This window comes from Mytilus galloprovincialis, chromosome 12 (assembly GCF_965363235.1).
Source record: "Mytilus galloprovincialis chromosome 12, xbMytGall1.hap1.1, whole genome shotgun sequence".
Classification (NCBI taxonomy): Eukaryota; Metazoa; Mollusca; class Bivalvia; order Mytilida; family Mytilidae; genus Mytilus; species Mytilus galloprovincialis.
In genome coordinates, this window is record NC_134849.1 from 14,894,143 (window position 1) to 15,038,321 (window position 144,179).

At 31.6% G+C, this 144,179-nt stretch overlaps 4 protein-coding genes and 3 long non-coding RNA genes across 9 annotated transcripts in view; 3 read left to right on the forward strand and 4 right to left on the reverse strand.

Annotated features, from left to right (window-relative positions):
• Window positions 1–41,132: 41,132 nt before the first annotated feature.
• LOC143054441 (peroxisomal sarcosine oxidase-like) lies at window positions 41,133–43,570 on the forward strand. Its single transcript, XM_076227455.1, has 4 exons — window positions 41,133–41,259; window positions 41,903–42,064; window positions 42,858–42,933; window positions 43,275–43,570. Exons 1-4 carry the CDS (start codon window positions 41,140–41,142, stop codon window positions 43,400–43,402), a joined length of 486 nt encoding a protein of 161 aa, XP_076083570.1. The 5' UTR covers window positions 41,133–41,139; the 3' UTR covers window positions 43,403–43,570.
• A 3,887-nt stretch (window positions 43,571–47,457) lies between these two features.
• Window positions 47,458–57,256, reverse strand: LOC143055514 (uncharacterized). 2 transcript variants are annotated; one of them, XR_012972065.1, is made up of 4 exons: window positions 57,127–57,256; window positions 54,579–54,845; window positions 48,805–48,909; window positions 47,458–47,789 (listed from the first exon to the last, which is right to left on the reverse strand). It is a non-coding gene; the product is annotated as an uncharacterized LOC143055514 (long non-coding RNA). The 2 variants fall into 2 exon arrangements; XR_012972063.1 differs by lacking the exon at window positions 57,127–57,256 and having other exon boundaries at window positions 54,579–54,882.
• Window positions 57,257–59,889: 2,633 nt separating this feature from the next.
• LOC143054862 (uncharacterized) lies at window positions 59,890–78,779 on the reverse strand. The gene is made up of 5 exons (XM_076227939.1): window positions 78,680–78,779; window positions 75,547–75,726; window positions 71,190–71,390; window positions 61,754–61,858; window positions 59,890–60,923 (listed from the first exon to the last, which is right to left on the reverse strand). Exons 1-5 carry the CDS (start codon window positions 78,717–78,719, stop codon window positions 60,628–60,630), a joined length of 822 nt encoding a protein of 273 aa, XP_076084054.1. The 5' UTR covers window positions 78,720–78,779; the 3' UTR covers window positions 59,890–60,627.
• Window positions 78,780–83,908: 5,129 nt separating this feature from the next.
• On the reverse strand, window positions 83,909–93,712 carry LOC143053514 (U11/U12 small nuclear ribonucleoprotein 25 kDa protein-like). Its single transcript, XM_076226306.1, has 6 exons — window positions 93,643–93,712; window positions 91,146–91,394; window positions 88,859–88,982; window positions 88,358–88,463; window positions 87,209–87,283; window positions 83,909–84,332 (listed from the first exon to the last, which is right to left on the reverse strand). Exons 1-6 carry the CDS (start codon window positions 93,691–93,693, stop codon window positions 84,260–84,262), a joined length of 678 nt encoding a protein of 225 aa, XP_076082421.1. The 5' UTR covers window positions 93,694–93,712; the 3' UTR covers window positions 83,909–84,259.
• Window positions 93,713–93,850: 138 nt separating this feature from the next.
• LOC143053515 (DNA-directed RNA polymerase III subunit RPC10-like) lies at window positions 93,851–106,018 on the forward strand. Its single transcript, XM_076226307.1, has 3 exons — window positions 93,851–94,008; window positions 104,670–104,757; window positions 105,612–106,018. The coding sequence occupies exons 1-3, from the start codon at window positions 93,859–93,861 to the stop codon at window positions 105,737–105,739; spliced, it is 366 nt and encodes a 121-aa protein (XP_076082422.1). The 5' UTR covers window positions 93,851–93,858; the 3' UTR covers window positions 105,740–106,018.
• Window positions 106,019–130,741: 24,723 nt separating this feature from the next.
• On the forward strand, window positions 130,742–133,219 carry LOC143055348 (uncharacterized). The gene is made up of 2 exons (XR_012971999.1): window positions 130,742–131,885; window positions 132,008–133,219. It is a non-coding gene; the product is annotated as an uncharacterized LOC143055348 (long non-coding RNA).
• LOC143055347 (uncharacterized) overlaps window positions 133,114–144,179 on the reverse strand; it is a 12,110-nt gene continuing 1,044 nt past the window's right edge. For both annotated transcript variants that reach the window (XR_012971998.1, XR_012971997.1), the window contains exons 2-6: window positions 142,306–142,379; window positions 138,725–139,039; window positions 137,999–138,029; window positions 134,957–135,072; window positions 133,114–133,751 (exon numbers count right to left, since the gene is read on the reverse strand). This is a non-coding gene — a long non-coding RNA (uncharacterized LOC143055347). The remainder of the gene's footprint in view (window positions 133,752–134,956; window positions 135,073–137,998; window positions 138,030–138,724; window positions 139,040–142,305; window positions 142,380–144,179) is intronic.

The window sequence follows — 144,179 nt, forward strand, 5'->3', positions numbered from 1 at the left end:
TGAATGACAGTTTAAGTGTGGGAAAGATAAATTGAATACACATTCGTTTTTCGTTTTTTGTTTTTGTGAAATCAAAAATCAAAAATGAAAACACTTTCATTTTCGATTTTTGTTTTTGAGAAATCAAAAATGAAAAATGAAAATACTTTTGTTTTTCGTTTTTTGTTTTGTGAAATCAAAAACAAAAAGCAAAAACACTTTTGTTTTTCATTTTGGTTTTTAAGAAATCAAAAACGAAAAATGAAAACCGTTACTTTCGTTTTTCATTTTGGTTTTTAAGAAATCAAAAACGAAAAATGAAAACACTTGCGTTTTTTGTTTTTTGTTTTTGATATTTCAAAACGAAAAACGAATGGACGCAGATATACACGGACCATAAAGCTCATTTAAATGCAATATTTTATATTGAATTGGTATATTTCTTCATTTAAATGCAATATTTTTTCATTTGAATGGTATATATTTTTATATTTAGAGGCAATATTTTTTATTTAAATGGTATAATTTTACATTTAAATGGTATATTTTTTCGTTTTAATGCAATATTTTTTATTCAAATGGTATAATTTTTCATTCAAATTGTATAATTTTTCATTTAAATGGTATAATTTGTCATTCAAATGGTAAATAATAACTTATGAAAGTGCAGTGACGTCTCGTACGGTGTTGATGATAATACGTGTTTTGCTATCCAGTTCGCCTTTATTGCATTTGTTGGAAGTTTCGGAATTGATAACTATATAAATGTATATATCAAAATGTGCCTAATTAAAAGTAGAAATGAAATATGCCTTAAAATCATTACTTGTATTCATTTTGTTACTCGAATGATCCCTCATAACACTGATTTTGAGCGTGTAGACAAGTAACACCGCGACATATGATCAGCGTTGCTTTGACGTTTTTCTAGTCATTTTTTAAACTTATTAAAAAAAATGTACTCCTAGCAAGAGTAGTCTTTGGTGTTAATGGTATATGTTTTATTTATGACATCCTCGTTAACTGGACGCGTCTGACCAGGACGAAAAGTTCAATTTGTTTTGTGGTCAAGCCGAAGATAAAAAAAAAAAATATGGATAAGGGTGAAGTTAAGAGTGATTTTAAAAGGTAATTCAAATAGATTATTCCGAATATGATATATCTTTTTATTCCGTATATAACAAGGAAAAAAATAAAAAGTTTTGTTACAACATTTCAAAAGATCGTGTCAGAATTAATGATTTTTTGAAATTTGTATATCTGAGTGTCAAAAAACCCAAATCTCGCATATTTTTTGGAGCTCTTCAAAATTCGAACGAATGCTGCAGATCCAAACCACAATTTACATATCCACCCTTCCTGTGTTAACATTATACAATAAATATACAACTTTATATGTCTTCAATTAGTAATTATTGTTTAAATTATGTCCGAAATTGTTCATTTTATTAAATTCGTTGAAATGTCACTCTCGCCGTTTTCTGACGTTATGGCATATTTGTTAAGTGTCTTATGAAAAGTAATAGGCAGTTAATATAAGAAAGAAGATGTGGTATGATTGCCAATGAGACAACTATCCACAAAAAGACCAAAATAACACAATTAACAACTATAGGTCACCGTACGGCCTTCAACAATGAGCAAAGCTCATACCGCATAGTGAGCTATAAAAGGCCCCGATAAGACAAGTCTTTTCTACGATATGAAATTTTATTCAAACGTGAAAACTATTTTTTTTAAGTGTATGAAAAAAATTGTGTCGAAGTTTTAAGAGAAAATATTGAAAAAAAAATAAACGCGATCTTTTTGTTTTTGTCTAGTCAAAATGTCACAAAACCCCGTTTTTTTACATTTTTATCATATTATACAGTTTTGAAGGGTGAAAATTTGAAATTATAATAGCACAAAAAATACTATATAACATTAAAATGTACTGTTCAGGGATTTTTTTTTAACCCATTTTCGATCACATATTGGAAGAATTAACGACAGTCAGCGACTACTTTTGTCTCGTCATAATGTCACACCATGCTTTATGAATTTGATACAACAAAATATGAATTCAATATAACAAATTTATCAATTTGATATAACAGATTATCAATGTGGTATAACAAATTATCAATTTGATATAACAGCTTATCAATTTCATATAACAGATTATCAATTAGAAATAACACATTGTCAATTTGATATAACAAATTGTGAATTTCTCTACCAATAGTATGATTTAATTACATGTATAATAATGAGATTGATTGAAACATTGCGTAACGCAAATTGGCGCATTTTTTGTGTATTGATTCATTGTTTATCTGACGTCCAGCGACAAATATGTCATTGAATGCTTATTCAAAACTTTCTTAACAGATTTAATGTTTCTGAAACCCTCTCCCTCCCCTTTTATCTATTATTTGAGGCAGTTTGGGGGACTCGTTTCAACGTTCTCTATTCAGTACATGGGACCTGGTGTCTTAGAACGAACGAAAAAGGATCAATTTATATTGCACATTTTCAAATCAGAAATATAGTGTGTTTCTAGGGACATGGGAACATGCAAGGATACAAAATGCGTCCCCTTCCTCAAAATCCTGGCATGCTACTTTATTAATTTCGATGGGCACATACTTAAGTTCATCCTTGCATTTTTCTTTATATGTTTGTTTCAATATTTATTTTGTTTGCACACTTTTTATTAAAAACAAAGACCCATGCGCTAGATCTAGAAGAGAAAACCCATGCACAATCAGTACAAAAGGGATCTGATATATTAAATTTTTAAATTTTGAGTTCAAATTATCATAATTTTGATACTATATCTTAACAAATTTTTATCGAATCTAGTTCAAATTAATATCTGTATCTGTTTCGGCGGAGGACATTTTAGCGCATTGGTAGGACATTTTAGAGAAAAAAAATCTAACGTTTTAGCGCCAAAGTAAAGCCCATTTTAGCCCAAAATTTTAAAACCATTCTAGCGAAAAGTAATGCCCATTTTAGATCAATGCTTTAATCCATTTTATGATTAATTATTAATGATCAATATTTTTTTTAAATAGAAGCATTACAGCACAATTTAAAAAAAATTATCATGTCCATTAAAGTATAACACTAAAATTTTAAAATCAAATTTTAAAAGTCCGTTCTAGCCTGTAATTTATATTGCAGAGAACGTACGTAATGGGCTCTGGGTATACCCCCTGTACAATACTGTTCATAAAGTTGCAGTAGGAACTGATTTTTCTTTTTGTCTTGTCTAGATTGTGGTGCACATTCGTCTATACATTGTATTTTTATATATGTTGTTGTTTGCAATTTGATGATAGTATCAAGAAAAACGTAAATAGCTGAGTGACAACTATAGAATTACTTTATTTCAATGATGGACCTAAGTGAACATATATATATATATATATATATACAACTTAAATATTAAGCCAGCATACATTAATGCTCGTGGTTTTAGTATTATTCAACTAGGAAAGTTTTCGCTAAAATACAGCGGAACGGATTAATCCTGCGCTAAAATGGGCTCTAATGTCTGCGCTAAAATGTCCCCTAGTTGTTTTTTGCTAAAATTATCTGCGCCCATCTGTTTTCTTGTTCATAGGTGAGATTAATTTCCTTTTGTTTATGAAATTGGCAAATTTGATTAAATTAACTTTATTGTGGTTAATTTTGAATTTGCTTTCAACTGTTGATTCTTTTAACATTAAATACAGGCGATGAAACAAACGATTCAACTAATAAAATTATTATTCGGAAATTATCAAAAGCGGATAAAAAAATAAGCCCTTGACACCATTTGCGAGTATGATGGTCTTGTGAAACAATGATAGTCCGTCGGAAGGGGGCGATAAATGACTGACCCGTGTTAAGAGAGAGCAGTATCTCTTGCACGTAAAAGTCACCCTTTTAGATTTCGAAAAGAGCAGACTAAGGCTAAAGGGAAGCACTCGCACCCTCAAAGTGGAAACGGATTAATATAAGTTGTAATAACTTGTTTCCCAATCCACTGAAAATAAATATGTTTAAACTAAAAGAAAAAGCAGCAGAAAAGACAGGGGTTTAAACTTTTTTTAAATTTCCTGTTTCAATCAAAAAAAGAGAAAATATCTTTGCTCCAAGGGGACACTAATTTAAATGAATAATATTTTTCTGTTTTAATTTAACTGTACTTAAAAAAAAATATGTGCCGGTTTTGCATTTCGGTTCTATACGTAGCAAGTTAAGCAAACCGCTCATATAAATTATGCTGTATGATTGAGCTTCACGAAATGAAAAAAGTACGACGTTATTTATACAATGTATGAAAAGTAGCGTCAAACTAACGTTACCAAAACTAACACCAACACCGTACTCGACGTCATGTTTTCTTACATATAAATAACTAACCAGTCAGGAATATGACAATCGTTTACCATTCCTGTATATAAATAACTACCCAGTCAGGAATATGACAATCGTTTACCATTCCTTTGATGTATTTGACCATTTGATTATGCATTTAGATAAAGATTCTTCCGTTTTGAATTTTCCTTTAAGTTAGGCATTATGTGTTCTGGTCTGTGCGTCCGTTCGTTCGTCCGTTTTTACCGTTTGTCCCGCTTCTGTTTAAAGTTTTTGGTCGAGGTAGTTTTTGATGAAGTTGAGGTCCAATCAACTTGAAACTTAGTACACTTGTTCCTTTTGATATGATCTTTCTAATTTGAATGTTACATTAGAGAGTTTCCCGCTTTTTCACGGTCCACTGAACATAGAAAAATATTAGTGCAGACAGGGCATCCGTGTACTGGGCACACATTCTTGTTCACATTCTGATCGCTTTTTATATTAATTAAACGTAGGCAGCCATGTCCATTAAGTAAGAAAAATGAATTGGAAACCAATTGAGTAGTTAATTCTTTTTAGAATACAAACATATTAAGCACTTGCCATCAGTCCTTTGTATGAATTACAACAGTAATACTTTCATTGGAAAAACAATAGAAAATGGAAGGGTGTCAATTTGCAATGATTTGAAAATATATCTCACCACTTCCTATTTAAAAATGGAGTCCCGCACATGTGGAATAATTAATTAAACAATATTCTCGCAACATCTATGGGCGTTGTATTCCAATCAAAAGTCTGCCCATTATATATCCTACACTTCTTTATCTTACAGTGGCCCTAAAACCGCTTGTCATTCATCATGTTTAGATCACAATGTAAAAGTTACCTATGAAGTATTGTCGATTTTTCATTATAAGCATGTTATATTTGTCAGTCGACTTTAGCAAACAATAATCCATAAATCAAGAATTTTTATTTCTGGAGGTGTAATAAATGTTAATTGTGTTAATGTTATGTTTGTTGGTTCGAAAAGTATCGATACTAATTTTTGTCGAGCCTGCAACTTTTGTTTCAGAAAGCTCGACATAGGGATAGTGATGCGGCGGCGGCTACGGCGGCTACGGCGCCGTTAGCTAACTTCTTAAAAGCTTTATATTTTAGAAGGCGGAAAACCTGGATGCTTAATACTCTGTATGGAGATGCCTCATGTTGCGAACTTTCCATCAGTCACATGTCCAATGTCCTTGACCTCATTTTCATGATTCAGTGACTACTTGAAAAAAAATAAGATTTTTTTATAATGTTAAATTCTCTCTTATTATAAGTAATAGGATAACTATATTTGGTATGTGCATACCTTGCAAAGTCCTCATGCCCGTCAAACAGTTTTCACTTGACCTCGACCTCATTTCATGGATCAGTGAACAAGGTTAAGTTTAGGTGGTCAAGTCCATATCTCAGATACTATAAGCAGTAGGTCTAGTCTATTCGGTGTATGCAAGGACTGTAAGTTGTACATGTCCATCTGGCAGGTGTCATCTGACCTTGACCTCATTTTCATGGTTCAGTGGTTATAGTTAAGTTTTTGTGTTTTGGTCTGTTTTTCTTATACTATATGCAATAGCTCTACTTTATTTGATGTATGGAATGATTGTAAGGTGTACATGTCTAGCTGTCAGATGCCATCTGACCTTGACCTCATTTTCACAGTTCAGTGGTCAAAGTTTTTATAGCTGACTATGCGGTATGGGCTTTGCACATTGTTGAAGGCCGTATGGTGACCTATAGTTGTTAATGTCTGTGTCGTTTTGGTCTCTTGTGGACAGTTGTCTTATTGGCAATCATACCACATCTTCTTTTTTAAAGTTAAGTTTTTGAGTTTTGGTCTATTTTTCTAATACTATATGTAATAGGTCAACTATATTTGGTGTATGGAAATATTTTATGATCTATATGTCAGTCACGCAGGTTTTATTGACCTTGACCTCATTTTCACGGTTCATTGCTAAGTGTTATGTATTTGTGCTTTTGTCTGTTTTTCTTAATTTATAAGCAATAGGTCAACTATATTTGTTGTATGGAAGAATTGTAAGCTGTACACGTCTGTCTGTCATGGTTCATCTGACCTTGATCTCATTTTCGTGGTTCATTGATTAATGATTTGTTTTCTTTTTTAATGTTCAGTTTATGTAACAGCTGTAATAAACCTTCATCATGTTTATATTTAGGACTATCAACATGATATCAATGATTAGTAAAGAAGGCGAGACATTTCAGCGTGTGCACTCTTGTTATAATTCCTATCAATAATCATTGCATCAAACAAATTACACAAAATGGACAAAAAGAAAACAGTAATAAGCATGCGCACTGGCCATTGTTTTCATCTACATCTTCATCTTCCTCCATCATCATTACTGGATCATACAAGTTTTTCCCATACTGGACAATGTTTAAAACAGCATCAATACACATGAGTACAATCAAGTTAACAGCACGTGCAGTCCTATTTCAGTTTAAGAAAAAACTCCACACCTACAAATTAGCAACATAAATAGTCTTTTCGAATTTTAATTAAAAAAAAAGGAGATGTCATATTTGTTTATGAGATAACTATATGTAACGATAACTATAACTATTTGCATTGAATTATACATGGTTGTGAAATATAGACTGATTGACAGAAAAATTTGAAATGGCGACCACATAGGATTTTGCAGAGTGAGTTCATAGCTTAAATTGACTACCAAATACATACATGTACATGTATCTGCAATTGTGCAAAGTTTCATGCCTTTATCATCAAACCCACAAATTCTTCTAAATATATGCACGAATCAGTTGGACTTGCTACGTTTAACTTACGTGTGCTGCTCTCTGATAACTTCAAAGGTAAAAGAGCACAATAGTACCCTGTTCCCTTTGGCATACAGGCATCATTGAGTATACAATTATTACCATTGCATTTGCCAGCTAAGTTCTGAAATTTGAAAGGACGAAAATTACATGAACATGAAAACTCTATTCCATATCTGTGTAAATTTCTGCCAGAAGAACGATAGACATTGTTTGCACTGGGGTACTAAAATGGCATTTTCAAAGTGTTCGGAATGAACTTAAGATATATCGTTTTATATCCTTTTACAAATGTTTAAGTCAAAGATATTTCAAATGTTCTCGGTGTGACTGAATTAATTGCTAAATGAATGTATTGCAATAGTTTTTGAATAAACTTTATTACAAATAAAAACAAGCAACCGATTATAGTTAATACAGTAAAACTGCAGAATATACCCCATCAAATCTTTTTGCCCAAAATGACCCGAGATATAAAAAAAAGACACACCTCACCACATAAATAATTTATAAATTACATATATTCAGGTTGGAAAATACTTTCGAAGGCATTGCGTTTTGCATTCATTTTAAAAATAAAATTTTTGAATTGTGTAATTTGTTTTAGCGTTAGTTATCTTAGCATGTCGAAATGTACTGTTGTTTTGTTTATTTGTGTATTTCTCTGTTCTGAATGTTTTTGCATTTAATTGTACTATATTCCTGTTATGTAATAGTGTCATTTTAGAGTTATATTTAACATTGCCATAAACGTGTGAGGTTTGGTTAGCTACAAAACCAGGTGCAACCCACCATCATTTTTCTTAAAATGTCCTGTACCAAGTCAGGAAAATGGCAGTTGTTATCTAATAGTTCGTTTCTGTGTGTGTTGCATTGTCGTTTGTTTTTGTTCACTTCAGTGTTTCTGTTGTTTCGATGTTTCCTCTTACAGTTGATGTGTTTCCCTCGCTTTGAGTTTGTTATCCGGATTTATTTTGTCTCAATCGATTTATGACTTTCGAACAGCGGTATACTACTATTGCCTTCATTTCAAAGAGAGGCTAAAGATACCAAAAGTTCATTTAATCTAATAGGTGGAAAATAAAATGACAATTAAAAACATGGCTAAAGAAGAAACAAAAAACCAGACAAACAGTAGTATACAAAGCACAACATAAAAAACTCAAGAGTGAACAAAATCTTAGGTGCTCCGGACGGGTAAATAGATACTACTCCAGATGTGGAACCCGTCGTGTTGACATATAATAAGTCTTAATCGGTAAATCATATTTAAGAAAAGAGGATGGGATTTTCTTCAACTCATTGGTAACTTATTCTCTATTATCTGTGGAAAACCAACTCGTGATTGCGTCCATAACATTTACGAAGGGGATGATTTCTACTTCATCACTTGGAACCCTTAGTTTAATATCTTCCTTCTGAGCAGCAACCCTCTATCGTGATAGGAAATACAAGCCCTGGAACATCGTTTCCACTTAGAGACAGGCGCTGCAGGAATGTTGCTACATAGAAATGGAAAGTTCAAAATTTGGATGCTGTAATCCTCCCTTCTGTCGTTAAGTTTTTTCAACCAACCCTCATTGTTTATTTGTAGATGTACGTCAAGATATGAAGCAGACTTTGGCGCAAACATACTAGTTGAAACCGCTGCATTTGTTTGCACCTGTCCTAAGTCAACAGCCTGTTGTGCAGTGATTGTCGTTTATTGGAGTGGTTCATAAGTGTTTCTCGTTTCTTGTTTTTTATATAGATAAGACTGTTGGATTTTCCTGTTTGAATTGTTTAATAATAGTTATTTTGGGACCCTTAATAGCTTGCTGTTCAGTGTGAGCCATAGCTCTGTGTTAAAGCCCGTACTTTGACCTGTAATTGTTTACTTTTTACACATTCCGACTTGGATGGATGGTTGTTTCATAGGCACACATACCCCATCTTCTTACTTTTATTAACTGTATCCTTTATCTTAAGTTCAATGTGATAGATCCTTTCAACATAACCACCAGGTTTTGAATTATTTATTGAGAGAACATCATCAAATGGAAAGACAAGTTACAGGACACAGCTAACTTCTTCATATATACTCCGTTTGCAGGCGCTGCTGGAATGTTGCTACATAGAAATTGAAAATTCACAATAGGGAAGCTGAATCATCTCCCTTGTCATAGTTTTTTTCTTTTTAATTTACCCTCATTGTCAATTTCTAGATGTAAGTAAAGGTATGAGGCAGACATAACTGTACCTGTTGTATCTCAAGTTCAATGGGAGAGATGCATTCAACATAATCACCAAATATTAAATTATTTAGTGTCATCATTATAGCAGGAGGTAAAGTTACTGCTAACTTCTGATCTTTCTCCGTAAGAAGTTCCTGTATGAATTCAGCCAGATAGCCAGAAAGGAACAAGTCGGCAAGACTGTTTGAATCAGAGTGATTTTTTTACAAAGTAGGGTTTATCCCTCCATAAGACAAGATACTTGAATAAACGTTCTTTTTAATGAAACAAAACAGGACAGACTCTTTCAATTTGTCTTTTAGTATAGAATGTGGAATGCTGTGTAAAGTGTAGAAAAGTCAAATGTTTAATACTGTTGTAAGATGAAAAGTCTTAGATTGTATGTACTCTAAAAGATCTTTGGATTTTTTTCAGTATCCACATCTGATTCACGCCACTCTTAGAATAGGAAGTTTCAAAATAACTTTAGATATCGGCTTTAATTGCTGATAAAATTGATGTTAATAATTAAGAAAGACTTTTTGTCGAGCATTTGGAAGACCAAGCAATATAATTTGTTTGTGAAGACGCTTAGGTTCGGGTAAATTATAAAGTAATGAAATCTTCCATTCGTCAACTTTGGTTGAAATTCTAAAGGAACATAGTACAGACCTTTGATTATTTAGAATTTCCTCTTTGGGAAGTGTTGTGGGGTATATATAAAAAAAGAAGATTTAGTATTATTGCCAATGAGACAATTCTCCACAAGAGACCAAGTGACAGAGAAATTAACAACTATAGGTCACCATACAGCCTTCAACAATGAACACAGCCTATACCGCATAGTCAGCTATAAAAAGCCTCGAAATGACAAATGTAAAACAATTCAAACGAGAAAACTAACGGCCTAATTTATGTACAAAAATTGAACGAAAAACAAATATGTAACACATCAACAAACGACAACCACTGAATTACAGGCTCCTGACTTGGGACAGGCACATACATACAGAATGTGGCGGGTTAACCTTTTCCCTACCCTGGGACAGTGGTTTAACAGTACAACATAAGAACGAAATATAAATAAAAATCAGTTGAAAAAGGCTTAACTCATCAGATGGATACAAACAGAAAGACTTCACAGAGCGGATGTCGCCGGGTACTTGTATATCCCAACAGTAAAAAGACACTAAGTACAGGTCTGAGAGTACTCGCTTTAGTTGAGTTTCAAAGTAAATTGCCAATACTTAGTTCATTTATCAAGCAGTTAATATCATGTGATTTACACACAAAAACTATGTTGTTTGAAGATTTATCTGCGGGAACAACAAAATATTTGTCATGGAGGTGGGACAATTGTTTTGCAACATTTGGGTCTTTAAAGATTGAAGTAGCATGGGTATTCATAGACCTATGCAGTTCGTACATTCTGGTTTGTATCAACGACCCCACAGCCTTAATTCATTCGGAAAGAGTATCTATGTTTTCTTTCTCGCATTTTACCCATAGCCTAGGATAATCCTCAACTTTATCCGTCAGTATTTTGAAGTTGGGTTTCCATTTGATGGATTTAGACTCACGATATTTCGAGTTTTTGGAAACACATTTTGCAGAGGAATGTTATTGGCAATGTTAAGGTCATAACGTGTCCAGCTGGATTATATATGTGAATGGGGTACTAGAACATGTGCAATCCGGAGGTTTGGACTTGAAATCGTCAATATTAAGATCCTGCAACACGTGTTTGTAATTAAAAAATGTTAGTTGCAATTGGATTTGTATAAGTTTAAGAAATACTAGGTACAGACTATCTTTCTAATAGGGAGGTATTCTCGAGTGAACTGATTTATGATGTAGGATATTACCTAAGTAAACAAGACTATGATAGCACCATTCTAATTCGGTCAATGAGAAAAATCATTGCTGCTAATTTAACATGTTTAATGTAAAAATATTTAAGACGTTTTAAAAGTGAATACTTAATGATAGCAACTCATACCAAAGAAGTATGTTCTCAATGAAAATAACACTTTTTACAATTTTGTGGGTCTGAAGCGCTTTTTGAATTTAACTGCATCTCGAACACAAAAAAAAACCTATTTTATTTGTAGGCTAGGGTATTATTATTTAATTTAGATGTAACGCGTCTTCTAATTGGCTGGTAGTGTTTTGTATATCAGCTCGTAGACATAATTTTGTCATGTGACCGTGACGTTATCAACGTTTTTTTTTTTTTCATGATTTACTCCGTCTTAAAATATAATTTAGAATTACATTATAAGGAATGAGCGTAATATTTTTTTCTGTCTATTCGAAATAACTTTAACAATAGGGTGCACGCAGAAAAATATTACAGTCATTCCTTAAATAAGACTTGAAAACGTTAGTAGCTATGTGATGAAAAGGAAAAAAAGAGAATAACCAAAATTCTAAAATCTGTCTTTTACTTTCAAAATTTTATTAACAGTTCCCTGCGGAACACACCCTAACAAATTGCCAGTATCTAGATGACCCATTCAATCTCCCATGAGGCACGAGCTAGTTGGTCAATTTATGTATGGAACCTGGAGGGATACAATGTATTAAACAGTTGATCAATGGGATGATGAATTGGTCCCCTAAGGGTTTCAGGAAATGTTTATTTGTAAAAGTATTTTTGTTTCTAACATTCTAATACTCCAACACATGTAAATAAGCTTTTTGTTTGAAATTGTTTTTGTTTTATCAAATTTTCTTAACAATACTAACGCATTACATGTATCAGTAAGATTGTTATATGTCTATCTTTATAATATGGTAATAATTATAGTATCGTTTGAATATTTATTTGATTCAAATAAATACCCAGGGCACTTTAAAATAGTGTCGAGTATACATTTCTGTACATTGCAACTTAACAATATATATGTATTTAAATCTTCATCACAATATATATATATATATATATAATATAATTTGGCATTACAAACAGTAAACCCCTCCTTTTGTCGATCATTTGCAAAATCGTTTCTTTTAATTATAAGTAAAAATATTTAGCTTCGATCATTCTGATGGACTGTCAATTTCATCGGTTTAATGTCGTTATATAAATCAGGATCCGGGTACATGTTTTGTATACATATCCTAGTGGGTTCTGTATAGTGTTATTGGCATATCATCAGTAAAGAAAAATATTTATAATGATTATCACACTTGAATGTAAAAACAGGTGGACCATAGCGTGAATAGGGAATGCACTATCAAAAATATTTAAACATTTTTTACTAAAAGAATGACCGTGTGTTTTAAAATTTGGTCACAGGAAATTTACAATTTTAACTGCAGTATTTTCTCATTGTAAACAAAAAGAAAAGTAATAAATTTATTTTTCAAGATAAGCGATTTAATTTTCCCATTACAATCGAAAGGTTCGACGCTCACAAACATGTGTATTCCCGCCATATACTTGATGTGCCTGTCGCAAGTTGTTGTCACTGTTCATATATGTCCTATATTATGTGTCATAAATGTTATTGTTTTATATAAGGCCTTTTTTTGTTTAAATTGTTTCACATTTTTCATGTTGCATATCGAGCCTTTTAATACTTGCATACTAAACATTGTGCATTTTTGCATTTTTGAGGGGCTTATAGTGACCGATAATAGCATATTTCATGTCATTTTAGTATTTGTAGCTGCTCAATGTAAGAGACACATATTTAACCTTTATAACCGAAGGCGAACTGGATATAAAGGTTCTAGTTTTCTGCTATCATTATTGTATATAAAAGACGGTCATTTAATTTAGAACGTTTAAAGATGTTTGAAAAGTATTTGTTTTCAACTTTGTTGGTTGTGATATGTCTGATGGAAGATTTTACTAATTGTTCTAGTGACCTGTACTGCTGTGATTTGTCTTTCGGAAGAGACTTATTGTAGCTTTTTAATATATTTCGCATATCAATCTATTTACCATTGTCAAAAATCTCAGTATCGTCTGCTTCTGCCGAAAATTTTTCCCGAATTGTGTTTTGTGTGTTTCCAGCTTTGGTGCTCCTCATAATATGATATTGGATATTGATGCTGCATGATATAGACTAAGTATCTTTACCATTTTTACTAAGAACTGGCCATATTTTTAATGATAGTTAATGCGATCCAACAGGTCATCAGCAAATTTAGTCTTAGTAAAATTTATTTTAAGAAGTATTGGCTTGCCATGTTAATGTACTTTTTTGTTTTGCTTAACTGTCCTTGAATAAATATGAATTCTTTCAAATTCATTTGGAAATGAAACATTCAGTCGTCTCAAATTAAATGTGTTTCGAAAATTTTAAAATAATTGAATATATTTTGAAAACATGACCATCAGTTTTGATTATTGATTCATGATATAACATTAATTAATGATAACATATATTACGCAATAACCTAAAGAAATTCTACATTGGTTGTCACGAATCTACAACCCTTTTTAAATGAAGTTCAAACTATTTTTTAGAATGCATTAATTTTAATTATCTCCACTTGTCTTAATTTTTTCATATCTAAACGAGAATGTAAAATGTGAATTTGAATATTTCGCGGATTTGTAAATATATTGCCGCAATTTCAATGTATAATTTTTATATTTTCCTACAATTTAAAATTGAGCCCAGACATATAGTTATTTTCAATGATGACCCCGAATCAAACTGTGAAGTAAACAGTAATTTGAACAAAATCGTACGCTTGCAACAGAAACAGGGTACCATAAGACTATAAACGTCTAGTATACGTTCATCACTTCGTGTTATCTGTACAACTCTATTCGTCTAGTAGATAGGTCGATTGCAAGATAAAACTGTATTACTCTATATCATCTATAGTTAAAATGAACTGTCCGGGAACTCTATTACAAGAAATTATTTAAAGACTGTAAAGAGGAAAACGCTTTTATATGATAATATAAACGGTACCAATTTTTCTGCACCAGATGCTCATTTATGATGTTATAAATTTAGCGAATGTTTTGCTAAAGTCCTTTTTTAACGTATTATATTCTATTTACCTCGGAGAAATTCGAGGACAATACCAAGCTGTTTCCAACACTTTCAAGGACTTCACAATTACTAATCCCGTGCTCATCATCATTTATCTGGCAAGTTTTATTCCATGGTATTAAGTTGATAGATTGACATACTGTGTTTGTGTTGTTCTGTTGCACCACTGTCCCATGATAAGGAGAGGGTTGGGCGCCCGATCATATGTTTAACCAGCTACATTATATATGTGCCTGTGCCAAGCCAGGAGCCTGTAATTCAATGGTTATCGTTTGTTGCTGTATATCATTTTTTTTTTCAACATTTTTTTACATAAATTGTTATAACAGAGATATGTTTCGCCTTTTTGTAATGTTGATTATGCAAATGTTGCAAAAGTTGAAATTAAAATAGCAATAACATGTTACATAAGTAATGCAAATATTCAAATTCAATGAACCATGACTGAGGTACATGGCTAAACAATCTCCATGTAAATGAGATGTGCCAATGTTATAACAACTGCATACCAAATACCATTAACTTATAATAAGTTGTTCCCTTTAAACAAACATAAACACACACATTAACTTGTAAACAATGTAAACGTTTCAAAGTCAATGAACCATGAAGAGAGGGTTGGGCTATATAATCTCCAAGGAAACGATACTTGCAAATGCCAATAAATTTGCATACCAAATATCATTGACTTAACATTAGCAGTTCATCTTAAACTGACCTAATCATAAACTAATACATGTAAACTAATCAAAAGTTTCAAAGTCGTTAGACCATGACTGAGGGGACGGGGTCAACTATTCTCCATGGAAATGAGATGTGCTAGTTCTTATACAACTGAATACCAATTAATATTGGCCTAGCTACCACTAATGGTTCTCCTTGAACTGAACTAATCACAAAATAATACATGATAACTTAGCAAAAACTTTTAAAGTCAATAGACCATGACTAAGGAGGTGGAGCCAATTAATCTCCATGGAAATGAAATATGCTAATGCTTATACAACTGCATACCACATATCATTGACCTACCACTAGTGGTTCACCATAAGCTGACCTAATTACAAACAAGAACATGTAAAATAAGCAAAAGTTTCAAAGTTAATAGACCATGACTGAGTGGGTTTGACCAAACAATATCCATGGAAATGATATGTGCCAATGCTAAAGCAACTGCATACGGAATATGATTGACCTACCCTTGTGGTTCACCATAAACTAGACCTAATCACAAACTAATACATTGTTGACGCCGCCGATGCCGGAAACAGCATAAATATGTCTCGCTTTTTGACTCAGTCAAGGCGAAACAATAAATTAGGCCGTTACCCTTCTTGTTTGAAAACTTTTACATATGTCATTTCTGGGACTTTTATAGCTGACGCTTTGCTCACTGTTGCAGGCCGTACAGTGATCTATAGTTGTTACTTTCTGTGTCATTATGGTCTTTTGTTGGGAGTGTCTCATTGACAATCATAGAACATCTTCCTATTTTCATATCTATGTTTGTTTTCAGTTGTCAGAGATATGCTCAAATGAGATAAGAACAAATTGTATGTGCATTCTGGTAAATCCAATCGATATTAATTCTAATTAAGTACAGCTCTTTGTAAGAACCAGGCAGAGTGCGATACATGAAGGTTTCAGATTTTATCTATAGTTGACCTAGTAGAAGCAATAAATGAATACTGCTCAAAAAATAATTTTGGGTGGGAAAATATGAGTGGTTGCCATGGTAACGGAAACACTATTTTTTGGTAAATAAGCATGGTAAAATCTTTCAAAAATCAGCTAAATCACCACAATTCAGATCCTGATTATGAATAGAATCATGCATTTTCCATTAATGTTCATATGTAACATTGATACAACTTGGTTTAAGCTTCATTTTCTTGAAGATTGCATGTCAACCAAATTTGTAATTTTTTTTAAAAATTTTGCCAAAAAATGCATATTTACAACTTTTCTGAAATTGGGATTTTTGCAAAATTATCAAATTTTCTCTGGTGTTTTTCAGAAAAGTGCAAATGTGTACAGAATAGTTTGCACTATAGTTATGAAGTTTGGATACTTCTTTACCAAATTAAATAAAAAAATGCGTGGGATTTTCTTTACTTTTATCACCATAGCAACCGATTTTTTCCTTGGAAACGGAGTTTTTATTTGCAGAATATTGCAGTTTAAGAGCTTAAATGTCCTGTATTGTTTTATAACCGATAAGAAAATACATAAAAGCTAACGAAAACTTTAAATTACTATCTTCAAGTGTTGTTGATTTCAATTATTACCATAGAAACACATATTATCCATAGCAACATCCACTCTATAACTGCATCATTAGAAATTTATGTAAAAAATACATATATAGACTGAGGATGTTTATTTTCAAATTGGAATATGACTTCATGCTTTGCTTCACTCAGTTTTTTTCTGTTCTTTTTATAAGGTTCAATAAATGTAATATATAATGTAATATTGGGGTTTGGGGTGGCGGGGGAGGGGGGGGGTGATTAGAGAAAAGGGGGGTTAGGTTTATTTTTTAAAGATACCATAAATGTAGATTCTTGAAAAGAGAACGTTTGGTCGGAGAGACTGATTATAAATAGAATCATGTTTTTTCAGAAAATTCATACATTACATCGATATAAATTGATTTTAGCTTCAGAACTTAATTAAGGTACATTGTAGTTCGCTTATCATGTTTTGGGATTTTTGTCAGATTTTCGAAAACCTCAGGTTTTATTCATTTGAAATCCCTAAAAAAAATTGGCATTGACCCCCATTTATCTTTCTATAAATATTTTACATGTATAATGATAAGCCATCTATAGAAGTCTTATAAAATTTAAATTATTCTTTGATAGTTTTTGAGAATGTTAACTTGTCAATGATAAAGCTATGAAAAGTCAAGAGAGAATATTTTCCTGTCAAAATTTCAATGGTTAATATCAAACAAGCACATTGACCTGTATATTTGTTTTACTCTTTTGATTCCTTTATTAATCCTCTATCGATATTAACTAGTTAATTAATTTGAAACTGAGAACCGTACTTGCTTCAGATTGCAGTTCAACCCGACTTTTAGGGGGTTTTTTTTTATTAAAATATACAAAAAAAATACCAAAAAACACATATTTTCATTTTTTCTGAATCATGGAGTTTTGTGAAATTATTAAATTTTCTCATGTGTTCTTTTTTTTTTTTTTTTTTGAAATTGCAAATAAGTAGAGCATAGCTAGCATTGTAGTAACAAAGTTTGAATACTACTTGACCAAAATAAATAGAATATTGTGTGAGGCTCTCTTGAATTTATCACCATATTAACGTATTTTCCCCTTGAAAACAGAGTTATTATTTGTTGAATTCTGTAGTATAAGGAATTAAATGTTCCCAATTGTTTCCAAACCTTTATGAAAATACATAGAAGCTTATATATACTCTAAATCTAAACTACAACAGTTAAGTATTATTTCAACAGTTGTCATGGTAACAAATATCGCCCATAACAACATCCACTCATAAGATATATAATATGATTTTGTGTTAAAAAAAAAATTATAATTATGTTAATAATTTTCAATTTTCTAATGGGAATATAACTGCATGCTTTAATCTGTTTAACTCTCAGTCCTGTCTTTGCTCAATGAGAAGACTCAACAAATTTGAATATATACACTGTGGGGAAGGAGTGAGGTTGGGTAGTTTTTGTTTGAACATTTCATAGATCCTTGTCAGGAAAATTGAGAGGTTTAGCTATAAAACCAGGTTTAATATACCATTTTCTACATAAGAAAATGCCTGTATCAAGTCAGTACTATATGACGGTCTTTATCTATTCGTTTGATGTGTTTGAGCTTTTGATTTTGTCATTTGCTAAAGAGACTTTCTGTTTAGAATTATCCTCAGTATATTTTGTTTTATTACTTTTTCCTACAACATTTAATTTGGTTTCACTCTGGTAATCTATAATTATTCATGAAATGTTACTAACAGATGATGAACTTCAATAGCACATTCTAAATTTTGTTAAGGTCAGTATAAAATTTGAAAGTATTGCTCCGATAATATAATGTCTTTTACAAATGAGAAAAAATTAAGAAATTTTGGCAAAATTCTTATTTTCCTAGCGCAATAACTCTCACAAACAGCTAGAGACCCAACTTGAAATCTTATTTATAAATATAAGCTTACAAACCGATAATAGAAACATTTGGTTTAAGCATCACGGGTAGTAAGGTCGTCATATCAAGGAGCGTTTAGTACAGTGATTTTGTCATAGTTTGGATAAGTTTGACATGGTTAATTTATGTTACTTCCCTTAACTATTGCCTCAGTTCTATTCACACGAGCAGATGAAAAGCAAATAAGATGTTTGAATCCGTATTTGAGGTCGAACGATCTACATTGGAATTATTGTTTCACGAAATTAATGCAGAATAAGCAATATATCGGAATTGCTATGGTTTGGTTAAGCGATTGACATGGTTCGGTTAAGAGTCTAAAAATTTGTTTGATAGAGCCTGTTATTGAACGCAGTTACAATATATATTTACTGCCCAAGAAGAAAAACAGCTTGTTTAAGGTCAAGGATCAGTAAATAAACTAGTCCATAGATTTTTTTAAAACTTAGAACTCAATTAGATATTGAAAATATACATCAGAAAATGTAAAAAAAGTATATGTCACCGACTTCATTTTCAAGAAAAATCCATTTTTAAAATGGTCCGAGAGGGTACTACATGTATATATTACATTGAATATTATAGGGTAAATCTATATTTTTCTTCTACAATTTTTGGTTTCTGGTATAAATCACGAGAACCGCTCCATAGAGTTTTTTTAAATTTAATATTTGTTTCCTCTTTGTCTTACGAATTAGATGATATTAAAAAAAATATGGTCACCGACTTCGTTTTCCCTGTAGAAGCGACGCAAACCCAACATTTTGACAAAAAAAAAAAACATCAAAATTCGTGACGTAGTAATTTTTATTACGTAACGTCAAGTTATCATGCTTATAATTTCCAACGTTCTTCGTGTTGATTATGCACGATGATTATGTGTTTCGTATTGATAGATTCTTTTTATCATAAGAGTCTGGATAATTATGACATAAATTTTTATTTAGTATTACCAATATTCTTTATTCTTTATATTTTAGCACCTCATTATACACTTTTTCTTTTTTTTTTTTTTGCATTTTATTCTGCAATTTTTGCCCATTATTCTGTATTCCGTAAACCCTAATCAGACTCTTTTTTATGGAACATTTTAAAAAAGAAATTATAGGTTGTAAAAAATGTGATAAATGTATGTACATTATCAATATACATATCTAAAACAATTACTAATTCAGACAAAAATACGTTGTAAGTACATGAACGCAAAAATGGTAAAATCTTAAAAAAAGAAATCATCAGGGTTACTGTCTACAAGTTGACGCAATAAAAGATGTAATTGAAGCTTTATTTTTTATGCCCCCTCAACTACCCCTGTACGTCTGTCCGTCCGTCATTCCGTCCGTCCCCCTTTATAGTTTATAGTTATTCCGCAAAACATCTACAGTTTGAATCCTAGAACGTACTTTGCTGTCTGTTTGCATGTGGTCTGGGTTTTGATCGTGATTAATATTTGCTCTAATGAGAGATAGTTGAACTTTGTCATGTAACAAACATGCGGAACATGTAAAAGCTTGTGTTTTGGTACTATATCACGACAGAACGTGTTCTGTCTATATACTGCTGCTTAACATCGCATATATAACAAACATTATATCAATGATTCTACAAATACTTGAAAAAGTGTCGTGTGGTTATTTGTGCATCTTCAAGTTAACAAGTAAAACACGCAGACAAACACGCAGACAAACATCTTTGTTAATATCTTTTTTGTTCTGTATAAAATTTATTGTATACAAGTCTACAAAAACGTTTTAAAAAGTTTACTAAATGGTTATTGTTCCATAAGTGTACATATGTATGCTCGAAGTATATATAGATTCAGTACATGATACACAACATGCGACAAATAAAGGGGGAGGGGTAGTAATGACAGGAAACTAAATTAAACCAAGGCTTTGATGAATGTAAACTTTAATAAAACTGGAAGTTACATAAGGGGAACAGGAAAATAAGAATATATTGCATCACTTACAACAACCTTTAAATTGACCAGTGATTTTTTATTCATTACTGACCAGCAATACCGAGATAATCCAACGATTTCTAAGGGTCCATATGAAGTGTGGACCTACATGTTCTTTATCTTTAGATATAACGCTTATTCTGTAAAATCTTCAATTAACGATTTTGTAAAATTCTGTACATGGTCTACACTATTTTCCGTTGTTATTTTTTATAATTTTGCAAACTTTTTTGTTCAATTTTGACATTCGCCAGTATCCGTTATTCTGCAACTCCCTTTGAGATCTAATTATATGTGACAATAAATTATTGTGCTTCTCTCTCTGAATTTCGCTTTCTCTCAAGACATTTGTAGTCTTTGTAGTACAGTGTATTTTCCAGAAAATACATCGTGTAAAAACAATTCCGAGGAAACCAAATTAACGGAGGTTGAGACATGACAGATGTACATATTTATGTTTGATATGTCTACAATCCCCCCTCCCCTTTCCCCCCAACCGAAAAAAAACAAGAAAAAAACAATCGTACACAGGCTGAGACATGACTGGTAATATTGTGTTTTGTTATTTAGTCTATCTACACAGATGATGGGGGCCTTAAACGGGACTCCGGGATCGGGTGTTTTTCAGCACGGAATTTCGGGATTGATCCTTTATGGATCCGGTTATTCTTTTTGTGAGTTCGTGGTATAGTGGTTAAGACCGATGGCTACAGTGCTGAAGGTCCCGAGTTCGATTCTCACTCGGGGTGCTAAAAATATCAGCACATCAGAAGGATAATTTTCACCCTCTCACACACATCTCTGGTACCCAGACCGGAGTTTAAACTAGAATGGGTACTTTGGGGGCCTCGGTTGGTCAAAGTTGCCCCTTACTTTGACCTGGAGATCAATCTTCTGATATCTCTCTGGTTTGTCTGTTTCCACCGAGTGGCCTGGTGGTTCTCTCCGAGTACTTCGGCTTCCTCCACCACAATAACAGACTGCCCGGTGTCCTAGCACTCCCTTTGTGTTGGGTGGGGATTGATTGTCCTTGTAAAAATAATTGTCGTATAAATATACGTTAGTGACACATCTCCATTAATCCCGTTAGGGAGTGTACATGGATGCCACTGTACCCTCGCAGCTTTCGAGGGGTTCTTCGGATATCGGAGGCATTTACCAGTACATACATACATACATACATTTCGGTATGGCGGGATTGAAATTTCTATAAATTCGGGACCTCGGGATTTCATGTTTTTAAGTCCGGGATTTCGGGATCAGGACCCCCTGCACCCCGTCAAATGTATATCATATTAAGATGTCTTTTTCTTTTTAATTTTCTTTTGGCCTTGTGTTGTTGTCTGGTTGCTGTCTTATTGAAGTACTGATTACTTACGGGATTTACATTTAACTTTAGGTACTGAAAGTCTGTGACACTGTGCATAATTTTCAGTCGGTATATATAGTAGTACTGTGATATAGAGGTGATCGATATAATCTCGTTCTCAACCTTCAAGTTTTATGAGTGAAATAGAATTGAGAACAGTTCTATTGTATATTTGAGATGCTACTTTCAGCTAGGGTACATTTTTTTTATTCGGTTAATTTTTACCCATATATATATATAACAATTTCCTTTGAGGAGACAACCATACGAATCAATACTATTAGGATACTAACAAGCCCTGTATAAATCTTCAAACCATTCAAACTTCATATACTACTAGAACACACCCGCGAAATCGCGGGCATTCAGAGCGTATTTGAAAGATGTAAAGTGTTGTAGGAAGAATTTTGTAAAAGATTTAATGACTTGAGAATTTAAGGAAAAGTATCAAAAGTCATAGGTACTTGGGGACAGGAAAATGTTTTTTTTAACCCTCCTCCTTTATTTCCAAAATTCCCATTTTTTGTTTTCTATTAATTTCATTATGAACATACAGTTAGTGTACATGTATTATGAACATTCCAGTTAGGAGCCTGTAATTCAGTGGTTAAGTGATATTTGTTTTTCGTTCTTTTTTTGTACATAAATAAGGCTGTTAGTTTTCTCATTTGAATTGTTTTACATTGTCATTTCGGGGCCTTTTATATCAGACTATGCAGTATCGGCTTTTGCTTATTGTTAAAGGCCGTAAGGTGACCTTTAAATGTTAATTTCGGTGTCATTTTGGTCTCTTGTGGAGAGCTGTCTCATTGGCATTCATACCACATCTTTTTTTTTGTAAAACATTTAGTGACTTGAGAATTTCAGAAAAGGTATCAAAAGTCATAGGTAATTCGGGACAGGATAATTGTTTTTTCTAGCCCGGCTCCTCCTTTTTCCACAAAAAAATCCTTTTTTTTTTGTTTGTTTTCTATTAATTTTAATGACATATGAATAATTTTAGCGCTTATCTGTATATTATGAACATTCATTAAAGGGGGGTCGGGGCAGAGGCGGATTTAGGGGGCCCGGCCCCCCTTTTCTGGAAAATAATTGGTTGCTTATATAGGGAATCACTGAAGCATGACCGGAGCGGGACCCTCTTAGGCAGTCAACGGGCCCCTGCGTATGAAAATTTCTGGATCCACCACTGCGGAGGGGCCCTGATCCCAATATCCCGGGCTTGAAAACATGAAATCCCGAGGTTCTGAATTTATTATACAAATTAAATATCTCGACATCCCGAAATTCGAAAAAAGAAATCCCGGATCCCGAAATGGTCAATCCTGAAATTTCGATCTTAAAAACACCCGTTCCAGACGTTCCGAAAGTGTATTTTCTTTTTACAGTCAATTCTCAGTTTAGTTTAATAATTGATCCACAGCGGTCATTGATATATTATTCAGACCCTCTCTATTAAATAAACCCTGTGACTGTATTTGCTTCAAAGTAAAAAGAAAAACGCAAACCGGAGGTTTAATCTGACTTAAATTTCGTCCAATGACGGATATAAGACAGAAAATACACTGTATTTGTAGTATTAATGTATGTTCAAAGTATACAGAAAAACGCAAACCGGAAGTCTAATCTGACTTAACATTTCGCCCAATGACGGAAACATATCCGTACGTCTTTTTTCTCGTTTTTCACCCAAAATAACTCAATCTGAATAATCATATGAATGGATGACAAATGCGATTATGCACTGTACCCATAGGACACAGATACATGATGATTAATTTATTGTGGAAAGAAGAGAAGCGACACCCAAAATGAGGTCTTCTTTTTACAGTCAATTCTCAGTTTAGTTTAAATAATTGATCCACAGCGGTCATTGATATATTATTCAGACCCTCTCTATTAAATAAACCCTGTGACTGTATTTGCTTCAAAGTAAAAAGAAAAACGCAAACCGGAGGTCTCTTCTTAAATATTTGTGTTTTATTTGTCTAACTGAAAGCGTCAAACTGTCCGAAAAATTGACACCCGATGGACACGGCAAAGAATGTAAACAAACGTGCACAAAAAGGTTAATAGTAATAAATGATTCTTTAAGAACAAATTTAATACAACAAATCATTTCACACATATATCTTTATTCCCCGCAATCCAAAGTACAATGGTAAAGGAAACGTTTAATTTGATTAACAAATGGGAATGCATGGAAAATATTAAAAAAAAAAATATATTACGGCTCTATCAATTCACTTTTTGTCACGTGCTCCACGTGCTCTGTGTGGATTTGATTTTTTATCAATGTCACGATCCGGTAAACGTCGTCTGCTGATGACATTTTCGACCTTTCCAGTCACTAAGATGTGTAAGATTGTGAATTAAAACAACACAAAACTAGTTATGAGATAGGTTCAGCCTTTGCAGTCTAAAATGAAAAAATAAAAAAAAAATAGCATGTGAAAAATCATTCGCCACTGCAACAGGAATTATACACTTTTTATTAAGGTTTCTTTATCAGTTATGGACACAAACAATGCACAATTAAATAAACTGCCTTTCTCTCCAAAATGTCGATAGACAAAACGTTGTTATCTGTTCAAACAAAGAGAAATAACATCCGAGAAAGGGAGCAGCATCTATTGTTCAATGATTATGTAATCGAAAATATGAACATGTTTTAGATATGAATCAAAATGTTGTGTTACAACATTCATTTAATATTAGCAGCTTCAATTTTTAAACATGCAGAGAGTTACATATAAACATGATAAATGCAATATGTCTTAGCTATTTCTTATTCTTATATTAAATAGGATTTACACAGATATTCGATAATAAAGTGTTTAGTGTCTTGTTCATGTATCTTAATATGTTACATGAATGATAATGAAATGTTGGCTGTAAAAATCCCTATTATGACAGAAAAAACACACATATATATATATATATATATATAAACATGTTATAATCATCAGAGTAAATGTGTTTAAACATTTAGGAAAGATGTTTAAAAAAAACATAGTTGTTATAACAATTTAACATTTTGATGTTCAGAAAATATCTATGTGTTAGCTGGAACGATATAATATGCGTTGTGTGCGATACTGGATGCAAGGAAAATTTTAAAAATATGGCGGTAAATCCGAACAGTTTTACCGCTAGTTAAAAAGCTTTATTTGTTACACATATTATTAACTTATTTTGAGGCGAACGTTACTTCACTAAATTATTAAATAAAATATAAAGGTTAAAATATGTGACAAATTTATGATATATTTTTCCACTGATTACATTTAATGAAACAGCCATGTACATGTTATCATACAGATAAATCATATAAATAGTTATGATCATACTTAAAACAGATCTATGACTATTGTTTATCGGTTCTAATATTGATTTTGTTATCAATAGGTTATCTTTCAACAAAATAGTATTGCAGTACACGTACAAGTGTATAAATTCATTTTGACATAATTTTCTTCGTACTCCCAGCTCTGTTCTATGTATCTTTTGTGTTTTTATGATGTGTATAGATCTGTTAATTAACACCTCCCACCCTCAACTTGTTTTGATAGTTTTTTCTCATGTCGTGTTGTAACACTACTTTATCAGATAAAGGAAATATACCTAACACCGCCACAGTCTCTGTGTGTGAGTGTAATGATTCTGTAATGCACTGATCGTCGTTTGTTGCTCTCAAACATTTGTTGTTTTCGTTTTTGTTATGTACATAAATCAGGCTATTCTTTTGAAATTCCACATTTGTCATTTCTTGTCCATATATAGCTTGGTATGCGGTATGTGTTTATTTCATTGCTAAAGACCATATGGTGATCTATATTTTCTTATTTCTACATCATGTGGTTTCAAAATTGCCAATTCGACCACATATTCAATGTTTTTTTATTTATATTCAAACATGTATGATATCAATAATTGTCAATTAGCGTTTCTTTATCTGATTCTTTGTGTTTCGTCACTTTAAGCACATTTAAGTTGATCATGGTAGCCAACTTTTCTTGGTGGAGTCCACTAGAGTATATATAAGGAACCCCTTCGACCTTAGACAAGTCAATTTGCAATTCCTGTCGATTAAGATCAGAATCAAATGCACTTTCTGCCGATCCTGGTTCGAACTCATAAGTACAGTTGAAACAAGCTTGTTATTTCGATATATGAACAGCATAGATGACTCAGCCGCCGAAGTCGCAAATGCCCCTAAATATAGAAATCTTTAATGTCTTTCTAGAGTTTTATAAATCGATAATATGTATAACTATTTTCATATATTTATACCAGTTAGGCAAGAAAAATATCACAATACATGACCCTGTTAATGTTGTTAGTTATTTCGTTTTTCCTATCGTAATGTGTTTTGCAAATTGCCTGGATTTGTATCTGATGGCAAGTCTGTAATGTTTTTGTTTGTCTACTATCTATCGTTGAAGATGTTATGTTGGTATGGATGCAGATGAAGCCGCATCACTTTCGGGGTATGAAAAATTACCAGAAAAACAAATCTGACTTCTTCCCCAAAAAATTAAACCACCTTTTAAAAAAAATATCGCACAATCGACACGTGCCATTATGCCTATGGAACTGTAGGCGGACCTGAGGACAGGGCTATCATTATTGCCTGCCTGAAATTAATTGCGCATATTTACCAAGATGTCCTTTGTCTCGGCTTGTGTTTCTATGATTGCTTTTTCATCAGAGTGAAACCACACATTCGTAATCACATAAACTAAGCAACACCATAAGTTTGCATGGTTCAAATTGTAACAATAGACACGTGCCTTAATATACAATGTAGTCGCAAAAGTAATGATTATCATATACATTTGTGATGTAAATACGGTTAATTTTGTCATTAAAAATGCGAACATAGTATTAATAATAAAATTAAACAATTTCAATAAGCTAGGAAATCTAAAATCTGATTAATCGATATATATTGTTTTTAAATGAAAACTATCCTAAATCATGAAAATAATGGTTTTACTCACCATATTTAATCTGAGGGATAATATCTCTTTGGCTTCTTTTTTTGAATAGGTGAGTCATATGAGCATATGAGCCATTCATTTAATCAAACGTAACTTTTGTTCTGAGAGTACCTAGCAGTTGCTACGTAAAAGAATCCCTGGCAACAATCCGGTATGCCATGTTGCAATCTAAATGTTTGACACTTTCACGTTTAATTTCTTCTTTTATAAGTGTTGCCCCTTTATTCTGGTAGAGTATACCGCATTTTTCAATTGTTCATTTTTATCGGGCCTTATTATGTTTTAGAAATGTGGCACTAAACTCTGAAACCATATCTCTGATACTACCAATAGTTAAACAACGAGGTCAAAATCTTTATTATTAATTTTTTTCACTTTTGATTTATATTATTTGTTTATTTGAGTAAACGTTACATCCGAATTATAATCAATAAGATAAAAAGGGAAACCGTGTACATATAACGATGCAGATAAATTATTTAAATAGTTATGATCCAACTTTGTTCAAATAAACAGGTATGTTGTTCATTATTGTAACTTAGTCTTTAATTTGCTAAAAGAGATTAAACATACTCGTTAAATTTTTACAAGAGGATATTACAGGTAACTTCAAGTTTCTTTCTAATATGTATATTGGTGTGTGTATGTTAACATGTATTATTATCTTTTTTTATATTGAGCAATATTAGTAGTCATAACTTCAAAATAATTATGGATTCCATTGAAGACTACGCTTAAGCATGGGTAAATGAGAAGAAGCTAAACTGGACACTTTGTCAGAATGGGTCAAAGCAGTCAGGTCTTTGATAAATTATGCTACACAGAGGAACAAGGCATCAGTATTATGGAGTTTCTAATTGACAACATATTTGTTGAATTTGGAGAACAAACTGTGCACCGCTTCTTGCCGACCTCTTTTTGTTTTCATATGAATCGGAGTTTCTCCAGACACTTGTCAAAAACAAGAGGGCCAAGAAGCCAGGTCATTTATTTTCACTTTCAGATAAATTGACGGTGTTCTTTCTATTAACAATCCAAACTTTCTGATTGGGTTCCATTAACATATCCCTCAGAACTAGAAATTAAACAACAAACACAGCTTTCTCCGCCTCATTGTTTTACTTATACCTCGAATATAACATACACGGTAATCTCAGTACCAGAAGCTATGACAAACAAGACGGTTTTCATTTTGAAATTATCAATTTCCCCACCTTAGTAGCAATATATCAACTTCACTTGCATATGGAATATACATTTCCCAACTTATTTGGTATTCAAGAGCATGCAGCAACTACTCAGACTTTGTAAAACGCCACCAGTGTCTGAGCAGAAAGTTGATGAACCATGGGTATGTCAAGGAACGTCTCGTCTTTTTAAAAAAAAAATGTTCATCGAAAGGTACCAAGACCATGTTCATCAATATTCCATATCAACTTCACAAATAATACACGATGGTCTTGAATTATAGATTCTGGGTACTGACGTTGTGTATCATCTTAATAACGTGTTATATTATTATTCTCTCATTTGTCTTTATGTGTTACTTTTACAGTTCAGTCTGTTTTGGTGGTATCTATAGCTATTTGACGTCGCTCTGTACTTATACATCCCGTCATTGTGTTATTGTTCTGTGATAACTTCTGTATTCTTGTCTCTCATTTTTGCTAATAGACTTTGTTTATATGCCATTTTCTGTTTCTTTGTTACTTAGACCAGTCGAGACAAATAGATAATTGCTTAATAATATGAAACATCCTAATTTAACACATTATTATTAAAAAATCGTTTGTTGAATTTAAGATGCTTCGATAGAAAATTATTATTCACTACATAATTATGATAATAAAAAAAAAATCTTCATCTTATACATTTATTTCAATATGGTAGCTTGTATAGATCTTACCAATCTTTCACAATACTCAAACGAGAGTTTAGTTTTAAAGTATTTTTTTTATTCGGCTACATTAACGGGGGTTTATCTTTTTTTTTTATTTTCTGTGGTATAACTATAATCTACAAATGTTTAAGCGTTTGTTGGACATAAATTAAAATAGGTTTGTTGTTTTTTTTTTTTTTTTCACAGACGGAGCAACAATATTCCGTTTAACTTGAATGTTTGGAGATTGTATGTTGCCTATATTTTGTATAGTATAGTCTCAACTCATACCATAGACAAATCCACAAACGAACCTACGGAAAAACGAAACTGTATACATGTTACAGTAGTTGACATGCACATAAAAGTGATTGATTTGTTACAGAAAGAACCGACAACGTAAACAGTGCTATAGTTTACACATGCATAAGCCTATGCCACTTGTTCTTTATTTATTTTGTTTGTTTTTTTTTGGGGGGGGGAAATAGACGATCACGTAAAGATGTTTTATACTTCTTCGGAAAAACTTAGTCAAAGTATATTGTGTTTATTTATATAGAATTACCTGTAATGTGTACCGTTTTGTAGACTTGTTCGGTTCGGACGTTTTTACCGTGATGGCTTCATTAACCTGTTTTATTACTTACTTTGTATTTGGTATACTTTGTCAGTCGAGGCAAATAGGAAATTGCATAATATTATAAAATATCCTAATTTAACACATTATTATAAAACCTCATAATATTAGTTAATTGGATAATTTTGTAACTTTATTATGGGATGCCGTAATTCATTGAATTATGGAAATACATAAATTTCAATCTAGTGAGGTCATTACTTTTAAGATGATTGGGTAGAAAAATATTATAGACTATATATTTATGATAAAAACAATCTTTATCTATACATTTATTATGATATCTTGTATAGATCTAACCAATCTTTCACAGAGTTATTTTGCAAAGGTTTCCATTATAACGTAAACGTAGGGAAACATGTAAGAAAACAAATGTGTGGGGCTTTTACCCTTCCGTAAAATAGCGACAAAAACGAAGTAAAATTATAAATAGTATTGTCTGTTTCTCAATTTTTAATTATGGGTAAAACAAAACCTTTCTTTTTTTGATTTATCGTAAAAGGCAATGCGGTGAGAGTAAATTGTTATCTTTAACGTCGTTTGGTCTATAGTGGATTGTTGTCTCATTGGCAATCTTACAGCATCTTCTTTAATTTTTTATACGAAAATTCTCTATAAACCCGTACAAGCAAATAATATATGTCTACCAAGTATATTAAACTTCTTTCAGTTTGTTTTCATTAGAAGTACGAGATGGTTAGTGTCGTCCGTATCATACCTTTTATTTATTATGACATTCTTCTATTGAATATCTATACTTTGTTGTGAATCCAGGAAGTTCGTATATAGTGTGTCGAATGTAGGTTTTATTATGATTACTTGGTAATTATGCGTCTACCTTCTGCCAATTCATTGTTTTACCTTTTAATTTAATTTCATTTCTACTTTTTTCGAATTTGAAATGGTAAAAAGAAAAACAAATTATGAAACCCAATTTGAATAACGGATACAAAATGTACGATGATATTTTAAACAAGAGGCTCTAAAGAGCCTGTGTCGCTCACCTTGGTCTATGTGCATATTAAACAAAGGACAAAGATGGATTCATGACAAAATTGTGTTTTGGTGTTGGTGATGTGTTTGTAGATCTTACTTTATTGAACAATCTGAAAGTGGCCCAGAAGTGACAGTGGAAAATATTTTGTAAAAATTACAAAAATTTACAAAATTGTTAAAAAATGACTATAAAGGACAATAACTCCTTAAGGGGTCAGTTGACCACTTTGGTCAAGTTGACTTATTTGAAGCTCTTACTTTGCTGTACATTATTGCTATTTACAGTGTATCTCTATCTATAATTATATTCAAGATAATATCCAAAAGCTGCAAAATTTTCTCAAAATTACCAATTCAGGGGCAGCAGCCTAACAACAAGTTGCCCGATTGGTCTGAAAATTTCAGGGCAGATAGATCTTGACCTAATGAACAAATAATCCACAGCAGACTTTCTCTAAATGCTTTGGTTTCAGAGATATGAGCCAAACACTGCATTTTACCCTATGTACTATTTTTAGTCATGTTGGTTTCTTTGGGTCACGGGCGGGGTTATCTGACACATTTTTTAAACTAGATACCCGAATGATGATTGTTGACAAGTTTGGTCAAATTTGTCTCAGTAGCTTCAGATTAGTAGATTTGTGTAAAAGATTATATAAATTTACAAAACATTGTTAAAAATTGAGTGACTATAAAGGGCAATTACTCCTTAAGGGGTAAACTGACCATTTAGGTCATGTTTGACTTATTTGTAGATCTTACTTTGCTTAACATTATTGCAGTTTATCTCTATTTATAATGATATTCAAGATAATAACCAAAAACGGCAAAATTTCCTTAAAATTACCAATTTAGGGGCAGCAACCCAACAAAGGGTTCTCCGATTCATCTGAAAATTTCAGGGCAGATAGATCTTGACCTGATTAATAATTTTGTTCCGTCAGATTTCCTCTAAATGCTTAAGTTTTAGAGATATAAGCCAAAAACAGCATTTTACTGCATTTTATCTATTTTCAGTCATGTCAGCCATGTTTGTTGGCCGACTGGGTCATCGAACACTTTTTTTAAACTACGTACCCCAATGATGATTATGGCCACGTTTGATTAAATTTGACCCGGGAGTTTCAGAGGAGAAGATTTATTGTAAAAATTAACGACGGACTACAAACGACGGACGCCAAGTGATGAGAAAAGTTCGAACTTCTGAGTCTTACCCAGACGAAACGCGCGTCTGGAACTTCAAATTATAAACCTGCTGAATTTGATTTTTATTTTCATATGTGACTTGTTCTCAGTAGGAAAGATGCATATAGAGTGACGATTTTGTAATAGAAAAGACTTATTATGCCTTTTCTGTAACTGCATCCCGTTAAATTATTCTGTGAAATCGAATAGTTTTCAATAAGAAGTATTTGACTAAAATATTGGATTACAATATTTGGTCATTTCTATATTAACTGGTAACCCTTAAAATATTCATATCTACATCGACTGTTGCAGTATATAAATAACTACGCCATATAAATACGGTGACCATAATTAATATTTATATATTGAGCAAGATTGTCGTCCTACCTATGAACATAACGTTTTTCTCAGATTGAATCAAGTTAGAACCATTTTGAAAGGAGATACATTTTTCAATAACTGACAACGCCATGGCTAAACAAAAAAATACCAAAAGAAAAACAACAGTACACGAAAAACAACACGAAAACTAGGCTGTAATGTTTATATCGATCATTCAGCTGTCTTTAAGTTTGTCATGAAAACTATAGCCATTATACAACTTTCATGGTTTAGGGTTTATGGTTGGACATTTTCATCTTATATAGGTTAATAAATCTTGTAATGTCCTAATAAAGAAATTAATATACTAATCAAATCTGTTGTATTTTTTATCACAAACTATGACATCAAATATTAACATTATTGTAATGACAGTTGGCCCTGTTACAACACAATTACAGCACGACGATAAACCATCTCCAATCAACTGACAATCACCCTGCTTTAATAAATGAAAGGTACAACGGTGCTTCCCTTTTTAATGTCCTGAAGATGCCACAAGTTGCATTGGGTCTGCTTACCGTCCCATATATGTACCACTAGTTTTGCTTCAAAGGGGTCCGTGTTACTTTTGCTTTAGTTTTCAGTGTTCTACTTTTTCTTTTTAATTAGCTAATGTTTTATTTTACCGGTAACAACCTGGTGTATTCCTTGTCGAGCGAACGTGTTTCACTTTTAAAACTTCACCCGGTCATGTTTTAGTGTGATAAAATTTGCATATTAACCGACAGTATACGAATTTAAAAAAAAATAAATTAAACAGTCAAATGCCAATCCGCTATTGCGAGATATTTGATCACTTAAACATGGTAAAACAACTAATCAAATAAAATATTCTTAAGGAGTAATAAGACGGGTGTCACATGTGATGCATAATTTGCTAGCCCTGTCAGAGCATCTAAGATCATTATCGGTTTTTTTTTTTAAATTGGGGGTTGGGTTAGGGGGGGGGTCGCGTTGCTCTGTCTTTTTTGTGTCTGTGTAGTGCTTTGTAAACTCGTTTCTTTTTTTTCATTGTTTTACCTGTCTGCCACTGCGTTGTCAATTCTTCTTTTATGAGATTTCAATGATCCTTTCCTAATCTCTGCTATTTTTTTCTGCATCATTCTATAGTTCCGGAAATTTATTATTCTAAAAATTGCCTTAACCTCAAGCTGGATTTATTATGTAATGATAGCCTTCCAGAAAGTTCTTAATTTGGTGTTAATTTGACGTTGAAGATAAGGAACAGTTGGTTATGCAGTGGACGCTATCGCAACCTGTTCCTTACAGATGCACCATACTTGCATTTTCTGTGTAAACAACACAAATGTAACCTTATGTATATCCATTTCAAATTAAAAAAAAACAATGTTACACTGGTATGAAAAACGTTATTGTAAAATCCATTTTGACATACTAAAACACAAAAACTCAACATTGACCAATGAACCATGAAAATCCGGTCAATGTTAGATTGTACCTACCAGACAGTTTATATTTCATCAAGTACATCCCGAAAGTTTTCCATTCTCATTTTAAGCCAGTTGTACCTTATGTTACTATATATTTGAACGGACTTCATATTAATATTAATATTAAATTACTGTAGCATGGTTAATTTTATTAGTATAAAACATATGGTATGTTTTCCTTTTATAGACAGAAATGAGTTCAAATATATATGACTTAATAGTTGTGGGAGGAGGTATAATCGGCAGGTTCACTGCTTTGAAAATAAAAGAGAATAACAAAGAAGAAAACATTCTACTTATTGATCAGGTAATACTGTATAAAAAGAAAAGAAATCAAAGTATCAAGCATCTCCAACTAATGAAATGTACCAATGCATATAAAGGCCGAGAGGAAAGGAAAACGAAGAGTACTTATTTTGAAAATATAACATATACATAAAAAAAACTCGTGTTTTTGTTTCTCTCAGGATCTTGAAAATAAATAAGACATTCAATTTATTTCATAAATTATAATTATTTTTCTCTAAATGTACTAGTGTGATGCAGATTATTTTGTATGACAAAGTTCACATGTATTTTGAATGTCAGTAATAGCAATTGTTTTCTTCTTCTTCTTCTTCTTCTTCTTCTTCTTCTTCTTCTTCTTCTTCTTCTTCTTCTTTTTCTTCTTCTTCTTCTTCAGATGAAATCAATAATTTTTCATTTAGTTTTCGATGTCACAGTCACATGGAAGTTCTAAGGGCCGAAGTAAAGGCATTCAGAGAGCAAGTTGGAATAAAGACGAAAGTGATGCAATGCAAAAGATGAAAGACGACTCAATTATTGAATGGGAACAGCTGAAATGTGATAGGCCTATCGTAACGTAAGGAATTAGAAAGAGACGTCCTGACTTTTGACCTAGGTCATAATTTTATTACGTATCTGACCTGTTAGACACACATGTAGTTACTTGTGCAAGGTAGATGGCCGGAACATGATTCAAGTTGTATTATCCCCCTTTTCATTAGAAAAGTCTTAACTAAAAAATAATGTGAATATTCTATCGCCAATTACTTTTGAATTTTCTAAGTTTGATACGTTAGAAATGTACAATTAATGTCAAATATCTGGACGTTTCGAATGTATAAATTAAAAATTGTTCAGATCTACGTATAAACAGTGTAAAACTACACAAAACTTCAAGGTTAAAGTACATTATAAAAAAATAAATATCTGTGTACAATAACTTTTATTTGAAAATCGTTATATTGGTGAGGATTTTTGAGATCGCATGTTTTTTTTTTGTAATTAATCGCAAATGAAGAACGGCTCGCATAATACGGTGACTGTTTCGCTATATGACAACACACTGTTTCGTAACGACTTTATAGTTTAACTTGCTTTTAAATGAAATCCGTAATTCACACTTATTATAACGAAGCCTTGACATGGGTAGATTTTGAAATTCATGTCATATAAACTATATAGAGCATAAGTAACGAATATAAAACTGAGTAGTACAACACAGATCGTTAGATATTATCAAAGCGGTATTGTTATTATAACTATGGGGTTAATACTCAAAGAGGATGTTATCCCCGTGCGTACAGAAAATATTTTGGCTATAGTAAGTAATATGTGTTTAAGGTATATCAATCAAAGACTTTAATTAGGAACATTAACCATATTTATCATGTTTATTCATTTTATTACTTTGTATCTATTAAATTGTTGTTCCTTTAACCGATTTCTTGTTCCTAATAATCAATTCCTCTTTTTTTTTTTTTTGACCGATATATTTTTGTCAAAGTGATGCAAAGACGTTCAAAGAAATTCAGATAGATTTTTATTTCATATATGTGTACAAAATGTTCAAGAGAAACGAGTTATAGGAAAAGGTGAAAGATAGAAATCAAAGTAATGAAACATTTGTTTTTTCATACACAGAAAAAGCAAGGCATTATTTTTAGGACCAGCTGAAAGTGGTTTTATGAAAAACACTCTTACATCTTTAAAAAAATATGCAGAGGGTGATCAGATGAAATCTATTGATACACTTCAGCAGGAATATCCAAATATAAATTTCAGTGATAACTGCGTGGGTATTTTGGATACATCTGAGCTATGTCTCGGTGCTGATGAGATTTTAAAACAAATATTGGTGAGTGTAGGCATATAAGAGGATTTAAAACTTTATTTTTATCAATTTTAAAGTACACGTCATGCATATCAAAAACCCGAAAAGCAAAAACCTGATCTTTAAAAAAAATGCTTGTAGAAGTTAATGCTATTTTGGGAATTTCAAATGCTATACAAAACATCGTTGAACAAACAGTTTTACAAAATTGAGGATTGGAAATAACAGACAAAACGATAAACATATGTACATAAATAAAAAGACGTAAACGATACAGAAAAAAAATGCATAACATATCTAATGGTTGAGCAACAGGGTTTTCGTTAGTTATGACTGTTAAACTCAGCATTTATATCAATTGTCATGTCAATCACTGGATCGGATATTGTTGTGGTATCAATGATGAGTTTCTTGTACTTTAAAAGGAAAACTTTATGAGACTAGGCGGTAAAACAAGGACGGGGAAAGTCATAAAAGTTACCCCAGGAGAAGTTATTTCTATTTCTACTGATGAAAACTTTGAGTACAGAACAAAACAACTGGTGATTGCTACTGGTCCATGGTCTTCACCTTTTCTACATGATTTACAACTTGACATTAAATTAACGGTAAGTTCGTACGCGTGCATTTAACATTTAGATTTTTTTTCCAAAAGTTAGCTAGTCAGAGGACTAGAAAAAATTAAAATCACAAAAATTCTGAATTCCGAGGAAAATTCAAAACAAAAAGTCCCATATTAAATGGCAAAATCAAAGGATAAAACACATCAAACGAATGGACAACAACTGTCATATTCGAAATGAAAACCCGACATGTCAGTCGACAACAAGATATCAAAAAAATAAATAAATAACAAATTATAAGTAATGAACAATAATAAGAAAAGATAAACATACAATCTTGTAGTTGTAACTTTTTAGGGTACCCGAAGTAGCATCAACAATAAAAACTATGGAACCTATGATAGATTAAAAATAACAAATGATATGGTAACCGTAAGCACTATCATGTTGAAAAGTTTGCTCGTTCGGAAAACCTAAAACGAATTTTAAGTTTGTAGAGTATTAAAGTTGGGGTGAAAAAAAACCAGCCAAAAGATCTACGATCAATCTAATTTCATTTTGAATACAATTGCATAGTTTTATTAACTTAAGGTGGTACCTAACACTACCGGGAGATAACGCTGTAATACCAGCTAAATGTTTTAATTACGTTGCGTTGTGTTGGCAATATAAAGCTTCTGAATGATCAAAATTAGTGTTTGTCAAACTGCTGTATAACCAGTGTAATTTTTCTGATAAAACGCTTGGTTCAATTTTTTTGAATTTTTTATATTTTTGTAAAAGGGTCAAAGTAAATACTTTGTCAAAATTTTATGAAAATTAAACGAGCCAAATTGATTTTAGTGTAAGTGTTGGGTACCACCTTAAAGTAAGAAAATCCCTGACATAAAGAAGCGAAATATCAAAAGGACATTCAAACTCATAAGTCGAAAATAAAATGACACCGCCATTGCTAAAAAAGAAAAAGACAATAAAACAACAACAATACTCAAAATACATCATAAAAATATAGAAACTGAGAAACCAGTGATAAGTCTATTTTGATAGGTCTTATTCGGTAACAAGAAAACGAGATTGTGGTTACAATTGGAAAAAAACCTGTCGTCATCTGTGAAACAGATATTCGTTAACGGTCAACCAACTCGTGATGGTGTCCGTAAAATTTACGAAAGGACATCTTGACCAACTGGGACTAAATCATGTCTTACCTGTCAGACAACTTGAGTTTCTAGATGAATTTACTTACCTTTTAGTCTAATTATTCTTGTGTTTAAGATGTTCTAAATTGTTACTTTGACTATATCAATCTAATTTTCATTCTTATTATTATGCTCATACTGTAAACACCATGTTACAGTATTAATTAATTATAAAAGAAAATGTATTCTTAGCGAAATATAAACCTTAGAAGGTCTCACTGTGCTGAACGAATGTAATATATCTTATTTGAAGTATGTTATGTCTTTATTCAATGCTGAAACTGTTTATACAGCCGGATAGCAAATCCCTGATTTGTCCATTAAAAACCCGGATATATTATACGACAATCAAGTGGAGATAATTTCTGAGAAAGCCGTCAACAGGTGTTGCTTTGCAGAAAAATAATTCCCCGCGGAAGACGACCCGGTAGAAAATTGTGAATTTTGTGAAATTTGAAGAAACCAAACGTATCATGAGCGGTATACATATCATAGGTTTTAATAATATTTGAAAAATAGAAGAAGTCAAAGTAATGTGTCGTTGAAAAAGAAATTCAAGTCATTCATTTTCAGTGTTCGGAACCGCCATTTTTCAACTTCGACTGTCATTGACAAATTTTCAGCTCGGGACGAATTGACACAGGCCTGGTTTACCTAGAAATGATAAATATGACTGGTTTATTTTGATAAACTGAAACATGGTAAACAGAACTGGAATGGTCACATGACGTTACCATTCGTTGTTTACATACGTGCACACTATCAGTATACATCACAATTTGGTAAGGCCGCACAGCAACTCCTTATTATTTTTTTCTTAAAACTTCTCTGCTATTGACCGAAACAGCTCAGAAATATGACAATCTTGTCACTGAGGAAAAGACAGTCAACAAGTTATTGAAATGAATAAAATCTGTTATTTTTTTTGTGATTTATTTCCCTTCTTTCATGACTCAATGATGTCTTTCAGTATACAAAATTACAAAAAAATGAACAAAAGTCGTTCTATTTTCTTAAAAATTACACGGATATTATGAACTCAATCATATAAGAAAATGCATATAAACCTCCCAATAACATTCATAAGTCAGTGCATTCTGTTTTGGGAAGTCCAGGTGTAAATTATTGTGATATGATCATATGTTAGCATGTCAGATTTTGTCCTGAATGGCATGACTCCAGTGTAAACATCTTAAGATCTGATATATTTCATAGATAAAAGATAGAGGAAAACAGTTTGAACAGAGTCAGTTCCTTATTTTGTAGCTTACAGATTCAAATTTAAAAGAATGAAGAATATATGATATCACATCATAATATAATATTGTCTGTGTTCATTATCTATTTATCTTCAAGCAAGTATTCATTTGTTGTTCCATAGATGGCTGTTCGATCTGCATCCAGTTTATATATATTAATCTCTATTCATGAATGTTAGTCCATTCTTTTTTGACAAGTGTTAAGTTGCATGTACCTGCATTTGATGAGGATTTATATATTAGGTCAATTTGGTATTTTTTTTTTAATTCTTCATTATTACACATATTTTATTACACTTAAAAAAAGCTTTTCATGCTCATTATATATCCTATTAAGTTCGGAATGATTTTTAAAAACAGAAACTACCATATTGTGTAGATGTTTTTTTTATAATATAACTCTATTCTGAAATGAGACAGCACACAACAAAACAAATGACAAGTTTGCAACCACTGTCAAACCAAATGTCAAAATAAAGATAGAATGAAAAACCACTGCAAATAACAAAATTCTTCAAAGATAAAATGCAATTCTGACATTAATTTGTTCAGGAAAAGATTCTACTGTATTCAGCCTAAAAATAAAGCCCTAATTATATATTTATTATTTATTAATTTTTCTCAACTTTTCTTACCTTGTTATATTTCTACTTACATACACATAGAAAATACTTGTTTGGTTAAGCCTTTTTATAGAGAACCTTGATATTTCCATTTTTGATAAACATTGTCATGGGTATCATATGCCAGTGACCAGGAGTTGTTACATTTCAGTGTTCATCATTATACCTCAGATACATAATTACATTTTGTACTTAATTATTGCATATATAAACATGTGTAACACCCATTTAAGTTCATAGATATAATGACATTGGGTCTTAACAGAAATTCTATAACAATATTACTCTAGAATGGAATATATAAAACAAAAATGTACATTCCATACTCATAATCTTTATAAAATATATTTTCATGTAGATCTACTAAGGACAAAATCTGTTTCTGAATCACTGAATGCTGAATCAAAATGAAGTCTTTATGTGTATTCAAAAATTATAACTAATTCTTCTAAGAAGATGTATGCCTTGAAACAATCATTTCTATCAAAGTATAACAAAATAGAGGAAACCATGCAATTAGGGAAACATTCCCCCCTTTAATGATGGAATTTTTTTACCATAGCTTGGGGTCAGTACTTTTTCTAATACTTTACTGGTGCAAAACCCCTCACTTTGTGTAAATATTGTTTACCACACATAGGATATTTTTCTTTATTTCTTCTGAAGCTAATTGTGTGTAGTATTCTAGTTCAAAACCAATGGTTTGTTTTAATTGAATGTAATAATATTTGCAATTTCGATAGCAATATTCCTGATTTCTAGATGATTGTAAGATTTATTTTTTTTGGATACTGCAATTAAATATCAAAGCAGACCTATACATTCTGTAATACTTTCTCTAACTGTTTGGGTCCTGATACCTGACAGGTGCCCTCATTTCATTGATTAATTATAATTTCCAAGATATTTTCATGTCTACACATTTTGCTTTCGCATACGGATAATTTATTGGATATTATACCCAAGAAACACTGTGTCCCTTACTAAAATTGAGCGAAATGCTTATTTTCTCTCGTTTCTGATCAGCCGTTCCTTCAACGAATTTTCATTCGAATTATCTCCCTTTGGCCAGTCGCCAATAATGTTGGACCTGTTAAATTGACACACGGTTGGTTTACCTGGCGAGTTTTTTGTAACAATAGGCATTTCATGTTCATAATATCAGGAGGTATCATCCCTCTTACGTTACCATTCCGTGTGTCATTTCAATTTACATTTATTTATTGAGAAGTGTCACGGCCGCTGCACGTTTTTTCATCTTTGCCTATCAACTAGTCAAGGAAATTCCACTTTTTCATTTTTAATAGCATAACGTACTTAAAGTTTGAAACCTGCAGTATCAAATGATATATTTGGTGAGGCATGATAGATACATAACATATCTTTACGCCGTCGATTTCGTGGCGTCATTGCCGTAGCTAACAAATGTCATTTTTTAACTGAAAATCACGTGATCAGAATAATAATATCGATGCCATTATGAGATTTGCAGTCCGACTAATAAGCATTATAAATAGAAGAAAGGAAAGCGACATACATTAAACGGATAATCAAACTCAAAAGTAAAAAAAAATGACAATGCAATGGTAAAAACAAGGATCACAACGCAAAGACAAACAACAGTACACAAAACACAACAAAGAAAACTATAGACAAACAAGTTCAATATTATGTCCTGTTAAAACATTGAATAATTCAAAACTGTGCTTACCTTTGTATATACTCTCTACACTGGATTGTTTTTAAGACATTTGATAAAACATAAAAATGCAATGATAATAATGATTAAAATCACAAAAATATCAGCAATTATAATAATATATTCAACCTTGGTCTAAAAATTATAATCCTTAATCATGTTAATAATACTCATTATAATTACATATTTTCAAAATAAACGTTATAATTTCAGAAAAAGCATGCAATGGAAGGGTACTGGAAATTGAAATCATATCCAAAAACTGCATGCCCATCAGTTTTTGAATATAAAGACAGATCGATTATCTGGACAAATTATACAACAGAGTATGGTCCCTCTTTGAAGGTAATAAAGCACGACAACTACTTCATGTACTTTTAGTGTGTTAATAAATTCGTTTTAATTTTAAACATGCATTGTGCATGGCATCAGGACCAACAGAAAACCAGACAGATATCCTTTGTAAATAAAAAAAAATCAAGTTGAATATCGTCTTACTCTTTTGAAAGAGAATAAAGAATTATTGTATGAGGGTTGTATATTGAAAATTACTTTGCTTCAAATTTCAAATATGAAAATGAAAACGTTTGCATGGGTCAATGCAAAGATTACACATCATCATAAATAGCAAATGACATCTATCGTTCCACAAAAGACGATCTTAACAAAAATTAAAAACACGACATGTGTCAATATAATATGTCCAGCACTAAATCATCCTAGGCTTACAACAGTTCTGAATGAATTAAACATAGAGGCGATAAACATCTGCTTGGTTGATCTTAATTTACTAGCTGACTAGTGCCCTTTATTTAATGTATTTCATAAGGCATACATATTTACAATGATAATACCAGTTTTGAGCATTTTCTTGTTTATAGTTCCAAAAAATTTTCACGATTATGTTGATTGCTGTAGCCTCAATATTCATATATTAAATATACGCATTGACAATTGTTATGTTGACATTTTACTTAATTAATTGCAGATTGGTTTTGCCGGACAAGAAATAGTCGAAGAAGATCTAAATAATGTTAAATCAATGCATAACAAAGACATTTTGGCTTCTATGACAACATATGTTAAACAAAAATTCAGCAAATTGATATCAGAAGATGAGCCATTTCTGATAGAAAATTGCATGTATACGGTAACTGAAACTTTAATTTAAATTATATTCTACTGTTTGGGGGTTTTATCTTTTATCGTTTATGTTATATTGTTGGATGATAGTTTTTCGATTTTTAAAAACTACATTTGGCATAGTCCTACATGTGCTCCCGTCCAGGGCAACATAATTCATTCCAGTCTTTGGATAAGTTGGCGTTGCTCGATTATTACTTTCATTGTAGTATTGGTGTCATCTGTGCTTCCAATTATAAATTTTATTGTGCCATGGTATCTTTTCATTTTTTTTATTTTATAGATTTTAATATCTGTGTTTAATGCAAACACAAAATCTTGATGATGTTTATGAGTTCTCGTGAAGCGGGTTGTAGCTCTATCTCACAAACCGATTCCTCCTCTAGTAGGGAAAATAGAGAGAAAAAAATAAAAATGAGTGTAGCTATAATATAAAGGAATTATGTATTCAAAAGTAGGACGAAACGTTTTCAAGCTCAAAAATACATGAAATATAAAAGACAAAAAACATAGATGTTAATACTTCTTAGACGTATGTCAGTTCGATGAATAATATATTAACTTGTATTACTGTATAGTTATAGTCAACATGCTGCTTAAATATATTTTACATATAAATTACATTCTTTTTTCAAAACTATAAAAATAAAAGATTTTAGAAGAAAGGATGGTTTTATAAAACACATGTATGCCACTACTTTAAGACATTCAGATATTGCATAGTGTATCAATAGGTTAAATAAGCATCACTTATTGCTGTAAGTGATACATAATTGATTATTGTTATACTGTTATTATAGTTTACCAAAGACAGGAAACCGATAATAGGGCGCCATCCGGAGAGAGGCAATATTTTTCTTGCGGTTGGAATGTCAGGTAATTGAATTTGTTGTTTTCGTTTTCCGTAGTTACCTTGTATCAACTGATATGATTTTCCTTTATAATGCCATAATTTGATAGAGATACACACATGTGAAAATTTCTATTTGTTCTGTCATTTTCAGTGGTATAATTATTCTTCATTTTCAGGATTAACAAATTTGTTGTAACGTTGGGTTTGAAATATTATACGGTTCTACAGTTACAACAATTACACGATAAAGATGTGTTGACTTAAAATTTTGTCTTGATTAACCTACGTGAAATATGTCATGTAAGTGATAACTTCAGAACAGTTGCTCAAAACATATAACTTATATTTGATGTTCTATTTTTAGGAACAGGATTTGGTTTGTCACCTGCAATAAGTAATATTGTCTGCGACCTGGTCTTAGGAAAAGAACAAAAGTATGACATGTCTGAATTTAGCGTTACCCGATCCAGTTTAACAGCTCACAAAACATAATCAGTTTCTTATGTTTTTGCATTACTTTTAATCATAATTGATTTTGATGAACTCATTTATTGATCTAACTGTGATTATCCTCTTTGAAACACATAGAGATTGGTTGTTCTTCCAAGTTAGATAATTTTTAAATATATTTTGTTAACATCAACAATGTAAAATAACGCAATGTACGGGAGTTATTTCAATTAATTGTGTAGTGTTAAAGTTACTACTAACGTTAGTTCTAATATCATAACATGAGTAATCATGGTTTTGAAACTATAATCTTATTGCGTCATTGAATACAGTCTGATATTTCGATGAACAAAAAACTATTTGACAATCTGCTTTTCAACCCGCTGTCAGTTGGTAAAAAAAAAGAATTAAGGAAGCATATTATGCATTTACTAACATGATATTTAATAGATATTGGGATTGACAATACTTCAGTAAATACAAGACAAATGGTTTTGTTTGTATCCCACTATACATATGGCTTTGGATAATATGCTACGTTATTAGGATTCATTTCATAAGGCGCAACGGAAGAAGCGAAATCATTAACCAGCAGTGAACTATATTTGTTTTAAATATACAAAAGATTAACTCACAGTTAGGTATGAAAATCAAATCCACAATTTAATAAACTTTATAATTCGTTGATTCCAGTCTCTGCACACGGAATTTTTAAGTTTATATTTCAAGTTTGTCCTACGAATGAATATTGCTAATTCATGTTTTGATAAGTTCATTAGCATACGTTATTTATGTTGTTCATCCCACCGTTAATCCATTCAAATTTCGCAAAGTTTATAAGTCCAAAATAAATAATTATAACCAATAACAAGGGAACAACACAAAATTATTCTCAAACAGGAACGTGTTCAGTTATCTAAGAATTTCTATATATACAGACGAAAATAGAAAGTTTTAGAATTTAATTTAATGGAATCTAATATGCATGTCATGTTTTATTGGTAATATGATACTTTTAGAAACTTTAATTCGTTTTGTTTTTGTCATTGTTTTATTGACTTCTCCTTTTGAATTTAATTTCGAGTTCGGTATTGTTGTTATTTTATTTTATTTTTTTCATTATATTATACCTGACAACGTATGTCTCTTAAGGGATGCTAGAGGCAAAAATATCTTAAAGTCAAACGTCTTATACAAACGCTGAAGATCTGAGAAGACCATCAGGGCCATAGGTAAATCCAAAGCCGGACAGCTAATCAGAAATATGCAAATATCAATCAAACAATATTTGTCTGTGCCGACGTCAGTTAGATTCTCTATTAAAAGAAGCTTGCATTCCTTGTCAAAATTTAGACAAAGAAAGAGTATACTTCTGTTGTACCTATGCAAACCAATATTCTATGTAAACCTTTTGTAGGTATTACACTGATTCAAGAAGATGTCAATTTCAAACTTGAAATAAATAATTCAGTTAAATATTTTGATAAAATAACAATACCATACACTACTTTAGGTAGATCGAGTGTCTTCCGCTGTCTTGTATTGTACAATAGCATACAACAATCGGTCTGGATCTTTAATAAAACGAGCAAAGAATGTATAAAAATAAAAAGATGTGGTATAATTCATTTATAAGTATTTCATCTAAATGAGGAAAATAATTTGTTTTGTCATTTTTGCACAACTGTTCTTTTATAAATACAGAATAAACTTTTATATAGTAATGTGTTTTGAATTTACTGTTTTGGTTTTACAGAGAAAAAACGAGTCCAGTGAAATCTTCTATAAGAACGTTATAAAAGTTAACATTTCATATTTTTATCTTAAAATTCAATCGTTCAGTTTTGTTTGTTTTTTCCTATACACCTCATCACACATTGGGTTTTCCATGTAAAATATATACAAAATCTGACAGTTTAGCACAACATGGAAATCCAAATTTTTAATCATATTTTCGAGAAAAAACATGATATTAACTCCATTTTGTCAAATTATTAATAAATCTTTTAAATGTTTTACATGTTTACCTATACAGTCAGTTTGTTTTGTTCACACGTTGTTGTCGATATAATGTAATTCTAGGCGACTTCCCTACAAGCGAGAGATCTAGCTGGCTATAAAACCAGGTTAAATCCACCATCTTCTACATAAGGAAATGCGTGTACCAAGTCAGCAATATGAAATTTATTTTCTATTCGTTAAATGTGTTTTAGCTTATAATTTTGCCATTTGATAATTTGAAGGGACTTTAAACAATGTTTTAATGTTTATTTTTTTTAATATAATTCAGAAGATACAATTTAACATATATATGGTTTTTTTTTATTTACAAAACTAAGAATGTGTGACCATAATCTATGTATAGAGTAGAGTGTATGCTTGAACGTTAATCTAAAACAGCATGTGAATTATTTATTTTAATAAGATTTTGAATCGAATAAGGATCTGAAAAATAACTGTTTTTAATTAGTGATTTTGGGAGAAAATTTCTTATTGAGATTTGTCTGTTGAAGAAAAAATATTTGTATACTTAAAATCCATCAACAGAATCACAAGTAAATAGATAAGGTCCTACATTAAAAAGTCACTAGAACTTATGTACTATATACATTGCATATATTTAAATAAATACATTTTTATATATGAGCTTGAAAATTCGAACAAAGCAGTAAGTTAACTATGCAGATTAATTTTCAATTTGATATTTTCCTCCTTGCAAAAATGAACGAGCGTAGGATAAACTATTAACGGTCAATGTGATTTCCATGTGTGCGTCGGGGGTCGTTCTTGTGAAATATATGTCCTTTTCGTCCATTGAAACAATAATCTCTGACGCCACTGTAACGTGTCTTGTTGGCTTGCCCTCAGACACAGTCTACTCTACATTACTATTCACGTCCTTATTTTAGAATGACAAATAACTTATTTTTAATTGAATTATTTTACAAACACATTTGTATCCGTTTTAAGCTTTGTCATTTATCTCCTATTGAACGTGTAGTCGAAGGTTTGAAACAAATAGAAACGGACATAATTTTATGAAATTGTTAGTCTTTTTATTATTTATTATTAAATTAAATGTTTTAACGTACAAATCATATCTAATGACTGTTTCAAAATTGACACTTATATTCAGCATAAATGCCTTTCAATGATTAGCAATATTCATATCTCAGAATATCTGTGAGTATAATAACAATATCGTTATACCACATCGTCCTCAATATCAATCATAAATTTAAAACAGACCGTTAGGAAAGAAACACTCAATCAATTTTATATATTCTTGACCTTGTGTTTCCTTCCATTTATCTCAATAATGACTTTTGTGATTACATCTTATACTGAACATTGTGAAGAGTTTCTTACTCAAATTTCAAACTAACAATTTCTAAACTCTGTTTATCTCATTGATGCATTACAGTATTTGTCGTTCAATAATCTCTAACAACATTGTCGTATCAATTGCTGATCCAAAACGGCACTAAATGCCCAGATAAACAAAATTAATCTCAAATACCTATTCCATCGTTCTAATTTGTGTTCAACACAATCATTGTTGACAGTGGCATGTAAGCAATTAAAGTGTGTTGTTACAAATAGGAAAATGTGTCATATTGAAACTGGTTAACTTTCAGGATATGATCAGTGAAAATGAGCACACGTACAAAGAAGTCCGTCAAAACTGCAAACGCAAAATGACATTCCAAAAAAAAAGCCAAACATTAAGGAACATCATAATTTCTCAAATAATGTTTATTACTAAATAGTTAATAAAAATATTTGTACTGTATAAAGTCTTTCTGTTACTGACATCGAGATTATAAAAGTCAGTGAAGGTATAAGTATGCAAAATGAAATCATTAACCATTTCGGACAGATTTCACCATCGAATAAAAATATTTACATATTATTCAAACTATGGATTTTTCGAGATAATTATGAAAGTTCACATTAAAAAATTGTTTAAAAGTCTGCATCTTTTCGTTTCACTAGATACATTCGTTCGTCTTCTATAGGATTTCGTTTTATAATTAACTTATTAAGTATAGGTTTGTATATTTGTAAAGCGATAATAAACAACCAAAAATCAAATCTGAGATTGCACTATCAACAAAGTATTTTATTTAGAAAGCTGCAACCAATACTCCGGAAAATGACGAATAATATCGATCTCCTCCAGCATGAACAGTACTCGTACCTTCAGCAAAATGTCGTACCCATACTTCGTCGTTCTGTTCCAGAGACACCACAATCGTATGGCTAGCTATGTCGTAGTCATCACCGTACAGTGCAGCAAGTTGTATACCATTCCGAACGATTTCTGTCCTTACGCCTTGACTCGGCCCACTACAGGTTGTTGCTGAAACTATGTATAGTCCGTTTATAGGAACTGTAAAGATTCCATGTCTAGCATCATATCCGTTCCCTGGAAACCAAGAGCTTCTTTAATTTTCTATATATATATTAATTGACGAATACCATGAAGTCATTGTCAATAAATTTAAGGCAAAAGCGTGACACAAAACATTGAGGCTGTAATAGAATGTCGAATGATAAAAAAACTAACAATTACCTGTTTGACAAATAGAGACTGCTTTAAACTAAACATGTTGGCTATAAAAAAAATAATCGATTTACAGTCTTAAAGAACACGTTTTAAATCCAAATTTAGTCATAGTAATTACGTTAATTCACAAGCATGGTTTAGCTGTGATTGAATTTTCATATTCATTGTTATTAATTTTACCAACTTTGTTCATTTATAGCACAAAATTTTATATGGGTTATTGAAAGGTGAGTGCAGAGGTTTACAATGTTTGACTTTAAGTTACATGCATTTTGATTCTAAAAACACATTCCAGGAGTTTTATTTTAGCACTGCATTGAAGGTGGATCTTGTCTTAAAATGATAGCATGGTTTATCTAGCAAGGAAGCTAACCAAAGATGCTACATTCACCTTCACACTCAGATCCATGTATCTTACATTCAGTAATTATTTTTCAGAAATATCTAGCTTTTTTTAATAGATGTAGGAAGATGTGGTGTGAGTTTTTTAACTCCATATAAGACATAAGAGTGCAAATTATATCCATAGGGACCTAAACAGAACAGTCATACCCTTGTTTTGCTAGCAAATGTACTTTTACCGTATTTTTCATTTGATTTTCCATGATTATATACACTGTAACGGTATCAAACAATAAAAATATTGCTTTATTTTCAATCTAGCAAACAACAAAAAGAATCACTAATTGAATATCATGTGAAACTATGATTTATAAAGAATGATAACATTTATATTTTAAAACAATCTTTACAAAACAAACTGAGTATTTCAAAAGTTACTGACGTCATATGTTATTCCTCTTGCAAAAAATTAAAAACAAATCTGCTTTGATCATCATGTCAACAAGTTCCTTGTTACTTGTGTGTATCTTACCTATGTTTGTATGAACCTTGTTATATTCGAGTGTCTGGAGTGGTCCAAGTGTTAAATCATGGGTCAAAACAGCAGTAAATCCAACATGATCTGTTGCATTTGTTCCTGTATGCAAAATTAACTATGTGTATATCAAACAATTCAACGCAATTAAATCGAAAGTAATTTGAAAGTCTATCTAAGCTGATTCGTGGATATCTTTTTGAAGAAACGAAGCCAACTTTAGTGCTTTTTTTATCTGAAGATGACGTAAACGGGTGATTCAAAAGTCAGAGAAAGATGAAATACACGACAAAGAGTAAAAACAAACCATAGAAAACATGCAACACAGGAATTTCGACATTTACAATTAGAATTCATGAATACTTCTCAGAATAATAATAAAAATAAACAAGAACCAAACAAAAATCCAAACAAAACTACAGAAGTTGAAGACTTCTGGCTAGTACAAATAGAACAAACATATGATCATCTGTTCATGACATGTCTATCAAGTCATAAAGATGTCATAAACACTTTTAATGGTAAAATTGTTTATTCTATACTGTTTCTGATATTGCAATTTATGGTTGAATAGATTTTGACATATGTATCACGTCATCGAAACATCACATGTGACGTCTCTACACTAAGATTATATTACATGTAATTTACTTTACTTTAGTGGCTTGAATTAGTTAATTGATTTTGCAATTTCGGACCCAAATAATTCCTTTTATTATGAATTCCTATTGTTTTCCTCAATTTTGTAACACTTCATCATTGACTTACAAACATGTTGGATATGTATATCGCACACCAACTCCACTTTTCGGTTTCGGTTTAAATGGAGTACTATTTATCAAATGCATATGAAACTTCACTACTAAATATATCTTGGATAATGGAGTGTGTTCTTTCAACGAATTAAACTTCGTGCTTGAGTAACTGGTTACGTTTTCAGTTTATGTTTATACACTGTGTCTAAATCACGCAGGCAAAATTTGCTCGGACTCGATGGTATCTAACATCCGGCACAATGACGGAACATCAATAGACAAAAGAAAGGTAGGTTTCTCCTTATTTTTTTTAATTTTTTTTATTATATCGAAAAATATATATACATATACAACTATTTTCTATTGTGAGATGCAATATTTTCTACAACCGTTCTATATTAACGGAGAATAAGTAAAAATGCATGTCAAAATGACGAATTGAGTGAACCTTGCTCGAAATTGTTTAATTTCTCGTTAAATTGTTCACATTGTACGGAAAGAAAGGTACGGGAAGATAGATACTGACACGGAGATTGCAAATTTAGTTATTATGAGCATCTCAATACTTGTATTTCTGTGTATGGAACGAAAGAAAGGGGTCATGTCAAATTAAAATAAACCGGTTTCGTGAATGTTGTTCACTACACAACCACCCGGTTTCGTCTATATATATATCACCCGTTTTTTTTTTAAACAAACAATTTATGAAAAGCAACGTTGACACGGATCTGAACATTGTCTTTCGAGAATTTAAATATATATTTATTGTAAAGTAAACTTGGCGTGTTAAAATCTATTTTAAACGGGCACTTTTGGACATAGGTAATTATGGTAATACACATTTTCTTAATGAAAGGTGTATCCCTTATTTCACTTAAATTCAAACTAATTTTAAATGGAATTTAAATCCTCAATAGCAAACACTGGTATCTAACCTAATTTTATAGCATTATTATATTTTCTTTGTTTATTATAGTTGTATGTAAAGATGTAAAAATAAAAAGATGTGTTTTGATTGTGCCATAATTTTAATTTACTATACTATACACTTAGTTTAGAATATTTACTATCAATTATTAATACATTTATTCATTCAATCATTGACGAACAGTCACAAACCGACTATAGTCTATACTATTCTGCACAAATTGATCATGCATATGCAGCCCTGCCAGATTTTCTGGTACTATATATACTATGTTACTCGCGCACGAACACGAGTTTTCACACTCAGTAAGCATCCATAACATAACAGTGAGATTTGTAACTTACTCCGCGTTTCTGGTAGCCACATTTATTTTCATAGGCATGTTTTTTACATTATTCTTACAGTTCAAATTTAAATTGAAACTTCAAGATAACTTTTAAAAAAAATATCTGCCAATTTTGTATTTTCAATGTGAATAAAAGTTGGTTTGCAAAACATGACCGTCATTTATATCTAGGTCTTATTTAGAAGAAGTGACGGTCACCACGTATCCCATAAACATTGCCAATGAGACAACTTTCTTTTAGAGACAAAAATGATGTTGAATTAATCAAGTTTAGGTCAGCGTATGCCTTAAACAATGAGAAAAAACACGCAACTGCATGAAAGCAAGCTACAACAGGGCCCTAAATGTAAAACAATTCAAACAAGAAAACTACCTGCCTATTTTATGTTCAAAACGCATATGGTATAAATCAACCAAAGACAACCACGGAATTACAAGCCAGTTGATTCGGGAATGGTTAAAGTGTTGGCGCCGACTCAAACAGCACAAAAAAGTACAAACAATAAAAAATTATGAAAAAGCCTTAACTCGTCCGATGACAGAGCCTGTATAGTAAATGCACAATGTGTGCCAAAACTTGTATCACAGTTAAAATTATCCCTTATATATAATAAATATACATGTATTCGGAGTTTACTATGACGTCCTAGACCACTGAGCTAGTATACATATTTATTAAGGGGCCATCTGAAGGACGCCTCCGGGTGCGGGAGTTTCTCGCTTCATTGAAGACCCATTGGTGGCCTTCGGCTGTTGTCTGCTCTATGGTCGGGTTGTTGTCGCTTGGATGAAAAAGGGGGCTAGGGTGAATAAAAATGCTCTGCATTTGTTTTCAGTTTTAATCTCTGTCCTTTTTTTTATTTTTCACTTTATTTGGTCCTTTTTTAAGTAGTAGTTTATTCCCTTTTTATCCTTGTTAAATGTTTTTTTCTACAAACGTGACTATGAGAAACACTTTTTTTCTACAAATGTTATTTTTACCAATTTTTTTATTATTGGTTATAACTGTTTGTTAAATCTATTAGAAGATTGTAATAAAATTGATTGGAAAAATGAACTCATGATTTCATCAAGCAGATATAAAAAATGTATTTTATACCCATACGATATCAAGTGTGTTGTATTGGTTTTTAGAACGTTTGACCATTATAAGAAATAACTACGTTAAATTTTAAGAAAATTAGATAAGCTGTCCTCAAGTTACGATACGACATGTTTATGCTGGATAGACGGATAGACGGATAGATAGACGGACGGACGGACCGAATGACTGATAGACGGAGGAAAGGAAGGATGGAAGGACGGACGGACGGACAGGTGGGTGGACAGACTGACAGACGGATGTATACAATAATATGTCCTGTCAAAATTGTGATGGGCGTGTAAAAATGCAAGGAAATGGAAAAAAATCGTAATTAAAGGTCAATAAGTTTTATTAGGATATCGGCCAAGTCGACTTACTTGTATATTTTGTCTTCCTTATCATTTTTGCTATAAAACTTTTATGAATATTTGAAAAAAAATGTATAAAAATCGATAAAAAGAACTTGAAATTCGTAACTTATCGCATAAAGTGTATACCGAATTAAAATATTGTAAGAAATCAGGGACATCCGCGAAATCGGATTATGTGAGTTTGATTATGTTTATTATAAACAAGAAAGAATTCGTTAGATCTATGTACCATACTTGTAAATGTTCCAGTCAAACCTTTTAACTTTTAAAATATGCAGCTTTATACAAATAGTTCAAACCGCTGTGAATTCGAATCACTATGTCTCGGTTGTTTAAAAATATCAAGGAGAATGTTTTCTCATTTCTTAAAATATTTTAATTCGGTATTCCCTTTATAAGATAAGCGAATCTAGAAGACGTATATGTTGCACGCCCCCGACCCCACCTTTGGTTGCCAAAACTATATCGATTCCTTTTCTTAACGATTTTGTAAAGCAAAAACAAAAATCAAAATATTGTTCGACTCGGTACGCTCGGCGGTATGTAAAAGCTGTTCGAATTACGTCCACTTTGAAATAAACTGAATCCGTCTGTCCGTATATATTGTCAAAATAATAAATAAATTTTATTCTAATGCATGGTAGTTGTAATCTTACATTCCATTGGCGGATCCAAGGGAGGGGTGGTCCGGGGGTTTGAACCCCACTTATTTTTGGCCGATAAATGCATTTGAATAGGGATATATAGTTGAAACCCCCCATTTTGTCCTGGATTGGGAACCCCCTTTTTAAAATGGCTGGATCCGCCCCTGCATTCATTTTCTATGTCGATTATGCATGCATATACATTTGTCTTATTATCAACGTTTATCCTTAAGAAAATTTATTTTTAACGATGATAGAAAATATTACATGATTAGATTACTTATAAAGGTGCCCATCCTTTTGTGCGAGAAAATCACATATCAATTGTGTGTTCGATTTTTAAGACTGTAAGCTTTAACTTCAAGTTTCAACATGTTCAACATATTTTCCCATAACTCATATAGAAAACACATATTTAGAGAGCTTTAACCTCAATCTGCTGGTAAAACATTTCGGAATGCAAAGTAAAATTAAAATATTTGTGTTCTATAAGAGTAGGAAATTGTCATTTTGACATGCATTTTTACTTATTTCTCCGTTAATATAGAACGGTTGTAGAAAATATTGCATCTCACAATAGAAAATAGTTGTATATGTATATATATTCTTTGATATCATAAAAAAAATAAGGAGAAACCTACCTTTCTTTTGTCTATTGATGTTCCGTCATTGTGCCGGATGTTAGATATCATCGAGTCCGAGCAAATTTTGCCGGTGTGGTATAGACACAGTGTTATATATTAGTTTAATCACGCATCGGTGCAACTTCATAAAACTGCATATACATGTATATTGGATAGAAAAGATGGCTAACACAATTCCATCTACTTACATGCTTTTATGACACTGGATGATCTATATGTCACATGCATTTCCATATGTTTCAGCTGCTCAATAATTATATAAATTCAAATGAAAATCTCTCATCATAGATAATCGCCTTGCTTTCAAAATTGAAATGAAGTGCTTTAAATAATCGAATATTTGCTTTAATAACACGTACATGTATTTTTACTTGAAAATGTGTTAAAACATAATATGTTTCTATTTTCAAAACGTTACCGATCGTCATTTCTTTTCTTTATTCGTCATTTCGCAATTACAGCAAATACTGGCCTATGACAGTAAGTATGAACTTTATTTTGTATCTAGATCTGTACTGTGTATACACTGATCAACAATACCAGGTTATACCTTTGTTTTAGATGTACCACCAGTTGCGACAAACGACCAATTAGTGACGTTGAAGGCCCAATCAAAAACGTAATTAAAAAAAAAAACATACGAATCTCCATATTCAAAAACGGCAAATTAAGTATCAGAAACACAACGACAGTCGATAATAGTGAACCATCATGTACCTCTTCTCCTGGTCAAAGTCATGATGCAGTTTGTCGTCTTCTATTAGGGTGTGTTTACAGTATTGAATCATTTTATATCTCATACAATAACCTTAACAATTTGGATTTAGTAGTTTTAACAACGTAATATTATTTCAAACCAACGTACTTCAAAAGAAAATAGAAATTAAAAAGACAAAATTGATCGTAGTGTTTGTTGCTTCTTAATCGCGAAATTTTACAACTGCGAAAAAACGCTGTATAGTATATCAGTCGTTTGTTTTATACCATAATAAAACAAACCTCCTCCAATCAAAAGTCTTTTTCCTGATCTTAATCTTACATCATCTCTTTCTTTGCCACCTATTGTTGGATTCAAGTCCATTATCGTTTTTATAGATTTTTTCAGTTTTTCTACTTTCTCGACAAGGACTACGTTTGATTTCTCCAGTTGCAAAGTCTTTGTACTCAATTCTGCATTTTTAACCTCCAAACGTTGGTTTTCTTTCTCCAGATTTTCTAATCTCTTCAGCACCGCCTCAAAATTTGATGATAGCCTTTGCACTTCATCTACAATTTTTAGTAATGTTGAAATAAAAATATGAATATTTCTTAACATTGTCGTTTATGTTAATTTATGCCAAGTCAAGTAAACATACATATGATTCAATAATCATGATTATATTTCATTCAAGTGTTTTACATGCACATAAAGTGTTAAGTGTTTCGCCTGCATGAATTTTATGTGAGTTCCAAGTCAATTTAACATGCATGTTCTGTCATTAATCCGATCGATATACATCTACATAGATAGTAAGAGAGCCACTGGACAAAAATTGTTTGTGAGGTAAGAGCAAACATGTGTGCATTACAACAACCTTTCTTCCTTATAACAATTGTTGCAAGAATAATATAACGGTAACTGGAAAATAGTGCTTGATTGGAACTGACAAAAATGTGTTCCTTCGATAGACCCCTAAGGAAATTCTCGCAGGATAATTAAACGTGTAGAATATGGAAATGCCTACAGAAGACGTTGTTTATAACCTTGGACATGCCTGTGTATTAATACATCCAACACAACCACTGTTCTAATAATTGGATGAAGATTTCCAGGTTATCTTTGTTATACTGCTGTCACTGCATATTAGCTGATTGTTAACATCTGAGTTGAGCACAATATATAAATATATGTAAAAAATAATGTATAGATTATAAAGAAAAATATTTCGTTTTAAACACGTGTTATCGCGTATAATTCAAATACAAAAATTATTTGAATAAGATGAAAACAATACTTTAATGCACAATATACATGGTGTGTTAGTGACCTAACACGATATATATGGGTCCTGACCCCATATATATCGTATTAGGTCACTAACACACTGTGTAACAAATTTATCTTACCGACTATTTTCACATGTGGTATTAAGACTAGCGGCCTATCGACATGATTTAAAAGACTTCAATTCTTAGTTTTAGCATGTTTAAGAACCTACTTCCATTTGTCTTTACAAAAACCAAAGGCTAACAATAACAACATGTTAGCTTTAAATTTGTTTTATGCATGTATTTCAATCGTTTTTATCAGTTTCTTCGTATATTTAAACCTTTCAGATGTCCCTTTTGTTTTGAAAGGGATGATACTCCTTACTAACCCCATATGGTTGCTAACCCTGTATGGTAACTAACCATGTATGTTTTAGGACACCCTATATGAAATATATATATTCACCACATGTAGTCGATTAACCAATCATATCCCCATAAATCTATAGAAGGTAAGATAAATAGCTATACACATTTTAGCAAGAAGAGTAAATAAGGTTAGAATTCATAGACCAGTAGTGTAAATGATTTAAACACTAAATAACTACAATTGGGTGTGGACCAAGCATACCACTTAGCAAACGCATGTTAACGCCGAGTGCAAATATTACGGTTTTTAACTTTAATTTTCGCATTTATTAGTTAACGCACGTTTACTATAGTTACGTTTATGGAGTACAAATGGAAGTAGCTTATGTCTACCCGATTAAAAGCACGTTTACTCTGTGTCTGTTTAGTCAGTATACGAAGTAAGCGTGCATACACTACAAATTTTACAACTTTATTTTTACGTGCACTTGAAAGTTAACCCGGTTGTTTTCTATTGATTTCACATAATAGATATTTTTTGAATGCGCTTAATTGATTGTGTAATTATGAATAACACTGCGAGTACATTTGTACATTTGTTATTGTAATTCTATATTTTATATATATTTACAACCGTAACAATTCAACGACACAATTAATCCGAAATGTTATCCTTTATTAATTGCAAAACAAAGGCCATTCCAATAACTATAAATATTTTGTTTTATATTTAACTTTTTATGTCTACTGAAGTTTCAGAGTTAACGTAGAGTTATCGCGGCTTTTACATGAAGTGCATGTCGGTGATCCTTTTCCATCCGTCTACATCTTATTCTTGGCCAACACCCAACTGTATGTCCAACTCTTTTATCAACTGAATCAAATCGTGGAAATGAGATGTCAGAAAATGTTACTTGCATACTACAGCTCTGTTGTACCTGATTTTATTCAGTTTTTATGATTAAATGACAGAATAAATCATGCGGTTTTGCTATCTTTCTTGTGTATTTTATATTATGTAGATGAATTTGGAAGTTTTTGAATATAAGGAAATCGCCTATCTTGAGTGTTTGTCATAAGTGTCAAAAAAGATAGGCCAAAAGTGACAGTTAAATTCTAAAGTCCATGTAATGTAATGACTTGTAAGACCAAAAAAATTAAAAACAAAGCATACATTTGAATTCGAATAAAGTGAATATAAAATACGAACTTGTTATTGAGTTTCTTTCAGTTCCTTCTGTGTAGCTATAGGTTGAAACTAAAACTTCCAAAGAACAGAAGAAAAAAAGGAAGAATGCTACACAATTCACCATATTTGTGTAGTCAATTGTCAGATAAGTGTCTGATTAATCAGCCTGTTATGTATTGTACGTGTGAAAGTGTTTAAACATGGGACAGTGTAGGCACCAGCATAGATAAGACATAACTTAGGTATATCATTATGATCATGTACTGTATATAATCAAATTAGCTGGTATAATCAAATATAGTATAAGTTTCATCTTAAACGTTAAGTTGAAACACATGTCAGATATTTCTGAAATTTAAACATGCTGAAGACAACTGATGTATCATGTGTATGAAAATATGATTACATGGAATTTTCATGGACTTTGATGCAGCGAAAACTATATTCATCTATGTCTGGTTTTAATATGGACGTTATGCATATACATAGTGTAGATTTGGTACAAATCAAAGCGGAAATCCAACTTTCAAATAAAAGATGACTTTCTTTAGCCATGCTTAAGAATAGTCGCATATGCTTACATATACAACGTGTAGATGTAGTATAAATTAAGGTGGGAAATAAACCTTCATGTCCGTAGATGTTATATTGCAATCTTACTAACCAACCCTTATATTTTATTAGAACACATGTAAATCTGCGTTAAGATAAAATAACAAAATCTTAAGTTTCATATTTATGTTTTAAATGTGTTTCTTTTTCTTTTTTTTTTTGTTTGTTTATGTTATGTATATATTTATTACAAAACCTGGATTTCTTGTATTTTGCATATATATGAAATATATTTTCGAAAGTGAAATATTATCAAATCAGTCCTGATGTCTCGTATAAACTATCTTTTCCTTTGTTTTTAAGAATATAACACTTCACAATTGAAGAACAAGAACCAGTAGTCAGCACTTCTGTGCTGACATGAACTATCCTTGATATGGTCATATTTATTAAATAACTGTTTACAAAACTTTTCAATTTTTGAAATACTAAGGCTTTTCTACCACAGGAATAGATAACCTTAGCTATATTTGGCGAAACGTTTAGGAATTTGGTCCTCAATGCTCTTCAACTTCGTACTTTATTTAGCCTTTTTAACTTTTTGGGATTCGAGCGTCACTGATGAGACTTTTGTAGACAAAACGCACGTCTGGCGTAAATACAAAATTTAATCCTGTTATCTATGATGAGTTTATTTCTCTGAAAACAGACTTTGTTCGATCATTCACACAGGATGTTGTTTACTTATGAATGCGTCGTTTCAACAGACACCTGATTGTTTTAACCTATTCTGACAAAGAGCCCAGTTCAACTTCTTCACGATTAGCACATGCTCTGGCGTAGTCCTCAATGGAATCCTTAATTATTTTGATGCAATGGTTCCGATTGTTGTGTTGAAGTTTTTAGGACCATAATATATCACCTTCGGATATGCTCATGTTGTCTTATGTTTACATCCGCAGTAATAACATTGTCAGAGAGAATGGATGCAAATATAAGACGGAAGGTGTATTGTTCGAAACCAAGGTCCTGCAATGCTTTTTATAAAGTTAAATGCAATGATTTTGATTTAACTGCAGGATTCAATATGAACGGACTGATTTTGAAAATAAAGTGGAATTTTAAATGTTACCTCCATGTGAAGTAGAACCTAGGTTGCTGATGTCAATTGCATCACTTCCTTTAAAGGTAAACTGAACAGGAAAGAATCTCCTCTTTTTCTCATGTAGAGGTTCCGATCTTACTGGTTTGAAAAGACTAAAAAGAGCTTCATCACTAATTATACTGACAAGTATGTTTATTGGAGACAATATAGCACATACAGTCAATAAACGATTGACAATCGAAAGAAATACCAAATTTATCAAAAGTCCCTTATCCTCTGTTCAGTTTAAAACGAAATAGGTGTTTTCCTGTTTTGATAAATTAACCAGGTTGTTTTATTTTTCATTTCATTAAAATAGAATCCTACATGTATTCAAATATGAGAATTTGTTAGTCAAGAGATGGGGGAACTAGAGTAAATCAAATTTTGCGCTGAACATCGCAATTGGTATGGCAACTTGATTCATTTGCATAACTAGGACAACATTGCCGTTTATCGACGACGTGATATCAAAGTGATGAATTTACTCAAATATATGTCAATGATCGGCATCCAGTTGTATATTTTATCTATATGATAAATTTAGCCTTTTTTACTGATGTTTTACAACTGTTACACCACTGTCCCAGGTTAGGGGGTGGTTGGGATCCCGTTAGTATGTTTAATCCCACCTCATTCTTTATGAATGTGCCTGTCTCAAGTCAGGAGCCTGTTATTCAGTGGATGTCGTTTGTAAATTATGTGTTACATATTTGTATTTCTGTCATTTTTGTACATAAATTATGCCGTTAGTTTTTGTCGTTTGAATTGTTTTACATTGTCATTTCGGGGCATTTATAATGACTATGTGGTATGGGCTTTGCTCATTGTTGAAGGCCATACGGTGACCGATAATTGTTAATTGGTTTTTTGTTAAGAGTTTTCTCATTTGGCAATAATACAACATCTTCTTTTTTATATTAGTGTAACGAGAGGGGGAGGGGACGACACCTCCCAGGACTTGTAGTGGCCAGTACTTCGTCCCTAGTCAATTCTCGGGATAACTGATATCAGATTATGGCTGAACATCAGACAATAAATCAAATGAAACTAAATTTATTCACAAATGTACAATAAATGCATGTCGGTTTAAACCAGAGTCAGAAAAAAACTTTCCTAAATGAATTTAAAAAATAAACGGTTTCAAATGTAAAATGAAAATAAAGTGTTCACATAGTTAGTTTTAAGTAAAGTAAATTTGCTTCGCGTTGTGCATGTTGTGTGTTCTAAGTAGTAAACTTTGAACCAAAAAGGGGTGACTAAGTCAGGCGAACTGCACAGAAGTGGTGGCTAACTCTAGCCTCAAGTGGAATAATACATTTCGGAGAGTATTTGGAGGCCTGTTCAAGGCCGACTTCGACAGACAATCAATTAAAGTCTAAATCTTATCATTAATCAGGCTAACTTTATCAGAAAAAGTACTGAATAAAAGTTGAATAAACGAATATTCTTAAAACATTATAAAAACATTAAAGTTAAATACTAAAACTGTTAAATTAACGATCCTTTCTTGCATCTGAATATGTTTAATTCAAATTAAACGTAAAATAAACATTTAATTAATGAATAATTAATCTGTCGAAATTAAGGGAAAATAACCTAGGTACATCTATTACAATTAGCACTCAGAATATATATGGGGTATTAAAGATTTGACAGTAATTTTGTGGTCAAGGTAATACTATTAAGTCTCCCAAAACTGTGCAGATCAAATTTCAGATAAAAAAAAAATCCTTTATTAGTATTTTAATGTGTTTGATTACTATTGCATTTTATAATACTCAAATTTGCGATCAAATTTTAGATTGACACATACTGTCTTCTATTTATGAAGCTGCAATAAGTACTCCAGAAAATGAACAATAACATCGATCTCTTCCAGCGTGAGCTGTAGCACTTTGGCGAAAAGTACGAACCCATACCTGGTCGTTTTGTTTCAATGACACAACCAGAGTATGACTAGCGAAATCGTAGCTATAACCATACATCGCTGCCAGTTGCACTTTATTTTTAACGATTTCTGACCAGATCTCACTATTACAGCTGTGTGATGTTGCTGATATTATATATAGTCCACTTACAGGAGCTATAAAATGGCCATGGTTTGAGTCATATCCTTTCCCTATAAACAGGTATATGCAATATATAAAAATATAGAAATATAGAAAAATATTTAATCGAAGATGATATCAGCGTTAATTTTGGATGTCCGTTGTTGTTCTGCGGTTTGCATGTTGTGTCGACTATTAAATCATTTGTGTGGGCGTTTTTCTGAGATGAGTGTTGTGTATGTTTGATTTGTATTTCTGTCACGAAATGTTGTCACCTAGCATTTTTTTTTTTCATTACCATAAAAGCGGGAGGTTTAACTAGTCATAAAACCCTTGTTCAAACCACCTTTTATCTTAAAATGTCCTGTACAATACAGGAATATGGTAGTTATTATCAAATAGTTCGTTTTTATGAATGTTGGCGTTTGTTCTTGTTGCGCTTCAGGTTTCCTTTGTTTTCCTCTTATATTTGATGTCTTTCCCTCGTTTTTTTTTTTGTTACCCGGACTTGTTTTCTCACAATCGATTTATGACTTTGGAACAACGGTTTACTAGTATTTCCGTAATTGGAACAGTCAAGTGAAAGGCAAAAAACAAAGCAAAATTAAAACGAAAATTATAATAAAGAGGGCAAGTGTATTGAGAAAATGTACAGAGAACGTGCATCAATCTTGCTCAACAAAATTCCCAAATAACCGTACATCACGCACTGACCAGTCTAAAGTTGGAAAGCAAAAGAAATATAAATATACAAAAATATCTGCAGACAAATGACAAATACATTTAACAAATTTAATTTTTAAAAGAAAGTGTTCTATTTTTTTTGGTAAGTTACAGCTAAATATATCATTTGAATCGATATCTAAGATGTCACGCGTACGTTTTTAATAAAACCACTTACCTATGTTTGTTATAACTTTGTCATATACTATTGTCTGAAGTGGTCCAAGTTTGACGTCTTCTGTTAAAACGGCAGTGAATCCAACCATGTTTGCAGCATTTGTCGCTGTTAATGAAGAATTAACAAATTTAACAATTTACAATAAAAATATGTATGTTCACGTAAATTTCATTCGCACAATTAAGACATGCTGGAAAGAACATACTTATTGAAGAAGGAAATCCGGCAATCCTCATATCATTTGTCAGATGTTCGGACTCCTTTATTTTTTACCGTACGATACAGGATAAAATATTTCATGTATTTTGCGACATAAAAACAGTTTTTTTCCTCTCATAAAAGACTGCATAAGGGCATTAGATGTCGTTTAAAGCAGATTCTAGATTTTTTTTCCCTCCGATTTGAAATCCAAAAAATATATGTAATACAAATGAAAATATAAGTTAACCTTTTGCGCATTTTTTCAATGAAAACAAGCTTCTAGAGATGTGATGAGATGACTGAAGCTGTTAATTTTGTGCTTGATAATATTTTTGTACGTTTTGGCAACAAAGTTTATCAATACGTTGTAGGCATTCAAATGGGCACTAATTGTGCCACTGTAAAATCAGACTTGTTTTTGTACCAAACTCACTAAAGACCCGTCTAAATTGAATTTAATTCACTATTTCAACAACACTTACCGTTATCGTAAAATAGTTACAAATGTTCTCAATATACTGTCGAACTTTGTCGAAAGGAACTTACTTTTATTGAATCAAATTAAAACGGTTATACCAGCCCTTTACAAATTAAGATATTTCGATTTTACGCGGAAAACTAAATACTAAAATTTACAACAGAAGGGACGATTTTTCGTTCGCTATTGTTAATTTTCACTTTTTTGATGTTCCTGTCTCACCATCTTACGGTGTCTATATTTCAAAAGAGGGACAAAAGATACCAGAGGGACAGTCAAACTCACAAATCGAAAACAAACTGACAACGCTATGGCTAAAAATGAAAAGGACAAACAGACAAACAATAGTACACATGACACAACATAGAAAACTAAAGAATAAACAACACGAACCCCTCTAAAAACTAGGGGTAATCGCAGGTGCTCCGGAAGGGTAAGTAAATTCTGCTCCACATGTGGTACCCGTCGTCAAATTTGTGAAAGTGAAGGGGATATCATTTGTGTAACGGTTATTCCATAACGGTAAACCAACTCGTGAAAGCGTCCGTCAAAACTCGTTCACTATGGCCGTGTCTGTTGTGACGTTTTTGATTTTAACGAACATAATCGATGTATAACTGGTAAATTATAAAGCCAGGGATATTGTTACCACAAATTACTTAAAACCTTTACTAAATTCTTCACTAGCTATAAAGATTTGGTTTTGAATTTTGTCTGTACCTGTAGAAAACTTATTTTAAACGGGATGGCAATTCCTCATTTTTACGGAAATTTTGTTTATCGTGCCCGGAAATTTAGAAATGATCATGGTAAACTTATCAATCCTTTGAATACACTTATTCCTAAATGTTATCAATGCAACACTGTTAAACATCATTGAATATTGTTTTTATAGGTATTAATCATTGATTATGTAACTAGTTTAGTCAAATCAATCTAAACTTTTTTGTAATAGTCATATACACATTCTTGGATCTACAAGATGTCGTTACCTGTATCTTGGCATCGCATAAGGTCATGTTTTTCTTTGACTGTTCATGACGTCTTTACACTAAATATATGGGATGTTGGATGTGTACTGATTGATAAGTTAATCTTAGATGCATGATTTTTTTTATACGTTGTTATTGGCTTTGAACTAGCTGTCAGTAAGTGCGAGTACTCTTATATCTGTAATTAGTGTATTTTTGTTGTTGGGATATACTAGTACCCGGCCACGTCCGCTCTATATAGTATTTGTATGAAAAAAGTTTTTTCATGGCTTTTTATAGTTGGTTTTGATTTTGTACTGTTACACCACTGTCCCAGGTAAGGATGTTTAACCGCACCACATTCTGTATGGAGGAGCCTGTTATTTAGTGGTTCATGTGGTTGTCGTTTGTTTATTTGTTACATAATTGTTTTTCGTTCATTGTGTGTACATGAATTAGGCCGTTAGTTTTCTCGTTTTAAATGTTTTACTTTGTCATTAAGGGGTCTTTGATAGCTGACTATGCGATATGGGCTTTGGTCATTGTTCAAGGACGTACGGGATCTATAGTTGTTAATTTCTGTGTCATTTGGTCTCTTGTGGAGAGTTGTCTCATTGGAATTATACCACATCTTTTTTTATATCTTCCCTATAAAAGAGGGGCGAAAGATACCAGAGTGACAGTCAAACTCATGGATCGAAAATAGATTGACAGCGCCATGGCTAAAATAGACGATAGGTCACATTCATGAAAAGAGAACGACATTGACACGACATAAGGAACCGTCCGATATCATCTGTGAAGCGGTTATTCAATAACGCTAACCAAAAATTTACAGAGGGATGATTTCAACTGCGCCATTTGGAACTTTTGGTTTAAAAGCTTCATTCTGAGCAGCATCCGTTTATCAATGAAATCATGAATTAACGGAAATACAAGACCGGGAATATAGTATCGATTGGGAGATATATTCTCCGTATACGGGCGCTGTTGGAATGTTACTACATAGAAATGGAAAGTTCACAATTTGGAAGCATTTTTCTCAAAGGTTTATTCTCAACCTTCTCTCATTTTAAATGTTTAGATGTAAGTCAAGATATGAGACAGACTTAATTGTATCTTGTGTATCCTTTATATTTAGTTCAATGGGATTGTAGTCAACAGAATGTTGAATTATTTGGTGTGAGAACATCATCTTTACAGCGGAAAGTAAAGTTATAGGATATTGCTAACTTCTCAAACTTTTTTCCTTAGATGTTCTTGTATAAAGTCAGCCTCATAGTGATATAAAACCATGTCGGCAAAAAAAGAGGCACAATTGATTTCCATGGGAATGCCTACAGTCTGTTGAAAAACACGTACACCAAACGAAACAAATATGTTGTCAATCATGAAATTGAGCATCAGCATGATCAGTTTCAGATAAATTTAGTTTGAATCAAAGTGATTCTTTACAGTGAAATACATCAGTAATACTGAGATCCTGCAAAACGTGTTTGTAATTGAAAATTTTAGTTGCAATTGTTTTGGTATACATGTAGGTATAAAAAATGATTGGTACAGACTGATCTTTAAAATAATTTATGATGAAGGATTTTGCCCAAGTTGACGCATTCGAGACCTTTGTTGGCAAAGGAAAATGTTAGAAAATATCTTCTTTTTTATCTTTTTTAATGCAAACTGGTTTGAAAAGTCTGTGACTTTCAATAACCGCAATAATAGTTGTAAGCTTGTATTGGTTTGAATGAGGGTTTGTAACAGTGTTTTCCAAACATAAATTGAACAGTGAATGAAGTTTGAAAAGAACAAAGAGTGCTCACGTGTGGCCCTAAAATGAATTAAAGATCAATTTATACTCATTTGCTTAGTTGCAAAGTGTTCAAAGTCTGATCGGTAGAGAAAATATGAACATTGTTGAGGTAATTATATGGTTAGGTTATAGAAATTAAAGGCTTTAGCTAGAAGTAATTTGCAGTTTAGTCGTCAACATGTTTGATATTGTCAACTAAACAATCCCATAAATTAGTAGTTTAAATTAATTCTAATGGGTCACTTTATATATGTTTTCATATCTAACACGCCGCGACAAACAAATATATAGACGCAAAATGAAAGATCCGATTTTAGTTGTGGTTTGAAGTATTATTTGCCAAATATTTGGATTCATGTTTTGGGTTTTTTTTTTGTACGGCTTCTTCATTGGCGGGTATGTGTAGACTGTCTTTAATCATTATTAAATCAACAGGTTAAGAAAACGATAAATCGGCTAAAAGTTAGAGGAACAATGATAAATCACGGTTCCATCATTGTTTATTTCTTTCGAAAAAATATTAGTTTTTCTCGATATGTTTTAATCAACTTTCGCTCTTGCTCCTGTTTTCAATTGCTTGTTGAAAAATGGTTGAACAAGACACAAACTATGTTTTTATTTGAAATTGCCAACAATGACTCTCTGTGTTGACATATCAGTAAGTTGAGCGTCAATAATTGAACATGAACTATCTAAAATACTTTGAGATGAAAGTTTTTTCTATAATAAAACGTTATCTTTTGTGTTTTGACTATGTTTTGTTTTGTTACTTGGAGATTGCACATTTGAATCTTCAAAAGAACAGTTTTAAAGCAATTAATATCTGAAAATGCACTTTTTGTGTTAAGCTGACCTAACTACGGAAACTTTCTCTCTTTGCATTGTAAGAAGAGGAAACGAGATCTTAATATATTCTGTTATTAAGTTTGGTTGTACTTGTAGAAAACTTGAGATCAACCTCATTTTTACGGAAATGTGGTTAACGTGTCCAGATATTTAGAAACGATCCTGGTAAAGTTATAGATTTGTTAAAGAAAATTATTCTAAAAGATTACCAATTCCACACTGTAATTGGATAATTGAATATTGGTTTATTGGTGTTAATATTGATTTTGTTATCAGTAATTTAAATGCAAACTAAATATTATTGTTATATACCCAGGTAAAATAGCTACGGAATTTTTGAAATACGTCCGTACAACATCCGTATAGCGGACGTTTTACGAAAAAATAGTACCACGTCCGTAAAACGGATCTTATGTATTACGGGCGTTTTCTAAAACGTCTGTATTACGACTGTAAAAACACATGGGTTTTTTTTCATTAAAAATACCTTGTTAAATATTTGTTTTTTTAATTTCATTTACTTTTAATTTAAGATATTATTGAGATATTAACGTGAAAAAAATGTTTAAAGAAGATATCAAGTTTGATTTATAATAAAGGTTAATGTTTTTGACGTTCCACCTTGAATTAATAAGCGTATACTTCCCTGTAATATAAAATGAACCTGTCTTTTTCGTGTTTTTCTTATTGGTTTGCTGTCTTGTAATAAAAGTGCCTGTATGATATATCTTTGAATGTCAACAAAAAATGTTATATATGCATCAAGCGATGTCCGTAACTCGCATGATCTTCACAAATGATTTTCAGGGTATTGCTATACGTGTATCAGATATTGGAAATATTTGTACAATCAAGAAATATGAGTAATAGAGTGTACTTAGATATGATACTTATCACATTTTTAAGTATACGGAAAGGCAGGTTTAAATTTTTTTGGATTCGAGCGTCACTAATGACTCTTTTGTAGACGAAATGCACGTCTGGTACAAATACAAAATTTCAATCCTGGTATCTATGATGAGTGTATGAACATAGACATGTAACTTGTATATGTAAATATCTACATAACGCACAGAAGGATTTACATAGTTGAGACAGCAATCCAATAAAAAAAATGTATAAAGAGTTATATATGTTGTCTTTGAAATGTGTCTAAACAATATGCAAATCTTGTATATCTCACGAGTCTATACAAGTTTTTAAAAGATTAATCAGACATAACCAGACAAGCTGACAACACTAAAATCTCAAAATAAAATATGACAAAATTGTCAAACAACCACGTACCATGTTTCTTGGATATGATAGTGAAATGAATATGTGGAAGGGTGAACTGGCCTTTTGATTCATGCAAAGAAGAAAATACAAAAAAAATTAAATAAAAGTGTTTGTGTTACATTGCCAGCAAAGAGTAATAAATGAGAAATGAGAAAAGGTTGCATTTAGTGCTGTAGATAGATCTTGTTGGTAGACTTTCTATTATAAAAATTGCTAAGTATATTTCATAGTGTATTCCGAATTTTAAAATTGTCTATTTTGTTAAATGAATCTGTTGACCTGGGGTACTTGTATTAAAAATACTAACATATATGAATATTTTTATCATAACGTATTAATCCTGATTTTTTAACGCAAACTCATAGACAAGTAATTTGGGCTCAAAATGGTCTAAATATATTTCTCTTTCACCAAAAGTTTCATTTCTGCAAATTTGTTGGTTAGTTTAAGTAAACAATGACATTAAAAACACTTTTTTTGTGTCAGAGAAGGGCTACTTTTACTTATACGTTCTAAATTGGGGGGAATTGTGGGAGTTCTGACACCTAAAATCTGAAAGTAAGTGTTACAAATATGTGCCATGGATATAAATCTAGAACATGTAGAAGAAGTCACATAGTAGACGTGCAAAACCTTTGCATGATCCTTAAAAATAAAATACATAATGATAGACCAGTCCTAGCCTTAGTGAGTAATTTTTGTCGAGCCATCAACTTTTTTCGAAAAAGTTAAACATAGCAATCCTACATTCCGTCGTTAGTGTCATAACAAATATTCACTATGTGGTTAAAGTTTTTGATATTTTAATAGCTTTCTTAAACTATCCTTGATTTCTACCTAATTTTAACAGAAGCTTGTTTATGATCAAAAGCTATAATATCTAGAATTTTTTTAAATTATATATTTCCTGTTTTTCTGTATGTTACTTAATTATGTACATAGTTTTTTTTCCAGTTAAAATTACATGCAATCTGCAGTTAAAATTCCTAAAACATTTATTAGCTTCATAAAGTAGGCGAGACACTTGGTTCCACGAAACTCTTACTGCATGACTGCCAAAAAATATAGAAATAAAAAAATAATCGCTGAAGTCAGGGCTTGTCTAAAACGAGTTACAAACCCGTTTAACCTATTAGAAAATTCTATTCCATTATATTCCCTAAACGCATCTAACTCTATGTATTTTTCCCGATAACCAACTTTTCCCACTGGAATATCTGGGTTTTTTTTCTTTCAAAAATCACCTTTCTCAACACTGTTAATTATCAATATTTATTTTTTTGAATTTTTATGTAGATAATGAAACATTAGATTGCGATTTACATTATGTGTGCGTATCTGAACATTTATACTTGAAAGCAAGTTTATATATATATATATATATATATATAAACACACTAATCACGATGCCTTTAGAAATAACGATGAATTTGGGATGTCCCTCTCTGGGTCAGCTGAAAATGTTCCAACTTTGTTTGTTCTTAGTTGTTTGAACATTGACATGTTGCTACTATATTTCAATTCATCGGTTTAACAGTTCTAGCATTGTCATCATGAACTTATTGATCGTTATTGCGGTGTAACTATATTCACAATAAAAGATTTGTTCGCAGTACCATAGTTTCCCTCGTTTGTATAATCCAGACTTGATATTATATTAGAAATTCCGTAGGTCATCTATCATGTTTATTTCTTGGTCTTTGTAAAAGGAATTTTTATAATCTGTTCATACGTCTGATCATTGTTCCCTTTACACTCTGTCTACGTTTAGCGCGGAAGATTCGATGTATAAAATTTTGTTTCAGAATTTACTGCAGCCGGTATGAATACGGAATAATACGCATTTTTCTATTTTTCTGTCAAAAAAACCCAACCAGGAACCCCTGACAAGGTATCTGACACAAAGAAAAAGTATTTATTTGAGCTAAATATTCTACTTTTTTTATAAAATCTAAATGTTACTCTTCGCCACAATTCATATTTCAAATTTGTATACTTTATTTGAAGTTGATATATAAAAAAAAATTATGTAAAAATTGTTGCCCATGAAATTGGGTTTTCAGGAACAAAATTTAAGTTTCAGGTGGTCGTCAGAATACAGGATTTTGCACCTTTTCAAAAACAAAATCTCCGGAGCTGCTCAACCCCCTGTCGTATTACCGCCGCGATGTAGCGGGATGAGTCGCTTGGCGACCCATCATAGTTTTCTGCCGTACCAATATAAATTTGGATGCTACGCCTCTGCTTGACGTATCTTAAGACAAAAATGTTGACTAACTAAACATTGTAATGAAAATAGGGCACCTTCGTAAAAAAATATCAAACATTTTTTACATGATGGTCAGAGGTCTAGGTCAGGTGATGATCATGGTAATATGCATAAAACCTTCTTGTAGTAATACACCTTTTGATCAATTATCAAAAACCCTGGTGAGGAGAAAAAACAGAATACATCCGGACAATGTTGTATGGGAACAACCGAGTAAAAAGATACACAATTAAACATATTTTAGAGCTCCCTCTTTCTCTCAATTTAAAAATCATGTGTATACTTATATTTGTGTCTCGTACTGATCTATGTCACTATTATTCAAAAGTCCGTAAAAAAGATAAACCTTAACAATCTGTATGATAGACACGTTAGCGGTTGAATACGGCCGTTTTACGGATTGGAAAAAACGGACGTAAAATATCCGTTTCATACGGACGTTTTACGTCCGTAACTATTTTACCTGTGTACATAATCACATTCATAGATCTACAACCTGTCGAAACATTTATCTTGGCATTGCACAAGGTCATGTTTTTTCTGACTCTTTGTGACGTCTTTTACTAAATCCATAGAATGTTGGATGTGTACTGATTGATAATTTAGTTTTAGATGCATGACGTCATATTAGTTGTGTGTGGCTTTAAACTAGCTGTCAGTAACTGCGAGTACTCTCAGATCAGTACTCAGTGTGTTTTTGTTGTTAGGATATACATGTACCCGGCCAACTTGTAAGATGTAGTTCTATATGTATTCATCTGAAGAGCTAAGCCTTTTTCAACCCTTTTTATAGTTCGTTCTTATGTTGTATTGTTACGTACACCAGTGTCCCTAGTTAGAGAAGGGTTGGGATCCCGCTTACATGTTCAATCTCATCACATTATGTATCTTTGTTCCTGTCCCATTGAAGGAGCCTGTAATTCAGTGGTTGTCGTTTGTTGATGTTTTAATTAAATATTTGTTTTTAGTTCATCTTTTGTACATAAATTAGGATGTTAGTTTTCTCATTTGTAATTTGTCATTTCGGGGCTATTTATAGCTGATTATGCGGTATTGGCTTTGCTTATTCTTGAAGGCCGTACGGTGATCTATAGCTGCTAATTTTCATGTCTCTTGTCGAGAGTTGTCTCATTGGCAATCATACCACAGCTTCTTTTTCATATTAAACATTTTAACGATAATTGTGAAAATCACGTGTTCATTAAATTTAAGAAAAAGTACCACCTTATACTCCCGAATGCAATGTAATTAATTTCATTAGCCTGTTGAACGGGTTCGATGTTTGGTATGTTCGATTTGACAGATTTGTCATCCAGTTTGGCACATTTTTCATCCAGAATAACATATTCCTCTTTCGCTTATTCTTTCAGAATGAAGAATGAAGGTCCATGTTTACAATCTATCATTCTCATCCTCCAAACATCTTTTAGGCATTTTCTAGATGTTTAAATCTGTTTAAATACATATTCTAGTACATGCAGTAGTAGTGTAAACAAAAGGAATTCTTTTTTAAATGTACTATGAAGGGTGTAGGTTAATCAATTCATGCAAATGTGTTTTCCGTTGAAAATTAGAAAAATTACCTTCTCCAACCAACAACTTCGATTCTATTGACTCTTTTGTTTTCATTAGATCTTGAAGGAAGACTGTGTTCATTGTCTCTAGTTTAGTGGTCGTAATTTTCAACTCTGCATTTTCTACATTCAAACGCTGATTTTCATTCTCGAGATTGTCGACTTTTTTTGTTAAACGGTCCATTAATGAAGACAATCTTTTCATTTCTTCTGAAAACGTTAAAACTACTGATGTGAATATTTCATTGTATTTAGTAAACTTTTAATATGTGAATTATTTACATTTACATTTTATGCTAACTTATAATATATGTCACACCAAGCTGAGAATGACAATTATAATAATGACGATGTGGTATGATTATCAATGACAAAACTCTTAACAAGATACACGCGAACACAGAAATCAACAACTGTAGGTCACCATACGGCCTTGAACAATAGCAAAGCCTGTACTGCATAGTCAGATATGATAACTGTAAAACAATTCAAAAAAGAAAACTAAGGACCTAATGTATATTTTAAATAATGAACCTAAAACCAAATATGTAGCATAGCAACAATTGACAACAACTGATTTACAGGCGCTTCATTCATACGATTTTGACCATATTATAAACTATATGAACAGGATTTTTGATTGATACACATTTTTGATTTTGAAGAAAAACCGACATGGTAAGAAAAACAACAAATCAACACCATTACTTTACGAATTCCATTTTAATAGTTTTGTCATGAATTGAAAATACTAGTGTTGTCAAATTTAAAGTTTTGCCTTATCGATTAATCGGATAATCGATCGACCGATTAACCGGTTTAGTTTACCGGTAGTTTAAGTTGATATTTGGAGGTCTTATTTATAGTACTACAAATGTACATTTCTATAATACGATGAATTCAAGTGTGTCCTTTTGGTATTATAAGGCTTGTTTGAAGATTCCTTCCGAAGTTTGCTTTTTAATAATCCAACACCGTATGTACTATGGCTTGTAATAACTTCAGATTGAAAAATATAAAAACCTCTTGATCTCGTCGAATTGAAAATGTCTGAAACCGATGATTCATTAATTTTCTCTTGATGTTTCAGCGGTTAAAAATAGTAGAAAAAACTTACAATTACACGAGTACACACGCAATTATATTTTGATATTCTTGTACGTTTCTATAAACAATGACAAATATAACTAACCGATTTTATTTTTAGAAAGGAGTAGGTCCAGTAAGACCCCTTTTTGGCCCCAAAACATAGCAGTTTTACAAAATTGTTAAAATGTAAACCTTTAGTTACTTATTGGACAGTAGAATGCTTCTGCTTCATAAATATGGGCTGTTTTGACAATACAATGCACATATATCGTGTACTAGCACCATTAAGTCATGCTAAATTACTGAAATCTTCACAATTCTAGCATTTTAGTTAAATTTTACACGGTTTCCGTGTAAAACGAAAGTGGCCGCATTCGTGTTCGTCCTTAATATTGAAACGTAAGTTGTATTTGATGATAATACATAACATATTTTAAGGTTGAGGATGAACATGGATGCGGCCACTTTCATTTTTGACAAAAACCATCTGAAAAGTGACGTTTTTTGGCATATTTGATAGATTTTTCAAATTTAAGCTTGAATCGGAGCGTTTTTAATGACTAAACCAGTTAAAATATTTCACATAAACTAATTGAATCAAATGAAATAGACACTTAAGTGTTTAAAAAGTTGTCAAAATCTTTCGGCAGATGAACCCGAAATTTTAGGCCAAAATCGGTCCCTACCGGACCTTCTCCTTTACCTGTGATAAAATAAACATCACAAAAACGTTACTTTTTTGGACGTTTTATTTGACTTTTGTTTGTGGTGTCCTGGTGTACTGTCATAAATTTATCAGTACGGTCCGTTCTTATTCTGAGTTTAACCTTGTTAATGTACTATCATATTATTTATCTTTGTATTTATCTGTGTTGAGTGCTATCATGGTTATTGCTTTTTTTTTGTACTGTATTCCTGTCACGTTGTGTTGTCATTTAGTTGTATTTTTAACATTGCCATATACGCATGATGTTTGGCAAACCAGAACACCGGATAGCTTTGATTATGATTAGTGTCTTACGTCGGGTGTCTGTAATCATGCGGTTGTCGTATATTTATGCGTATCTTATTTGTTTTCGTTCACTGTTTATTTTTATGTATATAACTCGTTTTTTTTTACTTTACCATTGTCTATTTAGCATTTGCTTTTTGTTTAAGGCCCAACGATGGCTAAACTAATGCAAACTGTAGTGACTATCGCTTGCAACAGTTGTCGGGTAAAAACCAGCCGTGTGTCAAAACCGCTAACCAGAACCGAAAAAAACCAGTGTTTTGAAGGAATCTTACCGACATCTTTAATTGTAGTTTTTATACATGATATATGGAAATTGAAATTAAGTATTAACATTAGTGCAAGTATCAGGATATAAACAGTTAAAACAAAGTATCACACAACGTATGTTTATGAATTTATCAATTTTGATTGTAACAATTGATAATATATCACATGTTTATATTTCGTGTCATCGTAATTTAATCGGAATATGATATAGTTATCGTTTACTTTGCGACTACATTTTGATTGTTTTGTAATGTGAAGTTGAAGAAAAAGTTGATGAAAAAGATCGCATTCGTCCGTTTTTCACAAATAAAATGAAATATATAGTTATTACGTTTACAACAAAAGAGATATTGCTACATATAAATTGAAAGTTTACAAGTGGGAAGCTGATATTATTTCTTTTGTCGTAAAGTTTTGTTTTCAACCTACCGTCATTGGCAATTTCTAGATGTAAATCATGTTAAGAGGCAGACTTCTTTGTATCTTTTGTCTACTTTATCTTTACTTAGATGGGGTAGATGCTTGCAACAAAGTCACCAAATTTTGAATTATTTAGTGAGCAAACATCATCTATATAGCGGGACGTAAAGATATCTTCTTTTGTTTCCTCTAACGAAGTTCCTGTATGAATTCAGACTCAAAGGAATAAAGGAACAAGTCGTCAAGAAGAAGGGTACAGTTGGTTTCCATGGGAATGGCGATAGTTTGTTGAAAAACACGTCCTCCAAACGTAAGTAATATGTTTTCAATTTAGAATTCCTTTTTTGAATCAGAAATATTTTTTATAATATAACTCTAAACGTGGAATAATGAACAATAGCAATTCTAAAATCAGATCACACTAATTTAGAAAGTAAACAACCGAAATAACCTTGACCGAAAAAACATCATTGATCTAAGAAAATGGGAAAAAAACATGACCAAAACTGCCGTTATGTATTTATGTCAATGACAATGTTATTGTTTTGCTTCTGAATAAAGAAGTTTTAAGAAAACGACATGGCCGACTTTATTCTTTTGTTCATATCCAGGTTATCAAAATAATCGGGTCACATTTGTTTTTGATAACTAAACAAGGCCTGTGTCACTTCGTCAGGTACTAACAAAAAATATTAATGGCGGGCCCGACGACTGAACAAAAAGACTTGAAGATTTATTCATACAACAAATCCCTTTGACTTTAATGTTTTTCTTCTTCTTATAATATCATGTATTGTGCACATGTTACGTTTGATTTCGTAGCATTTAACGAAATCTCCATTGCAAAGCGATATATGTTGAATATTATTTTATTTAAGTTATCTCCACCTTATTCTGGTTTTTTTTTAGATAAATCAGTAATATTTGCTATTCGGCAATAAAAAAAAATGCAATAAAATAAATTATAATATGGCATTGAAGGATGGGTGTTTTTTCTTCTACATGAGTAACACTATGTGCATTTATTCATGCAATTGTTATTATTTCTACTGAATTTTGAATTAGGCATACTTGTATATCCATTTCCTGCATCGCTTTCGATGTTGCCCCTGATCTGAAAACATATTTTATAGGATTGACCAAAAATCGTTTAAAAGTTGTTTGATCTGAAATAGCCAATCATAGCAATTTGGTTAAACCAAGAGATGCCAAAGATATACCAATAATTAACCACAAACTAGTTTACAGCCAAAAAAAACTGTTATTTATAAAAGTTTATGCTTCCGGATGCCATTGTCAGTTATGTTTTGTCTATTTTCTGTCGTTTTCCATAGCGAGACTTTTATTCATCAGTTACATATCTAATCTTTTCAAAATCTCTTTACACAATATGAATATCTGAAAAAGGAACGTTTTGGATTCACCTGAACAAGCACTGCAATTAATGTTAAGAAAAGGAAACATTCGATTTTTTTTTTTTGGAATTTGCTTGTCTTTTTTTCTACTCATACTGCAAGCAGATAAAAGAAAAATAGAAATAGATAGGAACTATGGTGAAAACTATCGAAAATTTACCTGCTCCATCTTCCTTTATTTTCTTTTGTTCTTGAACGAATACTTTGTTTAATGTCTCCAGTTTTAAGGTAGTTGTTTTCAACTTTTTATTCTCTTCATTTAAACGCTGATTACCATTCTCCAGATTGTCGACTCTATTTGTCAAACGGTCCATTAATGAAGACAGTCTTGTTACTTCATCTAAATTTAATGACCAGGTGAGTATTAATTGCATTTTATAATTCGTATCGGATATTATCTCTTTATTTTTCTATTACATGTTAGAAATTTAAAAAAAAAGAGCACAAAACAAGACTGTTTTCAATTTATGATAAAATAACGGTCTTTTATGTAAGTGAATAGACTTGATGTGTATTTGTTTTCGAAATTCCAATGATAATTGGACGAGATGTCAGAATCTTTTCATACGGCCAGTGTATTCTACTGACATTTTGCAAATAATAATAAAAAATGTAGCTGATAGAGGATTTGATGTACAGTAGCATTGTAACAGTACTTATAGTAATTTCTGGTCAAATATTACAGCAAACTGTTTTAAGTGTGTAGGTAAAGGGCCTAGCATTGGTGTGCTTGCTTGCTAACTAACCCATGAAGTCATTATCATGTTAGGTATACTACTCTCCTTTTGGAGTAGTCTAGTCCTACAGACATATAGATTGGTTCTGTTTGACTAGTCTACTCTTAGTCTACTCTTAAAGGAGGGTATTATACCTTACCTAATAATGACTCCTCGGTTCAGCTAGCAAGCAAGCAAACCAAAGATATTTCCTTTACCTACACACTTAAGGTATTTTGCTGTTATGTTTGGATTATGTTGATATTTGTTTGCCCCTCGGGTTTTCTTGTCATGTACTACATCTTGAATAGTCATCAAGCAAACATCGATCGGTTGACATTGTCTTTCCACTTTTGCTTAAAAGTTCTTTTGATAATGATAGCGAGGTAATGAAAATATGTCTTTTTCAAGGTTCTATAATTTTGTTTTTAAAATTGAATTCGGTACCGTTTAGTAAAGGCATTTGCATCTACTCGTATCGATTGTTCATTACAGTTTTATAAAATCAATATGAAAGTTCAACCATCGAAATCATATTGTTTCTCGGCATAATCTCAAGATGATGGCAAATAAAACTCAATATGAAGTATTTGACCTCATGTGTCTTATTGTCTATTTTGCAGTATTGTAGTGCAACAGTTTGTTTTTATTTTTGACTAATATTATGAACTATATATAAATTGCATATGGAGTATACGTCCCTTGAATGCAATTAAAATGTATAATATTTTCTTACATGTTCAATTGATAGCAATTTTTGGGACAGTTGGGACGATCAAAGCTCCGTCCTATGTTTATGTGATTGTGCTTAGTTGTAAACCTTGCCAGTGATAGTCTTTATTTATACCTAATATTGTTGGTTTTTACAGATTATGTTCTTTGTTTTTAAATTGCCAGTACCTTTTTACAAAGAATATAATAATTGAGCATATCCGTATCCTACAAATTCATAAACAGGGTATATTCAAAAATGATTAGGAACTGGCTTGATAAAAAAAAAAAGGAAAATAGTTGAAATTACTCAAAAAAAAAATTCTGTTCATCTAGTGGTTGTCGTTTGTTGATGTGGTTCATAAGTGTTTCTCGTTTATTATATTGTTTTTATATAAATAAGATCGTTTGAATTGTTATATTAACTAGTTATTTTTTAAGATTCTTCATAGCTTGCTGTTTATGTTGAGCCAATGCTCCGTGTTTAAGACAGTACTTGACTTAAAATTGTGATTTTGACGGAGAGTTGTCTCATTGGCACTATTAATACCACATCTACTTATTTATACAAGAAAGTAAAATTATCATCTAGGATTTTCTGTTTTCGGTTGCATCCTCAATCGAATAAGTCATATGATTTCTCTAAATGACTGTAATCCTGAATGAGCAGGGTTTCTTAACAGTTTGATTTTTAGGGCAAATGTAATGTTTTCTCAGAGTTTAATTTGAAATTCCTGTGGATGCACTTTAAACTATCTTTATTAAGCAGTTTGCAGTCTGTTTGCACTCGACTACATTGATTATTACCCGATCCTTCTAAATAAGTATTACTTAAGCTGGATTTTACTCCACGCCTATCTTATAAATGCTGAACTATATCCTTCTGTTATTTTGTATTTATCAAGGCAATACTTAATCGTCTTAACAAATAGATGACTTAGCTAATTTGCCTTTTATGAAGACAGCAATAGTACACCGCTGTTCTAAATTCATAAATCGATTAAAAGAAAATAAATTCGGGTAACAAACATACAGTATCTATAAAAGGAAAGTATCTGAACAGAACACTAAACTGCAACAAAAGCAAACGACAACATATATAGAACGGACTGTATGATATTAACTGTTATATCTGTTATCGACTTTTTAGTAATCTTGAATAAACAAGTTCTTCAAATCAATTTTTATTTCCGAACCACACTCGACCTAAAATATAAAGCATAAAAATGTACTCCAATTAATACCGTGGAATTATCAATCATGATAACCATGCAGTTCATATCCTTATTCATTTTATCAGCCTTGAACTAGTTATCAGATCAGATGGAGCCAACAGTAATTTTTTAAAGAAGAATTAAATCATAATCGATAAATAATCAAAGATCAGTCTTGAGTAGGCCAAATAAACTTAAAGACTTTGCGAATCACTGGGATTAAATTGTTGTTATTATTTTTCTGTTTGTCTGCTCTGATCTGAATAAGTTCATGTAGTCAATCCAATTGTATTCAAACCAGATTGCAGTTGCAGTAAAGTATATATTTACACGACCTATACATGCTATAGTGACACATGAGATATCTACACACAAAATCGATTATTTAAACTGTGTGATTAAAAAGAGTTTACAGTGTAGCTTAGCTAATAGTTTCTTAACATTTAGTTGTTATGTTATGATATAATGTGCATTTAAATTAATAAAGTCCTTACATGCTATGCTTACCAGTTTTACAGGTGTCCATTTTTTTAGTGGTGGAAACATGGACAGCTTAATTGTAATTCCTTCGAATTGTTTTTTATTTATAAAATGCGTCCAAACATTACGAACATAGTTTAGACACACACAATAGAAAGAATGTAAAACCTACCAGGTGAATTATCTGGAATATCCCTTGTTGAAGTCGACATCGTTGATATGTCTCCAAACGCCTGATAGCCTCGATATATGATTTACCTGGCTAGTATATATTTATAGGGAATGTATTTTGTTTTTGAATAAAGAAGTCATCTATAAATATCACTTCCGTTATTCTAAAAATAATGAAAACCGTAAACATGGTAAACACGGTGTGGTGCAGTGTAACAAGCCATATGCCAATTAATATCAAGTATATTTGAGGATTAAAACAACAAAGATATGTGAAAATACGGATGTCCAACATTACATGTTTAACATTACAGGTTTTCATGTTACATTTGTTATTCTCGTGGTGTTTTGTCTGATGATTGGTCTGTTTCTGTGTGTGTTGCGTTTCGATGTTGTGTCGTTATTCTCCTGTTATATTTAATGCGTTTCGCTCGGTTTTGGTTTGTTACCCCGATTTTGTTTTTTGTCCATGGATTTATGAGTTTTGAACAGCGGTATACTACTGTTGCCTTTATTTAACAACTGTTTTAACTCTTATGTTTAGTGATCCTATTTCTGATTGAAACTTGGAGTTTGTCAGTTCTTTGTGACGTGTAAGACGTTATTTCGTCAAAATTCGGTGGCTGCATATTTAGCTGGAAAAAGAAAAATGTATTACGACGGTTTTTATAGACTCAACAACTGAAAGTGAACTTTATACATAGATATAGCAGAAAATATATACAATAAAGTAAGTTTATTACAGCTACCAAAAGTAGATTCTACATGATTTCTTGAAAATTTCAAATTTCGGTTATTTTTTGGAAAGACTTTTTGTATTTGAGCGTCACTGATTAGTCTTTTGTAGACGAAACGCGCGTCCTAGCGCAAATACAAATTTCAATCCTGTTATCTATGATGAGTTAATTGAAAGGGCATTAGCTATGAGATATGTAAAAATCTAAAATATGAACCATTTTTGAGATAGAAATATTGAAATAGTAATTCACTTTTAGCGATCTTTTATATCTGGGCGTCACTGGTGAGTCTTGTGTGGACGAGGCGCGTTTTTGGCGTATTAAATTTTAAACCTGATGCTTTTAATTATTCATTAATCATGTGTTTCTTTGTCTAATACGTTTTCCTATTTATTTGTATTGTAGTCCTGTAATATTATGTTGTCATTTCTATGTTATATTTAACATTGCCATTAGAGTGCGAGGTTTGGCATGCCACAAAACCAGGTTCAACCCACCATTTTTCCTTTAAAAATGTCCTGTACCAAGTCAGGAATATGGCCATTGTTATATTATAGTTCGTTTCTGTGTGTGTTACAATTTAACGAGTTCGTTTCTGTGTGTGTTACAATTTAACGAGTTCGTTTCTGTGTGTGTTACAATTTAACGAGTTCGTTTCTGTGTGTGTTACAATTTAACGAGTTCGTTTCTGTGTGTGTTACAATTTAACGTTGCGTAGTTTGTTTTCTCTTATTTTTGAGTGTAAATTGACATTGCGATAAGACGTGTCACTGTACTTGTCTATCCCAAATTCATGTATTTGGTTTTGATGTTATATTTGTTATTCTCGTGGGATTTTGTCTGATGCTTGGTCCGTTTCTGTGTGTGTTAGTTACATCGTAGTGTTGTGTCGTTGTTCTCCTCTTATATTTATGCGTTTCCTCAGTTTTAGTTTGTTACCCCGATTTTGTTTTTTGTCCATGGATTTATGAGTTTGAACAGCGGTATACTACTGTTGCCTTTATTTAGCAGCCAGTATGTTTCAATTTAGTTTAATCAAAATAAGCTTAGAAACATTGATGATGAATTAATTGAATCCGTATTCATGTGAAGTTCAATTTTACCCTTAGCTAGAGATGGATAACACATGAATTGTACGTAGATTTAAGGAAAAGAATGTCATCATTGAAAGTGAAACAAAGATAAATCATTTGATTGACTGATTCGATCCACAGAAAATCATTCTTATAAAGGTAAAAACGACGATTAACATAGTCTTAATCTATAATACGAAATTAAACAGACTTAAAAAATCTAATTGTAGGTTTTCGTTATCTCATTTATATCTGTATTTATGTTTATATCCCTTTTATGGCCATCGGAGGTCTCCGGAGGTCAACTCGATATTTAATTAGAAGGCGTCTAGACTAAAATATACATAAAACGAAGTTACTTATCATCGAGCACATGCCCTGTAAGTTGTCTATTTTTTATAATTTGGATAAATAGAAATTGTTATAGACCAAATAGGAGAATAAGATTCAAATTGGTGAACATGAATTTGACAGCTAGTGCCCTTTAAACAAAACCTTAAATTCTCCACCACTTTCCCCAATAAAGTGGTACAATATGATACAAATTTATTGTTTTGTGATATAATTCAATATATTTTAATGAAAACCCGTAAATAAAACACACTACACGGAAGTGATAAATATGCTCGAGTTTCTCCTTGATAGCATATTTGCAGAAACCAACTGTACACCTCTCCTGTCTGCATAACCTTTTCTTGATCCTATCTCAGTATGAGCTCCTTCAGACACTTGTAAAAACAAGATGATCAAATAAGCTATTTCACTTTTAAAATAAAAAAAAGATGAGGTATGATTGTCAATGAGAAAACTCTCCACATGTGTTCAAATGACACAGACACTAAGTGTTATATATTTTCATAAGACTTTTAACAATGAGTAAACCACAAACTGCATAGTCAGCTGTATTATTTCTAGACATTAACCTAGAGCTTGACAACAGCAGACATGTCAGTACTAGATTCTATAACAAAGAAGACGATTGCAATTGACGAATATAGCTTAAATAAAAAAACACGTGAGTTTATTTTTAGTCCATTCAATTACAGTTTAAATCATCTATTGTTTGCAGATATCTATTTTTCATTCAAATCAACACAACTCACCGCATTTATTATATGAGGGAAGCTTCTCTAACTCAGTGTATTTTTGTCACCTTCTATGGGAATTAAGAAAAATAAATACCAAAATCCAGTTCTTTTTTTCTATTCTTAAACTTGAGATGCATATAGTTTTGTACTTATCTCCTGTTATGGTCTAAAACTGTTCAAGGTGCACGGGTTTATCTGTACTTGGGAGATAAATTTGTGTTGTAAATGCGGAAATATTTTCTAAAAGGTTATGATGACCCTTAAAAGTATGGTATCACAGTCAAAATATAATTTGCCATGTTTGTTGACCCCTTCTGAAGGGTTTGGGAACTGCCATATTTTCAAAATACAAAATGTAATAATATCAAAACAATTAAAAGACAAGAGTGCACACACCAAAATGTTTCACCTTCTCTACCAACCATTGCTATTAAGTTATATAGCTTTTTAACAATTATCACATCATTTTTACATGATCCAATAAAATGAGGTCAAGGTCACATAAATCAAACTGGAAATACATGTACACCTTACAATCATTTTATACACCATATAGGCTTTAAATATAGTTGACCTATTATACATCAGAGAAACAAACTTAACCAGGAAAACTTAACATTGACCAATGAACCATGACAATAAGGTCGTTATCAGATGATAAATAGCAACTTACACACCTTACAATTATGCAATGCACCAAGTTAAGTTGACCTATCGCTATTAGTGTTAGAAAAACAGGCAAATACCATACACCAAGTATAGTTAACCTATCGATATTAGTTTTACAACCAGGTGCTCCGCAGGGAGCAGCTTTATATGACCGCAGAGTTTTTACCCTGAACAGTTGGGGCAAGTATGGACACTTAATACAGCTCTGAATTTGGAGTGTGATCAACTTTTTGACATAATATGGGTTTCTTACACAAAATGTCAAGATCTTACAAATCTATTGCACAATATTGTGCAATTGAAGATTTCTTCTTCAAACTTTTCAAAAATTTGAATTTTGAGAAATTTGGGAAAAAATTGAAATCTGCATCCACCCCCTTCTTTTGCAATTAGTCTAAAACCTGACATTCCTTTATACATAATTTACAGGTAGTGTAAGGGAGATAAATTCAAACATACCAGTGTATGTTAAATATTTTTGAATTACCTCCCTTACACTTCTTTTTAATTGTCTTCATTGTCCATTGACCAGAAAAAAACTAGTTTTTCCCATTTTTTTGCTCCTATTCCAAAACATTTTGAGCCATAACCCCTCCCCCCCCAAAAAAAAAAGTCAATACTAACTATCCCTTCATGGTATGGAAACTTGTGGTATAATTTCAGAGATATTCATACACTTAAACACAAGTTATTGTTTGAAAACTACAAAAAATGCTTATTTATGGCCCCCTTTTTGGACCCTAATTCCAAAACTATTAGGACCATAACCTCTAAAAAGTTATTGTCGGGAAACTAAATGCGTTTTCAGACGACGCAGACGACGATATGATAGCATTATAAGATGCAAAAATAATTTGCAGTCAAATAAAAACAGGCAAAGCATTAAGCAATGAACCATAAAAATAACGTTACGGTCAAATTAAATATGTCAGTCTGACATGTACATTGTAAAAATTTTTAAACACTAAATATAGTTGACATATTGCATTCAGTATTGGAACAACAGACCAAAACACAAAAACTTAACTTTAACCACTGAACCAACAATATGGGTTTACCTCATTGTTGACATGGTTGAAGACCATAAGGTTGTCTATAATTGCTTGCATCCACTTCAATTGAACTTTGATGGAATGTTGTCTCATTGGAAATCATACCACATCTCTTTATTTTTATTTATATCTAAAAATAACAAGAATGTGTCCATAGTACACGGATGTCCCACTCACACTATCATTTTCCATGTTCAGTAGACCCTGAAATTGGGGTCAAAATTTTAATTTAGCATTTAAATTAGACAGATCATATCATAGGGAACATGTGTACTTAGTTTCAAGTTGATTGCACTTCAACTTCATCAAAAACTACCTTGACCAAAAACTTTAACCTGAACTTCACACTATTATTTTCTATGTTCAGTGGACGGTGAAAGTGGGGTCAAAACTTTAATTTGGCACTGAAGTTAGAAAGATCATATCATGAGGAACATATGTACTAAGTTTAAAGTTGATTGGACTTCAACTTCATCAAAAACTACCTTGACCAAAAACTTTTAACCTAAATCCCGACGAACGGACGTACAGACCAGAAAACATAATGCCCCTTTACTATCGTAGGTGGGGCATAATTACACAAAAATATGACACACAAGCTGAATCCTTTTGCTTTAAAAAGTAACAATGTGTGAATAGTCCAAATGGGATATATTTATATCAACATACTGTTGACATTAATCAAATATAAAGTACAACAATCAAGTATAACACAATTCTTAAGCCTTGTCTACAAATTCTAAGCAATAGTTCATGATCCCATGAAACTGTAAATTTCTCTGAAAACATATAAGAAAGTGTTATCTAAGATTGAGTGTGTTCTTCAATTCTGTATTGTTGAATGTTTTCTTTTCATTCCATTGCATTTTTTCTATCACCACCATCTACTCCTGAATAGCACCTTCTGTTTTTCACATCTTTATGTCTGTTCATACATGTAAGTCACTAAACATAATAACCATTCATCTTCTGTGTTTCCCTTTTTCTTTCAATCTTTTGACGAAGGTAACTTCTTCTTTATTTCTTATGCCATATCTATAATATAACATTTCTAATATTACTTAGTTCAGGTAAGATACACAGCTTTATCAAATTAATCTAATACAGCATTCTAATAGTAAAATTAAAATTGTGACAGCTATTTAAGAGATAACTGTATTGTATTTGAAGCTTTAAGGAAGTCCATCGGTAGTTTTACTGTCGCAAATTTAGTTTACCTGGCGACGCCTAGCGGAGACAGGTAAACGGGTATTTGCGACAGTTATAAAAACTACCGATGGACGTCCAAAAAGCTTCAAATACCATACATTTATCTCTATTCTAATGCAAAACAAGTTCATAATTAAATTCCAATCATTATTTCAGTGTAAAATCTTCATTAAAGAAAAATCCGCGAAAAGATGTTATCTTCTTCAGTCCCAACACTAGATGACGTCATAGATATGCTTCCGACGTGAAACATAAACACTGGGTGTTTTCTGGCTTTTGTGCCGCTTCAGCCGTAATACAATTTGATAAAAAGAGGATTTTTAGGTGCAACATGCGAGTTTTATGGCTTATTATTGTAGAAATTACATGTCAATACATTCAGCAATTCAAAATGTCGGCTACCTTAGTTTCAGACAAGGAGATAGAGAATTTTAAGCTAACTGTCATCCAATCAGAACCATTGATACAAACTAATTGCATTAGAATTTTGTTTATTGACCTCTTGTTATATTTATATGAATATGTACAGTCAATTCATTATTATTTGTTGGATACCAATTTTCATTGAATTCGTGGGTACAGGGAAAGAATGAATTTAAATATTCAAATGCAAATTTGCTGTATGATTAAATGCAAACTTTTGTTATCACATTAAGCAACATGACGGTTGCCACATGTGGAGCAGGATCTGCTTACCCTTCTGGAGCACCTGAGATCACCCCTTGTTTTTTATGTGGTTCATGTTGCTTAATCGTTAGTTTTCTATGTTGTGTCATGTGTACTATTGTTTGTCTGTTTGTCTTTTTTCATTTTTAGCCATATGGCGTTGTCAGTTTATTATCGATTTATGAGTTTGAATGTCCCTCTGGTATCTTTCATCCCTCTTTTTGAAAACCATGTGATAAAAAATCCACAAAAATGAAAGTTTCCCTCAAACCACGAAAAATTGATACCCAAGAAAATAAATGAATCCACAGTATATTGTTCAAGACTATTCATGAACCTCTTTGCAATTTGTATTGTTGAATTGTCACAATGATGCAAACTCCTATTTAAACTTAATAATTCATTATAATTACATTAGATGTATGTTTCATTATAATATTTTATTCTGATTGGCTAACTGCACATCACGTGTTATTCCGTAAGCAGTTGCATTGCTCAATACAACTTTTCATTCATGATAACATGTGCTCCAACAATAAAGTGCACAGGTGAATTTAATAATAAAATATATAAAATTCGTGTTTTCATAATCATAGCTAAAAATGTAATTATAAGTATTGAATGCTTCTTTTTGTAACTTTATAGGGTTGTAAAAGCGTTGACCGTGCGTACATTTTTAGAATGAAGCGCTTCCGCGCTTCATACAAAATGTACTTCGGTCAACGCTTTTACACCTCAATAAATTTACAAAAAGAAGCATTCAATTCTTAAATAAATAATAATGAGATGCAGTTTGATTGCCAATGAGACAACTATCCACAAAATTTTAAATAGAGTGCATGTAAGCATTTATAGACAACTGTACAGCCTTCAACAATGAGAAAAACCCATACTGTTTATTAACTATATAAGGCTCAGACATGAATAATATGAAACAATTCAATTAAGAAAACTTACAGCTTAATTTATAACAGACAATTAACTAAATTTAAATATGATAGACATGAACCAAAGACAAATACTGCACAACAAGCTCCTGACTATGGACAGGCACATAAAGATTGTGGCAGGGTTAAACATGTTTGTAAGCGCTCAACCCTCCCTCAAATTGGGAGGGTGGTGTATCAACACAGTATAAGAACAAACTATAAAAATCAGTTGAAAAGGCTTAACTCATCAGACCCATACAATGTTGAAAAAGTTCATACATAAATATATACAGACTGTACCTGGCTGGGAGTTATTCCATAAGTATTTATTATCTCCATTTTAATAAAACTGCTTTTCAGAGCACAGCTGCATACTTACTCAGAGGTCAAACAGTTGGGGCAAAAATGGACACAATAATCAAGCTTGGTAGAGGTCAGACTTTGGATTGTAATTAAATATTTGACACATTATAGGTCTCTGACATAAAATAAATGTCAAAGAAATTGAAATTGGTTATATAATTGCAATTTATGTTCAATTGAAGATTTCGTACTGTTGTGCAATACTTAGAAAATCAGTTTTTAGACTTTACACAAAGAATTAGCAAAATAAATTGTAACCCCCAATTTTTCTTTGGAAAATTGACAACTTCTTAAATCTTGAGGGAAAATATGCCCATCCCCCCAATACAAAATTTGGAAAAACACTTTTTGAACTCCCCTTGGAGTAGTTACTTCCAACCTTTCCCTTTGTGGTATCGAACCTTGTGCATTTTTTGAGAGATCCATTCACAAGTTATTGTTCCGAAACTATAGAAATGCTTATTTTGGACCTATTTTGAACCCATTTTTGCCCATAAATCCTAAACAGTTGGGACAATCACCTCCAAAAAATATCCCAACCTTCCTTTTGTGGTATTTAACCTTTTGCTCAAATTTCATAAAGATCCATACACTTCAACTAAAGTTATTGACCAGAAAACCAAATGTCTTCATTCATGCCGTTGCTAATGATGACGTGATTGCATTATGAAAATAAAACATCATTACCTTTCTATATAGATAATTGATCATCAAAGTTAATTGTTCCTAAACAACAATACTTACTCTTTAAGTAATTTTTTGTCATCTGTGAGTTTTTCTCCATCAAAGTAGAGCCAAAAACGTTTCCATATATATCTCCTAAAATTATAAATTTCAATACTTAGTCACAAAATAGTTCAACTACATGAATAAATATTTATTACTTTCAGATAACTTATAACAGCGGAAAATATATTCAAATTCGAGATAATACAATTAACAGCAGCCAAAACTTGAATTATATATTACCCTGTAATTTCCATCAAAGTCAATACTAAAATCTTGAAGAAACTGTTAAATCTTGTAAAAAGTCAAAAGCAATAAATTACATAAACAATGTAAGGTTTATGCAGTTTTTGATCACATTTCATCCCTGTTCATAAACCTCAGTTGTCTCCTATTTATGGGTCTTATTAAATTGATAAGTCTCCCTTATGCAGTCTTCACGACGAGTTGCAGCCCAGGCAGCCCAGGCTGGTGAAATTGCTCTCTGGCCTGTAAAAATCATACCTACAGGCCAACAGAATCTAACTAAAAATTTTCAAAAATTGAGCTGCGGGCCTGTAGATTTAGCAGTTCAGCGTGAAGACTGCTTATGTGGGTAAACTGTCAATCTTTACATCAAATGTAAGTTGTATCTCCTTTTTATAAGAGTTGATATTATTGGATAGATTTTTAATTTCAATGTTCCTTCATGAGAATAAAACTAATCTTAAAATTAGTAAATATTTCAAAGAATATCAAAATTATGTAGATGAATGAGACATATATATTTCAAGCATATTCTGTATGTGCCTGTCCCAAGTCAGGAGCTTTTAATACAGTAGTTGTCATGTGTTGATGTGTAACATATTTGTTTTTGTTCATTATTTTGTACATTAATTAAGCCTTAAAGGCATTAGTTTCAATTGTTTTACATTTGCCATCTAGTGGCCTTTTATGGATGACTATGTGGTATGGGCTTTGTTCATTGTAAACGCCGTAGGCTGACTTATAGTTGTTAATTTCTGTGTCATTTGGCCTCTTTTGAATAGTTGTCTCTTAGCAATCATACCACATCTTTTTTTATATATATATAAAAATCTTTAGAGTTATAGTCAGGTGGTCTTGTTTGCACATGGCAAGACTACTCCTAATTTGAGTTTTTCATGGTAAACTTATAATTAACTGTACCAGCTCAAATGTAATTTTCCATTGGCTCTTTCTTGTTTAAGGTTGACATATCGCTTGATTGCATGCTTCAAATCTAACACAGTTGCATTCTGGGTAACAACAATAGCTGAAAAAGAAAATTCAAATTATTGTAAGCACTGACATGACTGAACGGTGAGATTGATTTAATGGTGCTTTGTAAACTTATAATTAAAATACACATTTTTTATTTAATAAAACACATATCTATAGAATATCAATGCATGTTTCTCTCTCTTTCTAAAATTTTTACTTTTAACATATATCAAAAGGCCAAGGATAGTAACTCATGAACACATATTTTTATTAATTGAAATTCAATAATTTTTTTTTTTTGTATAAATAAATTGCCTCATAATGTTCATATTAACACATTATCATTATTTCAAATGGATTGAATACAATTCATTTTTTGGGATTAAGGAATACAGTTTCTTAAGTAATTTGCAACAAAACTGCTATAGTATTTTAATATCAACTCACGTAAAACTTCATCATCAGCTCTTCTGACATTGACGATCATTGCTTGTCCATATTCTAAGGCAATGTAGGAATTTATTTCTTCTAATGTCACCTGTGGTGGCAGGTCATACAACAGTGGATCTGCCTGAAATAGCAACAAAGTTTATATATACATATTAGTATAAAATGCAATAATGTTTTTGTTTTTGTTTTTTTAAGGGGGATGGGGTTGTTAGGTGGGAGATATTGGAACTACACTAATGACTAAACAATTATTTTATTTTCATATAATTCATTTAAACAATTAACTTAAAATACTGCTGTTAAATCAAATATTTAATGGAAGGCTACATGGTTACTTCATTTAAGTTTTTAAACTGTTAAAAGTTTAAACAGCCGATAATAATGTTTTGCAGAAATAATTGTCTTTTTACAGTCAGTCAGGGGTACTAATTGTACAAGTTATTTTTAATTACTTGAAGAAGTAAAAAAGAATATACACATTAAAGTAAATAAATAATGTTTGAATAATCTCCCCTTAATTTTCTCAAAAATTTACCTGTATAAGTAAATTTTTCTCACAATCCCACAAAAGTCCTCAAGTTTTGAGATGTAAATTCATGCCTTTAATGATTTTTCCCAGGTTTGCTATTTTTTTTCTAATTAGAGTTCAATGTTCCATCTCATTAATTCAATAAAGAAACTGATTGGGCAAAGATCTTAAGTATTTGTGCAAGGCCTTTAAAAATTGCTCATTGGGGGCTTGTAAATGAGCAGTGTTCTGAAGATAACAGACAAATGGGATTTTCATTGTCCATGAAATTACACTTAAATGATTAGTAAAGACATCTGCAAAGGGCAGATAATTTAAAATTCTATTAGAGCAAAGAAATCATAAGAATTCAATAAAAGAAGATAGGATGACTTTTTTACTTCTACAAGTAAAAAAATCTGAATGTCTAAGGGACATAACTCAGCCAATTTTTTTTTTACTATACAAGTAAATTAAATTCACTTGTAAAAGTATCCTTACTACTAATTTACTTATATAAGTATATTAATATTACTTCTTAAATTAATTAAAAGTAACTTGTACAAGTAGTACCCCTGACTGACAGTATTAAATGAATTAAACTCCATGATATAGTCAAAATGGTTGAAAGTGGCCTAAAACAACAAAAACCGAAAAATCAATCAATCCCATTGTTTCTGTACAAGTCCACAAAAAGTTAAAGCTGTGAATCTGAAAAATTATATTTTGACTTCTTTAAAAAACAAAGTTAAAAGTTACATAGAATCTGCTCACCCTTTGTATTGTTATTCCTCTAGGATATGAGGGCAATAAGAAGCAACACTAGTTTTATAGGCACACAAGTATAATTGTAAACAGTCACATCATCTTAGTGTACACGTCATCAGTATCAGTGCTTATCTATGGGGCGAATCATAAACATATATATATATCGTTACACCATTCTTGTACAGCTGAGATCATTCCTAGTTTTTAGTGTGGTTCGTGTTCAATCTTTAGTTTTTTATGTTGTGTTTTATTTTGTGTACTGTTGTTTGTCTTTTCTTCGCCTTTCCTTTTTTCGCCATGGCATTGACAGTTTGAGTATCCCTTTGGTATGTCGCCATGGCATTGACAGTTTGAGTATCCCTTTGGTATGTCGCCATGGCATTGACAGTTTGAGTTTCCCTTTGGTATGTCGCCATGGCATTGACAGTTTGAGTATCCCTTTGGTATGTCGCCATGGCATTGACAGTTTGAGTATCCCTTTGGTATGTCGCCATGGCATTGACAGTTTGAGTATCCCTTTGGTATGTCGCCATGGCATTGACAGTTTGAGTATCCCTTTGGTATGTCGCCATGGCATTGACAGTTTGAGTATCCCTTTGGTATGTCGCCATGGCATTGACAGTTTGAGTATCCCTTTGGTATGTCGCCATGGCATTGACAGTTTGAGTATCCCTTTGGTATCTTTTGTCTCTCTTATTTCACAGTAAAAGATATTTTTTTGTACAATCAATGAAGACTTTATCGACTATACTGTACACTAACCTAAATGTATATACAGTGTAATCTGCTTTATCTGATACTTGAGTATTCCAACATCCTGCTTTAACATGTTTAACCAACATATTTTTATGGTCTCAAAACATGCCTATCATTGTAGAAATAATCTGAGTATTCAGACACTCTGCTTAATCAGATATTTTTTTCTGATCCCCCAGTGTGTCAGATAACACAGGTTACACTGTATATGTACCTTTTGGCTCTTTAAGTGTCCCCAAGGTTCCTACTTACAGTTATTATATCCGACAATGTACTCTGGACCTTGATCATAACTTCCTGATGACTAAGAACCAAATCCTCATTACAGTTCTCTTCTTCATCTTCTTCACCTTCTTTACATTCCACCTTATCTGTGATCTGATCAACAAGTCGGCTGTCAAGGTCATCACTATGGGTACTGTCTTTGTTTACATTTTGTGTGTGTACATTCGTGTCAGAAGATTTTGGTGTACTTTGATCAGCACTTAGGGACTTGACAACCTACAATTAAACAAGCATTCTGTGAGTATTGCATTGATTATTTGAGTGAATTTTCTAAGTCACAAGGACCATAACTCTGCACAAAATCATCAGTCCGGAACAAAATTCTAGATTTGTAACTTTTCATGATAAAACAATGCTTTCTTTATGTTCTTTGTCCAAATAGTTATGACGTCTTTAAAAGCTATTTTATTTTTTGGATTTGACGCCTTACCAAAACACAGTAAGGTGTCAAAGCAACAACAAAAATAGTCTTTAAAGACGTCACGATTATTTGAACTATAAATGCTTTCTTTTTCTAAACTTTTCATATTGCCCTTGTATCATGTGCATATCATCATGATCTTTTTCATATGTGTGTATGTATTTTGTTTCTTTGTTTCTTTGTACATGTAACTTATATACATGTAATACTGAATATAAATAAAGCTTTTGTAGGTCGTACATGTACTTAGATTGAGGGATTCAAATGAGTTAATTGGTACGACAGTGTTCTCCCCAGGACATGATACCAATAAGCAGTTGTCTGAGTTAGTAGTACAAGTCTGTGTTTAGTGGTAAGAGTTAAAATTGACATTGGTAAGAGTTTGCAATGGTACAGGGAGCGTAGCTACAATCAAACAACCCAAATTTCAACAGTCCAGTAGTCTGACAGTCCAATAGACCAACAATCTGACAGTCCGTAAATCCGACAGTCTGATGGTCCGACACACATGATGCCGTGCTGCAGCAAAGTATATGGATCTCGTCTTCATATAAGCTTATAAGCATACTGCTAAAACGTGAATTATATGTAATATACTATTCAATTCCTGTTCAACATGTCAATGTTGATAACCAGAATGTCTGTTGATACATGTGCATGTGCGTGCATGTAAAATATAATGTGGTTGAAAGTGATATGTCACATGTATTAGATGTGTGGCAGCCCTTCAGATATCTGAAGGGCTTTCGCCCCGAAACGACTACATCGGATTGGATTTGACATACACCATGTACACATGCATGACATGTAGAAGTAATCTGTAATTTCTCTTGTTCTTTAAAGATCAATAACTTTTAATGAAATAGGAAAAGTGTCATTATCTCAAATTTTCCACATGCAGTAACACTTTCAGAAGATGTTTCATATATATATATCAGATATATATAGTTCATGGAATGAAATCTTAATAAATTGTGTCACATCTTTTTTTCTGTCATCAAAATAATACGTTATCACTGCTCTTGTATTGCAATATAAATCGCTGTACTATCTATTCTTTTTCTGGTTTAATTGCAAAAACCTGATAAATGATAACACTTATATGTAAATTATAATTATGGACTTTCTCGTTCTTCATAAACATGTAGATTATACCGTTTGTTTTCCTGTTTGAATAGTTTTACACTAGTAATTTTTTTGGGCCCTTTATAGCTTGCTGTTGGGTGTGACCCAAGGCTTCGTGTTGAAGACCATACCTTGACCTACAATGGTTTACTTTTATAAATTGTGACTTGGATGGAGAGTTGTCTCATTGGCACTCATAACACATCTTCCTATATCTACTTAGCATTCCAAGTCATAGAATCGCGTAAAAAAGAACGGAATGAAGATGGGCAATGACGTGAAGACAGTACTTATTCATACACAGCAGACAAAGCAGATACATTTGTACATGAGATAGTGGATATAAGACTGATGGCTGCAGTGTTGAAGGTTACAGGTTCAATTCTGACTCTGGGTGCGAGACATTTCATTCATCAGAAGGATGAATTTCATTATCCCTCTCCCATCTCTTTGGATTATAGGACTGTCTGATTATAGGTCTTACTCCATGGTACAAGTTTTCTATAAATTGCTGAAATTAATTGTACATTAAGGGGCTTAAATGGGGGTATCTGCACGGAAGAATGCGAAATAAAATTGCCATTTCACAATGAACGAACAATTAAAAATTTCTTGCACCTTGATCTTTTTACCGATTTCATGAAAAACTGTGAATAACAACCTTTTTGAAGATTGCATGGAAAATTGCAAAACATGTTGCACGAAAATATCCCTTTGGCTTTACCACCCTCTACATTGTATTGTTTACATGTAATCATGTATGAAATTATTGATTGACATTGTCATTATTGTATAAGAGAACGGTATAAATATTTTAATTACTTGAACATACATACATACACTTGGAGCTGCTACACCATTCAATACAGTAAAGCCAAGCAATTGTTCTCAAATTGCATATTAATGGTAGACATTTACCTTAACAAAGCACCTATCAAGTAAATCAGACTGGTCCATGGGCGCAGCCATTTTGTAAAGTCATGTGACAGGATTGCTAATTTTTGTGTTTATTTAAATTACCTCAAACATTTTAATTATACGCAGCAAAAAATAAATAATTAAAATAATGAAATAACTTCTAAGAAAATTAAATTAAATTTTTTTTATAGTGCTACGAACAAAATGAAAGTAGAAATGAGGTCGTTTCCGGTTTCACTTTGTTCTTTCACAACTATGTTGCTGTTTTGCCCAACGTGTGCGAATATTCTGGTGGTTGAGGAAGGCCAGAACTGCTACAGATTCGCATGTAACACATGCCCTTATATACAAAATATTAACAGAAAGGTAACCATAAAAAGTTATAAGAAATATATCTCGGCTCATGATATAAATCTTTAGTTTAGTTAAAAAATCTTGGATATGTATAAAAATTATAGAACAAAAAAAGTTGTCTGTCTATGATTTTCTCTTTAAAAATAATAAGGTAATGACCGAGGACATGTAACTGTCATCTGAAAATACACCTTATCGCTAATCCCGGCTGACCCGGACGCTTGAACTTTTGACGCATACAACAATCACTTTTTCATTGTGGCGTCGGATGTTTTGTATTGTGTCGTCAAAATTTTACGGGAACCTGTGTGATATCCACTAATGGCGGACAAATAGCGATAAGGTGTATTGTCATGATAGTTGTGAGGTATAATGTAGCATATATAGTTATGTCCAACAATTTAAATTAAATGATTGGGGTCTCACGGAATCCGGGTCTGTTCGTGGCCAATCACGTCGCACCCATTAACGTTCGTGCCCTTTAGGAGATAACTGTATTGTATTTTAAGCTCCGACGGCATCAATTGGGGATTTGATGGTCGCAAATTAAGTTTACTGGCGACGCGTTAGACGGGTATTTGCGACCATCAAATCCCAAATTGATGCCGTCGGAGCTTAAAATACAATATTGTTATCTCCATTCTAATGAAACTGAGAGAAAACAACGTTAAAACATATATTTAAAATCTGTCATATGCCGTCTGTGCTTGCGCGTACGTCCCATAGCATCAATTGTCAATTGATGCCATGTAAGAAAGTGACGTTATCCAATCAAAATGAACGTTAAAAACGTTGTTGCATTAGAATTTACTTTCTCACCCTCCACGTTCGCACCCAAAGTCGGTTCACACCCTACACGTTCGCGCACAATTTTCATTGGTATTATTTATATAATTTGGAATCAAGTTTTGGTAAGTGCATTGCTTTATATATATTTCATCTCCCTTTACACAATGGCTGTGCATTTTTCACGTGGCTGAAAACTGAATGATAATCCTGAATATATATGGTAGAGGGCGAGCAAACACATACAATTAATAGACTTAAATACTTTTATAGCAGCCTACACACTTTTAAAGTCAAGATACAAGACAGTACGTGTACTTATCGAAACCATAAACTCTTGAACACGTTGTAAATTTGGATTTCCAAAATGGCGTCCTGGGACGGCAACGAAGTCTTAAAAAACATTAAAATTGACACGGATATGTCAAAGATAGATACAGAATACCCATCTAATTGTTTACCAATAAAACTGAATAAGCGTACTGGTAAAGCAAAGAAATGTCAATTTGAGGCTATTGATGTAAATATGTACGAAGAAAGTGCCCATATGATTACATTTCACACCTCTGTAAATAGAATACAACCCTGGATAAAGGCTCTCAGCCTGCTTTACTTTGACAATATGGGTAATCAAAAAGATAATGTAATAAAATGGTCAGATGTACCAGAAAGATGGTCTGACAGACATGATGTTGCTAACACCATATTAATAGAAATCAGAGATCCAAGTGAACATATCTTGAAATATAATGTCACCTTTTTTGTAACAACAGGTACTATTAGAGTACAAGGAAGTAACTACCTCTCCTTTGTTGAAAAAGATTTCCCAATTCTGATTGAAATAATGAAGCTGTTAGATACATGTGAAAATGACGAGACCCCCTTGAAAACAATCGAAGGTCGTGAACCTAATGAAGTGGTCACACAGCAAACAATAAATGATCAAGTAATGACGGTTTCAGAAAAACAAACCAAGACTGATGCTAACAATATAAATGAAGAAAAATCTGAAGTTTCACAAAACCTAAAACCAACCAACCCAAAAATTGATAATAATAACAATGCAGCAGATACCCCTTCACAAACTGAAGTCAATTTGTCTCGTCTTCAACAATGCTTCCTTGACACTATATGCAAACTTCAAATTAGTCAGGAAAAAGACACTACAACTATAGTAGAAGCTGTTAATGAGTGCAAAATACTTCTTTTGCAAGGTCAGTCTCAACTTGACCAAAAGAGCACTGATAAGGATACTCTGCCTAAAGAATTACAATCAGTACAACAAAAAATCAAAACATTACAAGAAGAAAAAGATTCTCTGAAGTCACAACTACAAATTGAAAAGGGGAATGTTACGCTTCTAAAATGTCAGTATGACGATTTGAATATTCATAGTAGAAATCTGCTAGTAGAGACTAGAAAGGAATTAGAAAAACTTGTCTCATCAACAAACTCCGAGCTTGACTTTAATGCAAATAGGCTTATTATAAAAAACCAAGAACTACAAACACTTCATGAATCTGAGCACAATTTAAGGTTACAGTTGGATAAAGCGATGGATGAAATACTCAACCTGAAAAGTCAAATTTCATCATCAATGGATATTTCTGGTCAACACGCTGGAACTGCAACATCCAAGTCACAACACCAGACTAAAGAACAAGTTGACCAACAACCAATTTGGAAACCTAGTGTCCTTCTAATAGGAACGTCAAATATTCGTGGGATCAATGAAAGTAAATTATCGCCAAGTATAGATGCTATTAAGGAAATATGCTTTACTCTGGATAAAACAAATGAATATATCCTTGGTTATAATCCTCAAACTCCACCAGCTGTTGTTGTTTTACACATACTTACCAACGATCTAAAGACAAAAACCCCACAGAATTGTGCATGTGAGCTGTTTGCACTTATATCCACTATTCAAGAGAAATGGTGTGAAGTTAAATGTATAATATCACTTGCTACACCAAGAAAGGATGACATGATGCACCACACTAATGGGCAGATTGTTAATGCTCTCATCAAACAGAATTTCTATGGAAGGCATTACACAGAGCTTAAGAAATTCCAACTAATAGAACATAATAACATGTACTATGAAGGTCAAGCGAACGAGGATTTATTACAAAACGACTTGTATCACTTAAACGATAAAGGTGTGTCATTTCTGGCATCAAACATAAAACAAGCAGTACACCAAATTCTCAATATTCCGCTCCCACCCACTCGTCGACCTAGGAGCCAATCGCGCAACAGACGAGGAAGAGGTAGAGGTCGTGGCCGTGGCCGTGGAGATTCAGATTAACTTTGTATAATAATACTAATGTCAATTTTATTCTACACATATATAATGTATATTGTTCATATTCATATCACATAATTCTCTTTTTATTACAAATACATGTATATGCAGTAGAACTTGCATGTTCTATTTTTTTTTTGTTTTCCATATAAAATTCAGGATGTCATAAATGAACAAACATTATATTGTAAACTTTTAATATTGTTCATTATTATTTGAAAAGTTAAAAGTCATATATAAATTCAACTTAGTTCTAAATAACATAGTGAATATCAAATAACGCAAGGATTGCCTTAATTTTATTCCCTTTATTACAATTGAATGTGTGAATTGCACACAAGGGAATTTTGGTACACTACTAACTAAGTTTATAAAAAGAAAGATAAAAAAAAAGGAATCAAAATCAAGTCAAGGACAAAAACAACTGATTTAACTTGACGGCCATTTAATTCTAATTCTTTAATTGGCACCTTATAAAAAGGTTTATCTTTTTGCATATATTCTTTATCATATTGTTTATAAAATATTTATATACTTGGAAAGTATTTAAATAATTCTTTTTCATTTTGTTTTTAAATTTCTTTGATATTTAAAATAAATACAAGAATAGAAGGGACTATGTCACCAAGAACAGTCACATCATTAAAAATGTGCTTTCTTAATTTAGGGGGCCTTATGAACAAGGAGGGTAACAAAACGGATGATCCCCTTTTCTTAAACAAAATTGATAAATATGATTTGGCTTTTTTTGCTGAAACACACATTGGATATGAGTCCAATATTCATAGAATAGGTCCTTTTAATTGTTATAATGTATGTAGACCTAAAACTAGGGCAAACAACAGATTTTTTGGTGGGTTGGCAGTATTAGTTAAAAAAAATATCAAACCTTATGTAAAAATTCTCAAAAACACTTGTACTGACATTATGTGGATAAAGTTAGAAAAGGATTTTTTTGGTTTTCAAAAAGACTTATATATGTGTGTAGTGTATAACCCACCCTCAATGTCATCATATACTCAGGGACTCGACCGGGACATTACTGAATGTTTAGAACAGGAAACTGCAAAATATATGAAAATGGGTAATGTTTTACTGTGTGGTGATTTTAATGCAAGAATTGCCAATTCCCCTGATTATATTTTAAATGATGATCAATCTTATTTACCTCTTTTTGATAACTATCCAATTGATAAGCAAATCTTGAAAAGACAAAGCAGTGATACAACAATTGATTCAAGGGGAAAGAGTCTATTAGATCTCTGTATTCTAAACCAGTTAAGGATACTAAATGGTCGAGTCCTAGGGGATGTTTTTGGAAAGTACACATGTTATACGCCAAACGGCAGTAGTGTGGTTGACTATGTGATGGTGTCGGAGAGTATTCTGGATCAAATTTTATATTTTTATGTTCACAACTTTATGCCTACTATTTCAGATTGTCATTGTATACTGGAATGGGAAATGTCAAGTAAATTTACTGTTGATGATAATGATTGTAATATTAATATGTTTGATAAATCTCCAAATTTCATATGGTCAGATGAATCACCTACAAACTTTCAGACAGCTCTATTATTACCAGATATACAAACACAAATTGATACATTTAATAAAAGTATAATCAAAGAGTCTCAATCCTCTGTCGATGAGGCTGCAGCAGAATTATCACATATTTTCCTGTCTGCTGCTACTAATTCTTTAAAAAGAAATAAACTAAGAAATAAGAAAATAAAGACAAAAAAATGGTTTGATGGAGATTTGTACCATCTTCGAAACAAATTAATAAGTTACGGTAAAATATATTCAAAATTTCCTTATGACCCATTAGTGAGAGGTCACTATTATAAGCTTAATAAGCAATATTCTAAACTTAGAAAATTTAAGTATAAAGAATATAAAAAATCACTTGTTGAGCAGTTACAGAATCTACATGATGATAATCCTAAATCTTATTGGAAGTTAATTAATGATTTAAAAAATAATGATAATAAGGACCATAGTTCTGCTGTGGCACCATCTGTGTGGGTTTCACATTTCAATGGATTATATCAATTACATGAGTCATTCAAAGAAAGAGTGGCTAAGTTGGAAAAAAAGCTAGATAATCTTGAAAAAAATGTTTGTTTTAATAATCTTGATAAACTTATAACAGAGAAAGAAATTTCTTTTGCCATTTCTAAACTACGTTGTAACAAATCACCAGGCTTGGATAACATTTCAAACAATATGATTAAACACAGTCAAAATGTTTTACTATCGTCTCTTTCAAAAATATTTAATTCTTGTCTGTCTCATGGTATATACCCAAGAAATTGGACCGAAGGTTATATTACAGTATTACATAAGTCAGGTGAAGTCACTGACCCAAATAATTATAGAGGACTAACAATCACTAATGCAATTGGTAAGCTTTTTAACAGTATACTTAATATAAGGTTGGATAGTTTTTTAGAAGAAAATAATGTAATTAATGATTGTCAAATAGGTTTCACAAGAAAGGCAAGAACATCTGACCATATGTTTGTTTTAAAATGTATTTTTGATAAATACTGTAATACTAAGGATGGGAGAGTGTTTGCTTGCTTTGTTGATTTTCATAAAGCTTTTGATAAAGTAATACATACAGGAATTAGAATTAAGCTGTTAGAGATTGGGGTTAGTTCAAGGTTTTATAGCGTTATAAAGAATATGTATCTTGAAACTAGATCTTGTATAAAAATACATGATAAAATAACTGAATTCTTTCAAACAAAGCTTGGTGTTAAACAAGGAGATAACTTGAGTCCTAACTTGTTTAAAATATTTATAAATAGCCTTCCAGACTATTTTACACGAACCAGAGATCCAATTATGCTGGATGGCAAACTCATTCATTGCCTTATGTATGCTGATGACATTGTAATTTTATCTAACTCAGCTGAAGGACTACAAGAGAAATTAAATGAACTTCATAATTTTTGCAATGACTGGTGCTTAGATATAAATACTAAAAAAACTAAGGTGTTGATATTCAACAAGGCAGGCAGACATATCTCTCAAAAATTTATTTTCAACAAAGATGAGCTGGAGTGTGTATCTAATTATAAATATTTGGGTATCCAATTTAATGCATCATGTTCTTTTTCATATGCTCAGAATGATTTATACCAAAGAGCCTTAAAAGCATACTTCAAACTATGTAATGATTTTTTAGTGCATAATCCTACTGTTGAAAATGCAATTCATGTTTTTGACCATACAATAAAGCCTATACTTTTATATGGGTGTGAAATTTGGGGATATTTCAATCCCTTTACTGCACGTTTAAAAAAAGAAAACATAACAGTGGATACAATTTACTCAAGGATACTTTGTGAAAAACTTCATATTAAATTCTGCAAATATATTTTAGGCGTTAATAGGAAGAGTACAAACTTTGCAGTTTTGTCTGAATTAGGCCGTTTTCCACTTCACTATGATATAGTCAAACATGTTTTAGGATATTGGCATCGTTTAGAAAATATTGGCTCATCATTTCCCTTGTTAAAAGCTGCATATAATTGTTCTAAAAAGCTATTTGAAACAAAAAAAACCTCTTGGTATGGATCAATTAATATTTTAAGGGAAAAAATGTCAGGCATAGAAAAACATGCATATTCTTGAAAAATACTCAACATTTAAACTACACTGTGGTCAGATAGTTAAGGGATACTATACTGCATTGTGGAAAAAACAGCTAGACAAACATAAAGATGGTAAACTACGAACTTATGTAACATTCAAGTGCAACTATGGTTTTGAAAATTATTTGTCAATAATTCGACATTTTGAGCAAAGGAAATGTATTACTAGATTAAGAATATCTGCTCACAAATTGCAAATTGAATCTGGTAGATACCAGGGTACTCTTCGACAAAACCGAATTTGTCTCAGGTGCACCTCAGGTGAGGTTGAGGATGAAGTTCATTTTTTATTTAAATGTGACACTCATTTATTAAAAAGAGAGGAAATGATGCAAAATATATTAAAATCATGTCCAAACTTTCAAAATTTAAATATTGATAACAAATTAATTTGGATAATGAATAATGAGGATCCTAATGTACTATTTGCATTTTACAAATATATAGAAGATACTTAAGAATTAAAGTACAACTTAATCTGCAATAACTAATTCATTATAACTCTTTAATATGAATTTGGATACCCTGTTAAGCCTGCACAGATCATAAGAAGAATTTCAAATTCTTTGGCACCGTCCCTTGATGATCTTTGCTGGCTGGACACAGAATCTATAATCTTAGAAATATGTTTTAAAAATATATTTTCAATAATTAAGGAGCTTGACTCATCTGCATTAAGTACAAGTAGGGACTCCCCTTTAAGCACCGACTCTTGGTGCTTTCTGCAGATAAGTCATATTAAATATCCTTTATTAAATAAACTTTGTTATTTGCAGTATACCTCATAGTCAAATGTGGGAGTGCTTAATTGCTTTGTTTTTTATTGGGTTCTTTTTGTATTTTTTTGTATTTTTATATATTGACATTTCTCCGCACAAACTACTAATGCCTCATGCTTGTCTTCTCAAAGTGAAGATACACTTACCGGGTGCACTTGAGTCATTTTCAACATAGTATTCATTGAATAATAATACATTGCTACTATTTCGTTGAGTGTATTTTCTGTGTTATATTATTTTATTTTATTATTTTTATAACACTTGGTACATATCTTTACTGTGTGTGTATTGCATATGTTATTGTTTATAATAATATTGTCTGTATCATATGCCCTCCTGGGGCCCTAATTTGGTAAAATAAAATATTCTATTCTATTCTATTCTATTCTATTCTATATAAATAATATTTTTTCATTGTTTCTACATATAGTTATAAATATTTGTTTTACATGAGTTCAAAGCAGCCAAGCTGTTAAAAACAATTTTCTTTCAAGTTTTTGATTTGAAATCTTACTCATAACAAGCTAAATACATGCAGTATTTACACCAAAGCAATTTGCAAGTTAAAACAACAATCATGATTTTTAAACACTCAACAATAACACCAAAGGAGTAAGTTTGGTAAGTGCCATATTTGGCCCCAATTATAAAGTTCATGGTTACAAGACAATAATTGTTTTATTAAAGTTGCCTTAGAGACATGTGAGAAAGTTAAAACAGAGCTGTTTTTGTCAAAGTTTAATTCTAACACGTTGATTTTTACATCCCAAAAAGGTCAAGATAAGGGATTTTGGTGAAATTTGACAAAATCAGCTGGATTTCAACCAAATAAAGGACCAGGAAACATAGAGCGCAGGCGTCGACAAGCTTAATATTCAAATAAGACATGTTAAATGTCTTCACAAACATTATTTTAAAAGATCTTTGTTGTCGACGTATGCGCTCTATATTTCCTGTCAAATAATCTTTGGAAATTTACCCATTTTCATTGATTTTTTCGTGAAAAATCAATATGAGTACAACTTGTGACGTCATAATGAAACGCAGAAACGTAAAATTTTCAACAAAATTGCTTATATCCTATCTAGTCAATGTATTAGCTATAATTTATCGTGATATTGGTCAATAAATCCGAATTTGAAATTTACGCTAAAAAAGGGGGTCATTTTAGGACCTTATCGAACATACTCCTTTAGCTGTGTATAATTCCAATTAGCAGTAATCATACATAATTAACATTTAATAATTAATCATCAAATTAATAAAAAGAATCTATATTATAAATCCCAAATTTTATTCAAGAAAATAGAATTATTTGGTATAAATTGGGCCCGAACGTGTAGGGAGCGAACAGACTTCAGGGGCAAACATGTGAGGCGCGAATGTGTAGGGTGAGAAAGTGTATTGGGCCCGAACGGACCTGATGCCGGTCTCATTGGGAGGGGGGGTGTCTAATCCCTGATTGCGCTTATTGTTAAGAGAGAATTATGTATCTCCCTTCTTGTTGCCATAATAGCGCATGTAATGTCCCATGTTCCGCAGGACTTTGTTTCCCGTTTCACGCTAAATTATTTGACTTTCACTTGTCCATGTTGTCACCTAAAAAAAAAATTGGCTACATTATACTTATGATACGTGTCACTTTTTAAAAAAATCAGCCAATCTTACATCACTCTTAGACCCCAATACAACCAACTATGATTTCTTCAAAGTTTTTTTTTCTATTTTTGGCTATTGCTTTTTTGGTGGTGTCATTTAAACCAATCTAGAGTTATGCCCCTTTACGAAAGGAAAAATTGCTGAATTTTTGGTTTCTTGTCTCTTATTTAAGTTTGTCTCAACAAAATGTTATAAAACTTATACACATGCCTTTTTACCACAAAACTCATATCAAGTAAAAATTTGGGTAGCTTTACTTCTTTTGTTCTTCAGTTATGTCCCTTAATAACTGCAGTGTATCCCAAACTGTGTCTTACCGACAAAATGTCAGACAAACAATCTTATGTTCAGACAGAAATTTTAGATTTGTTAGTTGAATATATAGAGGAAAAGTGTCACATTTCTTTTTTGGTCAGATCAACCCTTAAACAGTTGATATATAAGCGAGGGCATCATCGGTGTCCTTTGGACACATTCCCCATTTATTTTCATTTGATATTCATTGATATCGTTAGATTGAATTAATTACTTATACAAATACAAATAAGTTTATTTTGCAATGAGTGCCCCAAAGGAGCAGAAATATAAATTCCAATACAAGCACAAATTATACAAAACACAAAATTCAATATGGATTGGTTCAATTAATACATTATGTAATATATAGATAAAGTTATTAATAATGATATAAAATAGCATAGGGAAGCTAGGGAACATGAAAACAGATTCATATAACAATGAAATATATTGTACAAGTAAAGTGATTCAATCTAAGTATTCAACAATTGGAACTTTTCATTCTTAAATAAGTTGCATATTAATGTATATATATAATGATCTTCAGAGGACATTAACCATATAAATTTTTCATCACATTTTAGCTGATCAAAATTTTTAAATTTTAAGCTTATTTAGTTTAAATGATAAGTTCTTACTATATCTAGCATTCTAGTGATATAATTCCCCATGAAACATCTTTTCACATGCAGGCTATAGATCACTGTACAGTCCTTCAACAATGAGTAACACCAGTTCCTTTAAAACCCACTAATAGTAGGCTCCAAAATGCCATAATAAGACATTTATATAATGTAAAACAATTTAAATGAGAAAACTGATTTATGATAAGAGAGTAACAAACAGCAACCACCAAATTACAGGCTCTTTGTTTTGGACAGACACTAACAGACATGAAATATTACTAGTTTACTTCATATGTACAGTGTAACCTGATACCTGCCTAATCTGACACCTGATTATTCCAACATCCTACGTTTAGTGCTTTAACAGACACATGTTTAAGGTCTTAAAATATGCATACCCTTGCAGAAAAAAACCTGATTATTCTGACACCCTGCTTAATCCATCATTTTTTTCTGGTTCCCCAAAGTGTTGGTTTACATAGGTTGCACTGTATTTAAATTTTTTGACAGTCTACATTAAAATTTACCTTGTTTTACTTCTTATACATTTTAGATAGGTAATAGGAAATATCCCAAATTAAAAGAAGTGGATGATGTATTGGGTGGATCATCAGCCTGGGAAAATGTGGACTCTACAGATGGTGAGTTATATAATGTGGATCCATGTCATTGAATTAAGGAGTTACCATTTGACTTTTATTGGATTAGGGGGGGGGGGGTTAGTAAAAAAAACTAAGAATAAATTAAGAAAAGAAAAACAGGACTGTATAAGACAATGATAGAGTCAAAAATGAAAGGGCAGGACAGATATACATCTAAAAAAAGCAGGACAGAGATAATACTAAATTAAAAAAAATGTTTTCAACCTAGCCTATAAAAAAGAAGATGTGGTATGATTGCCAATGAGACAACTATCCACAAAAGATCAAAATAACACAGACATTTACAACTATAGGTCACTGTACTGCCTTCAACAATGAGCAAAGCCCATACTGCATAGTCAGCTATAAAAGGCCCCGATAAGGCAATGTAAAACAATTCAAACGAGAAAACTGACGGCCTTATTTATGTAAAAAAAATGAACGAAAAACAAATATGTAACACATAAACAAACGACAACCACTGTTGAATTATAAACTCCTGACTTAGGACAGGCACATACATAAATAATGTGACGGGGTTAAACATGTTAGCGGGATCCCAACCATGCCCCTAACCTGGGACAGTGATATAACAGTACAACATAAGAACAAACTATAAAAATCAGTTAACTAACCTGTTTATATATTATTACTATACTAATTCTGAAAAAAATTTCAGTAACAAACTTCTAAGGAAAATTAACTATATTAACCTGCAATCAAGAACAATATAATACCTTGGGCATAGTGAACATGCATTAAATATTTGCCACTGGACATTAAGCATGTGTAGTAACCAACAGTCAATCAATCTATATGTTGAACCTTAAAGATAACTCAAATTTTATTTTCAGTAACATGTCCAAAATGTGAAAACAAGAGAGCCTTCTTCATGCAGATACAGACGAGATCAGCTGATGAACCAATGACTACATTCTATAAGTGTTGTAGTATGGCCTGTTCACATCAATGGAGAGACTGAACTTCTTTTATTTTTGAAGATCTAATTCAGGATGTTTGAAAAATTGACAACTTAACAGAAAGTTAAACAACATGGCTCATTTACATGTAGCTGAAGATGGACATGTTGAAGCACAGTATTTTCAACTTGACACATATAGAATGAGACGTCTGTTGATGAATGTGTATAAACAGATGTTATAGATTCTGACTGTTAATTCTATTGTATATGTTATGTTGTGATGAGTTGATTGTTTTTAAAGACAATCTCCATGACAATTTATTAAAATTATGATGAATATTTATCATGTTTTCAATCATTGCTGATTATCTGAATTGTAACTAAACTACATACTGTAAATTCAGAAATTATTGTGTGCATTTATTATTGTGATTTTGTCATTTTAGACCAAAATGCCATTTTCATTTTTGCAATATTGAGAAAAATTCTGTTTAATTCATAAAAAAATATCAAAATGCTAGTTTAAATTATTATGATTATAACCCTGTCACATTTTTCGCAATAAAAACATCACAATAGTTTCTGAATTTACAGTACTTGCTGCGAAATCATAGATTAAAATTGGTAGTATTGGTGACACACACTTTATTTAACAGAAATACAAAGAAACCCATACCTGCTCTTTCCAAACTTCCTTGCAATAAAATGGGGAAATGTGTGATATGTCAATAAAAGACAACAGTACTCCATTTACATAAAAACACAGGCTATGAGTGCTCACAAACATGATTAAATCCGTTATGAGCTTGTCTCAATTCAGGAGACTGTGGTTCAGAGGTTGTCGTTGGTTCATCTCTGTCATATTTGTTTTTTCGTAATGTAATGAATAAGGCAGTTAGTTTTCTTAATTGAATTATTTCATATTTTTCATGTCTGGGCCTTTTATAGCCAACAAAATGGTATGGGTTTTTATATGACTGCAAAAATTGAAATCACATTGGCGTCGTCGTTGTCGTCGTCATCAGAAGACATTTGGTTTTCGCACTCTTAACTTTATTAAAAGTAAATAGAAATCTATGAAATTTAAACACAAGGTTTATGACCATAAAAGGAAGGTTGGGATTGATTTTGGGTGTTTTGGTCCAAACAGTTTAGGAATTAGGGGCCAAAAGGGGCCCAAATAAGCATTTTTCTTGGTTTTCGCACAATAACTTCAGTATAAGTAAACAGAAATCTATGAAATTTTACCATAAGGTCTATGACAACAAAAGGAAGCTTGGGATTGATTTTGGGAGTTTTAGTCCCAACGGTTTAGGAATTAGGGGCCAAAAACAGGTCCCAAATAAGCATTTTTCTAGGTTTTTGCACAATAACTATAGTATCAGTTAAAAGAAATCTATGAAATTTTAACACAAGGTTTATGATCACAAAAGGAAAGTTTGGATTGATTTTGGGAGTTTTGGTCCCAACCAAATAGTGGCCAAAAGGGTCCAAAATTAAACGTTGTTTGATTTCATCAAAAAATTAATTATTGGGATTCTTTGATATAATATGCCAAATCTAACCGTGTATTCAGATTCTTAATTTTTGGTCCTGTTTTCAAATTCAAATTGGTCTACATTAAGGTCCAAAGGGTCCAAAATTAAACTTAGCTTGATTTTAACAAAAATTGAATTCTTGGGGTTCTTTGATATGCTGAATCTAAACATGTACTTAGATTTTGATTATGGACCCAGTTTTCAAGTTGGTCCAAATAGGGGTCCAAAATTATTATATTAAGTACTGTCCAATAGCAAGAAATTTTCAATTGCACAGTATTACGCAATAGCAAGAAATCTTCAATTGCACAGTATTGTGCATTAGCAAGAAATCTTCAATTGCACAGTATTGTGCAATAGCAAGAAATATCTAATTGCACAATATTGCACAATAGCAAGAAATTTTCAATTGCAAAGTTTTGCGCATTAGCAAGAAATATTCAATTGCACAGTATTGTCCCTTTTTCAATCAACTGACAACGCCATGGCCAAAAATGAAAATTACAAACACAAACAATAGTACACGTGACACAATATAGAAAACTAAAGAATAAGCAACACGAACCCCACTAAAAACTAGGGGTGATCTCAGTTGCTCCCGGAAGGGTAAGCAGATCCTGCCCCACTTTTGGCACCTGTCGTGTTGCTTACATGATAAAAAATCCGGTAAATAGTATAATTCGGTAGGTCACATTCATTAAAGGAAAAGGGGTTGTAGTTATGACGTAAGGAACATATCCGATTAAAAATGGATAAGTATCTCATTAATCAAAAATTCCATGCCATGCCATTTTTAAAGTGTGATTATTCAATTATCAGACCAAATATTTCATCATTTTTTTTTTATTATTACTTGATAATCTAAGACTGTTCTTTTGATTTTTTTATTATCTTTTTGAAAAAAATAATAAATGATTATGTGATTTTATTGGCAAAACATGTTGTAAATTGATGATTTGGACACCCCAATGGAGGCCTCATAAAGGTGCATGAGATAGGTATTTCCATAGAAAAAAATGAATGTGTAATGTTTTAGGGTGAAACAATACAACATGTACCCCAAATATGTATTATTTGACATTGAGATTTGTTTACATTGTATGTGTAAGGATATAATATATATGTTCCAGACCATATGAGTATTTGGACCGTACGCGTACGGTCCGGACCGTATACGTATACTCGTACGGTCCGACCATACGCGTACGGTCGGACCGTATGAGTATACGCGTATGGTCCAGTACGAGCTGACCATACATGTTATTAGATCATATGGGTTAAATTTCTAAAAATTAACGTTAATCACAATCTTTATTTTCAGATTTTCTAATTTAATATTATTACAATTACACGGATAAAATGAACAAATGAACAAATGAAATAAAATATTTATTTAATTGTATATCTTAATCCTAATTTTGGTACTCTCAACCAATGTTACACTTGCTACCACAAGTAACGTACTAATATTTTTTACATTTACATTTTTGCAGTTCTGTATGTTCCTTAGCAAAAATATTTTTTGGTAAAGTTGCTAAATATTCTAAAACAATTGTCCTCCCACATTATATTTACTTCCGATATTTTCAATTTTAGTGATCATAATTCAATCATTTTACTGAGTGATCGACATGTTTTAAAATACAAGAGATTAACAGATTCAATTAGCGTGAATTTTTTAAATCATTAAAATATATAGTTTTTTTTTTTTCAATTATAAAATTAAACTTTTTTATATCTATTTGAGAGTTAAGTTATATTGATCAGTTTATGGATCTAATTAACTTTGACAACTTCTTAATATTAGTCAGACCGTACGCGTACGGTCCGACCGTATGAGTATTTTGAAAAAGTACGCATACGGTCCAGACCGTACGCGTACGGCCCAAATACTCATACGGTCTGGAACATATACAACACGTACGAGAAAACATTTCCAAAAATGAAATTGTTTACTTTTGAGTGTAAAGCTAAAGATGTCATGCAGATCATAGTTAGATCAAAGTGAAATGTAGCACACTATCTTTTTTTGCAAAATACCTTTTAAAGCAAAATATCAAGAATCTATGTAAATAAAAAAGGTTCAGCTTCAGAGAACCATACATGAGCATAACCAGAGAAAAGTTAATACTACAAAATGAAACCTAATATGTCACTCTTCTTTGACCAGGTAATCTGGGGGGGGGAGGCAGTTGATACCAAGAAAATTGGAAAGGAAATTGACATCAAAATGGCAAAAAACGAAATAACAAATAATTAAATCACTACATAGATAAATAAGGACGAAGTTACACAAACCCACCAAACAGGTGATTATTCTATTTGCTCTGGATGGGTGAGTCTTTGAAGATCCTGTTCAAATCGTCGTCTTATTCTTATAAAATATGTTAAAGGTGATTATGCATTGTGTAATAATGGATTGGTAATTTATATTTATCAAAGACATCACCAAATTCTTAAACCATTGTCAAGTAATTTTTTTAGTCGTAAAACTTGTAATTGAATCAATTGGAAGCATGTGATAGTAGACGATTCACTCAAACAAACATGGCCCTGTACATTTATGTTTTAATTATTTAAAAGTAAGACACGCAAAATTCTTGAACCATGTTATATGAATTTTCAACTCGTATGAGAGATGGGAAAATAAAACAACTGGAAGCTTCTGATAGTCATGGTCTTTTGACTTTGAAACGTTTGCTTATTTTACTTATATTAGTTTGTGATTAGGTCAGTTTATGCTGAACAACTAGTAGTAGCTCAATGATATATGATATACAGTTGTATAAGCTTTGGCAAATCATATTTCCATGGAGATTATTTGGCTCCGCCCCTTTGTCATGGGCTATTGACTTTCAAACTTTTACTCAGTTAACATGTATTAGTTTGTGATTAGGTCTGATGAAGGAGAACCATTAGTGGTAGACCAATATTATTTGATAGGCACTGGCTACGGTTACATGGAAATGTAACAATAATAAAAATAGTATTGTTACATTGGGGGCTAAATGCCGGAATGCATGGTTGGATAAGGAACCGATTAATTACGAATGTAACAATAATTATTGAGGCTACGGTTACATTGCGTTATTGTTACATGAAAAACAGCAATGATCGATGGGCATAGTAATATGTACTAAATAATAAAAGTTGAAGACATTATCTTATATTTACAATACATACTAGTATAACATACAATTTTTTGATTTTTTTTTTATAGTACGTCCTCCATGGATTCTGAAATCGGACTCGGACATCTCTTAAGGGCATACGATACAGTTTTGATCCCGTATTTACAGTTTGATGAAAATTTCTATATAGGCTAATCTTTGCCTGATTAAATCAAATATGTAATAAAAAATATACCTTCATGTGCTACTTTTTGAGTTAAATGAGGTCGAAATTTTGTATATTTACTAAAAATTCGGGTTTCTGGCCGTATTTTCCATTTCGAAAGAAATCCGTAACTTTTTTGTTTTAGAAGATAAACACAAATTGTTTTTTGTTAAATAATTTGTAATTTTTGTATTTTATAAGTATCCTAAAAAATTATGTCTTTTTCACTAAAAAATAAGTCATATTTATCAAATTGTCATAAATTGAGAAAAAAACGTAATTTTTTGCCGTATACTTATCAAAATTAAAAAAATTGCACTATTTACAGTTTTATAAAATTTGGCCCACATAATCTCCCTGCAAAATGAAACAAAATGTCTTTTTAAAAAAGAGGGGTCCATGAACTCGTTTTCAAGTAAAATCAGTTTGAAGATAAAAATCAGTCGAAAACTGCATCTTTTCCCGATAAGTCACCGTTTGACGTCGCGAAAATAACATTTTACGTTAGCAACGTCATTACCTTCCCTGTAACTGTATCGTATGCCCTTAAACTGAGTTTTACTATGCGTAGTGTTGTGCGGTTTTTTTTTCTACATTGGCTAGAGGTATAGGAGAGGGTTGAGATCTCCTAAACATGTTTAACCCCGCCGCAATTTTGTGCCTTTCTCAAGTCAGGAGCCTTTGCATGGCCTTTGTTAGTCTTGTATGATTTTTTAGTGTTAGTTTTTTGTGTATAATTCGGAGTTTAATATGACGTCCATTATCACTGAACTAGTATACATATTTGTTTAGGGGCCAGCTGAAGGACGCCTCCGACGGATGCGGGAGTTTCTCGCTACATTGAAGACCCATTGGTGACCTTCGGCTGTTGTCTGCTCTATGTTCGGGTTGTTGTCGCTTTGACACATTCCCCATTTCCATTCTCAATTTTATACATGTATACAGAAGTTCACAGTGCTAGTTCACAGTTAGCAAACTTTGTATGTATCAATTTTTGGTAAGTGCGTTTGTATAGCTGTATGAAATTTGTGTCTTGATATTGTTTCAGTTTAGTTTCAAACGCATCCCATGCAAGTTTTAAATTTTTCACCCAAACAATATTGGTAATAAGAATCTCTTTATATTTTGTTCAAAGTATAATGACAGTAATACGAGTAGGTGTGCAGTTAAATACTTAAAAGTGAACAGTTTTCTCAGCCCGAGTTTTCAACAACAAACCATTGAACTATATTTTTCGCCTTTGGCACTACTAATTTGAAGTAGTATCTTTAAGAACATCAAATCCATTAATACCTTAAACTATTTAAACACCATTTGTTGAATAATAATCACGATTTATTATTTATTATTATAACAAGTATTCTTTAGTAGACATGAATGAATTAAGCAACAAAACCATATAGAAGATTTAAGTTTAATAAATCTAGCGTACATTGCTGTTTTTCATGTAACAATAACGCAATATAACCGTAGCCTCAATAATTATTGTTACATTCGTAATTAATCGATTCCTTACCCAACTTTGCATTCCGGCAATTAGTCTCCAATGTAACAATAATATTTTTATTATTGTTACATTTCCATGTAACCGTAGCCAGTGCCTATTTGATATTCAGTTGTATAAGCATTATCTATTTAGTCTGACCCTTTCAGTCGTGGTGTATCGACTTCGAAACTTTTGCTTAGTTTACATGTATTAGTTTGTGGTTATATCAATTTGAGATGAACTGCTAATGTTAAGGCAATGATATTTGGTATGCAAATTTATTGACATTTGCAACTATCGTTTGCATGAAAATTATATAGCCCCAGTCCCATTTAAGGATGTTTGCGCCTCCATTTTTTGATTTTTTGCCAGATTTTCGGAATCCTCTGGTTTTATCCATGTATTGTCATTAAAAAATTTTGCCCACTAACCCCTAGTTTTATTTTCATAATTTTATTACATAAAGTTTAAAAAGCCATAATTCAAAATTTTATAAAATTCTATTATTTTTTCGTAGTTTTTGAAACAAATAAGGTGCCAATGTTAAATATATGAAAAAAAATTTCTCGCCAAATTTTCAATGGCTTATATCTCGAAAATTAGCACACGGACCCTCCATTTTTTCTACTTTTTGAGTTTCTTTATTAATATACTATCAATTCATAATAGTCTTTTAAAAAGCTTGTTATTTTTTAACAGATTGGCGAACATCCTTAATAGTTCACTGACTTGGAAACTTTTGCATTGTTTATTCATTGATGTTTTTGTTTAGGTTTGTTTAAAGGGGACGACTTATAATAAGTCAATGATATTTGGTATGCAGTTGTATTAGCATTGGCACACCTCCTTTACATGGATATTGTTAAGCCATGTACCTCAATCATGGTTGATTGAATATATGTAACTTTAGTATTACAATTTTAATTTCAACATTTGCATATTCATAATGACAAGAAGGCGAGACATATCTCTGTGATAACATTTTTTTTTGTCATGATAATATATGCCATTGTCAGTTTCTTTTCGACTAGTTAGTTTGAATAACCCTTTGATATATTTCGCCTCGCTTGCCAATTGCTATTTAAATCTGTTGCCTAATTGTTCAATGAGTGCGAGTATGACTACTTTTTATGCCAAAGATAAGTTTTTATGATAATAAATTTTATAAACAAATACACGTGTCTGATTGATACAAGATACACACATGTGGGCAGTATTTTGTGGTTAATCAATAGTATCATTTGATAGCTTTGTTACCATTGACCAGCCAGAGCTCCAGATAAGGGCAGAAATTGGGTTTTTTACCCACCATTTTCTTATATAATTGGATGATAAAGTTTTTTAATTGCATTATCAATTCCAATTCACCCCTCATGTTAATATCAAATTGGGTTTTTCACCACCAAGCTCCTGAATGTATTGGGTTTTTTCATCAACACAATATTGAATATTTAGGCAATATCAACCCCAGATTTTTTTCCATCTTAAATATATTTCTTTCTTTGTTTAGCTGTTTTATTTGGTTTAGGGTTAGGGTTAGGGTTATTTGCTAGCTGTTTTATTTGGTTTATTCACTGAGGAGCAATTGTAGGTTTAATTTGTGTCCCGTTCCAAACCTTCTGCCAGTTTTGTATTTTCTCACAAAAACGGATATGTGTATTCACAGGCACTCGTCTTGCACCTTTATATAATAAATTCTGAGACCAGTGCCTGTGTGTGTTTTCATTAATTAACCGTAAAATGAAAAAAAAAAAAATACTACATAAACTCTTAGACTAATTATACTTGAATGATTTTGGTGTATTCAATTTATATAAATCTGGGTTTAGTTGTCTTTTATTAGAACTTTTGGTTTCTCATGCTTAATCATGTCATAATTGATTTGACCTTTCACTTTTTCCAACTGATTTCGTTTTTGACGAAACCCCGTGTTTATTAGCAATGTTCTCGTTAGAATGTACGCACACACGCCCGTGCTTTCGATGGACGCTTCCTAAAACACTGGCTGAGTCTTGTTATCATAACTTTCCCTCAGCTTTTCAAAAGAAGCAGAAAACATGCTTCTATTTAATATTTTTACCGGACATTCACTTTCGTTTTAATTCAATGTATGGTATGATAAATCTCGAGCAATGCAAAAAAAATATGACTAAATGACACACGCTAATTGGATAAACGCAGAGAAGACCGAAATGTTTTCAAAAACACGTGTACCTATTGAGCAACGGAAAACTCCAACAGGGACCCATTTCAGCTACTTGATGCAGGGATCTATTTTTAGAACGAAAGGAAATTTCCAATTATAAATATTATCAACATAGATTTACGCGACGACTGTAAACAGATAAGGGTAAATAACGCAATCAGTAGCCAATTAAAGGGTTGAGAACTCATGGTTTGGGCATATAATTGGGTTTTCCTTTGAATTAATTGGGTTATTGAACCCTGCAATGGGCAATTGCATTGGGTTTTTTATTATTTGTATTGCGTGATCACGCAAATACGCAGCTTATCTGGAGCTCTGCCAGCAATACAAAAACAGTTAAAAAATGAGGTAGATTAGGGATTAATGGAAAAGATAACGAGTTTCAAATAAAAATACATTTCTATATTGGAGCTGCCAGGAATAAAAACAAAACAACAATTTGGAGATTTAGACAGAATCAAAAATATAAATTTACAGATATTAAACCAATTAATATTTCTGATGTTTATACTAGAAATTCTTGGGGAAGATGTTTAAAAATGAATTCTTTTTAAAAGAAAATATAAATAAGTTATTTCATTTCCAAACTGCAAACATGAAAACATCTGCTTTGTGTAAAACACCATATTGTCATCGTGTACAATCATAAGGCTAGAATTCCTCATAAGGATCATCTAGACTGACCAACTGATCATTTTGTGCACACGTGCATTACTAACTTTTTACATAAAATGCATTATTTAATGTAGTAAATATATAAAATCGATAGTAAAAAAAGTATATGCAATATGTGTAATCAAACTTTTCAGATCATTTATAGTAAAGGTTTATCTTGTGCTCCTCAACTTTGTACTTGTTTGGCTCCATAACTATTTTGATCTGAGCGTCGCTGATGAGTCCTATGTAGACGAAACTGGCGTCTGGCGTATCAAATTATAATCCTGGTACCTTTGATTACTATTTGACCATATCAGTAGCAACTGACTTACAGCAAGGTCAATAATGACATAACATCTACCGCCAGAACTGATGCTTAAGGTATGCGTTTTCTATATATATTTAGATTTGCTGGAATGAAATGCATCCTTACTGGTCAAAACCTAATTAATTTATGGTTAAAGGCGAATCCTGAAGTATCCCCATGGTACATGTGTGAATTATATTGAGGTTAATGGAGTACAAGTAGGAAAATCCTTATTTATTCAATTGTGACATATTCATTTTTGTCATGAAAATGTAGTTTTAATTGAGTTTAGCACCTATATGGATGCCCTTACATGCCTGATGTTCACACAAGTTGTTTCTTAACCAGTTATCTTCAAACGAGTGTCTCAGATTTCCAAAACTATCAATAAAACAGATTGTAGACCCAATTAAATATAGTGATCCCTTATGCATTGAGGTTGCAAACTTCATTGAAGGTTTATGGGATAATGAAATACAATATAAAACATCTGACACACCCTTTTTGAGGTCAAACTGTCGTGTACATGTTGTTATTTTATACAAGTAATTACTTGTATGAAGATACAAGTAATTACTTGTATGAAGCCATCATACAGGTTATTACTTGCACCAATACAATTGTACAAGTAATTACTTGTACAACTTTTACTGAGAAAAAGATAATAACTTGTACAAATCATTATTTTACCATGGCTAATTTGATGTTCACATCAAATCGTTTCCCTTTAAATATATAGGAGGAGCCAAAAAATTCTAGAATTAAATTTTTTTTCTTAGCATGAAGTTTGGGTTTATATGACTTCAAAAAAGTAATTGCCGGAGAAAAAATCATATGGATTTGCACTTTTTTTTTTGCTACAGCCCTTTTTTGATGATTTTCCAATTTTTCATAAAGTTTTACATATTTAGGGGCTATTTTCATTAAAAGAAATCAGTTTCACAATTAAACTTTTGTTCATACTTTCAATAAACATAAAGTTGACCAATCTTAACAAATTTAACTTACAAAAACTATAGGTAGGTGTTAATTTCAGAAAGTTTTATCGTATTTTGATCATTTTTTGTACCCCTCACCCATTTTTTTTTTAAATTGGGTAGAAAAGAAACTGTCTGATGAAATAATTAACTTATGTCATGACAATAAATCTTCTATTAATTAAGTATTAACAAGCCAAATATACAGGTAGACTATAATTTTTGTAAAGGAAGGCAAATTAAGTTAACAATGACTACATGTACATAAAATATTAAACTTATATCTTGCCATAGTTTTAAAACATTTGATTTTTCTACATTTTACACAAGTATTCCCCATTCAAAAGTTTAAAAAAAACAAATTGAAATAGATGTTATTGCTTTGTTTCATAGAAAGAATGACCAGCGTAGATTCAAGTATCTTATCTTATGAAGGGATACACCCTATTTTGTAAAACATCACACTGATTCAAACTAAACATTATCTGAAACTGACATTATCGAGATGATTGATTTCTTGATTGATCACTTATTTGTTATTTTTACACACGCTGAGTGATATTTACTAAGAAAAAAATAAACAGACATGTAAATATGACAAATGACAACAAATCTCAAACTAACAAAGCTAAAGAAAGGAGTGATTGAATAAAACATTTAAAACAGAAAAAGTTACAAATACAACTCAAAAACAGTGAGTTGTACAAGTTATTATCTTTTTCTCCACAAAAATTGTGCAAGTAATTAATTGCATTGTATAGTTATATTATATTGTACAAGTAATAACTTGTATGATGGCATTACACCAGTTATTACTTGTATAGTTATATTTGTTCATGTAATGATGGCATCATACAAAAAAATCGAAAACAACACGTTTAATAATTTACAAGTAATTACTTTGTATTTTTTTGTACAAGTAATAACCTGTACAAAATAATAATATGTACACGACATATACAAGAATCCATAAAATATTTTGGGATGCTATGAATATCAAAGAAGCTTATTTCATTCTAGTGTGGACATCACAATATAGCAACTAATTACATAATAAACAATCATGTATGTCATGATGACACTATCCCCACTTGAAAGATTAATCTGTCGTCTTTCTTTTGGTACCTCATTTATAAAATTGAAGTTATATCAGTTTAAAGTTGTCTGATTGGGGGATAAAAAAAAAGCTTTGTATTGTACTACCTTAAAGACAATACAATTAGATGTCAAATAGTCTAACATTTAAAGCATATCATATTAATTTCAATAATTGTACGTTTTTTTAAATAAGAATACTGTTTTTCCCTTATTTTTCGTATCTTTAAATGATTGAAGTAAAAATATATATTTCTAAATGCATAATTTCTTTTGCTGTTAGGATGTGCTGGGTCCGGTGGTGGTATACCCATCAAGTGCTTAAAACACAAAAATACAAAAACAAATATACAATCAAAATGAAAACAATTATAGGTGTACAAATAAAAGTAAATCCATGAGCTGAAATATTACATGCTGTAAGGTATAATCTTTAACAGTGATTTTGGATATAAAGGCTTCTTTTAGGAGTTGGACGAATTTATTACTTGAATTATTGATAATATTCATTTAATATTGATACACGTCGTGTTTAAATTATTGTTTTATTGATTTCACTAAGCGCTCTAAATGTAAGGGAAAGTTTTTAATCAAGAATTTGAAGAAAAGGGAAACAAGGGAATAGGATTGCCAATTGCCAAGCATGAAGCAATCATCATATTGATCTCTGTTTCATATGATTAGAAAAACACGGTAGTTGGAATAGATATTTCATCTTTTTAAAAATATTAATTTCGTTTTCACTGATTAATTTTAGTTGCATTGTAACATGAATCATTTTGTTGGATTATTTTTCACTTCTCATCAGTGCACATTTTTTAACGGTAAACCATCAAACTTGCAATACCGTAACTCCGCGGATTTCATTACAGAAATATATCATGGAGGGTAAAACAAATCCGAAAACTGTTTAATAGTATGTAAAAGATAAAGCACTAAAGCACGTAAGTTGTTGAACCCAATTTTTACATAATTTTATTTATTGTATTTGTTTGCATAAAATAATTCTCCTTTACGCAAACAGCTGTAATCGATCAAGCAATGCTATACCACTTGAATCATATTCCTTTTTACAATTTGAATTTATTAATATACATGATATAGTTGCTCTAGGTTTATTTCTTACCTGGACGAAGTTAAATATTTGTATATCAACGTATATTTTGTATATTATCTCATCTCAACCATGTTCAAATCTATTTAAGTTTACTTAGTATTTCATTTAATTTTATTTCCTTGGATGCATTTTGTGATATTTGGAATTTTATCTTTAAACCTACATGTATAAAACGGGATGGTTTGATAATTTATTTTGAAATATTTGTGTGTTATTACACATAATCTAATATGTGTAAAGTACGTAGTTGATGATCATGATAATTGTTGTTTACAGTTTTTATCGATCGACTGAAACAGCGGATTTTATTTTATAAACAAGAAACATGGATTGTTGTGGGCCAAATTCAATACGTATAAAAAGTAAGTCATTAACCGATCTAATTACACATTCTAAAAGCTAAATATTGGGGGGCAGTCAGAGTATACATTTACCAATGTTTACCATGTTTACACTAAAATTACGTATGCAAAATATATAGTAGTCGATTTAAATAACCCAAGTTTTAAAAGAGGATGTGAATGGGGTATAAAGAATAGATAATATTGGACATAATGTGCATAATAAAAGGCGAACAATGCAGCACGAGGAACAATCGACATAAAAGTAAGATGAAATATACTGGATAGAGAAAAAATTAAAAAAGCATAAAGCACAAAAAATGGTCTTATGTATTAAAGAATACAGAAATAAAAGACTACAACCAGACCCTTTTATGGTGTATTCAGTTATGTTGACTAATATCTAGTTTTAATTTATTTTAAAAAGTATCACATATGAGCTTGAAGATTATATATATAAATGTATAATTAAAAATATGACACATTTTTAATGTGCTAAACGATCAATATCTCTTATGATGAAACGGAAATGATTCAATTTCCCCAAAAAAAAACATACATGTAATATTCGGTCGAAAACACAGTCCACATATAAATACCCTCTATACATACTACATGTACAACAAAAACAGTAAAACCAGGTGCCCTTCCCTTTGCGAATAAAAATTGTTGCAAGAACAAAACTGAACATTTAGAGTATTTTATATCATAATTGAGTCAACTGATTCTTTAAAAAAAATACTGCACAAGGAGTCGTAAAGAAGATTGCATTAACCAATCCATCAAATCTTTCTTCCATAATTACCACATAAAATATTGCTAACAGTAAATTTAACATTCATAAAGTCACAATCCCGTAGGAAATATTAAAGCTTTCAAGATATTTAAATATCATACGGGATTATGACTTTAGTCAGGAATATGACAGTTGTTGTGCATTCGTTCGATGTGTTTTATATTCGTTTGATTTTGCCTTTGATTAGAGACTTTCCGTTTTGAATTTTGCTCGGATTTCAGTATTTTTGTGATTTTACTTTTTGCTAACTAAGATAGATATCTATGTATTATACTTTATTATAGAACCAACAGGACGAGTCGTGAGAACTGGTTACCTAACGATTTATGAAGGTATGTTTCAGAATATAAAGGACTATGTGTAATTTTATTTTTCGTACCCCAAAATGAAAATAACGTCATTGGTTGAATTTTCATTGTTTAGCAAGTCTTTAACAAATCACGACGTTTTAGTGTACACTTTTGAAATATTACCCAGGATGCATTATATTCTGAAACGGCGAATTAAAGGTTAATATATATTTGTTACAGTAAATAGATGAAATTGGGAATTTCACGTAATTACTAAAATTTAGGAATTACATGTAATTCCTGTTGAACTTAGTTAATACAAGTAATTCCTAAAACTGCTCAGTTATTACTAGTAATTACTAATTTGTGAATGAATTTTTGCACCTATTTACTAAGTGATAAAACATTTGCAAAATTATACCAAAATCTGTGACAAAGCCCATTTACTGTTTCGTGACCTTAAGTTGATAGGTCTTTTAAAAGTTAAACTTTTTTTAACCTAAAGGTAAGCCTTCCCGTCACAGTCCTTTAATTTCTTGTTTGGTTTTTTAAATTATGTCTCAAACTTTGAAACAGAACCATCAAGTTAGTAAATAGCTGTGAAATTACTAAAAAAAATCAGTAATTACCTGTACTTACTGAAACAATGAGTTAATATATGTAATCATCTTAAATTAAATTCGACTAGTGATTACAGGTATTTACTGAATTGTCTAGTAATTACGTATAATTCCTAATTTCACCTATTTACTGTAACATTCAGAGCTCCAGATAAGCTGCGTATTTGCGTGATCACGCAATACAAATAATAAAAAACCCAATGCAATTGCCCATTGCAGGGTTCAATAACCCAATTAATTCAAAGGAAAACCCAATTATATGACCAAACCATGAGTTCTCAACCCTTTAATTGGCTACTGTTTGCGTTATTTACCCTTATCTGTTAACAGTCGTCGCGTAAATCTATGTTGATAATATTTATAATTGGAAATTTCCTTTCGTTCTAAAAATAGATCCCTGCATCAAGTAGCTGAAATGGGCCCCTGTTGGAGTTTTCCGTTGCTCAATAGGTACACGTGTTTTTGAAAACATTTCGGTCTTCTTTGCGTTTATCCAATTAGCGTGTGTCATTTAGTCATATTTTTTTGCATTGCTCGAGATTTATCATAACATACATTGAATTAAAACGAAAGTGAATGCCTGGTAAAAATATTAAATAGAAGCATGTTTTCTGCTTCTTTTGAAAAGCTGAGGGAAAGTTATGATAACAAGACTCAGCCAGTGTTTTAGGAAGCGTCCATCGAAAGCACGGGCGTGTGTGCGTACCTTCTAACGAGAACATTGCTAATAAACACGGGGTTTCGTCAAAAACGAAATCAGTTGGAAAAAGTGAAAGGCCAAATTAATTATGACATGATAAAGCATGAGAAACCAAAAGTTCTAATAAAAGACAACTAAACCCAGATTTATATAAATTGAATACACCAAAATCATTCAAGTATAATTAGAGTTTATGTAGTATTTTTTTTTTCATTTTACGGTTAATTAATGAATACACACACAGGCACTGGTCTCCGAATATATTATATAAAGGTGCAAGACGAGTGCCTGTGAATACACATATCCGTTTTTGTGAGAAAATACAAAACTGGCAGAAGGTTTGGAACGGGACACAAATTAAACCTACAATTGCTCCTCAGTGAATAAACCAAATAAAACAGCTAGCAAATAACCCTAACCCTAACCCTAAACCAAATAAAACAGCTAAACAAAGAAAGAAACATATTTAAGATGGAAAAAAATCTGGGGTTGATATTGCCTAAATATTCAATATTGTGTTGATGAAAAAAACCAATACATTCAGGAGCTTGGTGGGGAAAAACCCAATTTGATATTAACATGAGGGGTGAATTGGAATTGATAATGCAATCAAAAAACTTTATCACCCAATTATATAAGAAAATGGTGGGTAAAAAACCCAATTTCTGAATTCTTATCTGGAGCTCTGAACATATATATATAGTTTTACTTAATCATATGAAAAGACAAGTTCTTCTACATTCAGTGCATTTACTAACATCATTTAATTACATTAGATGTATATTTTTTTATATTCCGTTAATTCGATTGGTTGATCACAATCGAAAGGCGCTCTCATTTCATAGTTTATGTCTACACGTGCTGCCCGTGACAACATTTAAAGCAAAAAGCATACAGCTCATATGAAAAGCTTTATATATAACTTTCACTATTAGAGTTGTAGTATCAGCATTCAATTACAAGCATTCAATTCTTCTATGTAATTAGAATGCATTATGTTTTAAAATACTATGTAGATTATCTATATTTATAGTTTATAAGTCAGAGAACTAAGTCAGAGGATAAACTTATCTTAATTGTGTTTATAAACATGTACAATACTCACAAAAAAGTAAGACAATACAAAATGAAGGGCGACAAAAGACTGACTCATTGCTATTCGAAAAAAAATATGGTCAATAGAAAAAAGGACAAACAACAAAAGAACTTGTCGCTACAAAAAGTTAGGCATTTCTTGCTTCCCGCGCGATATCTGTCCTAATACAAACAAAATTGTATGAATGAGTTGTACTGAAAGAAATTGAATATTTTACATATTAGATATTGTATTACACGTGAAAGAGTGTCTCGAGTATCTTTAATATAAAAGAATAAAAAGGCACATATATTTTGATTTTCTTATACTAGTATACTGTATCCCAACATACTTTGTTACCTGACGATTCTGATTAGTCTTGAATGTACAACGTTCAAAGTAACCATGGTAACTGTAAAAATGAAAATAACATTATTTAGATAACACGTCCGAACAGCTTTTTTTATTTACCTTCACTTGAAAATCGCACAACCAACGAAATGTTTTAAATTTAAAAATGTATAGGAACTTATACGGAATTAAATTAAAGAGTATTGAGAATCAAACATTCGAAAAAGCCTCGTACAGTAAATTAATCGGACATTTCAAATATAACATAATACAAATATACATATGTTCGGCGCGTAGCTACGTTTACGTCAAAACGCCCGGGCGTACACTTGAATTTGGTAAAAAAACATCATCTAAATAAAAATAAAAATAAAAGAATTGGTTAACAGTACATCAACCTTCTAAGTCTTTCTTCAATGGTTTGTAATTGCGAATTAAAGTGACGAAAATTAGTGGCAAATTATTTCTGTCAAATTCTAAATCTACCGTGAATTCTATGCTCACTTTCCCTTCTTTTTTTTAAAGCAATTCATTATGAGCTAAGATTCGATATGTGGTTTGCCTTTTTGGTCGAACCATTGACATTTATGTCGCGAAAGGGAGATATTTTGATCTACATTTCGTCGGCGGCGCCAAAATTATAACTATGTACATGTAGGTTCATTATGTAGTTAAACTTTTAAGATAGCTGGGAAAAAACTGTTAATAGTCAAACGAGTATCCAGAGCATAATGAAGAAATTATATATGATAAATTTTCCCGTATTTTATGAATTAAAGGAATTTCACTTTGCATTTACAGTCGAAGGTTAAAATTTATTACATATCAATTACTTTGTGAAACCTTCGTCGAATTTACTTTTCTTTCATGGTTAAATTCTGAAGCAAAACGTTTTTTGTTCATTTTTAAGTTTTATACCGACATGCGGACTTTCTTTTGGGCAATTTAAATCAGATGATTTGGCCACAGTTGAATAACCGAATGCACAGGGAGGCAATCTTTCAAATACTTTATTTCATTGAAATTAGATTACGACTTCGACTGACAAGGCATAGTATACATTGTCCATTACATATATTAACAACTCTTTGTACAGAAATAAAATATTCTTTTTGAATACAAAAACAGTTAAATATATTAAACAAAACTATATGTCACAGTGATATATGAGGGTCTAGATTGGGGCCAACAGGGAGTTTTTAGGGGGGGGGGGGTTGCATCATTTCTATATTTCTATGTTCTGTCATTCTTTTGGTCTTTATTATCTATTTAGTAAGAAATATGCTTATTCTTTAAATTATGGGTCTCTTTTGAATTTGCTACTGCACTACACAAATGAAACTATGTATCAATTTTGATTTATATCGGATTGTAACCAAACACGGGAAAATATAAATATTTCGATTTATTTATGATATATTGGATATCGGAGGGATAACAATCAGTAGATCAGCTGATATTAGTCATGCCCCTGCTTATCCACTACAGTACTAGCAGTTTCTTTGGCCTCACCGAGGTTTGGGTGTAGAAATGACCTAGCTACGCCACTGATGATTAGACGCTCCTCTAACATATAACCTGTTTTAACTCTATACAGAAGGATGTTTTTTCAACGGATGGAAGTCCCGTTACTTTGTGTTATATGACGACAGTAGTCTCTTGTGGTACCAGGACCGCGACTATTACCACCACAAAGGTGGTATTAAACTCAAGGTAATCGTTTTAATATTACTCATATAGCACGTTTTGTCAAAACATCTTTTGAACCTTTAAATAAATATTGTTAAAAATGTATCAAAAAGGCCATTAGTTTCCTCCTTTGAATTGTTTTATATTGTAATTTCGGAGATTTTTATAGCTGACTATGCGGTATGGGCTTTGCTCATTGATGAAGGCCATACGGTGACCTATATTTGTTAATTCCTGTGTCATTTGGTCTCTTGTGGAGAGTTGTCTCATTGGCAATCATACCACATCTTCTTTTTTTATATATCAAATAACATTCTTCAGATCAAACATCTTGATAAGCACAGATTAACCAATAATTTGTAATATCCTTTGATCATTTTATTTAGATGGTAGCTAATTTCATGGCAGTTGGACCAATGTGTCTTCATACAGCTGGATTTCCTCAACTCCCAAAAGGAAGACAGGTTATACATTTAATGGGTGTTCCAGACATCTTTAAAAAAGGAACAAAAAAGGAATATATTAAAATGAACTGGATTTTGTTTACTGCAGGTGATGAGGACATGATGTAAGTAACCTATAGTTGAACATATTTTGTATTTGTTTTGTTGCCGATTACGATATTAGAAGGAGGTTTTATTTGGTTCATTCATTCGTTTTCTTGTATTTGTTAGGTTAAGGTTTTGTTCGAATTTACTTTAACTGAAACTACCTACACTTGCAAGATGTGATATTTTGAAATATATGCAGAATTAAAGCATTTCAACGTTGGTACTGAGAAATTATGTTGTAAAAACGTTCTAGACGATATACATGAATATCATAACGTCGTTTGTATGTCACTTAATCATCGGTTTTAATATTATGCAACAGTAGTGTTGCGATGTTTAAATCTTATCAATTGACTTAGGAGACAAAAACTGAGGGAAACTGAATGAAAGTAAAAGAAATAAAAATAAGACGACTTTTCTAGTATCTATTCAATTATAAACACGAGGTCACTGCGCTAAGCCGAAGTCAAATCTTATCGATCAACCAATTTAAAATTGGAACTGTAAATTGGTTGAAGTGCCTAATTCAGTCTATTTCCCTTTAAACTCTATTGCAGTTTGTAAAAGGACCACTACCCTATTAGAAAAGTGTATATACTATGAAGATTACCGCATCAGATGCGCATCTCGATGTAAACTATTCTTTTTTCTCTTTTATTGCTAGGGCTTGGTTGGAGGCTATCAAACCAACGGTAGGTAAAAATAAATATTACACCTAATATACCATTATATATGTATCTTACGAGTTGAGCGTGTTGTTTTATCGCAACATTCACGACTGCAAATGTAAACCTAAATTTACAACAATGCGTAGGAACTTCTCGGGAAGCTATGCTGAATCTAAATTATGTTATGTCACATAACGTAGACCATGATGCCAAATTTGTGCCACTTAATACGCTGTAATACGCAAATGTGCAACTTCGATGTGTCGATATTTCTGACGAGGGGGCGATGGTAATTTACGAGTTACGTCCCTTTGTTTGACACTCTCATGAACAAACTACTATTATATTAAGCACCATATGCTGTTATTTACATGTGGATATTATTAAAATAATTTGATTAAATATATTTTGATACTTAAGACATGAGCAAAAAATTAGAGAAACACATTTTATCACTTTTCAGAACTCAGTCTCAGTGAAATATAGGCACTATGTGCAATAATATTATTATTCCAAGAGTTAATTTTATATTTATATTTTATATTTTTACTGTTGTAATTAAAATATTTCAACACAGAAATAAAATTTCAACTAAATTAATACAAGGAGTAGCCAAAATATTCATGAATAATTGATCATGACAGGATAAAAATGATCAAAAACAGGAATTCCTTTTTTCATTACTAATACCTGGTTCTACCTTTTTCATTTAAACTTAAAAGAGATCATAATGAAAGTGTTCTGAATGTAAATGAAAGGAAATTAGTTAGCAATCCTTGTATGAATAAAGTGAAACTAAATAACAATAAAGTGTGTCTCAATGACTCCATACAAGTTCTAAATAAATGGGCTCATATTATAAAAAAGGCATTAAACCAATAAATAAATGGTTCTAATCATGAAATTGAAAATAAATAAGAACCAAAAATAGTCAGTCTAACATTTTTCTTCTTCTATTCAAAAACATAATAATAACTATGCATTTTTATATATAACAGTATTTCAGAGCAGTTTCTGAGTGCTAAGTCAACAATTATGCTTTAGATCACAAGTCATAAGTAAGTCACACTTCATGCACTCAAAAAAAAAAAATTACTTGAATTTATTTAAAAGAAGTATTGATTTTACTGAAATCAAGTAAAAAACAAGTAAAAATGTTTGTCAAAAAATGAGTAATTGCTAGTAATGCCAAGTAATTATAAGTTATTACCTAGTAATTAAATGTAAGTAATTTTCCTATGTATCTTAAGTAATTCTTTTAATAAATACTAAGTATTTTTTTTACATATATAATAATTATTTTTTTTATTATAGTAAGTAATTCATTTAATACACATTAAGTATTTCTTCTAATTATTATAATAAGTAATTCTTTTTTTTAAAGTAAGTAATTCTTTCATTAAAAGTAAGACATTCTTTTATTAAAAGTAAGTAATTCTTTTATCAAAAGTAAGTAATTCTTTTATTAAAAGTAAGTAATTCTTTATTAAAAGTAAGTAATTCTTTTATTAAAAGTAAGTAATTCTTTTAATATACATTAAGTCTTTAATTGTAATTCTTTTAATATTTATTGAGTATTTCTTTTAATACTCTAAGTATTTCGTGTACCACTTTTTTTACTTATGGCAAGTAATTTCTGGAAATTCAATTACTTGAAACAGTAAATTTATTTGTAGGCTTTGAGTAATTCTTTTAGATATAAATAGTATATATAAATATTAAATCTACAGATTAATAAAAAAAAATCCACACTGTATTATCATAAATGCATATAATTTGAAAAAAGTAACCTACCTTTTTAAAGAATTATCATATACTATATCCTTTGTTATAATCCATTTCTATTCTTGTTTGTTGTAAGTTAACCTGGGCTACCTTCCCATCACACAAAAATTACTAGGAATTACTTACCAATTACTCACTATTTCTAGCAATTACTTATATTTTACTAGATATGAAAATAGTTACTTGAAACATGTAATTGTTTTACTGAAAAAGTGTGTCTATCAAAAAAATTAATTAAATTAAAACAAATACTAATAATAATTTTACTCACTTGAGTAAATGAATTACTTAATCCATATTTAGGTAATGACTTACCCGTACTGTTTTTAGTAGAAAGAAATAACTTAGATTAAGTCATATATTCAAGAACTACACATTTTTTTTAATTTACTTATTATCTATTTTTAATATAATTTTTATAATGTAAAAAAACATGAATTAGTGTTACTGAAATTACAAATTAACTATTTATTATAAATGTACGAAATTGTATAATATTTCCTGTATTTTTAATAGGTAGTTTTTGATTTGAGACTGAAAAAAATATTCGGCCAATCAGAATTAAGGTTTCATTTGACTGGAGCTCATTCAGTTTTGAATTTGAACAAAAGTTTATAGAGTTTGTTGAAATACTTACACGAGTTACACACATGAAAGGAAAGGAGAACCTTACAAAAAGGACACTTTGTGGGTTTTCATGTTTCTGGCTACTCTTTGTGTACTAATTCAATTAAATGAAAATATATAGTATATAATATATAGTATATAATCTTTGTTCATCTCTGAAAAAAGACAAAATAACAGACAATTTCGCATAACTTCTATGAATGACGATCAACGGTGTTAAGTAATGGTTAAAAGACGGCCAATTTAACATTTTTAAGTATCATTTACTTTTTTTTAAATAGGTTCCATGCTTTTAAAAAAATCGAAATAAAAATATTTCTGACTATTGGCAAGTAAGAAACAGAAAAGAGAAAAAAATTCGAAATTGGCGCCACATTATTTTTTCCGCGAAATTGACGCATTTTCTGAATGGTGGGTTTTAATATCAGTACCATTGTTGTCTTAAGAAAGTAGCAACAACAGTCGTTTCTAAGGGCTTGCTTTCTGACTGAATGATTTGACATTTCATATTGATTTTTTTTAATTAAAGCTGCCACCACCTCCTGCAAGACCTGAGCGTCCTCCTCATTCAACCAATAGTCATTCGGCTGGACCATCTCCACCTACAAATGTTGTGCAATGTAAGTATTAAAAATAAAAATATAAGACACCAGAAAGATCAGGTATATGAACGCAATTAAGCATTACTATTTAAAGATACTTTTATGCGTTCTCAAATGATAAAAATAAAATAAGAAATTCTTTATTTAACGAAAGAATGTACAAAAACTGATTCTAAGGACGTAAAAGAAGGACGATAGATTTCAAAGGAGAAAATCCCAATCTAATCCTAGTTGAAAACAGCACTGCCATGACAGACAGTACTAAAAAACAACACAGAAAACTAGACTGTCCAACATGAACCCACTAAATCAACGGCTTGATATAACACTTTTTAAGGAACTGATCGTTCATGCTATAAAGAACGGAGGATCTTTTTATTTTGATAAATAATTTGATTTTAAAATGTATTTGTTTGTTGAATGGAAGATGTATATTTATTATAAATATATTCATTTGACGTGATAATAATATGCCTACAACAATGTCAACTGAATTGTCGTAGAAATTTTCATGAAAAATGAAGTTGTCGTACTATTTTCTAATGCTTGTAGATCTGGAAATGACATTTCGTATAATGGCGACTTACAGATAATTGAATTGTCTAGTTTTGTCGTGAATATTACAGTTGATTTCAATTCCTTCGATCGATATAGTCAAGCGGTTGATTTTGTCACGTTTTTTAGACTTCCTTTGTTTTTTAATTTAGAAGATTTCGGTATATTTTTTTTTAATTGTTTTCTGTCACTTTTACAGAGGTTTCCCAGGAATTGTCTTTTTGATATAACGACTTTTCCTATTGAACAAACACATACATTATTCAGTTTTGTCCATACTTAAAATGTGCTGCCACCTAATAATCATGTACACACAATGTGGATAGTACATTTCCCTGATAGAAATATACATTTGATCATTACTGCAGGCAGGGTCATTCTCAGCGCGTCCACACAATATTTTGTGAAATTAACCGGTAGTTATTCATTTGTTTTATCAATATCTGCGTGATAAAACTATTGCTAAGTTCAATCACTTACCAGGTTAGGACGTCAGGTCTTTTTTTGTTGTTATTTTAAATTCCTTGACTCCAAATCTCGTAAAAAATTATCCAGAAGCTAGTGAACATTAGGTTGTTCTCATTTACAATTAGGGAGAAATAAGAACGTCAACTGTTCTTAAAAGATTTTTTTTCATGTTATTTAAAGTGCAAAAAGTTTGTTACTGTATTAAACAATTATAAGAAAAGAAACCAACGACCCATTCACCCCTCTAGATCAAGAGTGGGTGTCTCGGGAGCTTTTGTGTCAAATGACTGCTTTCTTAAAATCGTAGTAAAGTACTCACCTATTCATGGTTCATGATTTATTTCAGACCAACCACAAAGTAAATTACCTGGGAATAGGGAGGAACGAAGCAACACAGACTTTACAACCGGTTAGTAATTGTCTTACGAATAAACCAATACTTTGTGTATCCTATATTTGAAGTTCGAGTAAGTTTTACATAAAACTTATTTTTGCCAGAATTAGATGATTAGGTTATAGTATCGCCTTTTTTTTTCTAATGATCTCTAAATATTAGTTTCCTTATGAATGCAAGCAAACATTTTTGAGTCATAAAATTAAAATAAAGTCAATTCAAAAACAATGATCGTCTTCAAACCACGACTAAAGCAACCTTGAACACACAACAAAGTTGACCTTGTAACACTTGAAGTTTACATGTTTACCTTGTAACACTATACGAATAACATTAAAATAAAAAAAATGACTTTCAAACGTTATGGGGCTGAAAACGACACTAACAATATAACCCAAATAATCAGTACTTCATTGAAATGTATCGGAGGCAAGGTTAGATGTCATATTGTACTTTTTAGGTGTAATCCTTGGAGGAGCCATAGGTTATGGTCTTGGTGGTTATGGACCAGGTTGGGGCTGGGGCTGGGGATGGGGATGGGGACCAACTCCTTACGGTGGGTTCTGGGGAAGTTGGAGTGACTTTGGTGACGGTGGAAGCGTGGACATCGATCATATTGACTATGATTGTGGTAATGACAATGATTACGGATATGATACACACGATATTGGTGACTTCGAGGCTGGAAATGATGGCGCTGGAGGAGACTTCGGTGATAGTGGCGGTGGTGGCGGCGGCTGTGGCGGTGGAGATGGTGGTGGTGGTGACGGAGGTGGTGATGGTGGAGGTGGTGGGGGAGGGTGTGGCGGCGGGGGTTGTGGCGGTGGTGGGTGTGGTGGTGGGGGTTGTGGTGGCGATTGAAGCAATGATAAAGAGTCTTATAAATTTATGAAAGACTTGAAATTGTAGAACTTTCATTAACATTATTTATCCCAAAGAAAAGTAATTTGAAATCAATAATTATATCAATGTGAGTCATTGATTTCTTGTCCGTGCCTGTAATTTCATTTTGTTTTCTTTATTTGTTTGCCATTTTTAAGAAAAAAACTCGAAATTTTAGAACATATTATTTACCTAATTACTCCAAAGAAAGGTAATTTAAACGAATAAATATATATTAACGCTTTGCCAATAACTCCTTGTCCCTACTTGAAGCTATATTCTGCTGTCATTGTTCGTTTAACATCTTTCAACGAAAAATTAATTTTGTTGTAAACTTTGGACACAGCAGTACCAAACCAAACTAAACGATTGACTAGTGGTTAGTATCTAATTGATGTTATTATTACAAATAATGCATTAAATGTCTTTCATCGTATGATATATTAAAGTCTTTATTTATTTATTTGCGATCAAATATATGCATTCTTGCTTGTTGTTTTAAATGGAAAAACTGGCAATATCTGATTACTTATACTTTTTATTATTATATTGCATTATCTCACATATATTTATCTCACAGAAATTATATTAATTTTCTTGTTTATACAGACTGTACATTGAGTTAACAATTCATTACTAATAACTGGAAATGTTATATATTTTTAATATGTAGCTGTTTCTCAATTAAGCAAATCAAGTATTCTTTACTGTAATAAAAGATTTATTTTTCCATATTCATGCTTCTTATTTGGACATCATGTGTATTTCAGTCATTAAATTAAAGACGTATATTCGATTAATTAACTGTTTAATTGGTGTTTGTTTAAGCCATGTATGAACAAAGCTAGATGATAAAAAGAGCTTGTGTAGGCCTATGTTCATATTAAAAAAAAACTCTCCAACATTGTAGATAATAGAATTCTTGACAAATATCTCCGTATGGTTGTTCTCGTATTGCTGATCATTTTGTTTGTTTAGTTTCAAGCTATTTTCTTTAGTTTTTGTTCAAAATCATCTTCGCTAGACAAGGGTTGCGATCCAGTCACCTTCTGTCAACACTTGGCGTATAACAATAGATTTTCCAAGACACGAGGTATTTATTTTTATTGGTCGAAGTTGTAACCGACTGCGTAAAAATCAAAAAGCACCTTTAAGGTGGATAGAGAATATTCGACTGCGAAAACATTCACGCATGGGTTATCATACGCACGAAAGGTTGGTGTCGTAAATTCACTATTATTTTTTTAAATATTTTGTCACTAAAAACTGTTATTGTTATTATGTGTATCTGTGAAAAACTCAAAATGTTTAAGTTCTTAATTAACTTATTGAACTGCCGGGAATTGTTTCTCGCGTAAATGTTGGGGTGTCAACATATATTTAAGTTCTGACTTCATGATATTTGTAAACACTATACACAACCATTTGTACACCTCTACACTGAAAGAATTCAAGTGATGTCATTGGTGAAGAATGCTGATGTCGGAATGGGCTTTTTTCTTCTGGTAGATAGCGCATCATAGTAATCACAAAGGTTGGCTCAGTCTGCCAAAGGAGTAGAGAAACGGACTGGATCGTTACCAAGTCTAGCGAAGATTGCTCAAACACATATAGTCATTTTAGATAAGTTTGACCTATCTGCATTATCTGTTGTCAATGGTTGGTATAAATTCTGACTTTGAAACTACTCTTCCTCTATTTCGTCAAATTACCCGGAATTCAAACTAGTAATAAGATAAGCAGTAAGTTCACCATACACGAATTTAAATTTTGTCTTAGAATGATATTTATTCGGATTTTCAGCTTACTATTCTTGTAGTCTAGTGTTACTTATTTTACTGCTTTTGATTTTATTGAACGAAGCGGCAGTATATACAGAATCATTTATCTAACATTGTCATAAATCGGGAGGCCTATCTAGCCATTTAATCAGTTTCAATCAACCTTTTTTCTTCTAATGTCTTGTATCAAGTCAGAAATATAACTGTTGTTATCGAATAATTCGTTTTTATTTTTGTAAGCGTTTTTTTTTGTTTTTTGTTTTGTTTTGTTTTTTGTTTTTGTTTTTTTTTTTGTTCAATACAGTGTTTTTGTTATTTTTTTGTTTTTCTCTTATAGTTGATGTGTTTTTCCCAAAAGTTCAGTTTGAAACCCAGATCTGTTTTCCTCTTAATCAATTTTTGACGATAGAACACCTGTATACTACTGTTGCCTATATTGATCCATACAACGTGAATGACTGCTAACGATAACTTGCTTTCTCTCAGAACGAGTAAGGAATATTTTTCTATAAACTAAATATGGCATAACTAATTTTAGAATTATTGACTTTAAGATTTATTTTTATTCATAGTTCATTTGTGTTTGGCTTACTAATATATTTTGCGATTTTTATTAATATTAGTTAATATAGAAATATCAAACTTTTGTATTATGACAGCCTTATATGTTGTACCGCTACAAAACATTAAAAGGCACATCACTTAAATATATTTTGCCTAGCACTATTCCAGTTTGAAGTTTGATGAAACGTATATTTTCTCGAAAGTCGTTGAGCAAGCTTGAAGCGTTATTGTTGCAGATTTTTTTTTCTTTTATCTCCGATATTCTAGTTTGCCTTTCGTCGTGAAGACCATTTCATTCCCTCTTATGTGTTGAAGGCTGATGCGTCCATACCATGGATAGGGGAAATAATGTAAAAAGTATTGTGTGTACTTTACGCGAACATTACAACCTATGAAAGGTTTCTTCAATATGATTTCATAGTTTTTGCCGCTTTCAATATCAGCATTATTCATTCCTTTTGTTGTACTTTTTGACCACAATTCAAAATATCCATATTTCCCAAAACTTGTATCAGTGCGTGTTTGTGGTTTAGAAGATACAAATGACACTTCAATCCTCGTACAATATTCGTTATATATAATGAACTTGTTTGTATAAATGCCGTCTTTATTTCCTGAAATTCACAAAACATAATTCTGTGAAACAACTTTTAAATTTAGTTGTTATTAAACTGAAGCAAGCACCAACAGCAACTTATTTGGATCAATTAGAAAGTGTCTGATACCATGAAAAAGAATAAAGGTAATATTGAACACAAATGTTTGAAATCGGGTCATCAAACACAATAAAAGCTTGTTCCAAAGATAACTTTTGAAAAAAAAGACTTCTATTATCAAGGAATGATTCCAATGAAATTACATTTCTGTTTTATGCATGTTGCATCTAAATCTGAATACCTATATATTCCAATCCCAGAAAATAAGTGTCAAGTTGGACATAATATTATTGAATCATAATGCATTTAGCTGCAGTTCCTTAACGACACCTAATTGTTTATTTTTCGTTTTCTTTATGTTCCTGTGTGTATGTTATCGTGTCGTAGTCATTGTGTCCATAGTATTTTTCCCTCTGGTTCATATTGTAATTTTAAAAGAAATCTATGTACATGTTTCTCGAAGATTTGACAAAAGTACTTGCTTTATGCCAGGTAGAACATTACCACGCATTCGATTTCATTTACTTCAGAAGAGTGTATTTTTTAAAAACAGCATTCTGTTTTTAGCGTCTTATCATTAATGTATCAAAAGTTCTAAAGAGAATAGTTAAATAAAAAAAAAGCAAAGAACAAGCCATTCAATATATATTGAAAATTAATAAATTATTCAAAGTAAAAACACAAAAATACTGAACTCCGAGGAAAATTCAAAAAGGAAAGCCCCAATATCAATAGATATCAATCTTATTTGTTTTGTCATTAGTATATATTGTTGACAGTTTATAATTGATTTGGCGAAACAAATTGAATGATAGTTATCCGATTCTAAATTACTGTTTTAGGTTCAAAAAATTTCAACCATCATCTAAATATAAAACAAAATGGTAGATACACAGTACACATACAGAACTTCTCCGTCGAAGACAAACTGTCAACGCATGCAAAAAAGTAAAAAGAACAACAAAATTGCAAACTTGTCAGTCATAAATAGTCATCAACGTACCTAGCGTTTTAGATTAGTTCCATTTAGTCCTGATTTATGCTACGATGTTTATAAAAGTGATAATTTTCCAAATAAAAAAACAAAATGCAAATATTTAAATCATAAGATACAATGGAACTAAGTTTAATTAACATTTGTTGAAAAAAATTAATTAGTTTACCTTTAAAAGGGTCGTCTGTTTCAAGTTGTTCATAAGTTAGTGTTTTACAACATATACAAATGACAACTGCTATCAGAAGTATGGTCAGAACAGAGCCTCCAGCAATTATCAGAACGCTGAAAAAAGGTATTATTTTAACAATTTATTGAAGAAAAAAATGTAAAAGTTAATTATTTGTTACTATTAAGGTAGATTATAAGTAAATGTTTTTTGTGACAGAATTTTCTTATATTTTGCTGAAATGAAGATTTTACTATGTTTTTTTCAAAAATATAATAAAAAGTATGGGTCACCGTGCTATTTTTCAAGCTATGAGTCGTTAAAAATTGCCTAAATTTGGTTAGTTTGTTCATGAAAAAACACATAAGAGTGCATAAAAAATATTCTATGAGACAGAATTTTGAAATAAATTGTGAGAAGAAAGCTTTCATAATATGTTTTAAGAATATAAAAAAAAGATGGTGTCACCGAACATGTTTTCTTGTCACAAGTAAAAATGAAAAATGTCCCTATAAGCCCAGTATAAATTTTGTACTTAAAGAGTTATCTCCCCTTAAACTGCTCATTTGAAAAAAATGATTTTTAAAACAAAAATGTTTGATATTTGTTAAAATATTTTGAATAATATAATAAAATAACAGTTTTTCTTTATATAAATAAACAGTCTAACTATTAAATTGCAAATCTGTTTCCAAATTTGCTGATTTGGGCAAATAACTAGACCGATTTTTTACTGTGATTGTACAATCCAAGATGGCGGTGTACCATAAATCTACCTTAATCATATGATCAGATGCATTGTGTATTTTATTGTTTTTCGCTGATGATTTTGTTATGAGTTCGAATTCACCTTGTGTATGACGGGATTATTCGAATCACTGTTTGGATATCAGAGACATATTGGAAATAAATCTAAAAGATATTGTAACAAATGTCTGTTCTTTGAAAAACTAACTAAAGAATGTATGTTGATATTTTGTAGTTTAGTGTTACGTCCATTTTAATAGTACTAGTGTACATTGATGCGTATAATGTATTTACAAAAGACATACGGAGTGTTAGAAATGAAAATAAAATCTTCAAAAATAATAACATATAGCAGAAGAAAAAAAAATCATTTGGATCTCTCGTGAAACCTCACCAACTTGACCAGAGGATCAAAAGTATGTCTAAACATTGTGTCTGATAATCAATAAACAACAATTTCTGTTTGAAACCACTGAGCAAATCAAGACCGAAAGCGATCTCAGACTATCTAATAGTGTCGAATATGATTTACTTAAAAATAAATTGCATTTGACTAATGCTACCGATACCAAAATAGTATACAGGTGTGATACAACAAAAAATATAGTACGTCGCATCCGGTTGCTTACGGTAAAAGGTCGAAAAAAATATTCCCTTGAATTTGACAACTGTAGGAAATAAATCCTACGTTTCATTGCAGTAAACAATTTCTTATTCATAAAACCTATATCTTATATGTTTTAAAGCACAATTCTGTTTTTATTGGGTGTTTCAATATAATATTTTGGAAATTTGAGGTTGTTGGTATTGGTTACTACGGCTTGTACACAGGAAAAATATGGGTGCAAATTGAATTTTGTGATGGCTATTTTTTTGTATGCAATAAACTGTTATATAAAATTTGGCTGTATTACTGGACAGGAAGAAAATTAACTCATGTCAAGTATTTCATTATCTAAAATAAAGATAAATTCTTCACATTTTTTTGAAAAGTGCAAATAAAACCAAGAACAACAGAACAAAACAGTAATGGTATAAATCATAACCTACATTTCTGAAATAACGTAATCCTATGTTAAATTGAAATTAAACATTTAAGGAATGATTATAATATAAGCTGAGTCTGAAGAAATATCATTAAAATGAAGTGCACACTGAAAACTCACGTAACGGGTTATTTTTAAGTACATTTTTGCTATTATTTTGCATATGGATGTCGTCACGGTCAAATAACAAAATTATACAATTTAGCTGATAGACAAAATGACGTCAACCAATCAGACGCAGTATAACATGAAGAATTAAACTCTAAAGATCAATTTAGATAGTAAAAAAAAACATTGAGTAACAATAGCATTTGCGGTATTAATTTTCCAGTATTAAATTGGCATTTGAACAATTTTCAAAACGTCTCTTAACACTTCAAACAAAAATATCGATCTCCAAGGCAATTTCAATAAAGAGAGTTTCAAAAAAACTGGCACAATCAACCGCTATCAACAATTAAACGATGAAAATACAACTGACCAATTTTTGACTAAGTAGAGGCTTTTTACAACGGAAATGATTGGTTAATCTTCCTTTTAACGCTAACTTCCAGTGGTGTGACGGATGTATATGATTTCTTTATACAGACAAATTCGGTTGACGTACGTAAACAGGCATAATACTTTAATGGAACAATTTATTGGGATCTATTTCGTTAAAACTGTGACAACATACATCACAAACATACTCTAAAACTGATTAAAAAAATCCAAAAAAGCAGACAAACAAGTTTAACAAAGACGCCAACAAAAAAATGAATTTGGCAACGACGTCAAGACAAAAATTCGTCTTTCACAATGCGTACTGTATAAAGAACTCAGTGTATCGATATAGCAAAGATTAAGTAGATATTAACACAAATACAAGGATTGACAATATACCAAACACTGTTAAAACTCCGCTATAGTGCAATCCAAAATGATGGGGAAAAAATTAATCTGCCTAAAGCATTGCCCCCAACTGTTCAAGTTGACGAAAAACTGACAAAAATCCAAAATGACAATACAAATTGTTTCACAAGACGAAACATAGAATACGTATGAACTTAGAACCGTGGATTTTGTCAGGTGCACTGGAGGGGTGAGCAATTCCTTAACATCTCTTTTTTGTATCTTAAGTATTTGCCCTCATGGTTATACATGTTATATGATCTGTTATTATAAAGTACAAAAAAATAAACTTATCCTTTAAAAAAAAAACATGAAAAAAATACTTACAATACACTGACACTAAGGATAAAGTACTTACAATTCAGTGATACTAAGTCCAGATTGGTCATCTAAACAAATTAATGAATACTTGTACTATTGAATTTAAATAAAACAATCTATGTAATCCATGTTTTAGGATCAATATATAATACAAACAAGCGATCATTCAGGTATAATGAAAATAAATAAATTAGTGTAAGTTTTACTTTTGTGTGCTATTGTTCCTTCTGTTTTTTTTTTTTTTTTTTTTTTTTTTTTTTTTTTTTATTATTTATTTCTTTTCAACATATTTCTGAATTATAAGTGTATAATCAATTATATTATGGACATAGAGATGTCACATCGAAACGTGTTAGCCTAATAGTCATTTAAAATGCTTCCTGTTTTTGTAGGTAATCTTAGCATGTCAAATTGAAGAAAAAAGGGACAAATAAGGAACGTGCAGATAAGTAAAACAAATGTGATGTGGTTTTCTTTCTTTTTTTTTATTTCTAAAGCGAACCAATGATCTGTTTAAGTGCAAATCACTTTCATATATTTCACAGAAGTATCCATTGCTTTCCTTTTTTTATTAAGTTCTTTTGTGCTCAGGAATAACATTTATATATTAAAAAGGTTTTCGAAATGTCAAATAATTAAAGTTTGTTTAACCGTTTTCGACTTAAACTGTGTATTATTTAAATGACTGATTGAGGTAGAAGATTTGAAGAACATTTAACACTGAATAATGAAAAGAGATGGTCCATATATTTGGTTTACCTACTTTTGAAAACATCATCTTTGTGTAAAACTAACTTGTCTCCCAACTGCAGTCCATAATCACAGGAGTAACTAACGTTCATATCAGCTTGTGTAAGATTGTTGATGATAAGACTAAAACCATCTGTTCGAACATATCCCGAATACTTCTGTGGGACTGATATGCTAGCAGTTTTGACGTTTTTAAAAATTGTGCGTTTTGTAGGAGTCCATAAATACCATCCTGCATCTTCCAAACAACAGTTAGACACGCTGCATAACAATATTAAGGTTTGTCCATAGTCAGACACTTTGTGTTCTACTTTCCATCTTAATGAATCTACAAGTAGTATCAAACTTTGTACAAATAACCAAAGAGTGCACCTATTTTCTGGAAAGTATATTATATAATAAGGCCAAAATAAAAATTTAGCTTGTAGGGCGTTTGCCGACCGACCCACTCAAAATGGTGCCGACTCGATAATATTTTTTTTCGAGTCTGACATCGCGGGTCTGGGTTTCCGACCTCCGAAATTTAAGCAGTTTCTAAATCGGTATCTTTAAACTGTTTGCTCCCATCGTAATTTAACAAAAGCTTTTATGCTACATTGATTTATCCGATGAAATAATCAGCACTTTTGTTTCGGTTGTTCAGCTGTACAATTTCGATCACATGATTAACTAGATATAGGAAGATGTGGTGTGAGTGCCAATGAGACAACTCTCCATCCAAATAACAATTTTAAAACAAGTAAACCTTTATAGGGCAATGTACGGCCTCAACACGGAGCCTTGGCTAACACTGAACCACAAGCTATAAAGGGCCCAAAATTACTAGTGTAAAACCATTCAAACGGAAAAACCAACGGTCTAATCTATATAAAATTAAAAAAACGAGAAACGAGAAACACGTATAAATTACATAGACAAACGACAACTACTGTACATCAGATTCCTGACTAAGGACAGGTGCAAACATTTGCAGTGGGATTAAACGTTTTAACGGATCCAAACCTTCTCCCTTTTTCTGAAACTTTAGCATTACATCACAACATAGCAAACACACGATAAAATATCAATTGGCAGGCTTAACTCAATCAAAAAACGTATATTAATACACTATTAACAAATAAATTTGATCTGCGATATCTGAATGCAAATGCACAGTTAATAAAATATTAGGGACAAAAATTCAAGGCCATAAAGCAAACAAACAAGTCCAAACAAAGCTATATCAAGACACCACTGCGAAATATTTAACCCTTCGAAAATATTCAATTTAGAAAAAAAAACGGTTTGATCAAAAATACAGGTAAATCTTGAAGCTTATACAAATGTAGTAAGAACAAGTGATATTCCAAATAATAACTGTTTGATTTGCCTGAGATTAATGATTCACCTTTAAAAGTCAAATATGGGAGGGATCAGTTCAATGAAAGAACATAATGGCGTCATTGGCAGATCTCGAACTGTCAAAAACACCTAGTTATTTCCCAGAGTTTTCACCTTTAAGAATAAAAAGGTGCATAAACTTCCTGAAATGGGTGGATAGTGCTCAATAAATCATTCCCAAAGCATTTAAGTAAAGGTTTACCCTTTCTCTGACAACGTGGTCCTCGTCTATTTTTTCAATCATATACGATTATTTCATTACTGTTTAGTGGTTTCAACTAAACTGGTGAACCATCATGGCTTGAAGGAAGTATTCCCGTTGTCAAGGGATTCATTACAATTTCGTATTTTTACGATTTTTTTACCTTGCATCGTGTATTTTTTTCAAAATCGAATAGAGAACAAAATAAAACAAAATCTCGTAAATGATTATAAAATATTGTGTTATGCCTTTCAATTATCAATGAATGTCATTTTAATGTTATTTTTAAATCGAAATTAAAAGGGGATTTAAACATGTAAAGTTTTAATAATACTTAGTAATCTGACATCTTTTTGTAAAGCTGATGAGGTTTTCGCATACAATATGCAATATACAAAACTTAAATGCATCAAAGTACAAGTTATATTAATGACCGTTGGCAAGTATCTGGTCCCCTCTTTAAATGAATTGAATTTAATAATTTTATTAAAATAGGTATACAAGTTTAAACAAATTACAAATTTGTATGTTTTTGTTGTTTTTTAATATTTTTGATTACATTGTTACACATTTTTAACCTGCCAGTATGCTATTATATATCTTATTTATGAGAAATGCGTATCAATCAACATATAACATCTTCTTATATTATTTCAAAGAGTGTTTATCAGCTACAAAACCATCAGATTGATGCATGCATAGCAACAAAACCTTGTACTTTCTGTTCAGGGTTTATGTTATCTATTATGTTTTAATCAAAACTGTTTCTACTGTTAAGTACTTAAAAATAATGAACAGATCTTACATTTTGTTAGCTTGTTGTAAACATGTAAACTAGCTATTACACAAACACACTGCATACAAATTACAGTGTTTATGTATAATTTTCTAATAATATTTTATATCTGATCTTGTGTAGATTATCTAATTCCGACTATGGATGGAAGTCATGTGTGTGTGTTGTACATTTTCAGTACATCCCCCATCCCCATCCTAATTGATCAGATTGACTAAAAGAGTTATCAAAGGTACCAGGGTTATAATTTAATACGGCAGACGCGCGTTTCGTCTACATAAGACTCATCAGTGACGCTCAGATCAAAAACGTTATAAAGCCAAACAAGTACAAAGTTGGAGAGCATTGAGGACCACATCCAAATTCCAAAAAGTTGTGCCAAATACGGCTAAGGTAATCTATTCCTGGGATAAGAAGATCCTTAGTTTTTCGAAAAATTCAAAGTTTTGTAAACAGGAAATTTATAAAATGACCATATAATTGATATTCATGTCAACACCGAAGTTCTGACTACTGGGCTGGTGATACCCTCGGGGACGAAACGTCCACAAGCAGTGGCAAAATGTTTTTACTAGGATAACTCGAAATTATGGTGACCTTAATGCGGACCTGGCATTACAACCAATGTGTGTTCAATCTGATATTATAATATTAGCGACCATTATTATCAAGCATGATTTATGAGTATCTGTGCTACAAATGCAGAAATACATTTTTATGAGTTCATTTTTGCATACTTCCAATTTTTTTTAAGAATGGACAGATGTTAGAGAAATATTTATTACGATTTCTGGAAAATCTGCATACAAATGTATATTTGAGTTATCAAAATGGGATTTCATATAAATACGCAACTCAACCAATCTCAATGTTCGCATGCATAAATTCCTCGAAATGATTTCTGAATTGACCTGAATCTGAATTTCTTTCTGATATTATGATATTAGCGACCATTATTATCCAGTATATATGAGTATTTATTTTGCAAATACAACAATAAATGAGTGCATGTATTACTAGTATACTTTCAATTTTGGAAATATATATGACAAAGTTAAAGAAAAATCTGCAAACAAATGTATATGTGAGTTATCAAAATTGTAATTTTATATTAATACGATATTAATACGATACTCACCCAATCTCAATGTAAGTGCTAATAAATACCTCAAAATAATTTCTGAATTCTGTATTAGAAACAAACTTCTTAAATTACCTGCAAATTGTAGTATAAACATCAGCAGCAGAAAATAAAAATAAAATACAGATTGATCCATAGCTGATGAAGACCTACAATAAACAAATATAAACAAGTTAGTTGCATTATTAAACATTATAGTATTCTCAAAGATATAAGTACCCATATACATATATACTAGTTCCTCGAAATCACACTAAACTCTGAAACACATAACAAAAAATGCCTCGACTCGATAGTATCTAATATTCAGTACAAAACGAACCACCTACATGTAGTGTCAAGGTAGGATTTATACGTCTTAATTTGATATTTATATGAAATTGTAAAGTGAGAACACTAATATAACTATTTATAACTATTTATAAAATTGAGAATGGAAATGGGTAATATGTCCAAGAGACAACATCCTTACTAAAGAGCAGCTAACAGCTGAAGGCCACCAATGGGTATTCAACGCAAAGAAACAATCCCGCATCCGGAGGTGGTCTCAGGTGGCCCCTAAATAAGATTGAGTACTAATTCAGTTCAAATAGACGTCACTCTAAACACCAAAACATGTGTCATCCTATATTTTGACTTTGGCTTTTACTTTATATGATTACATTATAAACCAATGGGACTCCATGCATTAAGTTGCAAGCCATATGACCTTGACAATGCAATCCAGTAGCGACATTGCATTAACAGTCACCCCACCCTGCCTTAAAAAGACGTACATGTGTTTTATTGTGTTTGTTTAATATTAAAGTATATGGAATTATTATGTTTGTTTAATATTAAAGTATATGGAACCATACAGTTTTGCAATAGTTGTGAAGAAAACCAGGTTCAACCCATCATTTTTTCATAAAATGCCATGTATCAAGTCAGGAAATGGCCATTGTTACATTATAGTTCGTTTCTGTGTGTTTTACATTTTGGTGTTGTGTCTCTGTTGTGTTATAATTCTCTTATATTTGTTTCCAAAAAAAACATTGAAACAATTTGATAAGCTCAACATACACTTTTTTGTTACTGGCAGTATGTGTGAAAACTTGCTAACTAAGATGATCAAGTAATAGAGGTTAATAAGAGTATATTTGACATAAAAACTGTTACATGTAAATCATTGAATTATGCAAATTAATGCTGATATATTTTAATTTTGCTTAAAACTGCATAGAAACATTCACATTCAGATGAAAGGATGCGTGCTATCAGACAGTATTATGATATACTTAATTGGTATTCATTTGAAAATGTTAACTATTTCTTGAACAGGTCGGGTATACTGCCTTATACGAGTATGTATAAAAGAGGGACGAAAGATACCAGAGGGACAGTCAAACCAATAAATCGACAATAAACTGACAACGCCATGGCTAAAACTGAAAAGGACAAACAGACAAACAATAGTACACATAACACAACATAGAAAACTAAAGAATAAACAACACGAACCTATAAGTTATAGATATAGGAAGATGAAATATGAGTGCCTATGAGACAACTCTTCATCAAAGTAACAATCAATAAAGGTAAACCATTTTAGGTCAAGGTAAGGCCTTCAACCTCGAAGCTTCGACTCACACCGTTCAGCAATCTATAAAGCTAAAAAGCTTCAAAAAAATACTAGTGTAAAACCATTCAAACAGGAAACAAATGGTCTAATATGTATAAAAACGAAACACGAGAAACACTTATGAACCACAAAAACACTTTAACAGACGACAACAACTGAACATCAGATTCCTGACTAAGGACAGGTGCAAACAATTGCATCGGGATTAAACGTTTAAATGGTACCAGACTTTCTCCCTTTTCTGAAACAATAGTATAACATCATAACATAGAAAAGACACACTACAAAATATAAATTGAAATGACTTAACTCAATCAAAAAACGTTGT

Coding starts and splice junctions, on each gene's coding strand:
- LOC143054441 (XM_076227455.1), top strand. CDS start 41,140: ATGGAAGGGTACTGGAAATTGAAATCATATCCAAAAACTGCATGCCCA. Junction 42,065..42,857: donor TAGAAAATTGCATGTATACG/GTAACTGAAACT, acceptor CTGTTATTATAG/TTTACCAAAGACAGGAAACC. Junction 42,934..43,274: donor TCTTGCGGTTGGAATGTCAG/GTAATTGAATTT, acceptor TTCTATTTTTAG/GAACAGGATTTGGTTTGTCA.
- LOC143054862 (XM_076227939.1), bottom strand. CDS start 78,719: ATGTCGACTTCAACAAGGGATATTCCAGATAATTCACCTG. Junction 71,391..75,546: donor AATAAAGGAAGATGGAGCAG/GTAAATTTTCGA, acceptor TAACGTTTTCAG/AAGAAATGAAAAGATTGTCT. Junction 60,924..61,753: donor CAAAGTTATAACAAACATAG/GTAAGTGGTTTT, acceptor ACCTGTTTATAG/GGAAAGGATATGACTCAAAC.
- LOC143053514 (XM_076226306.1), bottom strand. CDS start 93,693: ATGGCTGCGCCCATGGACCAGTCTGATTTACTTGATAGGTGCTTTGTT. Junction 88,983..91,145: donor CATTGTCGGATATAATAACT/GTAAGTAGGAAC, acceptor TTGCTATTTCAG/GCAGATCCACTGTTGTATGA. Junction 87,284..88,357: donor GGAAAATTACATTTGAGCTG/GTACAGTTAATT, acceptor TTATAATTTTAG/GAGATATATATGGAAACGTT.
- LOC143053515 (XM_076226307.1), top strand. CDS start 93,859: ATGAGGTCGTTTCCGGTTTCACTTTGTTCTTTCACAACTATGTTGCTG. Junction 94,009..104,669: donor TACAAAATATTAACAGAAAG/GTAACCATAAAA, acceptor TATACATTTTAG/ATAGGTAATAGGAAATATCC. Junction 104,758..105,611: donor AAATGTGGACTCTACAGATG/GTGAGTTATATA, acceptor TTTTATTTTCAG/TAACATGTCCAAAATGTGAA.